Source organism: Haliotis rubra, unplaced genomic scaffold (assembly GCF_003918875.1).
Source record: "Haliotis rubra isolate DU_JTF1 unplaced genomic scaffold, ASM391887v1 Scf526, whole genome shotgun sequence".
Lineage (NCBI taxonomy): Eukaryota > Metazoa > Mollusca > Gastropoda > Lepetellida > Haliotidae > Haliotis > Haliotis rubra.
The window spans coordinates 60,331-171,623 of NW_025767220.1; the positions used below are offsets into that span (position 1 = coordinate 60,331).

Sequence of the window (111,293 nt, forward strand, 5' to 3'; positions counted from 1 at the left end):
GATTTCAACACTAAAACAACACCAATGCATCATAGCTCATATAAAATATCAGTCACCTTCTGTTTACAAAACATTTTCCTACTTGATGGAATGTGAATGGTCTAGAGAGGGATGGCTGAAAAGTTCACAGTATCACTCTGATGTAACATAGGTTACATTTGGGATTACACTCATCACTATGATGGATTGCAGTGACAGGTCCTGGTCTACCTGCCAATAAAGTGTGAGTGAGCAGATCCTACTGGTGTTCAAGACTCCCTCCATTGACGGAATCCCCTCCAGGTCTACCCTGCCAATGAAGTGTGAGTGAGCAGATCCTACTGGTGTTCAAGACTCCCTCCATTGACGGAATCCCCTCCAGGTCTACCCTGCCAATGAAGTGTGAGTGAGCAGATCCTACTGGTGTTCAAGACTCCCTCCATTGACTGAATCCCCTCCAGGTCTACCCTGCCAATGAAGTGTGAGTGAGCAGATCCTACTGGTGTTCAAGCCTCCCTCCATTGACGGAATCCCCTCCAGGTCTACCCTGCCAATGAAGTGTGAGTGAGCAGATCCTACTAGTGTTCAAGACTCCCTCCATTGACGGAATCCCCTCCAGGTCTACCCTGCCAATGAAGTGTGAGTGAGCAGATCCTACTGGTGTACAAGCCTCCCTCCATTGACTGAATCCCCTCCAGGTCTACCCTGCCAATGAAGTGTGAGTGAGCAGATCCTACTAGTGTTCAAGACTCCCTCCATTGACGGAATCCCCTCCAGGTCTACCCTGCCAATGAAGTGTGAGTGAGCAGATCCTACTAGTGTTCAAGACTCCCTCCATTGACTGAATCCCCTCCAGGTCTACCCTGCCAATGAAGTGTGAGTGAGCAGATCCTACTAGTGTTCAAGACTCCCTCCATTGACGGAATCCCCTCCAGGTCTACCCTGCCAATGAAGTGTGAGTGAGCAGATCCTACTGGTGTTCAAGCCTCACTCAATTGACGGAATCCCCTCCAGGTCTACCCTGCCAATGAAGTGTGAGTGAGCAGATCCTACTAGTGTTCAAGACTCCCTCCATTGACGGAATCCCCTCCAGGTCTACCCTGCCAATGAAGTGTGAGTGAGCAGATCCTACTGGTGTACAAGCCTCACTCCTGGCAGTGTGAACACACCAGACATTACACAATCACCATTTGCGGAATGTTTGCCAGACAGATCTTCAAATTGGGAAAAAGGTGGAACTCTGACACGGCCAAATCTGGTGAAGATGGATGATGCTTTATAGGCTCCCACCCACATACATACATTTCGGTCATTGTGACAGAAGGCTTGACGGCTGCTGTATGATCCTTTTGTGAGTTTTCCATGATGGACAGCCTTGATATTGTCACACATTTGCTGAGACAGATTAACATAATATTGGCCATTAGTGATCTGAACGCTTGGGAGGTAGTCCATCAGTAGAACTCCTTTAGAATACCAGAAAACTGAGGCCATCACCTTGAAAGCTGATGCTGTTTAGTTCATGGCTGATGGTGGTGAACCAAGCACTCAACCACTTGTGCAAATCACTCAACTAACAGTCAATGAACCAAGTGTCCTCAGAAAGTTCTCCACTCTCTCATGAGAAAGGCCTACTGCAATGGCTATGTCGCATGATGCAAGTAGTCCACCATTCACGATAACATGATGTAGTTTATCAACCTCTGAACACTCAGACTCCACATGTAACAGGGCATCATTCCCTCAAGATAACCAGAGCATCCTTCCCTAAAGTTAACCAGAGCATCCTTCCCTAAAGTCCCTAGAGTTAACCAGAGCATCCTTCCCTAAAGTTAACCAGAGCATCCTTCTTCAACGTTCACAGAGCATCCTTCCCTAAAGTTAACCAGAGCATCATTCTTCAACGTTCACAGAGCATCATTGCCTAAAGTTAACCAGAGCATCATTCTTCAACGTTCACAGAGCATCATTGCCTAAAGTTAACAGAGCATCATTCTTCAACGTTCACAGAGCATCATTTTCTAAAGTTAACCACAGAATCATTCCCTGAACTCAACCAGAGCATCCTTCCCTCAAGATGACCAGAGCATCATTGCCTAAAGTTAACCAGAGCATCATTCTTCAACGTTCACAGAGCATCCTTGCCTAAAGTTAACCAGAGCATCATTCTTCAACGTTCACAGAGCATCATTGCCTAAAGTTAACAGAGCATCATTCTTCAACGTTCACAGAGCATCATTTTCTAAAGTTAACCACAGAATCATTCCCTGAACTCAACCAGAGCATCCTTCCCTCAAGATGACCAGAGCATCATTGCCTAAAGTTAACCAGAGCATCATTCTTCAACGTTCAGAGCATCCTTCCCTAAAGTTAACCAGAGCATCATTCTTCAACGTTCACAGAGCATCATTGCCTAAAGTTAACAGAGCATCATTCTTCAACGTTCACAGAGCATCATTTTCTAAAGTTAACCACAGAATCATTCCCTGAACTCAACCAGAGCATCCTTCCCTAAAGATGACCAGAGCATCATTGCCTAAAGTTAACCAGAGCATCATTCTTCAACGTTCACAGAGCATCATTGCCTAAAGTTAACCAGAGCATCATTCTTCAACGTTCACAGAGCATCATTGCCTAAAGTTAACCAGAGCATCATTCTTCAACGTTCACAGAGCATCATTTTCTAAAGTTAACCACAGAATCATTCCCTGAACTCAACCAGAGCATCATTGCCTAAAGTTAACCAGAGCATCCTTCCCTCAAGATAACCAGAGCATCCTTCCCTCAAGATGACCAGAGCATCCTTCCCTAAAGTTAACCAGAGCATCATTGCCTAAATTTAACCAGACCATCATTCCCACAAGATAACCAGAGCATCCTTCCCTAAAGTTAACCAGAGCATCCTTCCCTAAAGTTAACCAGAGCATCATTTCCTCAAGATAACCTGGGTGCCGTTGTACAAAACAACCTTAGAGCTAAGGCTACCTTAAGTCTATGTTAAAGTAATGGAGTTACGGTCACCTTAGCGCTAAGATCGCTGTGTACAACGGCACCCAGAGCATCATTGCCTAAATTTAACCAGAGCATCATTCCCTCAAGATAACCAGAGCATCATTGCCTTAATTTAACCAGAGCATCATTCCCACAAGATAACCAGAGCATCCTTCCCTAAAGTTAACCAGAGCACAATTTCTTTAAAAATGGCGTCAGGCGTCGACATGGATGGCCACTTCATATGGCCTTTCAGGCTGGAGGTACTCCATGATCTCAGTCCATTTTTCATCAGCAGAGAATACCTAGTAACTTAAATGCTTGCTTAAATATTCTGCCTGGTTTTGTATTTGGTTCAAATGCAGCACAAAATGTAACATGCAAACTAAAAATTGTACTATGCATCCAAAACATTTCAGCCATCCCTCATATAATATACAGCCTCTACCGTAACTCTCTGTGGGGGAGGAGGATCAGACATAACTCCTAGTGGGGGAGGGTGATCAGACATAACTCATAGTGGGGCTGGGTGATCAGAGATAACTCCTTGTGAGGGAGGCGTCAGACATAACTCCAAGTGGGGAGGGGTAAGACAACTAGTGGGGGAGGGATCAGAGATAACTCCTTCTGGGGAGGGGGCAGACATAACTCCTAGTGGGGAGGAGGATCAGAGATAACTCCTTGTGGGGAAGGGGGTCAGACATAACTCCTTGTGGGGAGGAGGATCAGACATAACTCCTTCTGGGGAGGGGGCAGACATAACTCCTAGTGGGGAGGAGGATCAGACATAACTCCTTGTGAGGGGCGTCAGACATAACTCCAAGTGGGGGAGGGGTAAGACAACTAGTGGGGGAGGGATCAGAGATAACTCCTTCTGGGGGAGGGGCAGACATAACTCCTAGTGGGGGAGGAGGATCAGAGATAACTCCTTGTGGGGAAGGGGTCAGACATAACTCCTAGTGGGGAGGAGGATCAGACATAACTCCTTCTGGGGGAGGGGCAGACATAACTCCTAGTGGGGGAGGAGGATCAGATATAACTCCTTGTGAGGGAGGCGTCAGACATAACTCCAAGTGGGGGAGGGGGTAAGACAACTAGTGGGGGAGGGATCAGAGATAACTCCTTCTGGGGAGGGGCAGACATAACTCCTAGTGGGGGAGGAGGATCAGACATAACTCCTTGTGAGGGAGGAGGATCAGACATAACTCCTAGTGGGGAGGAGGATCAGACATAACTCCTAGTGGGGGAGGAGGATCAGACATAACTCCTTGTGGGGGAGGAGGATCAGAGATAACTCCTAGTGGGGGAGGAGGATCAGACATAACTCCTTGTGGGGGAGCAGGATCAGACATAACTCCTTGTGGGGGAGCAGGATCAGATATAACTCCTTGTGGGGGAGCAGGATCAGACATAACTCCTTGTGTGGGGAGGGGGTCAGACATAACTCCTTGTGGGGAGGAGGATCAGAGATAACTCCTTGTGGGAGAGGAGGATCAGACATAACTCCTTGTGGGGGAGGAGGATCAGACATAACTCCTTGTGGGGGAGGGGGTAAGACATAACTCCTTGTGGGGGAGGAGGATCAGACATAACTCCTTGTGGGGGAGGAGGATCAGACATAACTCCTAGTGGGGGAGGAGGATCAGACATAACTCCTTGTCGGGGAGGAGGATCAGACATAACTCCTTGTGGGGGAGCAGGATCAGACATAACTCCTTGTGGGGGAGGAGGATCAGACATAACTCCTTGTGGGAGAGGAGGATCAGAGATAACTCATTGTGAGGGAGGGGGATCAGATATAACTCCTAGTGGAGGAGGGGGTCAGACAACTAGTGGGGCAGGGGATCAGAGGTAACTCCTTGTGGGGAGGGGGTCAGACATAACTAATAGTTGGGGAGGGGGATCAGACATAACTAATTGTTGGGGACGGGGGATCAGCAATAACTCTTAGTGGGGAGGGGGTCAGACATAACTCCTAGTGGAGGAGGGGGTCAGTCAACTCCTAGTGGGGGAGGGATCAGAGATAACTCCTTGTGGGGGAGGGGATCGAAATAACTCCTAGTGGGGGAGGGGGCAGACATAACTCCTAGTAGGGGAGGGGGATCCGACATAACTCTAGGTGGGGGATCAGAGATAACTCCTGGAGGGGGATCAGACATAACTCTAGGTGGGGGATCAGACATAACTCCTTTACAGCAAATTATGCACTGGTAGACCAACTGTAGGCATTGCACTGCCTTCCTCAGCAAGAGAGACTTATCTGAACACATGCACATGAAATTTGAAAACAATATTGGCATATATTTCACAAGTCATGGTGGGATCTCCATGGTGCCCAGATACAACTGTGTGAGAAGCACAGGATACAGCAAGCTCCTTTCAGGGTTAAGTTACTGTGAGGAGTTAGCAGCAACTGAAGTCCCACAGTTTCACTGTCTTGTCATAGGACCCTGACACAATGATGAAATCATTAAACTGCAGACAGGTTACTCCATCCTTGTGGTTCTGTAGGGTCACCAGTCGCTGGCCAGTCTCCAGATTCCACACCTGACAACAACACAATACACATATTATTCAACAAAAACCAAAAGGTAGTTCAACATAAAAAACACATAGTTCAACATAATCAAAATATGGTCATGTCTACACCCACCATGATGGTCATGTCTACATACTGTGTTTGTCTACCCCCACCTTGATGGTCATGTCTACATGCTGTGTCTGTCCACCCCCACCTTGATTGTCATGTCTACATATTGTGTCTGTCTACCCCCACCTTGATGGTCATGTCTACATATTGTGTCTGTCCACCCCCACCTTGATGGTCATGTCTACATACTGTGTCTGTCTACCCCCACCTTGATGGTCATGTCTACATATTGTGTCTGTCCACCCCCACCTTGATGGTCATGTCTACATATTGTGTCTGTCTACCCCCACCTTGATGGTCATGTCTACATATTGTGTCTGTCCACCCCCACCTTGATTGTCATGTGTACATATTGTGTCTGTCCACCCCCACCTTGATGGTCATGTCTACATATTGTGTCTGTCCACCCCCACCTTGATGGTCATGTCTACATATTGTGTCTGTCCACCCCCACCTTGATGGTCATGTCTACATATTGTGTCTGTCCACCCCCACCATGATGGTCATGTCTACATACTGTGTCTGTCCACCCCCACCTTGATGGTCATGTCTACATACTGTGTCTGTCTACCCCCACCATGATGGTCATGTCTAAATACTGTGTCTGTCAACCCCCACCATGATGGTCATGTCTACATATTGTATCTGTCTACCCCCACCTTGATGGTCATGTCTACATACTGTGTCTGTCCACCCCCACCTTGATGGTCATGTCTACATGCTGTGTCTGTCCACCCCCACCTTGATTGTCATGTCTACATATTGTGTCTGTCTACCCCCACCTTGATGGTCATGTCTACATATTGTGTCTGTCCACCCCCACCTTGATTGTCATGTCTACATACTGTGTCTGTCTACCCCCACCTTGATGGTCATGTGTACATATTGTGTCTGTCCACCCCCACCTTGATGGTCATGTGTACATATTGTGTCTGTCTACCCCCACCTTGATGGTCATGTGTACATATTGTGTCTGTCTACCCCCACCTTGATGGTCATGTGTACATATTGTGTCTGTCTACCCCCACCTTGATGGTCATGTCTACATATTGTGTCTGTCTACCCCCACCTTGATGGTCATGTGTACATATTGTGTCTGTCTACCCCCACCTTGATTGTCATGTCTACATACTGTGTCTGTCTACCCCCACCTTGATGGTCATGTGTACATATTGTGTCTGTCTACCCCCACCTTGATTGTCATGTCTACATACTGTGTCTGTCTACCCCCACCTTGATGGTCATGTCTACATATTGTGTCTGTCAACCCCCACCATGATGGTCATGTATACATACTGTGTCTGTCTACCCCCACCTTGATGGTCATGTCTACATATTGTGTCTGTCTACCCCACCTTGATGGTCATGTCTACATATTGTGTCTATCTACCCCCACCATGACGGTCATGTCTACATATTGTGTCTGTCTACCCCCACCTTGATGGTCATGTCTACATAATGTGTCTATCTACCCCCACAATGAGGGTTATATCTACATACTGTGTCTGTCTACCCCCACCATGAGGGTCATGTCTAAATACTGTGTCTGTCTACCCCCACCATGATGGTCATGTCTACATACTGTGTCTGTCTACCCCCACCTTGATGGTCATGTCTAAATACTGTGTCTGTCAACCCCCACCATGATGGTCATGTCTACATACTGTGTCTGTCCACCCCCACCTTGATGGTCATGTCTACATATTGTGTCTGTCCACCCCCACCTTGATGGTCATGTCTACATATTGTGTCTGTCCACCCCCACCTTGATGGTCATGTCTACATACTGTGTCTGTCCACCCCCACCTTGATGGTCATGTCTACATATTGTGTCTGTCCACCCCCACCTTGATGGTCATGTCTACATATTGTGTCTGTCACCCCCACCTTGATGGTCATGTCTACATATTGTGTCTGTCCACCCCCCCACCATGATGGTCATGTCTACATACTGTGTCTGTCCACCCCACCTTGATGGTCATGTCTACATACTGTGTCTGTCTACCCCCACCTTGATGGTCATGTCTAAATACTGTGTCTGTCAACCCCCACCATGATGGTCATGTCTACATATTGTATCTGTCTACCCCCACCTTGATGGTCATGTCTACATACTGTGTCTGTCCACCCCCACCTTGATGGTCATGTCTACATATTGTGTCTGTCTACCCCCACCATGATGGTCATGTCTACATACTGTGTCTGTCCACCCCCACCTTGATGGTCAGGTCTAAATACTGTGTCTGTCAACCCCCACCATGATGGTCATGTCTACATATTGTGTCTGTCCACCCCCACCATGATGGTCATGTCTACATACTGTGTCTGTCTACCCCCACCATGATGGTCATGTCTACATACTGTGTCTGTCCACCCCCACCTTGATGGTCATGTGTACATATTGTGTCTGTCTACCCCCACCTTGATGGTCATGTCTACATACTGTGTCTGTCTACCCCCACCTTGATGGTCATGTCTACATATTGTGTCTGTCCACCCCCACCTTGATGGTCATGTGTACATATTGTGTCTATCTACCCCCACCATGATGGTCATGTCTACATATTGTGTCTGTCCACCCCCACCTTGATGGTCATGTCTACATATTGTGTCTATCTACCCCCACCATGATGGTCATGTCTACATACTGTGTCTGTCCACCCCCACCTTGATGGTCATGTCTACATATTGTGTCTGTCCACCCCCACCTTGATGGTCATGTCTACATATTGTGTCTGTCCACCCCCACCATGATGGTCATGTCTACATACTGTGTCTGTCCACCCCCACCTTGATGGTCATGTCTACATACTGTGTCTGTCTACCCCCACCTTGATGGTCATGTCTAAATACTGTGTCTGTCAACCCCCACCATGATGGTCATGTCTACATTTTGCATCTGTCTGACCTCACCTTGATGGTCTTATCATCTGCTGCACTGACTAGACGCCAACTGTCCGCTTGAAGACATCTGGAAGTCAACATGGAGTCCAAAATCAAATAAGGAACAAACACACCAGTATTCATTTTTCTCTGAGTAGGTTTCACAGAGTCAAGGTTGAGTAACACTTAACAGTAATATAGAGGAATTCTGAAGTAGTCCAACCTGACAACTCCTGTGTGGCCTTCTGCTGCCTTCCAGTCTATGGTATTGATGCACTCCCCACTGTGGATGTCCCAGAACTTCAGGTTACAGTCCAGGGAGCCACTGACGATACGGGTGGCATCAAACTGCAGACATGTGACAGCGTCTTGGTGGCCAGACAGCGTTATCATGCACACCCCTTGGTAGTTCCACACCTGCACACAAATATGGTCAGTATTACAATAACCGTCCACACCTGCACACAAAGAGGGTTGGTATCACAATAACCGTCCACACCTGCTCACAAAGAGGGTTAGTATTACAATAACCGTCCACATCTGCACACAAAGAGGGTTGGTATTACAATAACCGTCCACACCTGCACACAAAGAGGGTTGGTATTACAATAACCGTCCACACCTGCACACAAAGAGGGTTGGTATTACAATAACTGTCAACACCTGCACACAAAGAGGGTTGGTATTACAATAACCGTCCACAGCTCCTCACAAAGAGGGTTGGTATTACAATAACCGTCCACACCTGCACACAAAGAGGGTTGGTATTACAATAACCGTCAACACCTGCACACAAAGGGGGTACCTGCACACAAAGAGGGTTGGTATCACAATAACCGTCCACACCTGCACACAAAGAGGGTTGGTATTACAATTACCATCCACACCTGCACACAAAGGTGGTTGGTTTTACAATAACCATCCACACCTCCTCACAAAGAGGGTTGGTATTACAATAACTGTCCACACCTGCTCACAAAGAGGGTTGGTATTACAATAACTGTCCACACCTGCACACAAAAAGGGTTGGTATTACATTAACCGTCCACACCTGCACACAAAGAGGGTTGGTATTACAATAACCGTCCACACCTGCTCACAAACAGGGTCGGTATTACAATAACCGTCCACACCTGCACACAAAGAGGGTTGGTATTAAAATAACCGTCCACACCTGCACACAAATATGGTCAGTATTACAACAACCGTCCACACCTGAACACAAAGTATATAGTGATTGTCTAGGCATTCTACATTGTTGCAGCATACTTGGAAACCATGGTAACATACTGTATACAGGATATGGAAAAGATGTCTACCTTGATGGTGTTATCACAGGATCCTGACACAATCTTGCTCTCGTTGAAGTGAACACATAATACTGCTGCATTGTGACCTCTGGAACAGACACAATGATGGAGTAAGTGACATGTAGGATGGACATGACAACATGTAGGATGAACATGACAACATATAGGATGAACATGACAACATATAGGACAAACGTGACAACATAAAGGTTGGACATGGCAACATGTAGGACAAACATGAAGGTTGGACATGGCAACATGTAGGACAAACATGACAACATGAAGGTTGAACATGGCAACATGTAGGACAAACATGAAGGTTGGACATGGCAACATGTAGGACAAACATGACAACATGAAGGTTGGACATGGCAACATGTAGGACAAACATGACAACATGAAAGTTGAACTTTGCAACATGTAGGATAAACATGACAACATGAAGGTTGGACATGGCAACATGTAGGACCAACATGACAACATGAAGGTTGAACATGGCAACATGTAGGATAAACATGACAACATGAAGGTTGAACATGGCAACATGTAGGACAAACATGACAACAATGAAGGTTGAACATGGCAACATGTAGGACAAACATGAAGGTTGAACATGGCAACATGTAGGACAAACATGAAGGTTGAACATGGCAACACATAGCACAAACATGACAGCATGAAGGTTGGACATGACAACATGTAGGACAAACATGACAACATGAAGGTTGGACATGGCAACATGTAGGACAAACATGAAGGTTGAACATGGCAACAAATAGCACAAACATGACAACATGAAGGTTGGACATGACAACATGTAGAACAAACATGACAACATGAAGGTTGGACATGACAACATGTAGGATGAATGTGGCAATATGTAGTATGAACATGGCAACATGTAGCATGGACATGACAACATGTAGGATGGACATGACAACATGGCGGACAAACATGACAACATGAAGGTTGGACATGACAACATGTAGGATGAACATGGCAACATGTAGGATGACAACGTGTAGGACGAACATGACAACATGTAGGATGGACATGACAACATGTAGGATGGACATGCCAACATTAAGGATGGACATGACAACATGTAGGATGAACATGGCAATATGAAGGACAAACATGACAACATGTAGTATAAACATGACAACATGTAGGATGAACATGGCAACATGTAGGATGACAACATGTAGGATGAACATGACAACATGTAGGATGGACATGACAACATGAAGGTTGGACATGGCAACATGTAGGATGACAACATGTAGGATGGACATGACAACATGTAGGATGGACATGACAACATGAAGGATGAACATGGCAATATGTAGGATGACAACATGTAGGATGAACATGACAACATGTAGGATGGACATGACAACATGTAGGATGGACATGACAACATGAAGGATGAACATGGCAACATGTAGGATGACAACATGTAGGATGGACATGACAACATGTAGGATGGACATGGCAACATGTAGGATGACAACATGTAGGATGAACATGACAACATGTAGGATGGACATGACAATATAATAATAATAATAATGTGTCCATTTATATAGCGCCAAACTCCACACTAGGTATGCTCATAGCGCTAACAATCAAGGCACAGTACATTATTACCCCGGATACCCCAAGCTGCCTGTTAGGCGCTAGAAGGTTATAGTCATATGACTTTTTCCACATGTAGGATGAACATGACAACATGTAGGATAAACATTACAATGTGTAGGATAAACATGACAACATGAAGGATGGACATGACAACATGTAGGATGGACATGACAACATGTAGGATGGACATGACAACATGTAGGATGGACATGGCAACATGTAGGACAAACATGACAATGTGTAGGATGGACATGACAACATGTAGGATGGACATGACAACATGTAGGATGGACATGACAACATGTAGGATGGACATGACAACATGAAGGACAAACATGACAATGTGTAGGATGGACATGGCAACATGTAGGATGGACATGGCAACATGTAGGACAAACATTACAATGTGTAGGATGGACATGACAACATGTAGGATGGACATGGCAACATGTAGGACAAACATTACAATGTGTAGGATGGACATGACAGCATGTAGGATGGACATGGCAACATGTAGGATGGACATGGCAACATGTAGGATGGACATGACAACATGTAGGATGGACATGACAACATGTAGGATGGACATGGCAACATGTAGGACAAACATTACAATGTGTAGGATGGACATGACAACATGTAGGATGGACATGACAAGATGTAGGATGGACATGACAACATGTAGGATGGACATGGCAACATGTAGGACAAACATGACAATGTGTAGGATGGACATGACAACATGTAGGATGGACATGGCAACATGTAGGATGGACATGGCAACATGTAGGATGGACATGACAACATGTAGGATGGACATGGCAACATGTAGGATGGACATGACAACATGTAGGATGGACATAACAACATGTAGGATGGACATGGCAACATGTAGGACAAACATGACAATGTGTAGGATGGACATGACAACATGTAGGATGGACATGACAACATTAACACGAACATGACAACATGTAGGATGGACATGACAACACACTGAGGGGGGCAGATATTGCTGGGGATGTGGGTGGAGGATGAAGTGATGATGTTTCTGAGTGACTCCTTACCGTAATGTTCTCCTACAGCTGCCTGTCTTCAGGTCCCACACTTTCAGTGTCTTGTCATATGAGCCACTGATCACCTTGTCATCATCCACCTGTGGAAGAAGTTAAATCTCCATGCCTCATCTGTCAAGCTCATCAGTGTCCTAACACACAAGGTAGCAAGCTCAAGTGCAAATCGTGAGAGAGTGAATTAGGTTAGTATTACGCCACACTCAGCAATATTCCAGCTACATGGCGGCGGTCTGTAAATAATGAGTCTGGACCAGACAATCAGGTGATCAACAACATGAGCATCAATCTGTGCAATTGTGAACCGATGACATGAGTCAACCAAGTCAGCGAGCCTGACCACCCGTTCCCATAAGTCACCTCTTACAACAAGCATAGGTTACTGAAGACCTAACCTGGACCTTCACAGGTACATGAAAATCATGAAAAATATGAATGCCAAAAGTCAGTAAATAACAAAAAAAGTTCCATTTGGTATGGTATCTAGTAGCAAATGAGCTGGCCTTACTGGCAGCCACAATCAGCTGGCCTTACCGGCAGCCACAATCAGCTGGCCTTACTGGCAGCCACAATCAGCTGGCCTTACCGGCAGCCACAATCAGCTGGCCTTACTGGCAGCCACAATCAGCTGGCCTTACCGGCAGCCACAATCAGCTGGCCTTACCGGCAGCCACAATCAGCTGGCCTTACTGGCAGCCACAATCAGCTGGCCTTACCGGCAGCCACAATCAGCTGGCCTTACTGGCAGCCACAATCAGCTGGCCTTACCGGCAGCCACAATCAGCTGGCCTTACTGGCAGCCACAATCAGCTGGCCTTACTGGCAGCCACAATCAGCTGGCCTTACCGGCAGCCACAATCAGCTGGCCTTACTGGCAGCCACAATCAGCTGGCCTTTACTGGCAGCCACAATCAGCTGGCCTTACCGGCAGCCACAATCAGCTGGCCTTACCGGCAGCCACAATCAGCTGGCCTTACTGGCAGCCACAATCAGCTGGCCTTACCGGCAGCCACAATCAGCTGGCCTTACTGGCAGCCACAATCAGCTGGCCTTACCGGCAGCCACAATCAGCTGGCCTTACTGGCAGCCACAATCAGCTGGCCTTACTGGCAGCCACAATCAGCTGGCCTTACTGGCAGCCACAATCAGCTGGCCTTACTGGCAGCCACAATCAGCTGGCCTTACTGGCAGCCACAATCAGCTGGCCTTACCGGCAGCCACAATCAGCTGGCCTTACTGGCAGCCACAATCAGCTGGCCTTACCGGCAGCCACAATCAGCTGGCCTTACCGGCAGCCACAATCAGCTGGCCTTACCGGCAGCCACAATCAGCTGGCCTTACCGGCAGCCACAATCAGCTGGCCTTACCGGCAGCCACAATCAGCTGGCCTTACCGGCAGCCACAATCAGCTGGCCTTACCGGCAGCCACAATCAGCTGGCCTTACCGGCAGCCACAATCAGCTGGCCTTACCGGCAGCCACAATCAGCTGGCCTTACCGGCAGCCACAATCAGCTGGCCTTACTGGCAGCCACAATCAGCTGGCCTTACCGGCAGCCACAATCAGCTGGGCACTGGCCACAATCAGCTGGCCTTACTGGCAGCCACAATCAGCTGGCCTTACTGGCAGCCACAATCAGCTGGCCTTACTGGCAGCCACAATCAGCTGGCCTTACTGGCAGCCACAATCACTGGCTGGCCTTACTGGCAGCCACAATCAGCTGGCCTTACTGGCAGCCACAATCAGCTGGCCTTACTGGCAGCCACAATCAGCTGGCCTTACTGGCAGCCACAATCAGCTGGCCTTACTGGCAGCCACAATCAGCTGGCCTTACCGGCAGCCACAATCAGCTGGCCTTACCGGCAGCCACAATCAGCTGGCCTTTACCGGCAGCCACAATCAGCTGGCCTTTACCGGCAGCCACAATCAGCTGGCCTTACTGGCAGCCACAATCAGCTGGCCCTACTGGCAGCCACAATCAGCTGGCCTTACCGGCAGCCACAATCAGCTGGCCTTACCGGCAGCCACAATCAGCTGGCCTTACCGGCAGCCACAATCAGCTGGCCTTACCGGCAGCCACAATCAGCTGGCCTTACTGGCAGCCACAATCAGCTGGCCCTACTGGCAGCCACAATCAGCTGGCCTTTACCGGCAGCCACAATCAGCTGGCCTTACCGGCAGCCACAATCAGCTGGCCTTACCGGCAGCCACAATCAGCTGGCCTTACCGGCAGCAACAATCAGCTGGCCTTACCGGCAGCCACAATGAGCTGGCTTTACCGGCAGCCACAATGAGCTGGCTTTACTGGCAGCCACAATCAGCTGGCCTTACCGGCAGCCACAATCAGCTGGCCTTACTGGCAGCCACAATCAGCTGGCTTTACCGGCAGCCACAATGAGCTGGCCTTACCGGCAGCCACAATCAGCTGGCCTTACCGGCAGCCACAATCAGCTGGCTTTACCGGCAGCCACAATCAGCTGGCTTTACTGGCAGCCACAATCAGCTGGCCTTACCGGCAGCCACAATCAGCTGGCCTTACTGGCAGCCACAATCAGCTGGCTTTACCGGCAGCCACAATCAGCTGGCCTTACCGGCAGCCACAATCAGCTGGCCTTACCGGCAGCCACAATCAGCTGGCCTTACCGGCAGCAACAATCAGCTGGCCTTACCGGCAGCCACAATGAGCTGGCTTTACCGGCAGCCACAATGAGCTGGCCTTACTGGCAGCCACAATCAGCTGGCTTTACTGGCAGTAACTACATGCTGGGTCAGTAGGGCAGTACCAAACACAGTTTGACCTTCTTGCATGTCTCAACTTTTGCAGTACTCTGGATAGTTTGTGGTAGTACAGGAGGGGGGGGGAGGGGGGGATTCTCTCTGTACTTAGTGAACCCTGGCCTATGGATTTGTGTTTGGTGACTGGAAGCTAGTGGCGTGTAGCAAGTGTGGATGTCAGGGACATCCATCTGTTGATACACTGACTGAAATGGGACTGCTTCCAAGTTGACATTTTGTTGGTGTGGACACAGCACTGGTGACTACATTTGTAAAGCACTGGATGTGGCAAGTCCTTGTCTCCTATGGCAACAGTCCAGCAGTAGCACAGAAAAGTTAAGCTGATGACATGAGTTTGTCTTCTCAATGAAGCTGTCAATGGGGTGTCCTCTGTCGACAGCTGCACACAGAGCTACGACCAAATTTAATTGCTGTATTGTAAGTAATCCTGTCAGCATGATGAATCAATGAAGATTGACAGTTTATCCATGTAGTGTCAGGAAAGTCAAGTAATCCTATCAGCATGATGAACCAATGAAGATTGACAGTTTATCCATGTAGTGTCAGGTAAGTCAAGCGACCAAAACCAACACACTATTCTAAGTTTGTTTCAGTAACCATCTGAACTCTTCACTTCGATAAACATAACGTAAGGTTTTCCAGCACATTACCTGAAGGCATCTGACTGTGTCTGTGTGTCCAATCATGGTCACTTTACAGGCAATACTTGACCAGGAATCTCTTGTGGACAAGTCCCAAACCTGTGAAAAACAACAGACTTAATTGAAAGCACACACCTGTAGTTTTGGTGGGTCTGGTGATGATCATGTGTAGGGTTGGTGCTTGTGGGGGCGTGTTGGCATGGGTTGGTATGGGTGGAGGCATTGGCGTGTACATACACTGTGTTCAAGCCTGGAGTGTACAGTTTACTACTAGATACCACTGTGTTCAAGCCTGGAGAGTACAGTTTACTACTAGATACCACTATGTTCAAACCTGGAGTGTACAGTTTGCTACTAGATACCACTATGTTCAAGCCTGGAGGGTACAGTATGCTACTAGATACCACTGTGTTCAAGCCTGGAGTGTACAGTTTGCTACTAGATACCACTATGTTCAAGCCTGGAGTGTACAGTTTACTACTAGATACCACTGTGTTCAAGCCTGGAGGGTACAGTTTGCTACTAGATACCACTATGTTCAAGCCTGGAGGGTACAGTATGCTACTAGGTACCACTGTGTTCAAGCCTGGAGTGTACAGTTTGCTACTAGATACCACTATGTTCAAGCCTGGAGTGTACAGTTTACTACTAGATACCACTATGTTCAAGCCTGGAGGGTACAGTATGCTACTAGATACCACTGTGTTCAAGCCTGGAGGGTACAGTTTGCTACTAGATACCACTGTGTTCAAGCCTGGAGGGTACAGTTTACTACTAGATACCACTATGTTCAAGCCTGGAGGGTACAGTTTACTACTAGATACCACTATGTTCAAGCCTGGAGGGTACAGTTTACTACTAGATACCACTATGTTCAAGCCTGGAGTGTACAGTATGCTACTAGATACCACTGTGTTCAAGCCTGGAGGGTACAGTTTGCTACTAGATACCACTATGTTCAAGCCTGGAGAGTACAGTTTACTACTAGATACCACTATGTTCAAGCCTGGAGTGTCCAGTTTGCTACTAGATACCACTGTGTTCAAGCCTGGAGGGTACAGTTTACTACTAGATACCACTAACTTCAAGCCTGAAGGGTACAGTTTGCTACTAGATACCACTGTGCTCAAGCCTGGAGGGTACAGTTCGCTACTAGATACCACTATGTTCAAGCCTGGAGGGTACAGTTTACTACTAGATACCACTGTGTTCAAGCCTGGAGGGTACAGTTTGCTACTAGATACCACTATGTTCAAGCCTGGAGGGTACAGTTTACTACTAGACACCACTATGTTCAAGAGTACAGTTTACTACTAGATACCACTGTGTTCAAGCCTGGAGTGTACAGTTTGCTACTAGATACCACTATGTTCAAGCCTGGAGGGTACAGTTTCCTACTAGATACCACTATGTTCAAGCCTGGAGTGTATAGTTTACTACTAGATACCACTGTGTTCAAGCCTGGAGTGTACAGTTTGCTACTAGATACCACTATATTCAAGCCTGCAGGATACAGTTTACTACTAAATACCACTATGTTCAAGAGTACAGTTTACTACTAGATACCACTATGTTCAAGCCTGGAGAGTACAGTTTACTACTAGATACCACTATGTTCAAGCCTGGAGTGTACAGTATGCTACTAGATACCACTATGTTCAAGCCTGGAGGGTACAGTTTGCTACTAGATACCACTGTGTTCAAGCCTGGAGGGTACAGTTTACTACTAGATACCACTATGTTCAAGCCTGGAGGGTACAGTTTACTACTAGATACCACTATGTTCAAGCCTGGAGGGTACAGTTTACTACTAGATACCACTATGTTCAAGCCTGGAGTGTACAGTATGCTACTAGATACCACTGTGTTCAAGCCTGGAGGGTACAGTTTGCTACTAGATACCACTATGTTCAAGCCTGGAGAGTACAGTTTACTACTAGATACCACTATGTTCAAGCCTGGAGGGTACAGTTTGCTACTAGATACCACTGTGTTCAAGCCTGGAGGGTACAGTTTACTACTAGATACCACTATCTTCAAGCCTGAAGGGTACAGTTTGCTACTAGATACCACTGTGCTCAAGCCTGGAGGGTACAGTTAGCTACTAGATACCACTATGTTCAAGCCTGGAGGGTACAGTTTACTACTAGATACCACTGTGTTCAAGCCTGGAGGGTACAGTTTGCTACTAGATACCACTATGTTCAAGCCTGGAGGGTACAGTTTACTACTAGACACCACTATGTTCAAGAGTACAGTTTACTACTAGATACCACTGTGTTCAAGCCTGGAGTGTACAGTTTGCTACTAGATACCACTATGTTCAAGCCTGGAGGGTACAGTTTCCTACTAGATACCACTATGTTCAAGCCTGGAGTGTATAGTTTACTACTAGATACCACTGTGTTCAAGCCTGGAGTGTACAGTTTGCTACTAGATACCACTATATTCAAGCCTGCAGGATACAGTTTACTACTAAATACCACTATGTTCAAGAGTACAGTTTACTACTAGATACCACTATGTTCAAGCCTGGAGAGTACAGTTTACTACTAGATACCACTATGTTCAAGCCTGGAGTGTACAGTATGCTACTAGATACCACTATGTTCAAGCCTGGAGGGTACAGTTTACTACTAGATACCACTATGTTCAAGCCTGGAGTGTACAGTATGCTACTAGATACCACTATGTTCAAGCCTGGAGGGTACAGTTTACTCCTAGATACCACTATCTTCAAGTATGGAGGGTATAGTTTACTACTAGATACCACTGTGTTCAAGCCTGGAGGGTACAGTTTGCCACTAGATACCACTATGTTCAAGCCTGGAGGGTACAGTTTGCTACTAGATACCACTATGTTCAAGAGTACAGTTTACTACTAGATACCACTGTGTTCAAGCCTGGAGTGTACAGTTTGCTACTAGATACCACTATGTTCAAGCCTGGAGGGTACAGTTTACTACTAGATACCACTATGTTCAAGCCTGGAGTGTACAGTATGCTACTAGATACCACTATGTTCAAGCCTGGAGGGTACAGTTTACTCCTAGATACCACTATCTTCAAGTATGGAGGGTATAGTTTACTACTAGATACCACTGTGTTCAAGCCTGGAGGGTACAGTTTGCCACTAGATACCACTATGTTCAAGCCTGGAGGGTACAGTTTGCTACTAGATACCACTATGTTCAAGAGTACAGTTTACTACTAGATACCACTGTGTTCAAGCCTGGAGTGTACAGTTTGCTACTAGATACCACTATGTTCAAGCCTGGAGGGTACAGTTTACTACTAGATACCACTATGTTCAAGCCTGGAGTGTATAGTTTACTACTAGATACCACTGTGTTCAAGCCTGGAGTGTACAGTTTGCTACTAGATACCACTATGTTCAAGCCTGCAGGATACAGTTTACTACTAGATACCACTATGTTCAAGAGTACAGTTTACTACTAGATACCACTATGTTCAAGCCTGGAGAGTACAGTTTACTACTAGATACCACTATGTTCAAGCCTGGAGTGTACAGTTTACTACTAGATACCACTATGTTCAAGCCTGGAGTGTACAGTATGCTACTAGATACCACTATGTTCAAACCTGGAGTGTACAGTTTGCTACTAGATACCACTGTGTTCAAGCCTGGAGTGTACAGTTTGCTACTAGATACCACTATGTTCAAGCCTGGAGTGTACAGTTTACTACTAGATACCACTATGTTCAAGCCTGGAGTGTACAGTTTACTACTAGATACCACTGTGTTCAAGCCTGGAGGGTACAGTTTACTACTAGATACCACTGTGTTCAAGCCTGGAGTGTACAGTATGCTACTAGATACCACTATGTTCAAGCCTGGAGTGTACAGTATGCTACTAGATACCACTATGTTCAGGCCTGGAGGGTACAGTTTACTACTAGATACCACTATGTTCAAGCCTGGAGTGTACAGTATGCTACTAGATACCACTATGTTCAAGCCTGGAGGGTACAGTTTACTACTAGATACCACTATGTTCAAGCCTGGAGGGTACAGTTTACTACTAGATACCACTATGTTCAAGCCTGGAGGGTACAGTTTGCTACTAGATACCACTATGTTCAAGCTTGGAGCGTACAGTTTGCTACTAGATACCACTGTGTTCAAGCCTGGAGGGTACAGTTTACTACTAGATACCACTGTGTTCAAACCTGGAGTGTACAGTATCCTACTAGATACCACTATGTTCAAGCCTGGAGTGTACAGTTTACTACTAGATACCACTGTGTTCAAGACTGGAGTGTACAGTTTGCTACTAGATACCACTATCTTCAAGCCTGGAGGGTACAGTTTGCTACTAGATACCACTATGTTCAAGCCTGGAGTGTACAGTTTACTACTAGATACCACTGTGTTCAAGCCTGGAGGGTACAGTTTGCTACTAGATACCACTATGTTCAAGCCTGGAGGGTACAGTTTATTACTAGATACCACTATGTTCAAGCCTGGAGGGTACAGTTTACTACTAGATACCACTGTGTTCAAGCCTGGAGGGTACAGTTTGCTACTAGATACCACTATGTTCAAGCCTGGAGGGTACAGTATGCTACTAGATACCACTATGTTCAAGCCTGGAGTGTACAGTTTACTACTAGATACCACTATGTTCAAGCCTGGAGGGTACAGTTTACTACTAGATACCACTATGTTCAAGCCTGGAGGGTACAGTTTACTACTAGATACCACTGTGTTCAAGCCTGGAGGGTACAGTTTGCTACTAGATACCACTATGTTCAAGCCTGGAGGGTACAGTTTGCTACTAGATACCACTATGTTCAAGCCTGGAGGGTACAGTTTACTCCTAGATACCACTATCTTCAAGTATGGAGGGTATAGTTTACTACTAGATACCACTGTGTTCAAGCCTGGAGGGTACAGTTTGCCACTAGATACCACTATGTTCAAGCCTGGAGGGTACAGTTTGCTACTAGATACCACTATGTTCAAGCCTGGAGAGTACAGTTTACTACTAGATACCACTATGTTCAAGCCTGGAGGGTACAGTTTGCTACTAGATACCACTATGTTCAAGCCTGGAGTGTACAGTTTACTACTAGATACCACTGTGTTCAAGCCTGGAGAGTACAGTTTACTACTAGATACCACTGTGTTCAAGCCTGGAGTGTACAGTTTACTACTAGATACCACTGTGTTCAAGCCTGGAGGGTACAGTTTACTACTAGATACCACTATGTTCAAGCCTGGAGTGTACAGTTTGCTACTAGATACCACTATGTTCAAGCCTGGAGGGTACAGTATGCTACTAGATACCACTGTGTTCAAGCCTGGAGGTTATAGTTTACTACTAGATACCACTATATTCAAGCCTGGAGGGTACAGTTTACTACTAGATACCACTATGTTCAAGCTTGGAGCGTACAGTTTACTACTAGATACCACTATGTTCAAGCCTGGAGGGTACAGTTTACTACTGGATACCACTATGTTCAAGCCTGGAGGGTATAGTTTACTACTAGATACCACTATGTTCAAGCCTGGAGGGTATAGTTTGCTACTAGATAACACTGTGTTCAAGCCTGGAGTGTACAGTTTACTACTAGATACCACTGTGTTCAAGCCTGGAGGGTACAGTTTGCTACTAGATACCACTATGTTCAAGCCTGGAGGGTACAGTTTGCTACTAGATACCACTATGTTCAAGCCTGGAGTGTACAGTAGGCTACTAGATACCACTATGTTCAAGCCTGGAGGGTACAGTTTACTACTAGATACCACTATGTTCAAGCCTGGAGGGTACAGTTTCCTACTAGATACCACTATGTTCAAGCCTGGAGGGTACAGTTTGCTACTAGATACCACTATGTTCAAGCCTGGAGAGTACAGTTTACTACTAGATACCACTATGTTCAAGCTTGGAGCGTACAGTTTGCTACTAGATACCACTGTGTTCAAGCCTGGAGGGTAAAGTTTACTACTAGATACCACTGTGTTCAAACCTGGAGTCTACAGTATCCTACTAGATACCACTATGTTCAAGCCTGGAGTGTACAGTTTACTACTAGATACCACTGTGTTCAAGACTGGAGTGTACAGTTTGCTACTAGATACCACTATCTTCAAGCCTGGAGAGTACATTTTGCTACTAGATACCACTATGTTCAAGCCTGGAGTGTACAGTTTACTACTAGATACCACTGTGTTCAAGCCTGGAGAGTACAGTTTACTACTAGATACCACTATGTTCAAGCCTGGAGGGTACAGTTTGCTACTAGATACCACTGTGTTCAAGCCTGGAGGGTACAGTTTACTACTAGATACCACTATGTTCAAGCCTGGAGTGTACAGTTTACTACTAGATACCACTGTGTTCAAGCCTGGAGGGTACAGTTTACTACTAGATACCACTATGTTCAAGCCTGGAGTGTACAGTTTGCTACTAGATACCACTATGTTCAAGCCTGGAGGGTACAGTATGCTACTAGATACCACTGTGTTCAAGCCTGGAGGTTATAGTTTACTACTAGATACCACTATATTCAAGCCTGGAGGGTACAGTTTACTACTAGATACCACTATGTTCAAGCTTGGAGCGTACAGTTTACTACTAGATACCACTATGTTCAAGCCTGGAGGGTACAGTTTACTACTAGATACCACTATGTTCAAGCCTGGAGGGTATAGTTTACTACTAGATACCACTATGTTCAAGCCTGGAGGGTATAGTTTGCTACTAGATAACACTGTGTTCAAGCCTGGAGTGTACAGTTTACTACTAGATACCACTATGTTCAAGCCTGGAGGGTACAGTTTACTACTAGATACCGCTATGTTCAAGCCTGGAGTGTACAGTTTACTACTAGATACCACTATGTTCAAGCCTGGAGGGTACAGTTTGCTACTAGATACCACTGTGTTCAAGCCTGGAGGGTATAGTTTACTACTAGATACCACTATGTTCAAGCCTGGAGGGTATAGTTTACTACTAGATACCACTGTGTTCAAGCCTGGAGGGTATAGTTTGCTACTAGATACCACTGTGTTCAAGCCTGGAGGGTACAGTTTGCTACTAGATACCACTGTGTTCAAGCCTGGAGGGTATAGTTTACTACTAGATACCACTATGTTCAAGCCTGGAGGGTACAGTTTGCTACTAGATACCACTGTGTTCAAGCCTGGAGGGTATAGTTTACTACTAGATACCACTATGTTCAAGCCTGGAGGGTATAGTTTACTACTAGATACCACTGTGTTCAAGCCTGGAGGGTATAGTTTGCTACTAGATACCACTGTGTTCAAGCCTGGAGGGTACAGTTTGCTACTAGATACCACTGTGTTCAAGCCTGGAGGGTATAGTTTACTACTAGATACCACTATGTTCAAGCCTGGAGGGTATAGTTTACTACTAGATACCACTGTGTTCAAGCCTGGAGAGTATAATTTGCCACTATGTACATGCCACCAGATTGTTAAGACAGCCACATTCCTACCTTGATAGTTTTGTCACTGGACCCGCTGACGAGTCTGCTTCCCTCCAAGTGGAGACATCGTACTGTCCCACTGTGGCCTACCAGCGTCTGTACTGACCAGGGGGCATTGGTGCGAATATTCCATACCTGTACATGCACAGCAACAAAGGTTAGTCTACAACTGTAACATCACACAGTTTCTTCCTGTGGTTCACACATCTAACAGTAGTCTGATACCAGAGTCTAAAACAAATACCTTTTCATGACAAACTGTAAAAATGTGAATACGCAATGCCTTTAGAAAGGGGTCAACTGTAACGGTTCAAGGCCGGGAAGGCTAAAATCATGATGCTTCTCGGTTACAAAGAAGACAGGATTATGTGGACACATCTTTAATCTGGGCACATATAAGAATATAAATATGTAATTTTCTGAATAAAATTGATATTTTATACTTATCCTGACTCATGCTCTTTTGCTTGTCTTCTTCTTCTTGCGAACACAGTGGAACACTTGTATCTCCCAATTGAAGCTCCCTTCAATGTAAAATCACTAATTAGTACTCACCAAGAGTTATCTCTATCCCACTCCTTTGCGCGGAAACGAGGGCGCCACTTCCCGCCACATGCCTCACTCTCTCCTTATATAGCGAGCCCAACACTTGAATTTTCAGGGAAATCCAAAGTGTTATGTGGGGAGGATGGGAGGGCTTACCTCATGAGTCAGGATAAGTTTAAAATATCATAACATACTTTTCCTTATCCTGACTCATGCTCTTTTGCTTGTAGAATCCTACGGATACGGAGGTGGGAATACAGAATACTTTGGATTAAGATAATTAGTGATTTGATAACTGTAATAACTGTAATAACCCCTATGGGAACTTCATAAAGGCACTGAATTGATAATTCCTGCTGTTAAACTTATCAGCTGCCATATATGGGTTACTACAATATATAGATATTATGATAAACAAAAAATAAAGTATTTACAACATGAATACTATGCTTAAGACTAAGATAGACTTAAGCTTGATAATATAATAGCATAAACTTCATAGAGTTGTTAGCTAATGATATTATTATGATATAATAAACATAGTACTGAGCTTAAGATTGTGGTTGAACTTAAGCTAAAATATATAATAGCATAAACTTCATGGAGTTATTAGCTATATAGTACTGTTATGAAATAAGCAGTAAAATCTCGTAAGATTGACTTATCTTCTCCGAGGGACTGTCAACTGCTGTGCGAGGACCATGGGACCGAAATGGTCAATACCTGAGACGTCCTCGGTGGTGATATCTCTCAGATAGTTGTTGGCAAACACCATATCGGATCTCCAGAAGCAGCCCTCCATGATGGTATTCAAAGAGCAGTTGCCATGTAGAGCAAGTGTTGAAGCTAGAGCTCTAATTTCATGTGGATTAGATGCTCTTGGAGGGTCGAGTCCTGCAGCCTTGTAGGCACGTAGTATGACAGTCCTGATCCATATCGAAATAGTTGTACGTGAGACTTCAGTCTGTGTAGCTGTCGATACAGGGATGAATAATTGTTTGAGTTTTTGTCGCCTCGGTTTGGAACGCCTTAGATATATTTTCAGTGCTCTGACAGGGCATAATGATAGAGAATTGATGAGAGAGCTGGGACGTTGAATAATCTGTCTGGTTGACCTGGTAACTGATTCTTGGCGATGAAATCCCAGCGTAGTCCCATATGCACGATGTAATGATTGTCATCAAAGCGTGTTCTCTCGTTATCGAGTGCGTGCATCTCTGACATCCTGGCTGCTGTTGCTAGGGATAACAGGAACAAAGTTTTCTGTGTCAGCGATTCGAATGATGTTGATTCCAGTGGTTCATATGCCTCACTTGTGAGGTGTTGGAGCACTACATTTAGATCCCATGCTGGAGCGCGAAACCTCTGTTTCTGATCCTCCAATCGGAATGCACGTAGTAAGGCGAGTAACTCTGGGGTCTTCGTCAACTTGACACCCGTTCTCATAGTTATGACGGAGCTTAAAGCTGCGAGATATGTTGATAATGTTGAGCCTTTTAGACGTTTAGTCTGTCGTAGGTAACATAAGTAGTCAGCCACTTGTGGATGTGTAGCATTTCTAGCTGTAAATCCTATCTTTGCAGCATAATTTTCAAAACTGTGCCACTTGTCATCGCATTACAAGTTCGCGAGAGTGGAGTTGCGTAATGCAAAGCGTGACTGCTTTTCGCCGCTCTGGCTGAATAACCTCTCTTGTTTAGACGCCTTAATACAGTCCATACGTGAAGTTGGAATGCTTCTGGCTTTCCGTCGCGCTTGTTTGGTGTGAGGATGTATTAGTAGATTCGAAAGCTTTGGAAGTTGTAGTATTGGTTGTCCGATTTCTTGAATAAGAGTTGGAAACCACGTTCTCGCTGGCCAGTAGAGCGCGACCAAAATCATTTGGAGGCTCGAGTTTGCTTGATTTTCTGTAACACCTGTGGGATTAGCGCTGGCGGCGGGAGCAGCGTTAGCGTTGAGTCCTTCCCACGATATGCTTAGTGCGTCCGTTGCCCATGCTAGTGGGTCTGGGACTGGTGATACGAATGTTGTCAGCTGATTGTTGAAGCGAGTGGCAAATAGGTCTATTAGTGGAGCTCCTATTTTCTTGATAATTTGTGCGAATATCTCTGTATGGAGCATCCATTCTGTCGGCGATGGTAGGTGTGGCCGAGAGAGAGCGTCTGCTATTACATTCTTTGCTCCTGGAATGTGACATGCTCTGGCATGTATGTTGAGATTGTCGATTAGATCGAACAATTGAAAACATAGAGTCAATAGGTTCGGGGACCTGGTTGAGCCTTGTCTGTGTGAATCATCAATTTGGCATTCTTTAGTAAGTTGCTCCAATGATGTATGGCGTTTACTACTGCTTGCATTTCTAGCAAGTTTATGTGTAGTTTGCTCTCTTGTTGGCTCCATAACCCTGATGCCGTCCTGTTGGCGAGGTGTGCTCCCCAACCTTGGAGCGACGCGTCTACATAGAGATGTGTTTTCAATTCCGGCTCTATTAAACAGATTCCATCGCAAACATTCGATCTCTTGGTCCACCATAGTAGGTGAGGTTTGACGTGATTCGGTAGACTGAATGGTTGAGGGTCGTCGAGATGACAGTTTATGAGGACCTGTAACGGACGTAACTGTAGTCTGCCTCTGACTGTCATGTCTTTTTTTCAGCTGACGTGAGTAGACCCAACAGGCTCTGCCAGTGTCGTAGTGGTAGCGGAGAGAGTAAGGCTTGAGGGATTATCTGTTGGATCTTGATCCATCGGTCCTCCGGTACAACAATACGATTCTGCGCCGTGAGAAATCGAATGCCTAGAAATAGCAGATCTTGCGTAGGTTCTAGGTCCGACTTGAGTAGATTTACTAACCATCCTAGCTGTGTTAGTAGCTTGATGATGAAGTTTAACTGTAGTCTGAGACGCTGTGGATCTGGATCCACTTGTATCCCGTCGTCGAGGTAGAATGCACTCGTAGTCCTTGACGATGTAGGTAAGAGACGATAGGTTTTCGTCACTCTTGTGAATAACCAGGGGCCGATGAGATTCGAAGGCAGTACTTTCCATTGGTAATGCAGCCCGTCTAGTGTAAACCGAAGGTATTTCCTGGAGTCGGGATGTATAGGGATGTGTAGATATGCGTCTTGCAGATCTATGCTGGCCATGTAGTCTCTAGGACGAATTAAGTGCCTTAGTTGTGGTAAGTGTATCATGCGAAACGCTGGCGGTTTGCGTAGATAGTCTCTGTTGAATGTGCTCATATTGTAGATGAGACGAAACTTTTCCTTGGAATTTTTCTTGGGCACTAGGAAAACTGGGGAGTAGAAGCCTGGTTCGATGTTTACTTGGTCCAGTACTTCTATGGCCTGCTTGGTTAGGAGCGTTGGTACCGCTTCTCTTAACTTTGGTAGTTGTAGAGCTTGGGAGTCGAACCTCGGAGGGATGACTGTCAGCGGAGGCGTGGCCTGTAGTTGTATTCGATATCCTAGCTGTAGGATGTTGGAGACATATGGATCCTCTAGGAATCCCCAGTTTTCCAAGTGCAGTTGGAGGCGTCCACCCACTTGTGATGGTTGTACTGGAACGGCTGGGGGTGGAAGACTCCAGTCGTTCCGAACCTGTCCTTCATCGTTTATAATTGCGGGAGCCTCTGGATGACCTGCCTCTTCCCGATGCTCCTCTGTAATTGCCGTATGGGCGGCGAAAAGACTCTTTCGCTCCTCTTACACTAGCCATCTTCCTGTCCCGTGCTCTCTGTAGACCGGAGAACTTTGATTTGCCTGAGTACCTCTGCGAAGTTTGTCTGATGACGCTTGCTAGCGTATCCATAGACTTTATCATAAGTACCTCTCTTGAGTCTTTAGAGACTTCTTTAGAGACTTTGTCTATGTTACCATCGAAGATGGACGGTGAAGACCACGGGGGTTGTGTAGAGTGGTGCAGTGAAGTGATCACCCCAGTTACAGGTGGCAAGGAGACCTTGACGACGAGCCATAGTAGTAGCTGCGGATAGTGCTGTTAAGTGATCCGTAAGGAACTGCTGGTCCTTCTTCTGCATGAGGAGGGCCGAGTAAATCATTCTATCATCCTCAGATGTAGAGTCTCTGAACTTCGTGAGGAGAGTTTCGTTGACTGTTCTTGAACTGTTCAGACTAAAAAACATCCTCCTTGATATGGTTTCCATCTGGGCTAGCTTGCGGTCATCTATTCTGTAAGTCTTGGACTTGGCACCGCTGATCATCTTATAGTTATCATCGATATCTTGTGCCTTGTAAAAAGAGTCCATGTTGTGACCTGCAAACTTGTTAGCATTGAAATGCGGCACATGAGGTGTCTGTAATTTCGTGGCTTTACTAAAGGCTGTATCCAGATTAGCTGGCACCGCTGCTATCGGGTCAATCGGGGGTAAGGTGATTGTGTCAGCATCGTCTTCCTTCATAAGATATGTGTGGGCTGAGTTCTCGTTCTTAGACGGGGAGGAAAGTTCCAGACTATTCACCATCCAATATCTTATTTCTGCGTCGGAGAATACGATACCATCTTCATCTTCAGACATCGGGTCACGGATAATGTGTTGATGCTCCTCGGATAGTGACTGAGGTGGAGTCCTTGATGATCTGTACGTGGATCGCCAAGGTGATTGATGAGGCGATCGATAAGGAGATCGGCGAGTAGAATGATGTGTTGAACGGACTGACGAGTGGCGTCTATAAGGTGACCTTCGCGGAGACTTCCTTGGCGAACGCTGGTAGCTCCGCGAAGCTCTCGGTGACTCTCTTAATGATCTTCTAGATGAGGGTGACTTGGAGCCACTTAACCTTCATGAAGGCCTTCGTGAAGGTTGAGAGTCTGAGTCGGAATCATGGGATGAGAGGATCTTGCTTCGCGAACGTCCTCTCTCATCAAGGTCCGACGTAGGTGATACAGACATCCTCCGTGAAGCCTTCCGTGACTGCTTAGGATCGGGGTCCTTCGTGCAGGCGGTCTGGGTCGCCCTTCGTGGAGGCGCGTTAGCGGGCTGGGTCGCCCTACGCGGAGACGTGCAAACGGGCTGGGTCGCCCTACACAGAGGTATGGGGGTGGGCTGGGTTGCCCGTGGCTCTAAAGGCCTCCGAAGACCGTAGCGATCTTCCATCATCTTCATGATGTGGTTCATCAGGTCGTCTGGGACGGTCTGTGCTGAAGTAGTTGCTGCCTTCTCTACGATGGTAGCGACGGGACCCTCAGGACGATACTCTGACATCAGTGTAGGTGCCTCAGCCTGCGTGCTAATCTGCACTGAAGTTATAGTTGCCGACACTGGCCGCTTCTTCCGCCGTACATCTGGAATGATGATCGGATCTTCATCATCAAACAGGCCCAACTCTGCAAAGAGAACAATCTCGGCTGAGAAAGTACTGCTGGACTTCGATGATTTCCCCTGCGACGTGGATGTAGCCCCTGGGGTGGGGAATCTGCGTTGTGACGACGTGGAAGCCCTCCTAGGGCGAGATCGGCGAGTAGAATGATGTGTTGAACGGACTGACGAGTGGCGTCTATAAGGTGACCTTCGCGGAGACTTCCTTGGCGAACGCTGGTAGCTTCGCGAAGCTCTCGGTGACTCTCTTAATGATCTTCTAGATGAGGGTGACTTGGAGCCACTTAACCTTCGTGAAGGTTGAGAGTCTGAGTCAGAATCATGGGATGAGAGGATCTTGCTTCGCGAACGTCCTCTCTCATCAAGGTCCGACGTAGGTGATACAGACATCCTCCGTGAAGCCTTCCGTGACTGCTTAGGATCGGGGTCCTTCGTGCAGGCGGTCTGGGTCGCCCTTCGCTGAGGCTTAGAGACGGGCTGGGTCGCCCTTCGTGGAGGCGCTTTAGCGGGCTGGGTCGCCCTACACGGAGGTATGGGGGTGGGCTGGGTCGCCCGTGGCTCTAAAGGCCTCCGAAGACCGTAGCGATCTTCCATCAACTTCATGATGTGGTTCATCAGGTCGTCTGGGACGGTTTGTGCTGAAGTAGTTGCTGCCTTCTCTACGATGGTAGCGACAGGACCCTCAGGACGATTCTCTGACATCAGTGTAGGTGCCTCAGCCTGCGTGCTAATCTGCGCTGAAGTTATAGTTGCCGACACTGGCCGCTTCTTCCGCCGTACATCTGGAATGATGATCGGATCTTCATCATCAAACAGGCCCAACTCTGCAAAGGGAACAATCTCGGCTGAGAAAGTACTGCTGGACTTCGATGATTTCCCCTGCGACGTGGATGTAGCCCTGGGGGTGGGGAGTCTGCGTTGTGACGACGTGGAAGCCCTCCTAGTCTTTAGCTGCGACGACGGGATGTCCGGGGATGCAGGTTGCTTCTTGGAGGAAGCGAACTGCATCCCACGCCTCTCCTCCGAGGGTAACTCTAGCGGAACACCAGACGGGAGGGGGTCGTCCGACAACAGTTGACAGGGTAAGGGCTCTGGTGTATTAGCCATGGCTAAAATCTGCTGCGCGTCTCAAGACGCAGAATAAATATTTATCAAAGGCAGAATTGGATAAATTAATACAATAATTGCAACGTGAAACAGTAGAGCATGGCGTAGTACAACTAGGGCATATTAAATGCGGGTCAGCAGCAGAAAAACGTAATTTACAAATAGTGCAGATTTTCATCAACGCAATCTACTTGAACAAACACGGAGTCCCGTGAATAAAACTGTACAAACACGAATAAATATCAATGCATTATGTTGAAGGATACTAGCTACACCTCTATAGCAGTCTATGAGAGGTAAATAACTAAGAATAAACAAAGGATATAATGTGTAGGGAGACACAGGCGCTCTCACATCCTGCTCACTGCGCGAAGAAGGAGAGAGTGAGGCATGTGACGGGAAGTGGCGCCCTCGTTCCCGCGCAAAGGAGTGGGATAGAGATAACTCTTGGTGAGTACTAATTAGTGATTTTACATTGAAGGGAGCTTCAATTGGGAGATACAAGTGTTCCACTGTGTTCGCAAGAAGAAGAAGACAAGCAAAGGAGCAAGAGTCAGGATAAGGAAAAATAAACTTATTTACACATTGTCACGTCTATTCTTCACTATTCATTTTCTTTAACCTGACATTAAATTATCATTTTCCATAGTAAACACATTTCTAATCTACTTCAAATTTTTATTGAGCTCTAATGTTTTTCTAATTACGGTAAAAACATCTGAAATACAAACACCACAATAATAAAGTTCTTAAAAAGAGAAGAAGATAAACACTCTATTATAACAATGTTTTGAAAAGAAATCTATCTACTTCCGACATGGATTATGCTTCTTGGCACCGATACTTTAGCTTTGTCGGTACTCCCCTACTCCCTTGAAAATTAGTTCTCCCGGGAAGTCGGAATAAATTGTTTTACCCATCCTGGGACATCTGAAAAATACATTTTAGCCTTCCCGGCACGACACCAATGTAACATATTTTACATATGGAATTCAAAATCAGACGCAGCGACTAGCCAGTGGAAGTGGTAGTAGCTGAGTGGGTAAGATCGTTGATGTTGAGTGCTGGCGACACGCTGTCTCTGTCTGAGCCTTTGGGTTCAAATCCCGGAGGGGACACAAACACAAATGTTCATCATCTGTCCTTTACTGAGACACCTTTTCCTGGTCAATCTTCACCCTCCAACACCTTATCCTTGTCAACCTTCACCCTCCAACACCTTTTTCTTGTCAACCTTCACCCCTCAAACACCTTGTATTTGTCAACCTTCACCCCTCCAACACCCTGTCCTTGTCAACCTTCACCCTTCCAACACCCTGTCCTTGTCAACCTTCGTCCTTCCAACACCCTGTCCTTGTCAACCTTCACCCCTCCAACACCCTGTCCTTGTCAACCTTCACCCCTCCAACACCCTGTCCTTGTCAACCTTCACCCTTCCAACACCCTGTCCCTGTCAACCAACACACTTCCAACACCCTGTCCTTGTCAACCTTCACCCCTCCAACACCCTGTCCTTGTCAACCCTCACCCCTCCAACACCCTGTCCTTGTCAACCTTCACCCCTCCAACACCCTGTCCTTGTCAACCTTCACCCCTCCAACACCTTGTCCTTATCAACCTTCACCCCCAAACACCCTGTCCTTGTCAACCTTCACCCCTCCAACACCTTGTCCTTGTCAACCTTCACCCCTCCAACACCTTGTCCTTGTCAACCACCACCCTTCCAACACCCTGTCCTTGTCAACCTTCACCCCTCCAACACCTTGTCCTTGTCAACCACCATCCCTCCAACACCCTGTCCTTGTCAACCACCATCCCTCCAACTCCTTGTCTTTGTCAACCACCACCACTCCAACACCTTCTGCTTCTCAACCATCCCCCTTCAACACCTTGTCCTTGTCAACCTTCACCCCTCCAACACATTGTCCTTCTCAACCTTCACCCCTCCAACACATTGTCCTTCTCAACCTTCACCCCTCCAACACCTTGTCCTTCTCAACCTTCACCCCTCCAACACATTGTCCTTGTCAACCTTCACCCCTCCAACACATTGTCCTTCTCAACCTTCACCCCTCCAGCACATTGTCCTTCTCAACCTTCACCCCTCCAACACCTTGTCCTTCTCAACCTTCACCCCTCCAACACCTTGTCCTTCTCAACCTTCACCCCTCCAACACCTTGTCCTTCTCAACCTTCACCCCTCCAACACCTTGTCCTTCTCAACCTTCACCCCTCCAACACATTGTCCTTCTCAACCTTCACCCCTCCAACACCTTGTCCTTGTCAACCTTCACCCCTCCAACACATTGTCCTTGTCAACCTTCACCCCTCCAACACCTTGTCCTTCTCAACCTTCACCCCTCCAACACCTTGTCCTTGTCAACCTTCACCCCTCCAACACCTTGTCCTTGTCAACCTTCACCCCTCCAACACCTTGTCCTTGTCAACCTTCATCCCTCCAACACCTTGTCCTTGTCAACCTTCACCACTCCAACACCTTGTCCTTCTCAACCTTCACCCCTCCAACACATTATCCTTGACAACCTTCACCCTCCAACACCTTGTCCTTGTCAACCTTCACCCCTCCAACACCTTGTCCTTCTCAACCTTCACCCCTCCAACACCTTGTCCTTCTCAACCACCATCCCTCCAACACCTTGTCCTTGTCAACCTTCACCCCTCCAACACCTTGTCCTTCTCAACCACCATCCCTCCCAACACCTTGTCCTTGTCAACCACCACCTTCAAACACCTTCTCCTTGTCAACCACCATCCCTCCAACACCTTGTCCTTGTCAACCACCATCCCTCCAACACCTTGTCCTTGTCAACCACCACCACTCCAACACCAACCACCATCCCTCCAACACCTTGTCCTTGTCACCTTCCCCCTCCAACACATTGTCCTTCTCAACCACCACCTTCCAACACCTTGTCCTTGTCAACCACCATCGCTCCAACACCTTGTCCTTGTCAACCACCATCCCTCCAACACCTTGTCCTTGTCAACCACCACCACTCCAACACCTTCTGCTTCTCAACATCCCTCCAACACCTTGTCCTTGTCAACCACCATCCCTCCAACACCTTCTGCTTCTCAACATCCCTCCAACACCTTGTCCTTGTCAACCACCATCCCTCCAACACCTTGTCCTTGTCAACCACCATCCCTCCAACACCTTGTCCTTGTCAACCACCATCCCTCCAACACCTTGTCCTTGTCAACCACCACCCCTCCAACACCTTTTCCTTGTCAACCACCATCCCTCCAACACCTTATCCTTGTCAACCACCATCCCTCCAACACCTTGTCCTTCTCAACCACCACTCCTCTGCATCAACTAACATATGACAGTCCCTCCTGGATTCCGCGATGAATTTATAAGAATTCTGCGGCAAATTTAAGTAAATTCTGCAAAACATTCTGCAGTTAAAAACAAAATAATCCAATTTCAATCTTCAAAAAGACAGATTTTTTAATATAATTGCAATGTCAAATTCAAGTAATATTATTGTAAGGTGCTGAAGAAAATATTACCTTATGAATAAATCATCTGTACTCGTGAATATTTTGAAAATATTGTTATAACAAATGTTGTTACAATCATACTTTGGACATTTACCCCTAATTTTCGTTTTGGTTGAAAGTCAATCTTGATTCAGCTTTCAAAATAAGTAAATTCCGCCACAGAAAAATGGCAAATTGTGCAGGTATTCTGCATGAAAATACGTTTTCCGTGGACACAATGTTTTTCTGCATCAAAAGGTCATTTCCGTGACTTTTTGTTGCAACCGTGGAATCCAGGAGGGACTGACATGACGTCTCCCCTCAAGGGACGTTTCCCGTAAACAGACCATATCTCATCTCCCATAACTTGACACTCACCTTTACTGTCTTGTCTGATGATCCACTGACAATACGAGTGTCGTCAAACTGAACACATGAAATACCTGAGGAAAGACACAGTACGTAAGTTTGCTGTAGATTCTCATTTCACCCTTTGTATCAGGGTCATCAAATTATTGGACCAACAAACACTGCAATTCTCCAAACAAATTGTATGTGCACAGAGAAACAGATGCGCTGCCAACAGCTGCAACTTATCTTTGCATGAACCTTCAGTTACAACAACAGCAGACCCAAAACACAAAATTGCAAATGAAAGTTCCTGTATTCTTCCTACAATCATCTGATATTGCTGTAACTCACGTCCCACACAAAACTAGATCTCCAAATATGTTGACTTTATTCCAAGTACCGCTTCTGAGAATGATCTTTCTGATAATCTGTTGTATATTTTGTTCATCTCATTTCATAAACAAACAAGAAGACAAAGTCATAAATATCCCCCACAATGGCAAAATACTCTTCATAAATAAATCTACTAGTTATGATTATTTTAAATGTTTTGGTGTGTATGGCAAAGTGGAAGGAGAGTATTGAAAGGTTTTTTAAGTTCTGCTCCAAAATTCAGTCGAAGCTTGGAAACACAACAAAATTTCATTCAGAATTCCAAAACTACCAAAAGGCACCAGTGCAGCACCAGACCTATCCATGTGCCAAGTTTGGTGAAGAAATAGTAAACGGTTTTAAAGTTCTGCTCCGGAAAATAGCACTACCACCAAATTCAATCAAAGTCGAACTTGTTGGCAAGGAAACACTAAAAATATTTTAGTCAAGAATCCAAAACTATCAAAAGGCACCAGTACACCACTACACCAATCTATATACCAAGTTTGGTGAAGAAATATTGAACGGTATTACAGTTCTGCACGGAAACACAAAAAATATTTTATTCAGAATTCCAAAACTACCAAAAGGCACCTGTACACCACCAGATCTATCTATGTGTCAAGTTTGGTGGAGAAATAGTAAACGGTTTGGATGTTCTGCCCTGGAAAAGATGAATGTGCACAGATGGACGGGCGCATTTTAATACCCCCACAAAACGTGTTGAGGGGGATAAACAGGGATTTACTGACTGAATAAACAATTTAACAAGCATTGTCACTAAGGTGACATAATCCCCTGCTTCAAATTATCAAATCAAACTTAAAAAGTTATGAAAGTTTAAGATGAAGTTAAATGTCAACAAAAACATGACCAATCAACCTCTCTTAATATCTTGCTCTTTAGTTGTTCAAACACACAAATATTTTCAAGACTGACTTTGACCTTGACATGAATGTCATAGTGTATGAAATATGCAAAAATTGTAGTAAAGAAATTGCTTATTGAAAAACATTTAACGGAAGTCTTGAAAGTCTATGAAGAAAATCCAGTCAATTCAGATTAACATGCTGAAATCTTCAAAGTGTCGCAGTGACCTTGAAAATTATGTGAAGGTCACCAAAATTGACTGGGCCCTGTGCCTTCCCTAGATAAAGCTTGATGTCAAATATGTAGAAAATCCAGTCAATGGTTCTTGAGGTATCTCGCTGACAAGCATAACATGCAGGTTAATATGCTGAAATCATCAAAGTGTTGCCCTGACCTTGAAAATTAAGTGAAGGTCACCAAAATTGACTGGGCCCTGTGCCTTTCCTAGATAAAGCTTGATGCCAAATATGTAGAAAATCCAGGGAATGGTTCTTGAGGTATCTCGCTGACAAGCATAACATGCAGGTTAATATGCTGATATTTTCAAAGTGTCGCCATGACCTTGAAAATAATGTGAAGGTCACCAAAACTCGACTGGGCCCTGCGCCTTCCCTAGATAAAGCTTGGTGTTGAATATGAAGAAAATCTAGTGAACGGTTCTTAAGATATCTCGCTGACAAGAGTAAAAAGTTGAAATGAAGGTCAAGGTCACCAAACCTGACTGGGACCTTTCTTACACTGTGATGAACCTTGGTACCAAATATGAAAAAAAAATCTAGTCAATGGTTCTTAAGATATTCCATTCGTATGGACGGACGGAGCTGAATACTATATCATTTCCACAAAATCGGCTTGATAAAGTAAATGATCACTTCACATAGGTTTAACCTGACTTCAGAATCTAATATGCACTGGGATTAGTTGGTCTTACGATGGCTTACCTTGAATTTGTCTTCAATTTACAGTTCTTTGTACTTCATTCTGTCACACCCTGAGTGTGGCTGCCTTCAGTTGTTGTTTCCCTGTATTATGGCTTCCCTTGACAGAGGCTTACCTTCAGTGAGCTGTCCCTTGACACCATCGGGTTACCTTCAGTGAGGTGCCATATGGCATTGGGTTACCTTTAGTGAGGCGCCATATGGCATTGGGTTACCTTCAGTGAGGTGCCATATGGCATTGGGTCACCTTTAGTGAGGCGCCATATGGCATTGGGTTACCTTCAGTGAGGCGTCATATGGCATTGGGTTACCTTTAGTGAGGCATCATATGGCATTGGGTTACCTTCAGTGAGGCATCATATGGCATTGGGTTACCTTCAGTGAGGCGCCATATGGCATTGGGTTACCTTCAGTGGGGCATCATATGGCATTGGGTTACCTTCAGTGAGGCATCATATGGCATTGGGTTACCTTCAGTGAGGCATCATATGGCATTGGGTTACCTTCAGTGAGGCATCATATGGCATTGGGTTACCTTCAGTGAGGCATCATATGGCATTGGGTTACCTTCAGTGAGGTGCCATATGGCATTGGGTTACCTTCGGTGAGGCATCATATGGTATTGGGTTTACCTTCAGTGGGGCATCATATGGCATTGGGTTACCTTCAGTGAGGCATCATATGGTATTCAGGTTACCTTCAGTGAGGCATCATATGGCATTGGGTTACCTTCAGTGGGGCATCATATGGCATTGGGTTACCTTCAGTGAGGCCATATGGCTTTGGGTTACCTTCAGTGAGGCACCATATGGCATTGGGTTACCTTCAGTGAGGCACCATATGGCATTGGGTTACCTTCAGTGAGGCCATATGGCATTGGATTACCTTCAGTGAGGCACCATATGGCATTGGGTTACCTTCAGTGAGGCATCATATGGCATTGGGTTACCTTCAGTGAGGCGCCATATGGCATTGGGTTACCTTCTGTGAGGCACCATATGGCATTGGGTTACCTTCAGTGAGGCATCATATGGCATTGGGTTACCTTCAGTGAGGTGCCATATGGCATTGGGTTACCTTCAGTGAGGCATCATATGGCATTGGGTTACCTTCAGTGAGGCATCATATGGCATTCAGGTTACCTTCAGTGAGGCACCATATGGCATTGGGTTACCTTCAGTGAGGCACCATATGGCATTGGGTTACCTTCAGTGAGGCGTCATATGGCATTGGGTTACCTTCAGTGAGGTGCCATATGGCATTGGGTTACCTTCAGTGAGGCATCATATGGCATTGGGTTACCTTCAGTGGGGCATCATATGGCATTGGGTTACCTTCAGTGAGGCATCATATGGCATTGGGTTACCTTCAGTGAGGCATCATATGGCATTGGGTTACCTTCAGTGGGGCATCATATGGCATTGGGTTACCTTCAGTGAGGCGCCATATGGCATTGGGTTACCTTCAGTGAGGCATCATATGGCATTGGGTTACCTTCAGTGAGGCATCATATGGCATTGGGTTACCTTCAGTGAGGCATCATATGGCATTGGGTTACCTTCAGTGAGGCATCATATGGCATTGGGTTACCTTCAGTGAGGCATCATATGGCATTGGGTTACCTTCAGTGAGGCATCATATGGCATTGGGTTACCTTCAGTGAGTGAGCCATATGCATTGGGTTACCTTCAGTGAGGCATCATATGGCATTGGGTTACCTTCAGTGAGGCATCATATGGCATTGGGTTACCTTCAGTGAGGCATCATATGGCATTGGGTTACCTTCAGTGAGGCATCATATGGCATTGGGTTACCTTCAGTGAGGCATCATATGGCATTGGGTTACCTTCAGTGAGGCATCATATGGCATTGGGTTACCTTCAGTGAGGCATCATATGGCATTGGGTTACCTTCAGTGAGGTATCATATGGCATTGGGTTACCTTCAGTGGGGCATCATATATCATATGGCATTGGGTTACCTTCAGTGAGGGCATCATATGGCATTGGGTTACCTTCAGTGGGGCATCATATGGCATTGGGTTACCTTCAGTGGGGCATCATATGGCATTGGGTTACCTTCAGTGGGGCATCATATGGCATTGGGTTACCTTCAGTGAGGCATCATATGGCATTGGGTTACCTTCAGTGAGGCATCATATGGCATTGGGTTACCTTCAGTGGGGCATCATATGGCATTGGGTTACCTTCAGTGGGGCATCATATGGCATTGGGTTACCTTCAGTGAGGCGCCATATGGCATTGGGTTACCTTCAGTGAGGCATCATATGGCATTGGGTTACCTTCAGTGAGGCATCATATGGCATTGGGTTACCTTCAGTGAGGCGCCATATGGCATTGGGTTACCTTCAGTGAGGCGTCATATGGCATTGGGTTACCTTCAGTGAGGCGTCATATGGCATTGGGTTACCTTCAGTTATTGTGGCTTCTCTTCAGCAGCACTTTCCTTGAATATGGCTTTAATCAATTGTTGCTTCTTGACAGAGGCTTACCTTGATTGAGGCTTCTCTTCAGTGTGGCTAGAGAATGGGCCCCTTTGACTGTGGCTACCTTTGAGGGTTCCCTACAAAGTTGCTTCCACTGAGTGGGCTTTCAAGCAGTGTTACTTACCCTGATTGTGGCCTTCGAATGTGCGGACTGTACATCTACCTCTCAGCCAGTTGTTCCTCAACCGGAATCTCTCCGCAAACACATTCTTCCACTACAACAAAGAGAATCATGAAAGTTGGTTTGTTTGGTGTTTACTGTCACCACATCGTGAGGATCTATATACACACTTCATGTCAGTCCAATCTTACCACAATAATTGGCTGCTGAAGACCAATTCCAACCCACATTTTCACGGGTGAAACATGAACCGCAGACATTGTGGCGGTGCCAAGATGACACTGACAAGCACATATTTTATGTCCATTATCACCTGAGTAAACTTTGTACATGGAAAATGATAACAACAGAACTGCCAACATGACGTATGCTAATACAAGACCTAATAATGCCCACTCTTAACACTACATGCATAATGCCTTCCGAAACATGCTACAAGAATAATGCCCACTTTAACACTGCCTACTTCAATCATACCTACATTAAGACTGCCTACATCAATAATGCCTACATCAATAATGCTTACCTGAATACTGCCTACATGAATAATGCTTACCTGAATGCTGCCTACATGAATAATGCCCACTTTAACACTGTCTACATCAATAATGCCTACCTTAACACTGTCTACATCAATAATGCCTACCTTAACACTGGTTACATCAATAATGCCCACCTTAACACTGCCTACATCAATAATGCCTACCTCAGTATAATGCCTAGCTTAACACTGTCCATATTAATAATGACTACCTGAATGCTGCCTACATCAATAATGCGCACCTTAACACTGTCTACATCAATAATGCCTACCTTAACACTGTCTAGATCAATAATGCCTACCTTAACACTGTCTACATCAATAACGCCTACCTTAACACTGTCTACATCAATAATGCCTACCTTAACACTGTCTACATCAATAATGCCTACCTTAACACTGTCTAGATCAATAATGCTTACCTTAACACTGTCTACATCAATAATGCGCACCTTCACACTGTCTAGATCAATAATGCTTACCTTAACACTTTCTACATCAATAATGCTTACCTTAACACTGTCTTCATCAATAATGCCTACCTTAACACTGTCTACATAAATAATGCCTACCTTAACACTGTCTACATCAATAATGCCTACCTTAAAACAGTCTACATAAATAATGCCTACCTTAACACTGTCTACATCAATAATGCCTACCTTAACACTGTCCATATTAATAATGACTACCTGAATGCTGCCTACATCAATAATGACTACCTTAACACTGTCTACATCAATAATGTAATTTTCTGAATAAAATTGATATTTTATACTTATCCTGACTCATGCTCTTTTGCTTGTCTTCTTCTTCTTGCGAACATAGTGGAACACTTGTATCTCCCTAATTGAAGCTCCCTTCAATGTAAAATCACTAATTAGTACTCACCACGAGTTGCCTCCCTCTTCCATTTGCGCGGGAAAGGAAGCGCCACCCTCTGGCCTCATGCTTCACTCTCTCCTGATATAGCGAGCCCAACACTTGAATTTACAGGGAAATCCAAAGTGTTATGTGGGGAGGATGGGAGGGCTTACCTCATGAGTCAGGATAAGTATAAAATATCAATTTTAGTCAGAAAATTACATATTTTTCCTTATCCTGACCCATGATCTTTTGCTTGTAGAATCCTCCGCAAACGGAGGTGGGAAAAAACAGAATACTTTGGATTTAAATAATTAGTGATTTATATATATATATGTAATAACCCCCTACGGGAACTTCATAATGGCACTGAATTAGGATAATTCCTGCTACTATAAACCATAAGTTTACCAGCTGCCATAGATGGGATACTACAATAATTATATACTATGATAATAGTAATAATGGTATAAAAGCGACTCCAAAATGGAGAAGCTACCCAACTGTACATAAACATAGTACTGGGCTTAAGACTAAGTAGACTTAAGCTATGTATATAAATAGCCCTAAAACTCCGTAGAGTTATAAGCTAGATGATACTGGTATGATATATACATAATAATCTCGTGAGACTATGTCTCATCGTCTACGAGGGACTGTCAACTGCTGTGCAAGAGGTAACTAACTAAGAATAATCAAAGGATATAGTGTGTAGGGAGACACAGGCGCTCTCACATCCTGCTCACTGGGCGAAGAAGGAGAGAGTGAAGCATGAGGCCAGAGGGTGGCGCCTCCTTTCCCGCGCAAATGGAAGAGGGAGGCAACTCGTGGTGAGTACTAATTAGTGATTTTACATTGAAGGGAGCTTCAATTAGGGAGATACAAGTGTTCCACTATGTTCGCAAGCAGGGAAGAAGACAAGCAAAAGAGCATGAGTCAGGATAAGGAAAAATATGCCTACCTTAACACTTTCTACATCAATAATGCCTACCTTAACACTTTCTACATCAATAATGCTTACCTTAACACTTTCTACATCAATAATGCTTACCTTAACACTGTCTACATCAATAATGCCTACCTTAACACTGTCTTCATCAATAATGCCTACCTTAACACTGTCTACATCAATAATGCCTACCTGAATACTGCCTTCCACAGACATGTGGCTTATCACTTGTTTGTGTTCAGCTGCCTTCGACAGTCGCCATTTTGGTTGACAGCAGAATCTTCTCCAAAATGACGGATCATCAGCAAGTTGCTGCCACACTTTACAGACTTGTGATGATCGACACAAACTTACTGAAACAAAAGAATGACTACTGCACTAACCAAATACACCTGAGTGAAACAAACTACCCTACAGCAAGCCAAAGCCACCCCTGCTAGCTATATTCACCTCAATGATACAGGATACTCTTGTATTAGCCATATCTACCTCAATGAAGCAGTGAAACAAGGCACTCTGGTGCTAGCCATGTGTACCTAAATGAAGCAATGAAACAAGGTACTCTTGTGCTAGCCAGATCTACCTCAGTGAAACAAGGCACTCCGGTGCTAGCCAGATCTACCTCAGTGAAACAAGGCACTCTGGTGCTAGCCAGATCTACCTCAGTGAAACAAGGCACTCTTGTGCTAGCCAGATCTGCCTCAGTGAAACAAGGCACTCTGGTGCTAGCCAGATCTACCTCAGTGAAACAAGGCACTCTTGTGCTAGCCAGATCTGCCTCAGTGAAACAAGGCACTCTGGTACTAGCCAGATCTACCTCAGGGAAACAAGCACTTCTGAGCTGGCCAGATCTAACGCAATGAAAAGGGGCGCTCAGGTGGTAGCCAGATCTACCTCAGTGAAACAAGCAGTGCTAGCTGCAGAGTCACAGCGAGGTATCAAAGCATTTATAGAAACTTAAGAAACAAACACACCTGGATCTAGGTAGGCCATGATCTTGGCGGCCAGGTAGCTAGGTAACCAGGTGATGATGTCCTGGCAGTTCGGGGGGCAGCCTCGGTGGAGATTCGCCTCCATCTTCACAGACAACAGATGAATCTGGGGCAAGTCACAACCACTCTGCAAAAGAAGGTATTGACAGGATGAGTTACTTACGTGTGTGTTTTCAGGAAGTCACATTACATGTGTGTTTTCAGGGAGTCACATTACGTGTGTGTTTTCAGGGAGTCACATTACATGTGTGTTTTCAGGGAGTCACATTACGTGTGTGTTTTCAGGGAGTCACATTACATGTGTGTTTTCAGGGAGTCACATTTACGTGTGTGTTTTCAGGGAGTCACATTACATGTGTGTTTTCAGGGAGTCACATTACATGTGTGTTTTCAGGGAGTCACATTACATGTGAGTTTTCAGGGAGAGTCACATTACATGTGTTTTCAGGGAGAGTCACATTACATGTGTGTTTTCAGGGAGTCACATTACAAGTGTGTTTTCAGGGAGTCACATTACATGTGTGTTTTAGGGGGGTCACATTACATGTGTGTTTTCAGGGAGAGTCACATTACATGTGTGTTTTCAGGAAGAGTCACATTACAAGTGTGTTTTCAGGGAGTCACATTACATGTGTGTTTTAGGGGGGTCACATTACATGTGTGTTTTCAGGGAGAGCCACATTACATGTGTGTTTTCAGGGAGTCACATTACATGTGTGTTTTCTGGGAGTCACATTACATGTGTGTTTTCAGGGAGAGCCACATTACATGTGTGTTTTCAGGGAGAGCCACATTACATGTGTGTTTTCAAGGAGAGTCACATTACATGTGTGTTTTCAGGAAGAGTCACATTACATGTGTGTTTTCAGGGAGTCACATTACATGTGTGTTTTCAGGAAGAGTCACATTACATGTGTGTTTTCAGGGAGAGTCATTTTACATGTGTGTTTTCAGGGAGTCACATTACATGTGTGTTTTCTGGGAGTCACATTACATGTGTGTTTTCTGGGAGTCACATTACATGTGTGTTTTCAGGGAGAGTCACATTACATGTGTGTTTTCAGGGAGAGCCACATTACATGTGTGTTTTCAGGAAGAGTCACATTACATGTGTGTTTTCAGGAAGAGTCACATTACATGTGTGTTTTCAGGGAGAGTCACATTACATGTGTGTTTTCAGGAAGAGTCACATTACATGTGTGTTTTCAGGGAGAGTCACATTACATGTGTGTTTTCAGGGAGTCACATTACATGTGTGTTTTCTGGGAGTCACATTACATGTGTGTTTTCTGGGAGTCACATTACATGTGTGTTTTCAGGGAGAGCCACATTACATGTGTGTTTTCAGGAAGAGTCACATTACATGTGTGTTTTCAGGAAGAGTCACATTACATGTGTGTTTTCAGGGAGAGTCACATTACATGTGTGTTTTCAGGAAGAGTCACATTACATGTGTGTTTTCAGGGAGAGTCACATTACATGTGTGTTTTCAGGGAGAGAAAAGACGTCCTAGGACTGGGAAACCCAACCCACATTTTTCTTTGATTTGGCATGGGATAGGAATATACTTTCCAAATACAGAGCCACAAATGAGACAACTTTCAGAAAAAAAGATAGAGGAGATACAAGGTTTGCATGGGAAGATGTCTGCCATGCAAGCGAAAAAACAATATGGCTTAGGTGCCACTAAGTTGCATAATATGGAACAAAAACAATACAGATATGGATAACAAAACTATAGAAAATGTAGTGTCACCTACTATCCAAGATTTCTACAATCGTTGGATGGTCTAGAGCTGCGTGTAGAGAAGTCTGCAGATATGTTAGCAGAAGTTCTACACATGCTGCGAACCAAAGAAACAGAAGAGGAAGGATGTAGTATTCCTGGTTCGTTTGGAGGGGAGGAAGAAGAACTAGAAGGTGGTTTTACTTGTAAAAACAGATGTTTCCCCCTATTCAACGTTGAGTGAGTGAGTGAGTTCAGTTTTATGCCGCTTTTAACCATATTCCAGCTATATCCCGGCGGGGAACACCAGAAATGGGCTTCACACATTGTACCCATGTGGGGAATCAAACCCGGGTCTTTGGTGTGACGAGCGAACGCTTTAAAGGGCCACTGATCCAGAGCGATTATTGTTTCCAGCCAACAGTCTAATTATGAAACCTAGCAGCAAACTGGTCAGCCTCTGCTCCCTCGACCGTGACGGACACGGGGACTGGGCTACTGTCCACCTAATTTCTTCAACCTAATCAGTGGGACATTAGGAAGGGTGGATGCCCATCAAATGCCGTTATTTGAAAATATCCCTGGTAGTTCTTGTCTGGTTGTAATAAAGTATCCCAGCAGTGTAGGCTTTTTCAGATTTTCAAATGTTTGGATGGTATAGTGACTGATCCAATTTGATCCTATTTCTGTGTTTTTTACCTCAATATTTAATCATTTAAAAAATATGATGTCTATTACGTATGCTATGATATCAAAAACACACATTTGATATATTTGAATCCATAAACTAAACAACCCCACTTTGCCACTGCTAAATACATCTGAAATTATACTTAGGTACATAGGTATATACAGTTTTTAACTAAGTACACAGTAAATGCTTATATATATTTCTTATGTAACAATGAAGTTCCGTTCGTATCCTCAAAACAGTGTCGGACCATAAGTTTTTTTTCCAGGCAATCATACTTGCATGCAATACAGCGATTACTATTCTCTTGCTGTAACCCTTGTTTGATGGTAAACCTACACATGTTATTTGTCATCATTCACTTGATGGTCAGTTAATGAATTTATAAAAGGTATAATTAGTGATAACACCACTCAGATTACCCGACAAAGGTTCCCATTTGTCATTTCTTGTGTCTGGAGTAAATACTCATCATTATAAATCGAGGTCTGATGTGGTAAATGTATTACATCTTATGTAATATGTGCATAGAAGTGCAGTAACAGGAATTATCAGCTGAGTTACAAAACAAACATCAATCAAAGAATTAACCGATAATACGCTGATTGATTAATTCCTTTTATCCTGCACAGTGGATTTGTCAAAAGGTAGTGTTTATGTATGTAGATTTACTCATCTATACTGAATACACCCTGGCGTAAAGTTTCTTTGTAAAAACAACCGCCAATACATTGATTGATTGCTCATTATTGGCTAACTAGATTACTTTTTTAAAGAATGGCGGACATCATGCAATTAGTTGCCAGGTGTGCTATCTTGGGTGACCAATGGGACTATACACCAATATGAAAAACCTGAATCGATAGATCACTTTTTTGCATATTAGACTGTTAAAAGACACATGACATGGAACAGGATGTCAGCTGCAGATGAATGGCATCTCATTCCTTTATGCCCCACATGGGTACAATGTGTGAAGCCCATTTCTGGTGTCCCCCGCTGTGATATTGCTGGATTATTGCTAAAAGCGGCGTAAAACCAAACTCAGTCAGTCAGTCAGTCATTCTTTATGTGGATATTGAAGGATACATTCCCCGAACAAGGTAATAGCCTGATATTGTTACTATAAGTTTAGTCTGTTTTAATTTTAATATTTGCATTTTGTTTTTATTTATTTGTTGTGGCATTCAACAGAATCATTTTTTTTTGTCGTGAAGTGTAATGAGACAGACAACATACACTAGGTCGCACTCAGGGCGTGTGTGTGAAATATGATACACGTTGGCAATCTATAAAATGTCTAGATATTACAATCATGTTATAAATTCACTAAGTATAAGCAGATTGTGTGCATTTTATTAAGTTTCAAAATGCATACAAATATGATAATAAACTATTTAGGATTATAAGACAAAATATAAAGACGTACATCGAGTTCGTTATTTCAGTCCTAACATTTTTTACCACTGGCAGATGGTTAAATTTAAAATGTTTTCATTTGTTATCAAAATAATGCCATTTAATACAGCATTCAGATTGACTAGTAGTGAACCCAAGCTCACTACTTTCCCCATGTCCTTAGTTAGCCGTACGTTCAAAACAATGCTATTGTCTCAGGCTTCTCACCAAATTCAAGGTCAAACTATTTCTTAAATCAAATTCTACATCCACATTTACGTTAACATTTTTAATAAGTCAACATTACTATGAAATCAACATTTTACATCAAAATCAGCATTTTAATCAAAGTGAATATTTTTTTAAAAGAAACCAAATTATTCATCAAAGTCTACATTATTTTACAACAAAATCAACATAAGGTTATCAAGTAAAAAAGATTTCATCTTTGTTGATTGGTCTATACTTATACTATCAATTGCGCATGAGGGTGGCGCAGCAGAGGTAACCAACCAGTCATGAATTTTGGGATATCATCCGGGTACTCACTGGAGAAAAACAATAACAAAAGCAACAACCAGTCCACGGAAATTGCTCTGTATCAGTGGCCCTTTAACCACTAGGCTATTCAATGATGAGACTTCAAACAATTCATTTGATTCCTTCAAAATCTCTAAGTATGAAAAGCAAATAAATAAAATTGAAAGAAAAGTTCAACCCCCCAAAAGGCACATCTACAAAACAAGTTTTCCCCTTCAAAAAGACAAAGTCCAAATTGATGCCATGAAAACAGAAAAAAATAAAATTGAAAAAAAACACAACCCCTCAAACCCCCAAAAGGCAAATCTACATGATATGGAGAGGCAGTATACCAAATTTAGTGAAGATTGTTGAAGTAGTTTTAGAGTTATGCTCCGGAAACAATGGGAATGCCGATGCTGACGCCGACTCCAACTCAATCAAAAACAATATAGTAACGAGCAGAAAAAATGTGACAAAAAACTTTATGCTGCAGATTCGATCCTACTATCAAAAAAGTCGAAATACTAGCCGCCAGTAGCTTGCCTCGTTGGTATGGAATTATCTCCCTTGGGTTCAGGGACGGCTTGATCACATGACCTCGTTGCTAGCAGACGATACCGAAGCTTTGCCATGACGTTACAAAACAACAGAAATCGACTCTTGGCATATTATGAAGCAGGTATTACATCCGTAACTAGACTTGTGAAACTGGCGGGACTGCATCGGGCCTCTGTGTACCGAAATTTGAATAGATTTGACGCAGGGACAGGATTGATCGGGATGTCGTGCTACTCTTGGGGCAAATGACAGACGACGTATCGCGCGTCTCGCGGCGGCGTACCCAAACTGGTCTGCAGGGAAAGTGGTGCAGGGAAATGCAGGGTACAGACTTTTCAAATGTGATTTTTACGGACGAATCAAAGTTTCAGTTTTCTAGGATCACAAGAAAGAGGTGGTCAAGAGGTGGACGTAGCTGCAAAATGGTTCCGAAGTTCTCACCAAATGTCATGGTTTGGGGTGGTATAGGCAAACTCGGGGTAACTCCGCTGCTAACTATTACAGGAAGGATGGATTCACGCAAGTACTGTCAACTTATACAAGAAGGCATAATGGAATTCCATATAGGACAGAGTGGAATACCTTTCAAACTTTTACAGGACAATGCACCTGTACACAAGTCAAGACACACCTGTAACTGGTTTGAAACGAGTCACGTGACCTTACAGAAATTTCCAGCGGCATCACCAGACCTGAACCCAATTGAAAATGTGTGGCAGATTATGAAGGACAAATTAGAAAATTTGGAACCGAAGAGTGTCGTTGGGTGGTCTAATCTCATCAGTCAAATATGGGTGGGCCTACCCCAGGACTACATAGACAATTTGATTGACAGCATGGGATGCTGTATACAGCAGTGCATCGAGAGAAACGATGGACTAACAGACTATTGATTTGCATAAATGTAAACTTCCGTATCCAGAGTGGATGTATGAAAAATGTAACTGAATTTATCTGTAAATAAATTTTGAAACTACGTCTGTGAAAAGTCGCATTGTTTCTGCTCGTTACTATATGTCTCCCGACCCCTCAGGGGGATGAAATACACAATGCCATTTAGAAAGCCACTGCGGCTTCCACAGGGGGAGACATAACTATTGGAAGATATTGTAGAGAAACAAAACGAAACAAGAAGACAAAGTCATCAATATCCCCCGCAATGGCAAAATACTCTTCATGATTATGTCTACGAGTTATGATTATGTCAAATATTTAGGTGTGTATATAGAAAAGAGGAAGGAGAGTATTGAAAGGTTTTTAAAGTTCTGCTCCGGAAAAATCACGAATTTCGGTCTATGTCAAACTTGTTGCCATGGAAATGCCAAAAATATTTTATTCAGAAATCCAATACTACCAAAAGGCACCAGTACACCACCAGATCTATCTATGTGCCAAGTTTGGTAAAGAAATAGTGAACGGTTTTAGAGTTCAGCTCCGGAAAAGTGTACTACCACCAATTTCAGGCTAAGTCAAAACTTGTTGCCACGGAAACGCCAAAAATATTTTATTCAGAATTCCAAAACTACCAAAAGGCACCAGTACACCACCAGATCTATCTATGTGCCAAGTTTGGTGAAGAAATAGTGAACGGTTTTAGAGTTCAGCTCCGGAAAAGAGCACTACCACCAATTTCAGGCTAAGTCAAACTTGTTGCCATGGAAATGCCAAAAATATTTTATTCAGAATTCCAAAACTACCAAAAGGCACCAGTACACCACCAGATCTATCTATGTGCCAAGTTTGGTAAAGAAATAGTGAACGGTTTTAGAGTTCAGCTCCGGAAAAGTGTACTACCACCAATTTCAGGCTAAGTCAAAACTTGTTGCCACGGAAATGCCAAAAATATTTTATTCAGAATTCCAAAACTACCAAAAGGCACCAGTACACCACCAGATCTATCTATGTGCCAAGTTTGGTGAAGAAATAGTGAACGGTTTTAGAGTTCTGCTCCGGAAAAGAGCACTACCACCAATTTCAGGCTAAGTCGAACTTGTTGCCATGGAAACGCCAAAAATATTTTATTCAGAATTCCAAAACTACCAAAAGGCACCAGTACACCACCAGACCTATCTATGTGCCAAGTTTGGTGAAGAAATAGTGAACGGTTTTAGAGTTCTGCTCCGGAAAAGAGCACTACCACCAATTTCAGGCTAAGTCGAACTTGTTGCCATGGAAATGCCTAAAATATTTAATTCATAATTCCAAAAATACCAAAAGGCACCAGTACACCACCAGACCAATCTATGTGCCAAGTTTGGTGAAGAAATATTGAACGGTTTTAGAGTTCAGCTCCGGAAAAGAGCACAACAACCAATTTCAGGCTTAGTCAAACTTGTTGCCATGGAAATGCTAAAAATATTTTATTAAGAATTCCAAAACTACCAAAAGGCACCAGTACACCACCAGATCTATCTATGTGCCATGTTTGGTGAAGAAATAGTGAACGGTTTTAGAGTTCTGCTCCGGAAAAGAGCACTACCACCAATTTCAGGCTAAGTCGAACTTGTTGCCATGGAAATGCCAAATATATTTTATTCAGAATTCCAAAACTACCAAAAGGCACCAGTACACCACCAGACCAATCTATGTGCCAAGTTTGGTAAAGAAATAGTGAACGGTTTTAGAGTTCAGCTCGGAAAAGTGCACTACCACCAATTTCAGGCTAAGTCAAAACTTGTTGCCATGGAAATGCCAAAATATTTTATTCAAATTCCAAAACTACCAAAGGCACCAGTACACCACCAGATCTATCTATGTGCCAAGTTTGGTGAAGAAATAGTGAGCGGTTTTAGAGTTCTGCTCGGAAAAGAGCACTACCACCAATTTCAGGCTAAGTCGAACTTGTTGCCATGGAAATGCCAAAATATTTTATTCAAATTCCAAAACTACCAAAGGCACCAGTACACCACCAGACCAATCTATGTGCCAAGTTTGGTGAAAGAAATAGTGAACGGTTTTAGAGTTCAGCTCGGAAAAGAGCACTACCACCAATTTCAGGCTAAGTCAAACTTGTTGCCATGGAAATGCCAAAAATATTTTATTCAGAATTCCAAAACTACCAAAGGCACCAGTACACCACCAGATCTATCTATGTGCCAAGTTTGGTGAAGAAATAGTGAACGGTTTTAGAGTTCTGCTCCGGAAAAGAGCACTACCACCAATTTCAGGCTAAGTCGAACTTGTTGCCATGGAAACGCCAAAAATATTTTATTCAGAATTCCAAAACTACCAAAAGGCACCAGTACACCACCAGACCAATCTATGTGCCAAGTTTGGTGAAGAAATAGTGAACGGTTTTAGAGTTCAGCTCGGAAAAGTACTACCACCAATTTCAGGCTAAGTCGAACTTGTTGCCATGGAAATGCCAAAAATATTTTATTCAGAATTCCCAAAACTACCAAAAGGCACCAGTACACCACCAGACCAATCTATGTGCCAAGTTTGGTAAAGAAATAGTGAACGGTTTTAGAGTTCAGCTCGGAAAAGTGTACTACCACCAATTTCAGGCTAAGTCAAAACTTGTTGCCATGCGAATGCCAAAAATATTTTATTCAGAATTCCAAAACTACCAAAGGCACCAGTACACCACCAGATCTATCTATGTGCCAAGTTTGGTGAAGAAATAGTGAACGGTTTTAGAGTTCTGCTCGGAAAAGAGCACTACCACCAATTTCAGGCTAAGTCGAACTTGTTGCCATGGAAACGCCAAAATATTTTATTCAGAATTCCAAAACTACCAAAAGGCACCAGTAGTTCTATATGCGGAAAAGACAAAGTTTGGACAAGTCCATTTAATATAAGAGTTGTGCTGCTATGGCAGGACTACTTTTTGCATTCTGTGTGCTGGACTTCTTTGTGACTTCTTTGTGTCTTATATATACTAAGCAGCAAAAGAAACGTCAGTTTGGGGATGGCCTAAAAGTCGGGCCAAGAAAAGTCGGGCCGGGATGGGCCACCGGGTAATACCAACAAGAGTCATCAGAAGATGACATATCCCCGTGGCCCCCACATCTTTGAAAGAACAAATCATCTGACAGTTACTTAAAGTCCAGCTTGATTTTAGACTAAGTGCAAATCGTTTCCATGGAAATCATGAAAAAAATATATGACAAAAATCTGCAAATAGCAAAAGGCACCACTTTGGGATCTGCCTCACATATCTGCCAAGTTTTGCTGAAAGATATTAAGAAGTTTTCGCGTTGTGCTCCGGAAACAAAACCTACCCCTCCCTTTTGAGACTAAGTCCAAATTGTTTCCATGGAAACTGAGAAAATAATAAATCACAAATATCTGCAAATAGCATCTGCCTCACATATCTGCTAAGTTTTGCTGAAAGATATTAAGAAGTTTTCGAGTTGTGCTCCGGAAACGAAGCCCACCCCTCACTTTTTGGACTAAGTCTGAATCGTTTCCATGGAAACCGGGAAAAATAAAAATGACAAAAATCTGCAAATAGCAAAAGGCACAACTTTAGGATCTGTTTGATATATCTACCATGTTTTGTAGAAAAATATTGAACGGTTCTTGAGTTATGCTGCGGAAACGAAAGCAATCCTTACTTTTTGAGACTAAGTCCAAAATGTTTCCATGGAAAACGGGAAAAATAAAAATGCCAAAAATCGGCAAATACCAAAAGGCACCACTCAAGGTTCTGTTTCATATATCTACCAAGTTTTGTTGAACAATATTGAACAGTTCTTGAGTTATGCTCCGAAAGCGAAGCCCACCCCTCACTTTTGGGACTAAGTCCGAATCGTTTCCATGGAAACCGGGAAAAATAAAAATGCCAAAAATCTGTAAGTAGCAAAAGGCACCACTTTGGGATCTGCCTCACATATCTGCCAAGTTTTTCTGAAAGATATTGAGAAGTTTTCGAGTTGTGCTCCGGAAACGAAGCCCACCCCTCCCTTTTGAGACTAAGTCTGAATCGTTTCCATGGAAACCGGGAAAAATAAAATGCCAAAATCTGCAAATAGCAAAGGCACCACTTTAGGATCTGTTTGATATATCTACCAAGTTTTGTTGAGAAATACTGAACGGTTCTTGAGTTATGCTCTGGAAGCGAAAGCAATCCTTACTTTTGAGACTAAGTCCAAAATGTTTCCATGGAAACCGGGGAAAAATAAAAATGTCAAAAATCTGTAAATAGCAAAAGGCACCACTTTAGGATCTGTTTGATATATCTACCAAGTTTTGTTGAGAAATACTGAACGGTTCTTGAGTTATGCTCTGGAAACGAAGCCCACCCTTCTTTAAGACTAAGTCCAAAATGTTTCCATGGAAACCGAGAAAAATAAAAATGACAATAATCTGTAAATAGCAAAAGGCACCACCTTAGGTTATGTTTGACATATCTACCAATTTTGGTTAAAAAATATCAAACGGTCTTTGAGTTATGCTCCGGAAACAAAATGATTACGGACGGACGGACGGACGAGGCGACGACTATATCCCACCGCATTACATGCCGGTGGGATAAAAATGGACTGCAGAGTATTAAAACAAAATCTGCACATACACTTCCTGCCTTCACAAATGCATAGTTTGATTGAAAATGTTTAGTTAACGATGAAAAAACACACAACAACAATGACTTCATACCGAGATTCCCGTAGAAAAGATACCGTCTTGTTGTTATGTGTTTTCCTTGATATGTCTATGTGGGATAGTTGCTTACTTCTCTTAACGTGTGACATCCTGGGGTCCTGGGCAGGAAGTGACAGTGTTTTGACTGCTTTTCTTTCCATAATTAAGATATTGGGGTTCCCTAATTAACCTTTATTGTCTCATGCTGAATCAGCACAGGATGTTTATGTTAAAGAGAAGTCGATATTGGCGAGTGTCAATGGGCAAATATGACATGATTATGTATATTAAATGAAATCTTTTAAATCACAACCATTTGTAATATGTTTTAAAGGATCAAACAAGGTATGCATTCACAAACACAAATATTCTTATGTGTTTTCATTGCAAACAATACCAGCCCAAATCAGATAGCCAGCGCGTATGCATATGCTTTTATTTACTAATACACATGAAACACAAAGTGGCATTATATCTACCTAAATACCACTTCATAAAGTAAAGTAAAATTGAAGCCCTTTTCTCTCTCCATTCTCAACGATTTTAGGAAAAAAAGTCATCGAAAACAAAATCCTCAATCAAAAGTGTTTAGTCTCTGTTCGGCCCGACTTGGCCCATGCGGTCAAAAACAACCTAAACCTCACACATGTATCATGAAATGTGTTTATATCCATAGATTAGTAGTATATCTACCTACATATCACTTCACAGAGTCTCAAAGCGTAGTATTTGAAGCAAAAACGTTGCTGAAAGTGAAGCCCTATTTTCTATATATTCTCAACAAAGACACAGTATCACAAGCTTTCGGTCCGGCTTGGCCCGGGCACTCAAAAACAACTTAAACCCCACACATGTATCCTGATTTGTGTTTAAATCCATAGATGAGTATTGTATCTACCTAAATATCAATGTGTGGTGTTACAAAATGCCACATGTAAAGATAACTGGTTCGTTAAAGTGAAGCCCTTTTCTCTCTCCATTCACAACATAGCCTCAATCAAAAGTGTTTAGTCTTTGTTCAGCCCGACTTGGCCCATGCTGTCAAGAACAACCTAAACCTCACACATGTATCTTGAAATGTGTTTATACCCATAGATTAGTATTATATCTACCTACATATCACTTCACAGAGTCTCAAAGCATAGTATTTGAAGCAAAAACGTTGCTGAAAGTGAAGCTATCTTTTCTATATATTCTCAACAAAGACACTGTATAACAAGACTCGATAAAGAGGTATTTTGGTAGATATAATACTAATCCATGGATTAAAATACAAATCAGGATAAATGTTTGAGGTTTAAGTTGTTTATGACAGCCCAGGCCAAGTTGGGCCGAACAGAGACTTAACACTTTTGATTGAGGCTATGTTGAAAAATAAGAGTCAAGGAATTCACTTTAACGGGGGCAGTTTTCTTTACATGTTGCATTTGATAATATTACAAAGCGATATTTAGAATTTTCCTTCGCAGAAACGTATCATTGTAAACTGAAATAATGTTTTTAATGGTATATTTTTGACAACATCTCCAACTTTACCTGAGCAAAGACATTCCTTCCCAAACCCAGAATTGAACCCAGGAAATGGTCTCAAAAACGCAACCTGACCTCGAAGATGGTACAGTGTTCTCCATGTTTTTCATGCAACTCATGCTGCTCGTGCTGTTCATAAGGACCAGCCCTATAAAATGCACCCCCAAACCTAATTGAAACATTCACATAACAACGTCAGCAGGATGCCGCGACTCACGACAGCTCAGAGGAACCAGGCGCTAGGAAGACTTGAAGCTGACCACACTGCACAAGACGTTGCCAATCACTTCCAGGTCAACGTTCGGACTATGTAAAGGCGGCAGCAATGTGTCCGGGCCACCAACACCACAAATGATCGCCCCCATACTGGCAGACCAAGGGTTACCACAAGACGATAAGACCGCCATGTTGTGCAACAGCATGTACAGAATCCCTTCATGCAGGCATCCGAAACAGCACGCCAGACAGTGGGAACACATGGAGGACCAATCAGTACTGATACAGTACGCCAATGTCTTAACAGCTGGAACCTCCATTGCCGTAGACCTTATCGTAGACCTATCCTCATCCCTCGTCATTGGCATGAACCTCTACAGTTTGCCCTACAACACCAAAACTGGCGATACAGGCAATGGAGAAGTGTTCTGTTCACAGATTAGAGTCGGAACTGCGTATCAACTGCAGATAGCAGAACAAGAATATGGCAACGACATGGCCAGCGTTACTCAGACCAATGTGTTATGGAAAGAGACTCATGGGGAGGTGCAATCATCATGGTATGGGGTGAATAGGCCTGAACCAGAGAGTGGGTCCTGTGGGGTTCCAGAACCTTGGTCCAGGGAGAGGAGGCGGCATCACAGTGGTGCGCTACATCGACCAAGCTCTCAGACCCCACGTCATACCACATTTCGCACGTCACCAGAACAACATTTTCCAGCATGATACCGCCCGGGCCCATACTGTTAGAGCTACACGCGACTTCCTGCAACAGAACAGTGTCAACATTATGCAGTGGCCAGCCCTTAGTCCTGATTTAAACCCATTTTAACATATTTGAGATGAAATTCAGAGGAGACTGAATAATGTCATACCAAGGCTGAACCGGCCGATCTATTGCACCAGGCTTTTCTCAGAGTGTGGTCCCAGGTGCCAATGGCCTTCATCAATCGATTGGTGCACTCCATGCATAGTTATTGCTGCTCATGGTTGTCACACTAGATACTGAAGTCAATGGACTGAATGGACTGCAAACGTTCACGTAATGTCTTGAAATTGTCGTCTTGAGTTATTCATTGATGTGTCAAAATATTGTACATGAAAATAATTTTGATCCGCTTATTATGTCAATTTCTGTAATGGTTTGATGACAGTGCCTATCTAATTTTTAATTCGTACTGACTTTTATTTTGCTGCTGAGTATATGTTGGACTACTTTTTGTCTTCCGTGTGTTGGACTACTTTTGGGGTTCTGCATGCTGGACTACTTTTTGTCTTCATGTATGTTGGCACTCTCCTACCAAGAGTTCCATGCGGCAAGCCAGCATAGTACCTCTGCCACAGGCCAGAAAAATGTGACGATTTGTCACATCTTGCAATGTCCATTCAATATAATGTACAGATTTCTTTTACTCTTTTATTTTTGACGAGTCTACACATCTAACTAAACATCTTTAATAGAATGGTTTAGTTTCACTGAGAAAATATCCAAAAACATGTAAAACTATTTCGATTTGCGTAGCGATCCTTTGTTTACATAGGTTGTACGGCTCCACGTGCAGTCATCGAAGCTGATGGAGAGCAAACGATGCAGCCAGTTTGATATCTAAATATGTACTGTCATAGACCTTACTGTCGCAGTTGTGGAAGAATATATATGTAACAATGTAAAACATTATGAAGACAGCGCGCTGAAAAGCTTTCGTGAGTCCAGTCTCTTCTTATTATGAATATGCGCGTTTGATTACAAACAAGAGAAAAGTCCGGTCACGTGATATGCAAATTAGCCTGTGGCAGTGATGTTATGTTAAGTCATCGCTGTGCCGGAGTGTGGTATGTTGGACTACTTTTTGTTTTCTGTGTGTTGGACTACTTTTTTTCTTCCATATGTTGGGGGACTACTTTTTGTCTTTCGTATGTTGGATTACTTTTCTGTGTCTTGGACTACTTTTTATCATCCGTATGTTGGACTACTTTTTGTGTTCTGTATGTTGGACTACTTTTCTGTGTGTTGGACTACTTTTTGCTTCCATATGTTGGACTACTTTTTGACTTCTGTATGTTGGACTACCTTTCTGTATGTTGGACTACTTTTTGTTTTCTGTATAATGGACTACTTTTTGTGTTCTGTGTGTTGGACTACTTTTCTGTGTGTTGGACTGCTTTTTGTCTTCCGAAAATGGACTACTTTTTTACTTCGGTACATTGGACTACTTTGTATTAGCAGAACATCATTTGGTGTTCCACTAAATATATCCTGTCATGTGGGGGCTGTGCAGGCAGAATGGGGATGAAAGGGCTTGATAATGGGGGTTGGTCCAGTTCTCTCATTGTGTATACTACTCAAGGTCAGGTATGACACAGGTGTTTTCATCTGATGAGGTGTAGTAAATACATGTGTCTATCAAGGTCAGGTGTGACACAGGTGTTTTCATCAGATGAGGTGCAGTAAATACATGTGTCTATCAAGGTCAGGTATGACACAGGTGATTTCATCTGATGAGGTGCAGTAAATACATGCGTCTATCAAGGTCAGGTATGACACAGGTGTCTTCATAAGAGTGAGTGAGTGAGTTATTATTTAACGTCACATCGGCAATATTTCAGCCATATCGTGACGAGAACACTTGACATTGAAATAGAATATATATACAGTAGAACACGGATATAACGAACTCCAAGGGACCAAGAAATTAAGTTCGCTATATCCGTTGTTCGTTATTCACATTTGACCGCCATCTTGGATTGTAGAGATGTAGACATTCACAGACATTACCTATATCATGTTGATAAATATGAAGTTTATTTTAATAATAAAATTGAAATAATACAACTACAACTTAAACAGATTTATTTTTTAATGAAAATGCAAGCTTACATTTATAATGTCCAGATAAACCACGAAAGAAGCAAAAACTGTAGCAATTTTATTTCCATTTGTGACATGTCATAACATGCCCGTGCCTTTTTCTTTTATATTTTCATTTTTATGTAATCAGGCTTTCCATTCGTTAACATGACACAACAACGGGAAATACCTCCGTTTTCGAAGCTTCGTATGAATAACATGTGAGGCGAATCGTGTGGTGTCTGGTATCGTTCGACAGCTCTGGAACATCAACAATATCACTGTACCCTCGCCGAGAGTATTTTCACAGTTGTAAAAAGCGATTTTATTGGATAAAGATTGGTTTCTAATGACGCTTTTTCGCCACAGTCTGCTATAAGGATCATGATTGGTCAAAATCAGACACGTGACCTAAGGCTGCCAATCATACTACGGCAATGGATACCGTCCTCGTCAACATAAACGGTTGTTGAATGGGTTAAACACGATATGTTTGTTTTGTTAATTAATTAATGACCATCAATCAATGTTGATTCACCGCCAACAAGATTGATGTATACTGTACCGCTAAGTGGCTGAGCTGACACTGAGTGAGTTCGCTAATCACGTTGTTAATTGGGTCTTGGGGGTAGTAAATCAGTTCGCTATAGCCGTTAATTCGCTACTCGCGAGTTCGTTATTCACGTATAATTTTAATGATATTTTAAGGACTGTTGATGGGACTTTTAAATTTGTTCGCTATATCCGTTTGTACGCTATATCCGTGTTCGCTATAACCATGTTCTACTGTAGATAGTATAAAAACCTGCCGACAAAGGACAGTAAAGCAACTAGAGTATCACAGATATATATGTAAAACTAGTAATTGAATCTAAAACATTTTAACTATAGGGGACAACACAATATAAAAATAGGCTATAGATCACCAACAACTGAAGGTAGATCACCATACTAGGGTCCATGGGGACTTACAGTACTTTTGCTACCTGCATGGGCCCTAGCTGGATTTATATCATCCCTTCAGCCGCTGGCGATTGAAGTCAAATTTAGCCAAACTTATAATGACAGAAATGCTACATTTAAAACAGCTGGTGAATTTAAATTCCCGTTGAAAGTTTTGGGACTTACGTAGTCTTCATAAGATGAGGTGCAGTAAATACATGTGTCTATCAAGGTCAGGTATGACACAGGTGTCTTCATCTGATGAGGTGCAGTAAATACATGTGTCTATCAAGGTCAGGTGTGACACACAGGTGTCTATTCATCAGGTGATGATGAGGTGCAGTAAATACATGTGTCTATCAAGGTGTCTATCTGATGAGGGTGTAGTACATGTGTCTATCAAGGTCAGGTGACACAGGTGTCTTCATCAGATGAGGTGCAGTAAATACATGTGTCTATCAAGGTCAGGTGTGACACAGGTGTCTTCATCTGATGAGGTGCAGTAAATACATGTGTCTATCAAGGTCAGGTGTGACACAGGTGTCTTCATAAGATGAGGTGCAGTAAATACATGTGTCTATCAAGGTCAGGTATCACACAGGTGTCTTCATCTGATGAGGTGCAGTAAATACATGTGTCTATCAAGGTCAGGTGTGACACAGGTGTCTTCATCTGATGAGGTGCAGTAAATACATGTGTCTATCAAGGTCAGGTGTGACACAGGTGTCTTCATAAGATGAGGTGCAGTAAATACATGTGTCTATCAAGGTCAGGTGTGACACAGGTGTCTTCATCTGATGAGGTGCAGTAAATACATGTGTCTATCAAGGTCAGGTGTGACACAGGTGTCTTCATAAGATGAGGTGCAGTAAATACATGTGTCTATCAAGGTCAGGTATGACACAGGTGTCTTCATCTGATGAGGTGCAGTAAATACATGTGTCTATCAAGGTCAGGTGTGACACAGGTGTCTTCATCTGATGAGGTGCAGTAAATACATGTGTCTATCAAGGTCAGGTGTGACACAGGTGTCTTCATAAGATGAGGTGCAGTAAATACATGTGTCTATCAAGGTCAGGTGTGACACAGGTGTCTTCATAAGATGAGGTGCAGTAAATACATGTGTCTATCAAGGTCAGGCATCACACAGGTGTCTTCATCTGATGAGGTGCAGTAAATACATGTGTCTATCAAGGTCAGGCATCACACAGGTGTCTTCATCTGATGAGGTGCAGTAAATACATGTGTCTATCAAGGTCAGGTATGACACAGGTGTCTTCATCTGATGAGGTGTAGTAAATACATGTGTCTATCAAGGTCAGGTGTCACACAGGTGTCTTCATCAAATGAGGTGCAGTAAATACATGTGTCTATCAAGGTCAGGCATCACACAGGTGTCTTCATCTGATGAGGTGCAGTAAATACATGTGTCTATCAAGGTCAGGCATCACACAGGTGTCTTCATCTGATGAGGTGCAGTAAATACATGTGTCTATCAAGGTCAGGCATCACACAGGTGTCTTCATCTGATGAGGTGCAGTAAATACATGTGTCTATCAAGGTCAGGCATCACACAGGTGTCTTCATCTGATGAGGTGCAGTAAATACATGTGTCTATCAAGGTCAGGCATGACACAGGTGTCTTCATCTGATGAGGTGCAGTAAATACATGTGTCTATCAAGGTCAGGCATCACACAGGTGTCTTCATCTGATGAGGTGCAGTAAATACATGTGTCTATCAAGGTCAGGTGTGACACAGGTGTTTTCATCTGATGAGGTGCAGTAAATACATACATGTGTCTATCAAGGTCAGGTGTGACACAGGTGTTTTCATCAGATGAGGTGCAGTAAATACATGTGTCTATCAAGGTCAGGCATCACACAGGTGTCTTCATCTGATGAGGTGCAGTAAATACATGTGTCTATCAAGGTCAGGTGTGACACAGGTGTCTTCATCTGATGAGGTGCAGTAAATACATGTGTCTATCAAGGTCAGGTGTGACACAGGTGTCTTCATCTGATGAGGGTGTAGTAAATACATGATGAGGTGTGACACAGGTGTCTTCATCTGATGAGGTGTAGTAAATACATGTGTCTATCAAGGTCAGGTGTGACACAGGTGTCTTCATCTGATGAGGTGCTGTAAATACATGTGTCTATCAAGGTCAGGTATGACACAGGTGTCTTCATCTGATGAGGTGCAGTAAATACATGTGTCTATCAAGGTCAGGTATGACACAGGTGTCTTCATCTGATGAGGTGTAGTAAATACATGTGTCTATCAAGGTCAGGTGTGACACAGGTGTCTTCATCTGATGAGGTGCCACTCAAGACATAACTATTTCCTGCCCTCCTTATGCTCATCATGTTCACAAGTGTTCAGCCATGTCAGGTGACCTGATCAACATTCTACTTACCAACAAACTTTTTAAAACTATATTCTTCTGCTCATCGCTGAAATCTGCAAACCATCTCTTCATGGCCTGAAACAATACAGCAATACAACCATGGTAGTCTCAATACTCGACATCCCTCATACTTTACAATCTGTTGCACAAGTGAAATGGTAAAAAACTAACTGTTCGAAAGTTTGCAGTAAAACAAATGTGTGCTTGAACGGAAGATTTAATATAGTCACCTTAGTTTATTCTGAATAAGTTACATGATTCCTTCATTTCTTGGACAATGATAAATACATAGAGGATGCAGCCTCAACCGAAGGTGTTCCTGCAAGGATTCAAACACATGCCTTGCTCTACAGTAGGTGTTCTGGCAAGGATTCTATCACATGCCCTGCCCTACAGTAGGCGTTCTAGCAAAGATTCTAGCAGTAAACAACATGCTGATGGAGTAAACAACACTACTGATAGAGTAAACAACACTGTGCCTGGAGTAAACAACACTACTGATGGAGTAAACAACACGACTGATGGAGTAAAAAACACTACTGATGGAGTAAACAACACTGTGCCTGGAGTAAACAACACTGTGCCTGGAGTAAACAACACTACTGATGGAGTAAACAACACTACTGATGGAGTAAAAAACACTACTGATGGAGTAAACAACACTACTGATGGAGTAAACAACACTGTGCCTGGAGTAAACAACACTACTGATGGAGTAAACAACACTACTGATGGAGTAAACAACACTACTGATAGAGTAAACAACACTGTGCCTGGAGTAAACAACACTGTGCCTGGAGTAAACAACACTACTGATGGAGTAAACAACACTACTGATGGAGTAAACAACACTACTGATGGAGTAAACAACACGACTGATGGAGTAAACAACACGACTGATGGAGTTAACAACACTACTGATGGAGTTAACAACATGACTGATGGAGTAAACAACACTGCTGCTGAAAAATACAGACGTATTAAACAGACTCCCAATTTCAAACTGTTTCAATTCTGTGATGACAATGAATAATTTTGTTGCATGCAAGTTGTTGCACTTACAGCTAACTTTTCTTTGAACACACAAGGTTTGACTCCTTCCCTGAAGTCCAGGCCATCAGTGCAGTCTATATCATCAGGAACATCCGACTTGGACGCAGTGCCCAGAGACAAACTCCGTTGCAGGTTGCCTATGGCCAGGTGGGACTTCTGGGATCTTGCACTCACCCGGCACGGTGGCTCCGAAGAACGTACTGGAACATCCTCCTCACTTTCACTGGAATAGTCACTACGGCGATATTTGTAGTGGCGTCGCGGTCGTGAGAAATGTCCCCAGCACTGGACACTGGTGGGCTGGTGGGCTTCATTATGCTCTGTGTCCAGGGGGCACAGCAGGAACTGGTGGGCAATGTTTTTGTACTGGTTTTGAGTGTAACTGTCATTCCCATTCACGATGTTAGGATAATACTGAGAGGCCTGGGACATGCTCTCACACAAGTCCAGGTCAGATCTTAGGGGGAAGGAACTACACTTTGGGGGGTAGGAAATTTCAGGAGGCGGATCATTCTCCCCATAGCAGAAGGAGTTGGCAGTCTGGAACAGCATCATCCTCTGTGGTGGAGGCGATCGAGGATCATCGCTGTCAGGGTTTGACTGGTGCATGAACAAATGCTTGTCCTGACTGCATGTCGCTTCATCGCTACTTGGAGAGGTGGACAAGCTCATGTCCTGGAGGCCTTCGCTCAGACTACTGCTAGTGCGACCAATCATGGCTGAAGACCATTCTCTGAGTGGAGAAGGATCAGAAAGATACCTCATGCATGAGACCTTGGGGGTGTTGTCCCCGCCCTCACCACCACCCTGCTCCGTAACATCACAGTCACTGCCGGAGTAGCAGGGGGAGGAGGGGAGGCCTGAATCCTCCAGGTGCAACACGCGGATGCTAGATGAAGGCTCAGCCACAGGTGACTTAAGTTTGTCCCCGTCAACCGATTCATCCGAACGAAGGCTTTTTATGAATGACCTTGTGTAAGAAGCATCTGGACAGGAAAGCTTGACACTGTTGCTCCTAGATAGCTGCTTTCTAGCAACAGGCTGTTTGGTTACATTTCCATTTGAACTGTCAAAGTTCACAATATGAATTCCTATACTTGATTGTTGCCCAGAAATAGGTTCCTCTATTGTAATCCTGTGCTCAAGTCGTTTAGCATTGCCTTCATTCATCAAATCACCACAAAAGATGGATGTCTTGTCCACAATTTCGACTAGTTCCTCAACACAAACATGGTTGTTGTTTCTCTCCGTGACCTCACTTCCTGTCTGGTCCTGGATAGCAGGGCCTTCTACAGGTCTCAAATCACCACCATCCAAGCACAGATTCTTGTTGTGACCCGCATTGTCCAACTCTAGCCGACGTAATCTGTTGATTGGCACATGATTGTTAATTGGTAAGTGATTGTTAATCGGCACGTGATTGTTGATTGGCACGTGATTGTTGACGTTCTGTAGGGCGACCTTGAGGAAGTCAGAGTCTCTTAGCTGTAGTAAGTGGACAGCAGTATCAAGGTCAGGGTCACAGGACACCAGGTGTCGGCACGGAGCATGGGGTGTCTCCCTCTCAGCCCTGCTGCCTTCCATCAATCCAACACTGAAATAGGTTAAAACAAGTGTGAAGCTGGTTTCAGAAATCATCAATCATAGAACTCACATTAGTTGCATCAAGTAAGCACATCCTGGGTAATAGTTAAATGAAATTAAATCGAGAAATCAAAATGTCCTGGTTTGGGACAAAATGAAAACAGTGCCATGCCTGATGTAGCAAAACCTTAATTGTGAACTGGGTTTTACACATGTAAATACTAAGCATTTAATGTGGCTTGCCACCATCAGGCACAAATAGCAACACACTTACAGCATTACAATCCTGAATATTTGAAACCCACACATGACAACACACACCAGACACATGACAACACACACCAGACACATGACAACACACACCAGACACAGAACAGCACACACCAGACACAGGACAACACACGAGACACAGAACAGCACACACCAGACACAGGACAACACACACCAGACACAGAACAGCACACTCCAAACACAGGACAGCACACACCAGAGGCAGGACACCAGACACAGGACAACACACACCAGACACAAGACAGCACACACCAGACACAGGACAACACACACCAGACACACACCAGACACAGGACAACACACACCAGACACAGGACAACACACACCAGATACAGGACAACACACACACAGGACAGCACACACCAGACACATGACCACACACCACACAAAGGACAGCACACACCAGGCACAGGACAGCACACACCAGACACAGGACAGCACATTCCAAACACAGGACAGCACACACCAGACACAGGACAACACACACCAGACACAGGACAGCACACACCAGACACAGGGCAGCACACAGCAGACACAGGACAACACACAGCAGACACAGGACAACACACACCAGACACAGGACAGCACACACCAGACACAGGACAGCACACACCAGACACAGGACAACACACACCAGACACAGGACAACACACACCGGACACAGGACAACACACACCAGACACAGAACAGCACACACCAGACACAGGACAGTACACACCAGACACAGGACAGCACACACCAGACACAGGACAGCACACACCAGACACAGGACAACACACACCAGACACTGGACAGCACACAGCAGACACAGGACAGCACACAGCAGACACAGAACAGCACACACCAGACACAGGACAACACACACCAGACACAGGACAACACACACCGGACACAGGACAGCACACAGCAGACACAGAACAGCACACACCAGACACAGGACAACACACACCAGACACAGGACAACACACACCAGACACAGGACAACACACACCAGACACAGGACAACACACACCGGACACAGGACAGCACACACCAGACACAGGACAACACACACCAGACACAGAACAGCACACACCAGACACAGGACAGCACACACCAGACACAGGACAACACACACCAGACACAGGACAGCACACACCAGACACAGGACAGCACACACCAGACACAGGACAGCACACACCAGACACAGGACAGCACACTCCAGACACATTAGCTGTAGTAGACAGGGCAAACTCAAGTAGACAGCAGAGCAATTTTTTTTAACTCTCTATAAAACAAAGATACAGACAATGTATTTCAATCAGTTACATTCCAAATGTAAAACGGTAATTTGGATTAGGCACGACTTCTTATCTCAGTTCAAGCTGTATCTTGTTGGTGGAGCAGTCATCAAATATACATAGCAAAGCCAAGTTTAACTGATGTTATTTCATTTTCTTTGATTGGGTGAACCACATGTGGGATGCATAATGATAGAACCAGATGTGAGATGCAGTATGATAGAACCAGATGTGAGATGCAGCATGATAGAATCAGATGTGAGATGCATGATAGAACCAGATGTGAGGTGCAGCATGATAGAACCAGATGTGAGATGCAGCATGATAGAACCAGATGTGAGATGCAGCATGGTAGAACCAGATGTGGAGGAGCATGATAGAACAGATGTGAGATGCAGCATGATAGAACCAGATGTGAGAATCAGCATGATAGAACCAGATGTGGGATACAGCATGATAGAACCAGATGTGGGATGCAGCATGATAGAACCACATGTGAGATGCAGCATGATAGAACCAGATGTGGGATGCAGCATGATAGAACCACATGTGGGATGCAGCATGATAGAACCAGGTGTGGGATGCAGCATGATAGAACCAGATGTGGGATGCAGTATGATAGACTGACTGACTGACTGATGCAGCATGATAGAGCCAGATGTGGGATGCAGTGTGATATAACCAGATGTGGGATGCAGTATGATAGACTGACTGACTGACTGATGCAGTATGATAGAGCCAGATGTGAGGTGCAGCATGATAGAACCAGATGTGAGATGCAGTATGATAGAACCAGATGTGAGATGCAGCATGGTAGAACCAGATGTGGAGGAGCATGATAGAACAGATGTGAGATGCAGCATGATAGAACCAGATGTGGGATGCAGCATGATAGAACCACATGTGAGATGAAGCATGATAGAACCAGATGTGGGATGCAGCATGATAGAACCACATGTGGGATGCAGCATGATAGAACCAGATGTGAGATGCAGCATGATAGAACCAGGTGTGGGATGCAGCATGATAGAACCAGATGTGGGATGCAGTATGATTGACGGACTGACTGACTGATGCAGCATGATAGAGCCAGATGTGGGATGCAGTGTGATATAACCAGATGTGGGATGCAGTATGATAGACTGACTGACTGACTGATGCAGTATGATAGAGCCAGATGTGGGATGCAGTGTGATATAACCAGATGTGGGATGCAGTATGATAGACTGACTGACTGACTAATGCAGCATGATAGAAACAGATGTGGGATGCAGCATGATAGAACCAGATGTGGGATGCAGGATGACAGAACCAGATGTGGTATTTTGGATGATAGAACCAGATGTGAGATGCAGCATGATAGAACCAGATGTGGGATGCAGCATGGTAGAACCAGATGTGGGATGCAGCATGACAGAACCAGATGTGGTATTTTGTATGATAGAACCAGATGTGAGATGCAGCATGATAGAACCAGATGTGGGATGCAGCATGATAGAACCAGATGTCGGATGCAGCATGACAGAACCAGATGTGGTATTTTGTATGATAGAACCAGATGTGGGATGCAGCATGATAGAACCAGATGTGGGATGCAGCATGATAGAACCAGATGTGGGATGCAGCATGATAGAACCAGATGTGGGATGCAACATGATAGAAACAGATGTGGGATGCAACATGATAGAACCAGATGTGGGATACAGTATGATAGAACCAGATGTGATGCAGTATGATAGAACCAGATGTGGGATGCAGTATGATAGAACCAGATGTGAGATGAAGTATGATAGAGTCAGATGTGGGATGCAACATGATAGAACCAGATGTGAGATGCAGTATGATAGAGCCAGATGTGGGATGCAGTATGATAGAGCCAGATGTGGGATGCAACATGATAGAACCAGATGTGGGATACAGTATGATAGAACCAGATGTGAGATGCAGTATGATAGAACCAGATGTGGGATGCAGTATGATAGAACCAGATGTGAGATGCAGTATGATAGAACCAGATGTGAGATGCAGTATGATAGAGCCAGATGTGGGATGCAGTGTGATAGAACCAGATGTGGGATGCAGTATGATAGAACCAGATGTAAGATGCAGTATGATAGAACCAGATGTGGGATGCAACATGATAGAACCAGATGTGGGATGCAACATGATAGAACCAGATGTGGGATACAGTATGATAGAACCAGATGTGAGATGCAGTATGATAGAACCAGATGTGGGATGCAACATGATAGAACCAGATGTGGGATGCAGTATGATAGAACCACATGGATAGAACCAGATGTGAGATGCAGTATGATAGAGCCAGATGTGGGATGCAGTATGATAGAGCCAGATGTGGGATGCAACATGATAGAACCAGATGTGGGATACAGTATGATAGAACCAGATGTGAGATGCAGTATGATAGAACCAGATGTGAGATGCAGTATGATAGAGCTAGATGTGAGGTGCAGTATGATAGAACCAGATGTGAGATGCAGTATGAAAGAACCAGATGTGGGATGCAGCATGATAGAACCACATGTGGGATGCAGCATGATAGAACCAGATGTGAGATGCAGCATGATAGAACCAGGTGTGGGATGCAGCATGATAGAACCAGATGTGGGATGCAGTATGATTGATGGACTGACTGACTGATGCAGCATGATAGAGCCAGATGTGGGATGCAGTGTGATATAACCAGATGTGGGATGCAGTATGATAGACTGACTGACTGACTGATGCAGTATGATAGAGCCAGATGTGGGATGCAGTGTGATATAACCAGATGTGGGATGCAGTATGATAGACTGACTGACTGACTAATGCAGCATGATAGAAACAGATGTGGGATGCAGCATGATAGAACCAGATGTGGGATGCAGCATGACAGAACCAGATGTGGGATACAGTATGATAGAACCAGATGTGAGATGCAGCATGATAGAACCAGATGTGGGATGCAGCATGGTAGAACCAGATGTGGGATGCAGCATGACAGAACCAGATGTGGTATTTTGTATGATAGAACCAGATGTGAGATGCAGCATGATAGAACCAGATGTGGGATGCAGCATGATAGAACCAGATGTGGGATGCAGCATGACAGAACCAGATGTGGTATTTTGTATGATAGAACCAGATGTGGGATGCAGCATGATAGAACCAGATGTGGGATGCAGCATGATAGAAGCAGATGTGGGATGCAGTATGATAGAGCCGGATGTGGGATGCAGTATGATAGAGCCAGATGTGGGATGCAGCATGATAGAACCAGATGTGAGATGCAGTATGATAGAGCCAGATGTGGGATGCAGTATGATAGAGCCAGATGTGGGATGCAACATGATAGAACCAGATGTGGGATACAGTATGATAGAACCAGATGTGAGATGCAGTATGATAGAACCAGATGTGGGATGCAGCATGATAGAACCAGATTTGAGATGCAGTATGATAGAGCCAGATGTGGGATGCAGTATGATAGAGCCAGATGTGGGATGCAGTGTGATAGAACCAGATGTGGGATGCAGTATGATAGAACCAGATGTAAGATGCAGTATGATAGAACCAGATGTGGGATGCAGCATGATAGAACCAGATGTGGGATGCAACATGATAGAACCAGATGTGGGATACAGTATGATAGAACCAGATGTGAGATGCAGTATGATAGAACCAGATGTGGGATGCAACATGATAGAACCAGATGTGGGATGCAACATGATAGAACCAGATGTGGGATACAGTATGATAGAACCAGATGTGAGATGCAGTATGATAGAACCAGATGTGAGATGCAGCATGATAGAACCATATGTGGGATACAGTATGATAGAGCCGGATGTGAGATGCAGTATGATAGAGCCAGATGTGGGATGCAGCATGATAGAACCAGATGTGAGATGCAGTATGATAGAGCCAGATGTGGGATGCAGTATGATCGAGCCAGATGTGGGATGCAACATGATAGAACCAGATGTGGGATACAGTATGATAGAACCAGATGTGAGATGCAGTATGATAGAACCAGATGTGAGATGCAGTATGATAGAGCCAGATGTGAGATGCAGTATGATAGAACCAGATGTGAGATGTAGTATGATAGAACCAGATGTGGGATGCAACATGATAGAGCCAGATGTGGGATGCAGTATGATAGAACCAGATGTGAGATGCAGTATGATAGAACCAGATGTGAGATGCAGTATGATAGAACCAGATGTGGGATGCAACATGATAGAACCAGATGTGGGATGCAACATGATAGAACCAGATGTGGGATGCAGCATGATAGAACCAGATGTGGAGATGCCATGATAGAACCAGATGTAGGAGATGATAGAACCAGATGTGGGATGCAGCATGATAGAACCAGATGTGGGATGCAGTATGATAGAGACCAGATGTGGGATGCAGTATTATATAGAAACAGATGTGGGATGCAACATGATAGAACCAGATGTGGGATACAGTATGATAGAACCAGATGTGAGATGCAGTATGATAGAACCAGATGTGGGATGCAGTATGATAGAACCAGATGTGAGATGAATATGATAGAGTCAGATGTAGGATGCCATGATGTGTGAGATGCAGCATGATAGAGCCAGATGTGGGATGCAACATGATAGAGCCAGATGTGGGATGCAGTATGATAGAACCAGATGTGGGAGTATGAACCAGATGTGAGATGCAGTATGATAGAACCAGATGTAGGATGCAGTATGATAGAACCAGATTTGAGATGCAGTATGATAGAGCCAGATGTGGGATGCAGTATGATAGAAGCCAGATGTGGGATGCAGTGTGATAGAACCAGATGTGGGATGCAGTATGATAGAACCAGATGTAAAGATGCAGTATGATAGAACCAGATGTGGGATGCAACATGATAGAACCAGATGTGGGATGCAACATGATAGAACCAGATGTGGGATACAGTATGATAGAACCAGATGTGAGATGCAGTATGATAGAACCAGATGTAAGGATGCAGCATGATAGAACCAGATGTGGGGATGCAACATGATAGAACCAGATGTGGGATACAGTATGATAGAACCAGATGTGAGATGCAGTATGATAGAACCAGATGTGAGATGCAGCATGATAGAACCAGATGTGGGATGCAGTATGATAGAACCAGATGTGAGATGCAGTATGATAGAACCAGATGTGGGATGCAGCATGATAGAACCAGATGTGAGATGCAGTATGATAGAGCCAGATGTGGGATGCAGTATGATAGAGCCAGATGTGGGATGCAACATGATAGAACCAGATGTGGGATACAGTATGATAGAACCAGATGTGAGATGCAGTATGATAGAACCAGATGTGAGATGCAACATGATAGAGAGCTAGATGTGAGATGCAGTATGATAGAACCAGATGTGAGATGCAGTATGATAGGAACCAGATGTGGGATGCAGCATGAGTAGAACCACATGTGTGGGATGCAGCATGATAGAACCAGATGTGAGATGCAGCATGATAGAACCAGGTGTGGGATGCAGCATGATAAGTAGAACCAGATGTGGGATGCAGTATGATTGTGGACTACGACTGACTGATGCAGCATGATAGAGGCAGATGTGGGATGCAGTGTGATATAACCCAGATGTGGGATGCAGTATGATAGACTGACTGACTGACTGATACAGTATGAAGTAGAGAGCCAGATGTGGGATGCAGTGTGATATAACCAGCAGATGTGGGATCGCGGTATGATAGACTGACTGACAGCTAATGCAGCATGGTAAGAGAAACAGATGTAAGGATGCAGCATGATAGAACCAGATGTGGGATGCAGCATGACAGAACCAGATGTGGGATACAGTATGATAGAACCAGATGTGAGATGCAGCATGATAGAACCAGATGTGGGATGCAGCATGGGGTAGAACCAGATGTGGGATGCAGCATGACAGAGAACCAGATGTGGTATTTTTGTATGATAGAGACCAGATGTAGGATGCAGCATGATAGAACCAGATGTGGGATGCAGCATGGTAATTAGAACCAGATGTGGTATTTTGTGATGATAGAACCAGATGTGGGATGCAGCATGATAGAACCAGATGTGGGATGCAGCATGAAATAGAACCAGATGTGGGATGCAGTATATTAGAGCCAGATGTGGGATGCAGTATGATAGAGAGCCAGATGTGGGATGCAGCATGATAGAACCAGATGTGAGATGCAGTATGATAGAGCCAGATGTGGGATGCAGTATGATAGAGCCAGATGTGGGATGCAACATGATAGAACCAGATGTGTGGGATACAGTATGATAGAACCAGATGTGAGATGCAGTATGATAGAACCAGATGTGGGATGCAGCATGATAGAACCAGATTTGAGATGCAGTATGATAGAGCCAGATGTGAGGATGCAGTATGATAGAAACCAGATGTGGGATGCAGTGTGATAGAACCAGATGTGGGATGAAGTATGATAGAACCAGATGTAAGATACACAGTATGATAGAACCAGATGTAGGATGCAACATGATAGAACCAGATGTGGGATGCAACATATGATAGAACCAGATGTGGGATGCACAGTATGATAGAACCAGATGTGAGATGCAGTATGATAGAACCAGATGTGGGATGCAACATGATAGAGCCAGATGCGAACCGGGATGCAACATGATAGAACCAGATGTGGGATACAGTATGATAGAACCAGATGTGAGATGCAGTATGATAGAACCAGATGTAGAGATGTAGCATGATAGAACCATATGTAGGATACAGTATGATAGAGCGGATGTGAGATGCAGTATGATAGAGCCAGATGTGGGATGCAGCATGATAGAACCAGATGTGAGATGCAGTATGATAGTAAAGCCAGATGTGGGATGCAGTATGATAGAAGCCAGATGTGGGATGCAACATGATACAGAACCAGATGTGGGATACAGTATGATAGAACCAGATGTGAGATGCAGTATGATAGAACCAAAGATGTGAGATGAAGTATGATAGAGCCAGATGTGAGATGCAGTATGATAGAGACCAGATGTGAGATGTAGTATGATAGAACCAGATGTGAGATGCAGTATGAGTAGAGAGCCAGATGTGGGATGCAACATGATAGAACCAGATGCTTTGGGATACAGTATGATAGAACCAGATGTGAGATGTTTAAGTATGATAGAACCAGATGTGGGATGCAACATGATAGAACCAGATGTGGGATGCAACATGATAGAACCAGATGTGGGATACAGTATGATAGAACCAGATGTGAGATGCAGCATGATAGAACCAGATGTGAGATGCAACATGATAGAACCAGATGTGAGGATACGGTATGTAGTAAGAACCAGATGTGGGATGCAGTATTATATAGAGCCAGATGTAGGATGCAACATGATAGAACCAGATGTGATACAGTATGATAGAACCAGATGCTTGAGATGCAGTATGATAGAACCAGATGTGGATGCAGCATGATAGAACCAGATGTAGAGATGCAGGATGATAGAGCCAGATGTGGGATACAGCATGATAGAGAGCCAGATGTGGGATGCAGCATGAAATGAGCCAGATGTGGGGGATGCAGCATGATAGAACCAGATGTGAGAATGCAGTATGATAGAGCCAGATGTGTGCAGGATGAACCAGATGTGAGATAGTATGATAGAATAGCCAGATGTGGGATGCAACATGATAGAACCAGATGTAGGATACAGTATGATAGAACCAGATGTGAGATGCAATATGATAGAACCAGATGTGCAGGATGCAGTATGATAGAACCAGATGTGGGATGCAGCATGATAGAGCCAGATGTGGGATGCAGCATGATAGAAGAACCAGATGTGGGATACAGTATGATAGAACCAGATGTGAGATGCAGTATGATAGAGCCCAGATGTAGGATGCAACATGATAGAACCAGATGTAGGATGCACAGTATGATAGAACCAGATGTGAGATGCAGTATGATAGAACCAGATGTAGGATGCAACATGATAGAACCAGATGTGGGATGCAGCATGATATAGGAACCAGATGTGGGATACAGTATGATAGAACCAGATGTGGAGATGCAGTATGATAGTACCAGATGTGAGGATGCAACATGATAGAACCAGATGTTGGATACAGTATGATAGAACCAGATGTGAGATGCAATATGATAGAAGACAGATGTGAGATGCAACATGATAGGAGCCAGATGTGGGATGCAACATGATAGAAACCAGATGTGAGATGCAACATGAATAGGGAGCCAGATGTGGGATGCAGCTATGATAGAACCAGATGTGGGATGCAGTATGATAGAACCAGAGATGTGACTGAATGATGCAGCATGATGATAGAACCAGATGTGGGATGCAGTGTGATAGAACCAAGATGTGTGTGATAGGATGCAGCATGATAGAAGCCAGATGTGGGATGCAGTATGATAGAGCCAGATGTGGGATGCAACATGATAGAGCCAGATGTGGGATGCAGTGTGATAGAACCAGATGTGGGATGCAGTGTGATAGAACCAGATGTGGGATGCAGCATGATAGAACCAGATGTGGGATGCAGTATGATAGAGCCAGATGTGGGATGCAACATGATAGAGCCAGATGTGGGATGAAGTGTGATAGAACCAGATGTGGGATACAGTATGATAGAACCAGATGTGAGATGCAACATGATAGAACCAGATGTGAGATGCAACATGATAAAGCCAGATGTGAGATGCAACATGATAGAACCAGATGTGAGATGCAACATGATAGAGCCAGATGTGGGATGCAGTGTGATATAACCAGATGTGGGATACAGTATGATAGAGTGACTGAATGATGCAGCATGATAGAACCAGATGTGGGATGCAGTGTGATAGAACCAGATGTGGGATGCAGTGTGATAGAAACAGATGTGGGATGCAACATGATAGAGCCAGATGTGGGATGCAGTATGATAGAGCCAGATGTGGGATGCAATATGATAGAGCCAGATGTGGGATGCAGTGTGATAGAACCAGATGTGGGATGCAGTGTGATAGAACCAGATGTGGGATGCAGCATGATAGAACCAGATGTGGGATGCAGTATGATAGAGCCAGATGTGGGATGCAACATGATAGAGCCAGATGTGGGATGAAGTGTGATAGAACCAGATGTGGGATGCAGTGTGATAGAACCAGATGTGGGATGCAGTGTGATAGACTGACTGACTGACTGAGTTTAGTTTTACGCCGCTTTTAGCAATATTCCAGCAATATCACGGCGGGGGACACCAGAAATGGGCTTCACACATTGTGCCCATTTGGTGCAGTATGATAGAACCAAATGTGATATGAAGTATGAAAGAGCCAGATGTGGGATTCAGCATGATAGAACCAGATGTGGTATGACTGACTGAGTTCGGTTTTACGCCGCTTTTAGCAATATTCCAGCAACATCACGGCGGGGGACACCAGAAATGGGCTTCACACATTGTGCCCAAGTGGGGCTTCGAACCTGGGTCTTTGGCGTGACGAGCCAACGCTTTAACCATTAGGCTACCCCACCGCCGCTAGATGTGGTATGAAGTACGATAGAGCTAGATAGGGGATACAACATGATAGAACCAGATGTGAGATGCAGCATGACATGACTATGTGGACTGCCATGAGGCCATGACTATAGAGTGTCACAGCATCAGTTACACATAATCATAACCAAATGCTAGCACACTCATGTAACTTGAAACACTTTCTTCAACACTGAAAAGCTTGGACTCATTCATATGTGTGTATTAAGAACAAGTGAGTGAGTTAAGATTTACAGTCATATCGTGACTAAAACAAGTTTAGAATTCACCATAAATTCATGTAAATAATAGAAACCTGTCATCGAGGGACAGTTAAACCAACTAGAATACCACAGTATCAAGAAATAAAACTAGCATCTCTCTCTAAAATTGGATTTCAAATTAGGACAATACAGTATAAAAATGGGCTATAGATCGCCAGCAACTGAAGGTAGATCACCATACTAGGGACCATGGGGACTTACAGTGCCTTTCATTAAGAACAAAGTCATATTACTTGATATTTTGGTATGTAAACATTATGATGTGAATAAATAGATCCTGAGAACAATACATAGTGAAGTCATAATGCAGAAGACTACACTGCGAGCCATCCAGCCATCTGCTGGGGTGGCAGCCAATGGTCTGTGTCATGTTGACATCCAGGGTGGAATCTGACCTGTGTGCATCCTGCTTCACATATGCACTGACTGTGAGAGGTTTGAGGTTGTCATAGAAGAGGGCAGGAAGTTATCCCATTCTTCCAGACTCGGCTGCTCACTAACATGGTAAACACAGCAGCTGACCCTACTCTCTTGAACACGCAGTGGAACATACAGCCGTCCATGGCAATGATACTCATGCCACAGTGAACCACAATATGTACTGTCCAATACAATGTGTCTTTACCTTATTCTTTTGGAACAGTCTCAGATAGAAATATCATTCTATTGATAGAATGTTTTCTGTGGATGCAAGTTATGAGAATAAGTATGTTTACACACGGAAACACAGCCCACACACTGTTGTGTAGAATATTAATTACGTCAATCTGTACGACTGCCTTGGCTGTGTAATGCTAAATACCACAACCAGCAGTCAAGAAAATGATTCTATAGGAAATGCCAGCGTGACCTCATTGTTTTGATCACGTGGCCTACCCTAACTTCCGGTAGGCAGAAAAGTGTCAACACAACAGCAGACAACGCATTAGCGAGAAGACGTTCTAGCATTATACGAATAAGATCCATTTCTCCTGCATAATTTATCGCTTACATTGGAATCTAAGTAACATGGTTGTGTCGTGCGTGGTAGTTGGTTGCACGAATAGATTTCAAAAAGGTTCAGGCTTGAAATTTCATCGAATTCCGACTGCCGATGAAAGAAGACGCAAGTGGCTTCAAGCTTATCAACCGCAAGAATTGGACGCCTGATCATGATGGTGATCGAAGTTTGTGGAGTTCACTTTGCATCAGGTTTGAATATTTACATTTCTTTGGCCAACAACCCATAATTTTCATTGTTTCATTGTCATCGCGGATAATCTTGTGATTCTGTAGATAGTAACGCTTGTGGCAATGGGTTATGGCTTCATATATCAGTATGTACTGTGAACCATCAACAAGATAATGGGGAACCCAACAATGATATACGATAGTCACCTTTTAATATTTATTTTAAAACATGTTTTTATTTTTTCTAACATATCAAATGTAATAATGTTGGTTTGATAGAACTGTCCGGTTTTCGATCAGAATATCTTTTTTATTTTGATAAGCGTGCATGCCAAATGAGCCATATTTTTGGAAATCTAGGTAAGATCCTCACATTATTTCTCTTTATATAAATGTGTGATTTGCAGTTAAGATTTTGAATTTATTTCCAGGATCTGCTAGAAGTGACCCAAGTGATCCAGACTATGTTCCACATGTCAACATGGGATATAAGACTGCATCCATGATGACACCTGAAGCGCAGGAAAGATCGCTTTTACAGGGCACAGATTAGAGAAGATACCAAGAACAAACAAGCCAAGGATAGCCAAGAAAGAAGTAATGCTGCCTCAATTCTACTTGAGTTGTCACTCAATCTCTTCCTCAATGAGCAGAGGAACAAGGTGTTGAAGAAGAAGAAAATCAGCCTGCACGAGGTATCTGAAAGTTCTATTTCATGAATGGAAATATTTATATAGGAAGCCATATTTTAGTTCTTAATGTAGTATTTTCCATAAGGAAACCTGGAATGATGATCAAAAATATTATGTTGTTTATTATCAACTTGAATGTTCACTAATTATTTCATAGGTATTTTTCCAATATGTTATCAAACATGAAAAGAAGTGAACAAAAGGGACCCTTATCATACATCCTCCTTTCACATAGTTTGTATTTTCTCACTTTGGGCTGTAAATAGTCATTTAATAATTCAATTTGTTTTCCAGACTTACATGACCCCTGCATTGAAGTGATCATGAAACTGAAAGCCTAAAAGAGACAGCTGCTCACAGAGGTAGAAAACCTACAAGCTGAATTACAGGATACAAGACATCAGCTCAGAGCTTGTAGGTTCAGTGACCGATTTTTGGAAGGAGACAAGAAGGATGGAAAGACATTGTTTTTCACAGGTATCTCTAGTCATGCCAGCTTCTTGTGGTTAGTTCAGTTCTGTGCACATATACTTCCTGTCTCGATGACTCTAACTCCTGCCAGTGTGCTCATGTTGGTGCTGATGAAGCTAACGCTTGAATCTAGTAGACCAGGACTTGGCCTACAGATTTGGAGTGTCAAGACAAACTGTGAATGATTTAATCAGTAAGACCATTCCACCACTTGCCCACAAATTATCATTCCTGATACATTGGCCTGAAAGTGACGACATATATTAAGAAATATGCCCAAAGTGATCAAACAATCTTACAGAAAGTGCAGGGTCATTATAGACTGTTGCTAAATATTTATTGAGAGGCCTGGCAATTTCACTGCACGAAGCTATGACATGGTCCAACTATAAAAGCCATAACACTATAAAGTTTCTGTTAGGAATTGCACCCCATGGAGCTGTCACCTTTTGTGTCGAGAGCCTTTGGTGGAAGGGTTTCGGACAAAGTCATCACACAGCCAGGATTCCTTCAGCTTCTGGAACATGGGGATCTGATCCTTGCTGATCGCTGATTCCTTATTTCGATGACCTTGCTGCATGGTGCAGCTTGCCATACCAGCATTTACACGGGAAATCTCAGCTCAGCCCTAAAGAAATCGAAATGGAAGGAGGCTGTCACGGGCCAGAATACATGTTGAGAGGGCTATAGAAAGAGTAAAAACTTCAAGATTCTGAGCACCACCCTGAAGATCAACCTTGTGCCTCATTTTGACAATATTATGACTGTATGCAGTGCTCTGTCAAATCTTCATCAAAATTTGCTGTAGTGTAATCTTGTTCATAAATACTTATTGTGTTGGTTTACATGACTATGAGCAATGGGAATGTAATTTGTAAGCCAGTCAGTAAACAAATAAGGCCCAATGTTCCTGATATCTATTCTGATTTAGTTTAAGATTTTAAATGAGATATTTGGTAACATATTGATTTCAGTAATTGTTTTTCAAATGTTTAAATTAACAACAAACACAGGATTAAATGGCAAATATAGTGTGTATTCTTCCCCATTTGAAACAGTCTTCATTTTATGTACAGAGATCAAGCATGTTTGACACATAAAAAAATTGCATTTGTCGAATGCATCTTGTGAAATGAACACGTTATTTAATAGTACTGTCATACATCTTCCTACTGAAGATTGACATGTAGAAGTCTACTGAAAACAATACATTTTGTGTTGAAATGTTCGAAATATACAAAAAGACTATGATTGTCAATACAATTTGCTTGACAACATCTGAATGTTTTGTGATTGATACTGTGATGTTTCTTCCTACAGAAGATTGACATGTAGAAGTCTACTGAAAACAATACATTTTGTGTTGACATGTTTGAAATATACAAAAAGAATATGATTGTCAATACAATTTTCTTTGACATCATCTGAGTGTTTTGTGATTGATAACACAATTGAATTAAACATTACAAATATAATAACAAAATGATATGAAGATACATAAATCAGTTTTTCCCTCTGGCCTGGTTTTTACATGACAGAATTTGTGTGTCGAGATGGCATGTCTCCACAATCAATTAATGACTCGCATGGTCAGTAGGAGGGGACATTTATAGTGTACATGCATATACACTTGACATATTTGTAACATAGTACCATTGTAAAGACATGTCTGCTAATCCAACACATGTCAGCCATTTGACAGTTAACCTTTAAATGAAATTTTAGTTTGGCCATGTTAATGGTGAAAATTTTGCTAAGAGGTTACATAGCTGCACTTACACATACTTCGAACAAATTTCTTATGTTCTGACGAAGGGATTCCTTCTGAACATGTATGAAACTTTATCCCATGATACAACTTGGACAGTACCAAGAACCCTTTGGTTTCCTTCTAATGTTGACACATTTATAATGGAACCAAGTGTACGAACAATTGGCTCCCTCACACATGATCATGCTTAACCATACTCCTCCTGCTGGCATAGGCACCATATATCTGAATTACCAGTGTCTGTAACAACATCGCTTCAAACAAGGCTTTGCATTTTCAAGTTTCCTTGAAACAATTTCCGCAAAATGTGTTTAAAGAAAAATGTGTCACCTTTGCTATGAGAATTGAACAAAACTCATCATCCCTGGGCACACGGACTATTGTCATGTCCTTATTTGTAAAATGACAAAGTCACAGTAGGTTACATCATGCACATACATTTGAAGCTGCACTTGTGAGTAATATTTATGTCCTTTCTTGAGGTGTAAGTCCTTGTCCAGGCAAAAGGTCTTATCATTTACTGCTGTGGATATGTCATGGTCCCTGTGCTTGTATGGACACTTTATCTCTAAGCATCCATTACCACAACACTTGCACATAACAGTGCCATCACTTGATGCTGCCATGTAAGGTTTTGCAAACTTATCAGTAACCCCACTGTTCTACACGCTAAACTGAGCATGCTGTGTTGTCTGATGTTTCTCAGATACCGTTTACGTGGCTCTGGCCTCATTGTCACTGCCCCAGGCAACTGCAGCTTTCTTGGAGATGTCCTTTGTGTTATAGCCCATTACCTTCATGATGGTGTTCTTTGGATCTGTGGTCTTCTTCATCACCAAGATATCATGGGCTTTGGTTCCGTTATTCTTCCTTTTCGGTGTTCAAACCAAAGAGGGCTAATAGCTTGGTTCTTGGTAACTTCCTCCAAGTTGCTAATCTGTGCCGGTTCTCGCACTGATAAGAGTTCCACTGCTCCTCACAAACAGACTCGAGATTTTCATCAGTGATTCTGTCCTCACACACAAGACTTGTAATTGTTGGGGAACAAATGTGTCTCGCCATCTTCTTCAGCACTGTCGGTTTCTCTTCATCTAGTGGAGGAATACACTTCAAAAAGACAGCATTAGGGCATACACTTTTCAACGACTTAAGTGTTTCAATATCAGGAAGTGGAGCTTTTCCTGTTCCTGACACAGATGGAGTGTTTGCCTTCCGACGACGTCCAAACAGATGCTGAACCTCACACAGTGGGGTGGGCTGGAGCTGAAATAATAAGGTAAGAGTGAGCAACTGTGTGTGGTTTTAGGCAGACACTTCAACCATTATGCCACCCTCATTGCCAATATAAATATAACACTAATTGATAATGAATGTAAGTCCCTCATTTTCTATGGTTTTCATATGTAAAGTACATGATACTGAACAGTAAGCTAAATAAGTATATTATTTTATATGAAAAAGTGAGAGCATTACTTCTTTTCTGTAAGCAGCATTCCACTTGCACGCTTCACTGGTGCAAGCTTTTGAGGTTAATCCTGCCCTCACAGCTGCATCAACCTTGAACAGTAGGGCTGCCACATGACTGCATACCTCTCCAAGTCTGAAATATCCAAACAATATCTTTTTATTATATTAAAAATTATATAATCTGAGAAGTAGCTGTACACTTAAAAACGGAAAACACCTTTTGAACCATACAGATGAAATTGTATAATTTTATATAATATTAAAAAGTATTGAAGCAATGATATTGATATGAGAATTCAAAAGGAACAATGAAAAATAGAATCTGTTACAAAAATCCAACCATTACATATGGATCCTTTAATTTAGATCTGAGATATTTCAATCCTAAAAATACACTGTTATTTGGGTAAAACTGTTGAAAATTATAGGCAACTATATACAATAAAACCAACTTACCCAGCCATACACGCAGTGGGCACAAAACACTGTCCCTCAGATTTCTTGACACAAACCCATGGCTGATGTGGTTTGTCACTTAAGGCGCTGGGATGGAATCACCTTCGCCTTCAAAATGCAGTAAGGTGACTGGTCGCCAATTGCATTATAAAAAGATAGGGTAAACATGTCCACTTTCCACGAGTAAATGACGCTTTTAAGGATTTGTACTCAAACTGTCGTGGAGTGAATTGTCCTGGTGTATCCACAAGATAGAAATATATGTCCGTGAAATGTTATGGCCGGCCACAAAGACGGGTCGTCAACCCAGCCGCTCGCCAAACAATAGGGGTCTGGCAAACTACGAGTACCCTCACCAGATGTCAGCTTTGAAATATACCTCTCGCGGTCTTCAACAGATAACTTCAGCACATAATCTGACCATTGTTTAACTTCCATGCTACAGCGATTCGCATTGTTGTCGGTGGCCATTGTTGCCTTCTGCCTACCGGTTGCGCGCGCAACCTAGCCTCTTGATATCACTTCCGTAAACAACTGGCATTTCCTATAATGTATCAGTCCATATCAGAATGCAAAGCTATGCAGAGCAGTTTATTCTGGATATAGCGCTATATACGTTTTTCAATAGATAGATAGATATATAATAGATAGATAGATGCAGATAGATAGATAGATAGATAGACAGATAGATAGATAGACATATTGACAGATAGATAGATAGACTAACATGAAGATGGAAACCAGTCAGAAGCTCCTAACAGTACCACATTTCTGGTCAGCATAGGCTAGCAACTTTGATTCAAAATAACTCAATTAATTTCTGTAGGAGAAAAATTTCAATTTGAATCTGAAATTTAATGATTTTAGTTAAATTACAGTCTGTCTTCACAAATCGGGTAAAGGGATTACATATTAAACATTTACTGTGGTGGATGATACATTACAGTTACGATTCGTGTTACAGATCCATTACAATTATATACCCCGCATTTTTGCTTAAACACCTAAAAAATATAACTGTCACTGTATGTAAGTGCGTGTCAGTGAAGATCTGATTTGATGAGGAAAGTCCGACATTGTGGCTAATTACAGTAATCACGGGCGTTCCATGCAACTCACCTTCACAAACATGGAGACAACAGGGGTTGTTGCCGGTCAGTTATTAACGGACGGTCATTCTTTCTGTCCTTCCATAGACAATACACACATTTTTACGGTGATCATTACAAATAACAACGTTTCACATATTTCTTTCCACATACGACCTTGACCTTTTCTGTGAGCCCCCAGAGTCGCGCGGGGTCATAAGAATAGGCCACTTTAGTAGAGGGGTTGACATGAAATATTTCAATTCATTATATCCCGCAGACTCTGGCTCTCAACATATATATTACTGAAATATTGCTCAGATTACGTCAACTATTTATCGTTCTCTATTTGGCTAGGATGATGTCTTTTGTAATGATGAATGTTACCCATCAAAAAGGACGCTTCTACCCTTGAGACTGTCAAGTCCTAACTTTAGCTACGCTGACGTCATTTCCGCAGAGGAAGTAAAAATACGGAAGTGTATTCTGATATCACGACGTACAGATCCAGTGGGCAACATGGAAAAAAAGCCTGGAAAAACACATGGACGAAACGTGAGAATCAATTAGGCAGATTACACTGACGTGCAAGTTTCCTCATCACGATTAATTGCTTTATGAGTATGTGATAAGTTACTTTTTTTAAGGCGATAGAACGTCGGTAATACACTGTCCACACAGTACGGCATCAGGTGACCGACTGCTCGCCGCCTTCAGCAGAACTTTGAAAATACGTATCCGTTGTGTCATCATCTGATATCTCTGTCAAGCGACGTTTAATATATTTGACAAGATAGTATTTATCGTCTTCCTTACTGATATGCTAATAAGTGATGTTAGACTCTAAACATTTTCACGACAACTGTTGCAGACACATGTTTCTAGGCATGTGGTTGAACTCGAACCATAGGCTTCTGATAAACCATAGGAATTTGAAACAGTGTAATGGCCATAAAAATTAAGTGCTGAGTAGGATGAATTGGAACCACGGATCTCCTTTTCTAAGATCAGACCCCTCTCTACAGGAACTATTGATCGAGATGTTACCCCTTTCCTAACACACTCTGTACATTTCTCGGAGTACCTTTAGAATACAGCACGACAACTTCTCGTGAGGACGATCTCTGCCGTAGGTCACGTGTCATTAAGACAAGCAACCAGTTTGTGAGAACCCATCGGACGCGAACCAGCGACCGTCGGATTGTTAGCTTGACAGCTAACCGACTGAGCTACGTCCACACTGTTGCACAATGTGCAAATTTATCGAGTCATTCCTGTGACGTCACGGAAATGAACGGAAAGAGTCGAATAGGTCACGGACAATTACGAAGGTTACGGGTAGACTTGGTGTCTCGTGATTTTAATCTACGGACACCTGCCGAATGGACCCGATGCCATTTGGCACACTCGTCCCATTCCGTAATCTACAACATAACGTGCGGCTTCGAATGAGGCGATATGCCTAAAACTGAAAAGGGTTGTTGACGTCAGGCGTCACACATAGATTTCACGGTGCATGCATGAATGACGCGCTTTTATATAAATCGGTGATTTTGTGACAGAAAAGTGATGTAGGGAACACTGTAAGGATAATGTGGATCGCACTTAGGAACAAGGGAGACATGAGCATGTGTAGTGACGGCACGAGGGTGAGTTAGCCTTTGAATCATTACTGAACAAATGTTGCATGTGAAAGAGGCTTGAGTGCAAATTCCAGGCCAATTTCCATTAGCCCAAAATTTCTACATTAAACCATTTCATAGTGTACTTTTGACGTTTTTGATTTCCCGTTTTTGTGTGAAAAAAAGTATTAAAATGCAAAAGGAAAAACAACAAATGGTATTTACTTATTACACCGGACATGTACCTATTATATTGGATTAGGCCTCTAACCCTAACCCTAACCCTAAACCCTAAACCCTCAGCCCTAACCCTAACCCTAATCCCTTGAAATTATCCTAATAAATAGAATGCATTGACCGAACACGCAGTGTTAAAATGCAAAAGGAAAAACAACAAAGGGTACTCACGTATTACACCGGACATGTACCTCACCCTAAACCCTAAACCCTAACCCTAACCCTAACCCCTTGAATTAATTCAAATAAATAGAATGCATTGACCGAACCGGCACAAACATGACTGACGTGCCCAGTGTAATGCATTATTACCGCTTCGAAAAATAAAATACTAATAAAAAACTTTCTATGTAATGGTGCAAATTACTGAATGACAAAAATATATATGTAAATTTAAAAAATGCAAAATACAATAATACACAAAACATAACACCTCAGCACCCTGTAATACAAGTAAATATGAGTGTATTAGTGAAAAAAGAAAAATATTTCAAACTGGTGCTTGCAAAACATTGAGCATCCGCTGGTATGGTCTACTCCCATTAGTGAGAACTCACAGTTGTGAGATTCCCAGTTGTGAGACAGTGGAGTAGGTAAGTAGCAAAGAAAACACACCTTACTCCCCTATCTGATAGAATGGATTAACCCCAGCTAATTAGGGATTAAAGTAATTAACCTACTCAGGTAAATGGCTTTGAAAAATAAACACTTTGTGTAGGTAACTTCGTGATCAATATGAAAAGTGTCAAAATCTCCAAATATGGACCCATGTAAAAAAGTGTTTTATAATGACACACAAACATCATAATAACGCAAATCATCAAAATGTGTGAATCAAAAATCATAATGAAATATTTAATGAACTATTTCTTCTGTGTAAATATAATGATAATCTTTTTCAGTATTTCAGTATTTAACTTGTTCTTTATTGAAAACAATAAATGCTCTTTAATGCTCATTAATGAACTATGCCTCCTGCGGGTACTCTTCAGCAACAGGGCTGTTCCCACTTTCATCGTAGGGATGGGGTAGCACCACCTGTGTGCACTGAACCATTAATTAATGTGTCTCACAACTGGGAGTTCTCACAAATGGGAGGACACCGCTGGTATACAACTACTGGAAACTCTCAACATCGTTGGGCTTATGCAATGACATAGCTCGTAGAGATGAAACACCAGTGAGCGGAGCTTATACGCACTCGCTGAGCCAGACAACCGTGTTGCCATGCAGGCGTCATAGGGCATTGTTTCGAGAACATGCTTTCGAACAAAATCACATTACATTACGTAAAAGGGTATTATGACGTCTTTTTAAAGTTTGTGGTGCTGTATTCTAAAGGTAGGCCCTTTTCTCTTTAAATATTAGTTCAGTTAGATCTGCTACAGTAGGACCAATAGGGAACTCCTTTAGAATTCCGCACCACAACTTTCCACGCAGACAGTCTCTGTCGTAATCATGTGTGACTGTGTGATGTGTGATGGTTCATGTGTGATGGTTCATCGCGTTATTTTTCAACTTTATAAGTTGAATTTGCATTTTTTTATAATTTGTTACTGTAGGTCCATAACGAAAGGTATCAGAATCTGCAGAGTTATGTTTTGCATTGCATGTAAGCTCTAAGTTAATTAAATGTCGAAATGAGTAGTTTTAATGACAGGGTTTCATTTATAACGATGCCAATAAATGATTTACGTACAGTAAAATACCTTTGTAACGAACTCCAAGGGACCACTGAAATTAGTTTTTTATATCCTTAGTTCACTATTCACGAAATTCCATTGAAAGGACAATAAAGACATACTGTACAGTACGATACATTCCTACTCAGTTTATTCATTCATTCATACGACAGTTACATTCGTTTCCCTACAAAGTCTGTGATCTTACTTTGTCTACGCTTGGCCGACAGTTACATTTGTTTCCCTACAAAGTCTGTGATCTTACTTTGTCCACGCTTGGACGACTGCATACGTGCAACAGACTCATTCAAATCGGCAAGTGAATCAAATGAAGACATATCAGTTGTCTTCTGTGAAACTAGAAAGTTCTTCAATGTTTGAAGCGCCATATTGGCATCGGCAAACGAAGGAGGGGCCTGGTCTGTTTCATCACTGTTCATGTCATCATCATCACATTGGGAATCAGCTCCGGACATTCCGTCGTTATTCACGACGTTAAGTAATGTTCACTGAGACGTCCTGGGATTGCAAATCAGTTCGCTATACACTGATTTCAAAGTGAGCAACGCTAATTGGCAGTGACACTGATTGAGTTCACTCAGTTTGTTATTCACACCGTTAATTAGTGTTAACTGGGATTGCAAATCAGTTCGCTATAGCCATTAAGTTCGTTATAGAGAATTCGTTATTCACAACTTTTTTATATGATAATATACAGAGGTTTATTCGGGACTTTTAAAACAGTTCGCTATAGCCGTCAGTTCGTTATATCCGTGTTGGTTATAAAAGTATTCTACTGTATTTGTACCCCGCTAGAGTATATGTGATCTTTAAATACAAGTTCCAGGACAATTTCTATGTGCTCAAATTTTTCACATTAAACCATTTCATCTTTCAACATTTTGGGTGTAAAGAGTAATAAAAATGCGAAAGCAAAAATATGAACACAATACCTGACAAAAGCTTTTGCTCCTGTCCTTTAAAAATACATGAGGAGGTAAAAAAACCTTCAACCCCCTTGTCTTTCTTGTCAGCTCCATTCCTGTGTAGTGATGCAAATTACTGAATGAAAAAAATATATATGTATATTAGTTCCCATTTATGTTCCATTTAGTCCCATAGATTAAGTTAAAAGCGAAATATGAATTATGTTTAAAATAAAAGTGCTTTCATAAACTGGCACTTATTATAAATTGATCTCTTGGGCTTATTCAGTCACACTGCAGAACACTGAGAGGACCTTAGGCAACCTGGATCACCCAGCATCAGTCAAACATCACAGAGCATTGTTTTTGGTAACAAAGTTTCACAAATTACATCATAAGGTATCTAGGTGTAATTTGTAAAGTTTGCGGTGCTGAATTCTAATGGTAGGCCCAGATATTTCTTCAAGACTTGTTATAGTATGCCCAATCTTCATATGGTTAAGATGGCTGACTGTTCTCCCGCACACACACTTTCAGTCGTACGTGAGGTTCATGCACTTGGTGCTCTTCACCCATAAACTTGAGCTACCTCCCCTAAGTGTCTTTTTTGTAGATATACCACAGTTTGTAATATCCAACATAGCCCTGGTTCGAATGCCCACATAAAAAAAATTAAAACAGCCACATTCTTGATTTAAGTTATGTTTTGTATGTTTTACGTCTTTACTCAATTCGTGTCTCAGCTTGCCCTCATGGTTTCACTTAGAGACTGACCTGTGAGGTGTCCTTGACCTTGGCTGGCAGTATATGGTACAGTCCACATTGTCCTTCCCTATGGACTAGTCTGTTATTTATTATTATTTTTATGATTATAGGATATTTATATAGCGCACATATCCACGCACTAGTGCATGCTTAAGGCGCTGGTATTTTTTCCCTCGATCATTGGATGTCAACCTCAACGGCACATCGCATTATCAATCTCAACTCCCTGGGGAGTAAACAACTCTTGCAGCCACTAGGCGCACCGAGTTATTGTAACTTTCTCATCCTAACGAGGTACCCATTCACAGCTGGGTGGACTGGGACACATAGTCACAGTACTTTGTCCATGTTTACTGCACGTTGCTATACCCGCAACTAGGTGTTTGCACGTATTCATTAGGCCACCATCTGGTCATATACCAACGGATTCGTGGGTTCTTTTAAGTGCACAGGGTTGTGTACTGTACACTAGGGGTTGTGACAACACTGAAAGAGTCTGCACACAAAGTTGACTCCAAGGTTTTTACACCCGGTCACAGGTGGACTCGATCCCGACACCTCAACCTCGCTGGATCACTAGCCTGGCGCCTTACCCAGCTCGCCCACCGCGCCCCACAGCTCACACATATGATAATAAGAAAAAGGACATGTTAGTAATTATAGTTTAATTTATTAATATTCATATGTAAATTAAGATTTGTTAACTGTTGCATACCTTCGATGTGATTTGGGGGTGGGGAAGCCTAGTGGTTAAAGCGTTGGCTTGTCACGCCGAAGACCCGGGTTCGAATCCCCACGTGGGTACAATGTGTGAAGCCCATTTCTGGTGTCCCCCGCCATGTTGTTGCTGGAATATTGCTAAAAGCGGTGTAAAACCAAATTGAGTCTGTCAGTCGATGTGATTGTTGGTGCACATGACCTGGTTCAGGATGGACCGAGTGCTGCAGCCTCAGGCCCTAACAATAGAGCTCTGCACAGAGACTAGATATCAGGGGATGGGGCTTCAGTCCTAACAGTAGAGCTCTGCACAGAGACTAGATGTCAGGGGATTGGGCTTCAGCCCATAACAGTAGATCTCTGCACAGAGGCTAGATGTCAGGGGATCGGGCTTCAGTCCTAACAGTAGAGCTCTGCACAGAGGCTAGATGTCAGGGGATCGGGCTTCAGTCCTAACAGTAGAGCTCTGCACAGAGGCTAGATGTCAGGGGATGGGGCTTGAGCCCCTAACAGTAGAGCTCTGCACAGAGACTAGATGTCAAGGGATGGGGCTTGAGCCCATAACAGTAGATCTCTGCATAGAGACTAGATGTCAGGGGATGGGGCTTGAGCCCCTAACAGTAGAGCTTTGCACAGAGACTAGATGTCAGGGGATGGGGCTTGAGCCCCTAACAGTAGAGCTCTGCACAGAGACTAGATGTCAGGGGATGGGGCTTCAGCCCCTAACAGTAGAGCTCTGCACAGAGACTAGATGTCAGGGGATGGGGCTTGAGCCCCTAACAGTAGAGCTCTGCACAGAGACTAGATGTCAGGGGATGGGGCTTCAGCCCCTAACAGTAGAGCTCTGCACAGAGACTAGATGTCAGGGGATGGGGCTTCAGCCCCTAACAGTAGAGCTCTGCACAGAGACTAGATGTCAGGGGATGGGGCTTCAGCCCCTAACAGTAGAGCTCTGCACAGAGACTAGATGTCAGGGGATGGGGCTTCAGTCCCTAACAGTAGAGCTCTGCACAGAGACTAGATGTCAGGGGATGGGGCTTCAGCCCCTAACAGTAGAGCTCTGCACAGAGACTAGATGTCTGGAGATGGGGTTCAGACCCTAACAGTAGAGCTCTGCACAGAGACTAGATGTCTGGAGATGGGGTTTCAGCCCCTAACAGTAGAGCTCTGCACAGAGACTAGATGTCAGGGAATGGGGTTTTGGACTGCTGGTATAGAGGTCTCACTTGGCATGGTGGCAAGGAAGCAAGGATGGTATGTTTCTTCACAGAATACTCCATGATTTCACATGTCCGATGAGTCCATTACATACAGCTATCGCACAGAAGAATATTCTCCTTTAAGTTTTGATCCACTTGACATGTTACATGTGGCATGTAATGCGAGTGATGTGCTTCATGGCCCAATCCTGTCATCACGTTGATGCTGCCTTCACCTGAAAACTTGGATGTCTAAGAGAAGCTGTCATGCACCTCAACATTTCACTGGTCTTACGTTGATGCGTAATTGGAGTGTAATATGAAGTTATCATTATGTTGGATATCTGATTGCCTTATTTCCCATCAGTTTATCAATAATTTCTAGTTGAAACAGGTGGAGACACTGCCAGCAGCAAGAGGCTTTGAATTTTCTTGTTGCCCTCAATTCCTGGCTTCAAACGTTAAGGTGTGGCATTTGTACTCTTGTAATGAGAGTAATCTCAATTACATCAGTAGTGTTTGTGCAACAGTACGACAGTGATCCTGCTTATGCTCATTTGTTCCAACTTTGTTGTTTTGCTGATAGGTTTACACTGATTTTAAGGGTCAAGTTTGGGGGTCGGCTTATCTATGGGGTCGGCTTATAGACGGTAATATACGGTAATCAAAATATGGAAAGTCTTGGGTCACCATCATTTTAGGTTTTCCTCCCACGTGAGCCTGCCATGACCGAAGTACTGGTGAAAGCAGCATCGGATTCAAGCTGCTCACTCCCCCATCTCGGTACATGTCATGAGTAGCAGTGGTGACAGTCTTATCTTGAGTAGGTTGCATCGACTGATCTGTTGTAACAAAGATTGTGGGAACACCATAACCCATGTTTGAAGGAATCATGGACACAATTAATCTCTTCCACGAGGTGAGGTGAGGTGAGGTGAGGTGAAATGGGGTTTGACGTCGTACTTGAGATTATTTCGCTCATGTGACAGTTTTATAGTGCTAGGCTGCTAGCTCACTGAGATACCATGCCCCAGTTAAGCATGAATACCCCATTCAGACCCATTATACTGACTCTGAGCCGACCAGTCCTTGTTGTACCCATTAATGCCGAGCATAAGGCAGGGAACAACAAGTACCATATTTAATGTCTTTTGGTATGAAGCGGCTGGGGATCAAGCCTTTGACCTTCCACTCTCTGGGCAGACGCTCTATTTACCACTACACCACGGAGACGATCGCTTCCACTCTCCGGGCAGACGCTCTATTTACCACTACACCACGGAGACGATCGCTTCCACTCTCTGGGCAGATGCTCTATTTACCACTACACCACAGAGACGATCCAATCGCTTCCACTAGTGTATTTTATACTGTTGTCTCTGATTGTGTAGTACAAGGCATATATCTTGCAGAAGAACATGTACCTTGGAATATTACAATTCGTTTGTGTCGAATGAAGTTTTTGAAAGGCATTTAGAAGTTGGACGAAGATGTATTGAACATGAATACATGACGCTTTTAAAGCTAATTCTTGCTCCTGCTACTGAGAGTATTCACCTATTACCCACAAATTACTAACAACTGGGTAAGGCTGATTTATTGCATATATGTAGATACACAGCTCAAGTGGAGCTCAGTTAATTGGTTTAAAATATGTCATTTTTTCCAGGTTTAAGCTGCCTGGTGTTGCTGCAGTGCTGTGCACCGATGGACATGGGCTCTGTCTGGGTGGTGAGTCAACATCTTTACACGACACGACCTACACAACTCGGTGTGCATCACAGGAACTGATTGTGTCAGGTGAACTACACAACTCGGTGTGCATCACAGGAACTGATTGTGTCAGGTGAACTACACAACTCGGTGTCCATCACAGGAACTGATTGTGTCAGGTGAACTACACTGTGTCTCATCACAGGAACTGATTGTCACACAACTCGGGTGTCCATCACAGGAACTGATTGTGTCGAGGTGAACCACACAACCTCGGGTGTCCATCACAGGAACTGATTGAACTAAACAACTCCTCGCGCATCACAGGAACTGATTGTACGTGAACTACACAACTCGGTGTGTCCATCACAGGAACTGATTGTGTCAGGTGAACTACACGACTCGCGTCCACAGGAACTGAGATTGTGTCCAGGTGAACTACACAGCTCGGTGTCCATCACAGGAACTGATTGTGTCAGGGTGAACTACAGGAACTGAACTGTCAGGGTGTCATCATTAGCCACAGGAACTGATTGTGTCAGGTGAACTACACAAGAACTGATTGTGTCGCATAATAACCCGTGTGTCACAGGAACTGATTGTGTCAGGTGAATCCACATCCACAGGAACTGATTGTGGCCAGTGAAATTACACAACTCGCGTCCATCACAGGAACTGATTGTGTCAGGTGAACTAATCAACCTCGGTGGTGCATCACAGGAACTGATTGTGTCAGGTGAACTACACAACTCGGTGTGCATCACAGGAACTGATTGTGTCAGGTGAACTACACAACTCGGTGTCCATCACAGGAACTGATTGTGTCAGGTGAACTACACTGTGTCAGTCACAGAAACTGATTGCATTGAACTACACAACTATTGTGTTTAGGATTTGGTTTCCTTGTAACCCGAGAGTAAATGTTTTGTGTTTCAGCTAAGGGTAGTGCTCCCAAGCAGGCCTCTGGCCCCATCGCTACATTGGCCGCCATGGCAGGTGACTTGTGTCCCACCAACACCACCAGTCCAGTTGTGTGCATCGAGTCTGAAGCAGGGTAAGCTTGTGTCAAGGATGAGAATCTTACCAAACATCATCTTAGTCTCACATTGCCGTAATTGCATCATAGCGAACTCTCTTGGTATGGACATGATGTCATACTGGTAACTTGAGGAACTGCAGATAATTCTTTGGCTGTGACAAGCCTGTATGCATAATATACAATCCTATATACTCTCTACACATCCTATATACTCTCTACACATCCTATATACTCTCTACACATCTCTACACATCCTATATACTCTCTACACATCCTATATACTCTCTACACATCCAATATACTCTCTACACATCCTATATACTCTCTACCCATCCTATATACTCTCTATCGATCCCATATACTCTCTACACATCCTATATACTCTCTACACATCCTATATACTCTCTACACATCCTATATACTCTCTACACATCCCATATACTCTCTACACATCCCATATACTCTCTACACATCCTATATACTCTCTACACATCCTATATACTCTCTACACATCCTGTATACTCTCTACACATCGCTACACATCCCATATACTCTGCACATCCCATATACTCTCTACACATCCTGTATACTCTCTACACATCCCATATACTCTCTACACATCCTATATACTCTTTACACATCCTATATACTCTCTATACATCCTATATACTCTCTACACATCCCATATATATCCTATATACTCTACACATCCTATATACTCTCTTACACATCCTATATACTCTACACATCCTATATACTCTCTACTCTCTTACACATCCTATATACTCTCTACACATCCCTATACACATCCTATATGCTCTTACACATCCTATATACTCTCTACACATCCCATATATACACATCCCATATACTCTCTACACATCCCATATACTTTCTACACATCCCATATATACTCTCTACACATCCTATATATACTCTTACACATCCCATATACTCTCTACACATCCCATATACTTCTACACATCCTATATACTTTCTACACATCCTATATACTCTTACACATCCCATATACTCTCTACACATCCCTATATATCTCTACACATCCCATATACTCTTTTTACACATCCCATATACTCTCTACACATCCCATATACTCTCTACACATCCCATATACTTCTACACATCCTATATATACTCTCCTACACATCCTATATACTTTCTACACATCCTATATACTTCTACACATCCCTATATACTACTCTCTACACATCCCATATACTCTCTACACATCCCATATACATCCTTTCTACACATCCCATATACTTCTTACACATCCCATATACTCTTCTACACATCCTATATACTCTCTACACATCCTATATACTCTTACACATCCTATATCCACACATCCTATATACCTCTACACATCCTATATACTCTCTACACATCCTATATATACTCTCTACACATCCTATATACTCTCTACACATCCTATATACTTCTACACATCCCTATACACATCTACACATCCCATATACTCTCTACACATCCCATATACTCTCTACACATCCCATATACTCTCTACACATCCCATATACTTCTACACATCCTATATACTCTCTACACATCCCATATACTCTTTTACACATCCTATATACTCTACACATCCTATATACTCTCTACACATCCCATATACTTCTACACATCCTATATACTCTTACACATCCCATATAATTTCTACACATCCTATATACTCTACACATCCCATATACTCTCTACACATCCTATATATATACTCTCTACACATCCCATATACTCTCTACACATCCTATATACTCTCTACACATCCTATATACTCTCTACACATCCTATATACTCTCTACACATCCCATATACTCTCTACACATCCTATATACTCTACACATCCTATATACTCTCTACACATCCCATATACTCTCTACACATCCTATATACTCTCTACACATCCTATATACTCTCTACACATCCCATATACTCTCTACACATCCTATATACTCTCTACACATCCTATATACTCTCTACACATCCTATATACTCTCTACACATCCTATATACTCTCTACACATCCTATATACTCTACACATCCTATATATCCTACACATCCCATATACTCTCTACACATCCCATATATACTCTCTACACATCCCATATACTCTCTACACATCCCATATACTCTCTACACATCCCATATACTCTCTACACATCCTATATACTCTCTACACATCCTATATACTCTCTACACATCCTATATACTCTCTACACATCCTATATACTCTCTACACATCCTATATACTCTCTACACATCCCATATACTCTCTACACATCCTATATATATACATCATATACTCTACACATCCTATATACTCTCTACACATCCTATATACTCTCTACACATCCTATATACTCTCTCTCTACACATCCTATATACTCTCTACACATCCTATATACTCTCTACACATCCTATATACTCTCTACACATCCCATATACTCTCTACACATCCTATATATACTCTCTACACATCCTATATACTCTCTACACATCCCATATACTCTACACATCCTATATACTCTCTACACATCCTATATACTCTCTACACATCCTATATACTCTCTACACATCCATATATCTCTCTACACATCCTATATACTCTCTACACATCCTATATACTCTCTACACATCCTATATACTCTCTACACATCCTATACTCCACATCCTATATACTCTCTACACATCTATATATACACATCCCATATTCTACACATCCTATATACTCTCTACACATCCTATATACTCTCTACACATCCCATATACTCTCTACACATCCTATATACTCTACACATCCTATATACTCTCTACACATCCTATATATATCTCTTACACATCCCATATACTTCTACACATCCTATATATACTCTCTACACATCCTATATACTCTTACACATCCTAAATATGCTTCTTACACATCCCATATACCTCTACACATCCTATATACTCTCTACACATCCTATATACTCTCTACACATCCTATATACTCTCTACACATCCTATATACTCTCTACACATCCCATATACTCTCTACACATCCTATATACTCTCTACACATCCCTATATACTCTTCTACACATCCTATATACTCTCTACACATCCTATATACTCTACACATCCTATATACTCTCTACACATCCTATATACTCTCTACACATCCCATATACTCTACACATCCCATATATCCTCTCTACACATCCTATATACTCTCTACACATCCCATATACTCTCTACACATCCTATATACTCTCTACACATCCTATATACTCTCTACACATCCCATATACTCTCTACACATCCTATATACTCTCTACACATCCCATATACTCTCTACACATCCTATATACTCTCTACACATCCCATATACTCTTTACACATCCTAAATACTCTCTACACATCCTATATACTCTCTACACATCCTATATACTCTCTACACATCCCATATACTCTCTACACATCCTATATACTCTCTACACATCCTATATACTCTCTACACATCCTATATACTCTCTACACATCCTATATACTCTCTACACATCCTATATACTCTCTACACATCCTATATACTCTCTTACACATCCTATATACTCTCTACACATCCTATATACTCTTACACATCCTATATACTCTCTACACATCCTATATACATCCTATATACTCTCTACACATCCTATATATACACATCTCTACACATCCTACACATCCTATATACTCTCTACACATCCTATATACTCTCTACACATCCCATATACTCTACACATCCCATATACTCTCTACACATCCTATATACTCTCTACACATCCTATATACTCTCTACACATCCTATATACTCTCTACACATCCTATATACTCTTACACATCCTATATACTCTCTACACATCCTATATACTCTCTACACATCCCATATACTCTCTACACATCCTATATACTCTCTACACATATACTCTCTACACATCCTATATACTCTCTACACATCCTATATACTCTCTACACATCCTATATCCTTCTACACATCCCATATACTCTCTACACATCCTATATACTCTACACATCCTATATACTCTCTACACATCCTATATACTCTCTACACATCCTATATACTCTCTACACATCCTATATACTCTCTACACATCCCATATACTCTCTACACATCCTATATACTCTCTACACATCCTATATACTCTCTACACATCCTATATACTCTCTACACATCCCATATACTCTCTACACATCCTATATACTCTCTACACATCCTATATACTCTCTACACATCCTATATACTCTCTACACATCCTATATACTCTCTACACATCCCATATACTCTCTACACATCCTATATACTCTCTTACACATCCTATATACTCTCTTACACATCCTATATACTCTCTACACATCCTATATACTCTCTACACATCCTATATACTCTCTACACATCCCATATACTCTCTCTACACATCCTATATACTCTCTACACATCCTATATACTCTACACATCCTATATACTCTCTTCTACACATCCTATATACTTCTCTACACATCCTATATACTCTACACATCCTATATATACACTTCCTATATACTCTCTACACATCCCATATATCCTCTCACACATCCCATATACTCTCTTACACATCCCATATATACTCTCTACACATCCTATATACTCTCTACACATCCCTATATACTCTCTACACATCCTATATACTCTCTACACATCCTATATACCTCTCTACACATCCTATATACTCTCTACACATCCTATATACTCTTACACATCCTATATACTCTTCTACACATCTTATATACTCTCTACACATCCCATATACTCTCTACACATCCTATATATACTCTCTTACACATCCTATATACTCTCTACACATCCCATATACACATCCCATATACTCTCTACACATCCCATATACTCTTCTACACATCCTATATATTTCTACACATCCCATATACTCTCTACACATCCTATATACTTTCTACACATCCTATATACTCTACACATCCTATATACTCTCTACACATCCCTATATACTCTACTACACCTCCTATATATACTCTCTACACATCCCATATACTCTCTACACATCCTATATACTCTCTACACATCCTATATACTCTCTACACATCCTATATACTCTCTACACATCCTATATACTCTCTACACATCCCATATACTCTCTACACATCCCATATACTCTCTACACATCCTATATATATACATCCTATATACTCTACACATCCTATATACTCTCTACACATCCCATATATACTTCTACACATCCTATATACTCTCTACACATCCCATATATACTTCTTACACATCCACATATATACTTTCTACACATCCCATATACTCTCTTACACATCCTATATACTCTCTACACATCCCATATACTCTCTACACATCCCATATACTCTACACATCCTATATACTCTCTACACATCCTATATACTCTCTTACACATCCTATATACTTCTCTACACATCCTATATACTCTCTACACATCCTATATACTCTCTACACATCCTATATACTCTTCTACACATCCCATATACTCTCTACACATCCCTATATACTCTCTACACATCCTATATACTCTCTACACATCCTATATACTCTACACATCCCATATCTCTACACATCCCATATACTCTCTACACATCCCATATACTCTCTACACATCATATATACTCTCTACACATCCTATATATACTCTCTACACACATCCTATATACTCTACACATCCTATATACTCTCTACACATCCCATATACTCTCTACACATCCTATATACTCTCTACACATCCTATATACTCTCTACACATCCTATACTCTCTACACATCCTATATACTCTTTTACACATCCCATATACTTCTTACACATCCTATATACCTCTACACATCCTCTACACATCCTATATACTCTCTACACATCCTATATACTCTCTACACATCCTATATACTCTCTACACATCCCATATACTCTCTACACATCCCATATACTCTCTACACATCCCATATACTCTCTACACATCCTATATACTCTCTACACATCCCATATACTTTCTACACATCCCATATACTCTCTACACATCCTATATACTCTCTACACATCCTATGTACTCTCTTACACATCCTATATACATTTCTCTCTACACATCCTAAATACTCTCTACACATCCCATATACTCTACACATCCATATACTCTCTACACATCCCATATACTCTCTACACATCCCATATACTCTCTACACATCCCATATACTCTCTACACATCATGTATACTCTCTACACATCCCATATACTCTCTACACATCCTATATACTCTCTACACATCCCATATACTCTCTACACATCCTATATACTCTCTACACATCCTATATACTCTCTACACATCCTATATACTCTCTCTACACACTATATACTCTCTACACACTATATACTCTCTTACACATCCTATATAGTCTCTACACATCCTATATACTCTTTACACATCCTATATATACCTCTACACATCCTATATGCTCTCTACACATCCTATATGCTCTCTACACGCCCTATATATACTCTACACATCCTATATACTCTCTACACATCCCATATCCTGTCTACACATCCCATGTACTCTCTACACATCCCATATACTCTCTACACATCCTATATACTCTCTACACATCCTATATACTCTCTACACATCCTATATATACTCTCTACACATCCTATATACCTCTCTACACATCCCATATAATTTCTACACATCCCATATTCTCTCTACACATCCTATATAGTCTCTACACATCCTATATATACTCTCTACACATCCTATATATACTCCTCTACACATCCCATATACTCTCTACACATCCTATATACTCTCTACACATCCTATATACTCTCTACACATCCTATGTACTCTCTACACATCCATATATACTCTTTTACACATCCTATATACTCTCTACACATCCTATGTACTCTCTACACATCCCATACACTCTCTACACATCCTATATACTCTTCTACACATCCAATATAATTCTACACATCCCATATACTCTCTACACATCCCATATACTCTCTACACATCCCATATACTCTCTGCACATCCTATATGCTCTCTACACATCCTATATACTGTCTGCACATCCCATATACTCTCTACACATCCTAAATACTCTACACATTCTCTATATACTTCTACACATCCTATATACTCTCTACACATCCTATATACTCTCTACACATCCTGTATACTCTCTACACATCCTATATACTCTCTACACATCCTATATACTCTCTACACATCCCATATACTCTCTACACATCCCATATACTCTCTCTACACATCCCATATACTCTCTCTACACATCATGTATACTCTCTACACATCCCATATACTCTCTACACATCCTATATACTCTCTACACATCCTAAATACTCTCTACACATCCCATATATACTCTTCACATCCTATATACTTCTACACATCCCATTTACTTTCTACACATCCTATATGCCTCTCTACACATCCCATATACTCTTTTACACATCCTAAATACTCTCTACACATCCTATATACTCTACACATCCTATATACTCTCTACACATCCTATATACTCTCTACACATCCTATATACTCTCTACACATCCCATATACTCTCTACACATCCCATACACTCTCTACACATCCCTAACTTCTCCCTACACATCCCAAATACTCTCTACACATCCCATATACTCTCTACACATCCTAAATATTCTTCTCTACACATCCTATATATACTCTACACATCCCATATATACTCTACACACATCCTATATACTCTCTTACCATCCTATATACTCTACACATCCTAAATACTCTCTACACATCCCATATACCTACACATCCTATATACTCTCTACACATCCCATATACTCTCTACACATCCCATATACTTCTCTTCACATCCCATATACTCTCTACACATCCCATATACTCCTCAACACATCCTTTTATGCTCTCAACACATCCTATATGCTCTCTTACACATCCTATATACTCTCTACACATCCCATATACTCTCTTTCTCACATCCTATATGCTCTCAACACATCCTATATACTCTCTACACATCCTATATGCTCTCTACACATCCTATATGCTCTCGACACATCCTATATGCTTTTCTACACGTCCTATATACTGCTCTACACATCCTATATACTCTCTACGCATCCCATATCCTGTCTACACATCCCATGTACTCTCTACACATCCCATATACTCTCTACACATCCTATATACTCTCTACACATCCCATATACTCTCTACACATCCTATATACTCTCTACACATCCTATATACTCTCTATACATCCCATATACTCTCTACACATCCTATATACTCTCTACACATCCTATATACTCTCTACACACTATATACTCTCTACACATCCTATATACTCTCTACACATCCTATATACTCTCTACACATCCTATATACTCTCTACACATCCCATATACTCTCTACACATCCACATATATACTCTCTACACATCCCATATACTCTCTCTACACATCCTAAATACTCTCTACACATCCTATATACTCTCTACACATCCTATATACTTTCTACACATCCTATATACTCTCTACACATCCTATATGCTCTCAACACATCCTACATGCTCTCTACACATCCTATATACTCTCTCTGCACATCCTATATACTCTCTACATAGTATCCCATATATGCTCTCTACACATCCTATATGTTCTCTACACATCCTATATGCTCTCTACACATCCTATATACTCTCTACACTTCCTATATACTCTACACATCCCATATCCTGTCTACACATCCCATGTACTTTTTACACATCCCATATACTTCCCTACACATCCTATATACTCTCTACACATCCCATATATACTCTCTATACATCCCATATACTCTCTACACATCCTATATACTCTACACATCCTATATACTCTCTACACACTATATACTTCTCTACACATCCTATATAGTCTCTACACATCTTATATACTCTCTACACATCCCATATACTCTCTACACATACTAAATACTCTTCACATCCTATATACTCTTTACACATCCCATATACTCTCTACACATCCCATATACTCTCTGCCAATCCTATATACTCTCTACACATCCTGTATACTCTCTACACATCTCTTCATATACTCTCTACACATCCTATATACTCTCTACGCATCCTATATACTCTATACATCCCATATACTCTCTAGTACAGATCCTATATACTCTCTACTCATCCTATATACTCTCTACACACTATATACTCTCTACACATCCTATATAGTCTCTACACATCCTATATACTCTCTACACATCCTATATACTTTCTACACATCCCATATACTCTATACACATCCTATATACTCTCTACACATCCCATATAATTTCTACACATCCTAAATACTCTCCTCTACACATCCCTATATACTCTCTACACATCCTATATACTTTCTACACATCCTATATACTTCTACACATCCTATATGCTCTCAACACATCCTACATGCTCTCTTACACATCCCATATATACTTCTGCACATCCTATATACTCTACACGTCCTATATACTCTCTACACACTATATACTCTCTACACACTATATACTCTCTACACATCCTATATATACTCTATATTTTACACATCCTATATACTCTACACATCCTATATACTCTCTACACATCCAATATACTCTACACATCCTAAATACTCTCTCTTCACATCCTATATACTCTTTACACATCCCATATACTCTCTACACATCCTGTATACTCTCTACACATCCCATATACTCTCTACACATCCCATATACTCTCTACACATCCTATATACTCTCTACACATCCCATATACTCTCTACACATCCCATATACTTTCTACACATCCCATATACTCTCTACACATCCTATATACTCTACACATCCTATATACTCTCTACACATCCTATATACTCTCTACACATCCTATATACTCTCTACACATCCCATATACTCTCTACACATCCCATATACTCTCTACACATCCTATATACTCTACACATCCTATGTACTCTCTACACATCCCATATATTCTCTACACATCCTATATATACTTCTACACATCCAATATATACCTCTCTACACATCCCATATACTTCTCTACATCCCATATACTCTCTACACATCCCATATACTCTCTACACATCCTATATACTCTATACATCCTATATACTCTCTACACATCCCATATACTCTCTACACATCCTATATACTCTCTACACATCCCATATACTCTCTACACATCCCATATACTCTCTACACATCATGTATACTCTCTACACATCCCATATACTCTCTACACATCCTATATACTCTCTACACATCCCATATACTCTCTACACATCCCATATACTCTCTACACATCCTATATACTCTCTACACATCCTATTTACTCTCTACACATCCTATATGCTCTCTACACATCCTATATACTCTCTACACATCCTAAATACTCTCTACACATCCTATATACTCTCTACACATCCTATATACTCTCTACACATCCTATATATACTTCTCTACACATCCTATATACTCTCTACACATCCCATATACTCTCTACACATCCCATACACTCTCTACACATCCAAACTTCTCTCTACACATCCTAAATACTCTCTGCACATCCCATATACTTCTTACACATCCTAAATATTTCTATACACATCCTATATACTTCTACACATCCTATATACTCCTCTACACATCCTATATACTCTTCATCCTATATATCCTTTCTCTCTACACATCCTATATACTACACATCCTTCTCTACACATCCCATATACTCTACACATCCTATATACTCTACACATCCCATATACTCTCTACACATCCCATATACTCACATCCCATATACTCTCTACACATCCCATATACTTCTCTTCACATCCTATTTATGCTCTCAACACATTCTATATGCTCTCTACACATCCTATATACTCTCTACACATCCCATATATACTCTTCTCACATCCTATATGCTCTCAACACATCCTATATACTCTCTACACATCCTATATGTTCTCTTTACACATCCCTATATGCTCTACACATCCTATATGCTCTCTACACGTCCTATATACTCTCTACACATCCTATATACTCTCTACACATCCCATATCCTGTCTACACATCCCATGTACCCCTACACATCCCATATACTCTCTTCACACATCCTGATATACTCTCTACACATCCTATATGCTCTCTACACATCCTATATGCTCTCTACACATCCTATATGCTCTCTACACGTCCTATATACTCTCTACACATCCTATATACTCTACACATCCCATATCCTGTCTACACATCCCATGTACTCTCTACACATCCTATATACCTCTCTACACATCCCATACACTCTCTCTACACATCCAAACTTCTCTCTACACATCCTAAATACTTCTGCACATCCTATATATATACTCTCTACACATCCTAAATACTTCTACACACATCCTATATACTCTCTACACATCCTATATACTCCTACACATCCTATATACTCTACACATACCATCCTATATACTTTCTCTCTACACATCCTAAATACTCTCTACACATCCCATATATATACTCTTACACATCCTATATACTCTCTTACACATCCCATATACTCTCTACACATCCTATATACTCTTTCTACACATCCCATATATACTTTCTACACATCCCATATACTCTCTTCACATCCTATATACTCCTCTCAACACATCCTATATACTTCTCTACACATCCTATATATACTCTACACATCCCATATACTCCTTACACATCCTATATGCTTACTTCAACACATCCTATATACTCTACACATCCTATATACTCTCTACACATCCTATATACTCTCACACATCCTATATACTCTCTACACATCCTATATATACTCTACACATCCTATATACTATCTACACATCCTATATCCTGTCTACACATCCCATATACTACTTACACATCCCATATACTCTTACACATCCTATATCTCTACACATCCCATATACTCTACACATCCTATATACTCTCTACACATCCTATATACTCTCATTATACATCCCATATACTTTACACATCCTATATACTCTCTACTCATCCTATATACTCTCTACACATCCCATATACTCTACACATCCTATATAGTCTCTACACATCCTATATACTCTCTACACATCCTATATACTCTCTTATATACATCCCATATACTCTCTACACATCCTATATACTTACACATCCTCACATCCTATATACATCTTTTATATACATCACACATATATATTTCTACACATCCCATATACTCTCTACACATCCCATATATACTCTCCTATATACACATCCTATATACTCTCTACACATCCTATATACTCTCTACACATCCCATATACTCTCTACACATCCTATATATACATCCCATATCTCTACACATCCCATATACTCTCTTACACATCCTATATACTCTCTTACACATCCCATATCCCTCTACACATCCTATATACTCTCTACACATCCCATATACTCTCTACACATCCTATATACTCTCTACACATCCTATATACTCTCTACACATCCTATATACTCTCTACACATCCCAAATACTCTCACACACACATCCTCTATATACTCTCTACACATCCCATATACTCTACACATCCTATATACACATCCCATATACTCTCACACATCCTATATATATCCCTCTCTCTACACATCCTATATACTCTCTACACATCCCTATATACTCTCTCTACACATCCTATATACTCTCTACACATCCTGATATGGAAGGTCTACACATCCCATATACTTCCATACCAAAGACGCTAAAATATGGTACACTTGTTGGTCCCTGCCTGGCGCTCGGGCATTAATGGGTACAACAAGGACTGGTCTACACGAGTCAGTATAATGTGTCTGAGTGGGATATTCATGCTTCATCATGCACGGTATCTCAGTGGGCTAGCACTATAAAACCAGCTTAAGTCTGGGCTAGTACAACATCCTACAGACATATACATCTGGCCACATCCTATATATTCTCAAGCACACATCCTATAAACCCACTCTCACCTCACCTCACCTCTACACATCCCATATACTCTCTTCCACATCCTATATACTCTTTTACACATCCTATATGCTCTCTACACATCCTATATACACTTTTACCCATCCTATATGCTACTCTACACATCCTATATACTTCACACATCCCATATCATTCATCCTGTATACATCCTATATACTCTCTACACATCCTATATACTATCTGTCCATGGGTAGCCTATAGTGGTTCTCCTCGCACAATAAGACCCGGTTCGATTCCCCACATGGGCACAATGTGTTAAGCCCATTTCTGGTGTCCCTCACTCACGTGATATTGCCCATGCTAAAAACTAAACTCAGTCAGTCAGTCAGTATATACTATCTACACATCATATATACTCTCTACACATCCCATATCCTCTCTACCCATCCTATATACTCTCTACCCATCCTATATACTCTCTACACATCCCATATACTCTCTACACATCCTAAATACTCACTGCACATCCTATATGCTCTCTACACATCCTAAATACTCTCTACACATCCCATATACTCTCTACACATCCTATATACTCTGTCCACATCCCATGTACTCTGTCTACATGCTATATACTCTGTCCATATGCTATATACTCTGTCCACATGCTAAATACTCTGTTCACATGCTATATACTCTGTTCACATGCTATATACTCTGTCCACATCCTATATACTCTGTCCACATGCTATATACTCTGTCCACATGCTATATACTCTGTCCACATGCTATATACTCTGTCCACATCCTATATACTCTGTCCACATGCTATATACTCTGTCCACATCCTATATACTCTGTCCACATGCTATATACTCTGTCCATACTCTCTGTCCATCCTATATACTCTGTTCACATGTCCACATATACTCTGTCCACATGCTATATACTCTCTGTCCACATGCTATATACTCTGTCCATGCTCTATACTTGTCCACACATGCTATATACTCTGTCCACATGCTATATACTCTGTCCACGTCCTATATACTGTGTCAACATGCTATATACTCTGTCCACATCCTCGTCAATATATGGCTGAAATATTGCCGATGTAACGTTAAATATTAACTCACTCACTCACTGTCCACATCCTATGTACTCTGTCCACATGCTATATACTCTGTCCACATCCTATGTACTCTGTCCACATGCTATATACCCTGTCCACATGCTATATACTCTGTCCATATGCTATATACTCTGTCCACATGCTATATACTCTGTCCACATGCTATATACGCTGTCCACATCCTATGTACTCTGTCCACATGCTATATACTGTCCACATCCTATATACGCTGTTCAGATCCTATATACTCTGTCCACATCCTATATACTCTGTTCACATGCTATATACTCTGTCCACATCCTATATACTCTGTCCACATGCTATATACTCTGTCCACATGCTACATACGCTATTTAGATCCCATGTACTCTGTCCACATCCTATATACTCCTATACTCATGTCTACATTCTATATATCTGTCCACATATACTCTGTCCACATGCTATATACTCTGTCCACATGCTAAATACTCTGTCCACATGCTATATACGTTATATATCCACATCCTATATACTCTGTCCACGTCCTATATACTCTGTCCACATGCTATATACTGTCCACATCCTATATACTCTGTCCACGTCCTATATACTCTGTCCACATGCTACATACTCTGTCCACTTGCTAAATACTGTCATGTATAAATACTGTCCACATGCTATATACGCTATCCACATCCCATGTACTCTGTCCACATGCTATATACGTTATCCTCATCCCATATACTCTGTCCAATGCTATATACACTATCCACATCCCATATACTCTGTCCACATCCTATATACTCTGTCCACATTCTGTCCACATCCTACATACTCTGTCCACATGCTATATACTCTGTCCACATGCTAAATACTCTGTCCACATGCTATATACGCTATCCACATCCCATGTCCTCTGTCCACATGCTATATACGTTATCCACATCCTATATACTGTCCACATCCTATATACTCTGTCCACATCATATATACTGTCCACATTCTGTCCACATCCTACATACTCTGTCCACATGCTATATACTGTCCACATGCTATATACTGTCCACATGCTATATACTCTGTCCACATGCTATATACTCTGTCCACATGCTACATACTGTCCACATGCTAAATACTCTGTCCACATGCTATATACGCTATCCACATCCCATGTACTCTGTCCACATGCTATATACGTTATCCTCATCCCATATACTCTGTCCAATGCTATATACACTATCCACATCCCATATACTCTGTCCACATCCTATATACTCTGTCCACATTCTGTCCACATCCTACATACTCTGTCCACATGCTATATACTCTGTCCACATGCTATATACTGTCCACATGCTAAATACTCTGTCCACATGCTATATACGCTATCCACATCCCATGTCCTCTGTCCACATGCTATATACGTTATCCACATCCTATATACTGTCCACATCCTATATACTCTGTCCACATGCTATATACTCTGTCCACATGCTACGTACTCTGTCCACATGCTAAATACTGTCCACATGCTATATATGCTGTCCACATCCCATGTATTGTCCACATGCTGTATACGTTATCCACATGCTACATACTCTGTCCACATGCTAAATACTCTGTCCACATGCTACATACTCTGTCCACATGCTATATACTGTCCACATGCTCTATACGCTATCCACATGCTAAATACTCTGTCGACATGCTACATACTCTGTCCACATGCTATATACTCTGTCCACATGCTATATACTCTGTCCACATGCTAAATACTCTGTCCACATGCTATATACGCTATCCACATCCCATGTCCTCTGTCCACATGCTATATACATTATCCACATCCTATATACTGTCCACATCCTATATACTCTGTCCACATGCTATATACTCTGTCCACATGCTACGTACTCTGTCCACATGCTAAATACTCTGTCCACATGCTATATATGCTGTCCACATCCCATGTATTGTCCACATGCTGTATACGTTATCCACATCCTATATACTGTCCACATCCTATATACTCTGTCCACATGCTATATACTCTGTCCACATGCTACGTACTCTGTCCACATGCTACGTACTCTGTCCACATGCTAAATACTGTCCACATGCTATATATGCTGTCCACATCCCATGTATTGTCCACATGCTGTATACGTTATCCACATGCTACATACTCTGTCCACATGCTAAATACTCTGTCCACATGCTACATACTCTGTCCACATGCTATATACTGTCCACATGCTATATACGCTATCCACATGCTAAATACTCTGTCGACATGCTACATACTCTGTCCACATGCTATATACTCTGTCCACATGCTATATACTCTGTCCACATGCTAAATACTCTGTCCACATGCTATATACGCTATCCACATCCCATGTCCTCTGTCCACATGCTATATACGTTATCCACATCCTATATACTGTCCACATCCTATATACTCTGTCCACATGCTATATACTCTGTCCACATGCTACGTACTCTGTCCACATGCTATATATGCTGTCCACATCCCATGTGTTGTCCACATGCTGTATACGTTATCCACATCCTATATACTCTGTCCACATGCTATATACGCTATCCACATGCTAAATACTCCGTCCACATGCTACATACTCTGTCCACATGCTAAATACTCTGTCCACGTGCTATATACGCCTATCCACATCCCATGTACTGTCCACATCCTATATAGTGTCCACATCCTATATATTCTGTCCACATTCTGTCCACATCCCATGTATTGTCCACATGCTGTATACGTTATCCACATCCTATATACTCTGTCCACATGCTACATACTCTGTCCACATGCTAAATACTCTGTCCACATGCTATATACGCACGCTATCCACATCCCATGTACTCTGTCCACATGCTATATACGTTATCCACATCCTATATACTCTGTCCACATGCTACATACTCTGTCCACATGCTAAATACTCTGTCCACATGCTATATACGCTATCCACATCCCATGTATTGTCCACATGCTATATACTCTGTCGACTTGCTACATACTCTGTCCACATGCTAAATATGCTATCCACATCCCATGTACTCTGTCCACATCCTATATAGTGTCCACATCATATATACTGTCCACATTCTGTCCACATCCTACATACTCTGTCCACATGCTATATACTCTGTCCACATGCTATATACTGTCCACATGCTATATACTCTGTCCACATGCTATATACTCTGTCCACATGCTACATACTGTCCACATGCTAAATACTCTGTCCACATGCTATATACGCTATCCACATCCCATGTACTCTGTCCACATGCTATATACCTTATCCACATCCTATATACTCTGTCCACATGCTAAATACTGTCCACATGCTATCTACATCCCATGTATTGTCCACATCCTATATACTCTGTCCACATGCTATATACTCTGTCCACTTGCTACATACTCTGTCCACATGCTAAATATGCTATCCACATCCCATGTACTCTGTCCACATGCTATATACACTATCCACATCCCATGTACTCTGTCCACATGCTATATACACTATCCACATCCCATGTACTCTGTCCACATGCTATATACGTTATCCACATTCTATATACTCTGTCCCCATCCTATATACTCTGTCCACATGCTACATACTCTTTTCAGTTGTTCTGTATACACTGGGCACTTGAGGTGAAGTTTCGAAATCTACCTTTTGTTGTAGGAGCGTCCTCATCAAGAGCTGTGACAGTCTGTCAGTTGCAGTTTTCAAGGCCACGTGATGCTGACACACTCAACCTGCACAGTATTTATTCAACAAATCTTGTAATATGAGCAATGTCATCTGTAAAATATAACATCCCTTTATTCCTGCTATGTTCTGCAGACGCAAGTGATTGCCTGAAGTAAGGAAATCTCCCTTCATAGTCAAACCCTGGTTGTATTGCTGTCAGTAGCAAGCCAGTGATTATTGAACACCACAATCAGCTACTGATCTGGACATTCAGGCATTACCAAATGTAATTGAAAATAATTCACTGATCAGGATGTAATCAGGCTTTTCATGAAATAATTTATTCATCAACTCTCCAAACAACTGTCTGATCTTAAATACTCTTGAATATATAGTAGTAATATGTTCAGCTGTGTGGAACATTGGAGAGTGCATATACACACGTTGACTGTGTGTGGTTAAGGTTAAGTACACCTTATTGTCATGAAATACACGTGTTGACTGCCTGTTCATGCTTGTGTTGTCTGTCAACAGCCATGGAGGTTAAGTACATCTGATTGTCATGAAATACACGTGTTGACTGCCTGTTCATGCTTGTGTTGTTGACTGCCTGTACATCTGATTGTCATGAAATACACGTGTTGACTGCCTGTTCATGCTTGTGTTGTCTGTCAACACCAATGGAGTTTAAGTACACCTTATTGTCATGAAATACACATGTTGACTGCCTGTTCATGCTTGTGTTGTCTGTCAACACCAATGGAAGTTAAGTACACCTGTGTGTTATAAAATATACATGTTGACTGCCTGTTCATGCTTGTGTTGTGTTGTTTGCTAAGTGTTTGGCTGTTTCTTTCAGAGCAGCTTCGTGCCACACAGAGATGATTATGCTTTGTATGGATAGAAAATAATGCAACTTGCATTCCGCAGGTCAGTGGTAGCTGTCATGAGTGATAACATATACTATACACACTTTGTGTGATTAGTGCCCAAATACAGGAATGTGGCAATGATGTATAAGAGGTAGTAAATTTGCAGGAATTCTGTATGTTCAAGTATGGAAATGGTGGACAGACTCCTGAGCAACTGGTCAACTCGTATGCCCAATCAGCTAAGACATTAAGATTAGCCCTCACTTATGTTAGGTTGCTAGGACCAATTGTAAGCCCAAACATCCCATGGGAGGCCTGTGCTAAACAGTGACTGCTCCTCAACTGGTGTCCAAAACGTTATCCAGTTCAATAATAACTGCTGACACAATGTACATGCACTATACCATGTGTCTTGCCACAAGTGTTAATAGACATACTTCTCATCCGATAGTGTGAAGACCAGAAGGCTGTTGCATGAATGAGATTTAACTCAAATATA

General features: G+C 42.5%; 3 protein-coding genes and 1 long non-coding RNA gene across 5 annotated transcripts; 3 read left to right on the top strand and 1 right to left on the bottom strand.

Annotated features, from left to right (window-relative positions):
* Positions 1-3,362: 3,362 nt before the first annotated feature.
* LOC124252824 lies at positions 3,363-4,350 on the top strand. The gene is made up of 3 exons (XR_006892041.1): positions 3,363-3,469; positions 3,826-3,912; positions 4,193-4,350. It is a non-coding gene; the product is annotated as an uncharacterized LOC124252824 (long non-coding RNA).
* Positions 4,351-4,952: 602 nt separating this feature from the next.
* On the bottom strand, positions 4,953-82,333 carry LOC124252821 (F-box/WD repeat-containing protein 7-like). The gene is made up of 14 exons (XM_046686498.1): positions 82,041-82,333; positions 61,932-63,516; positions 60,879-60,944; positions 42,426-42,570; positions 41,644-41,804; positions 39,101-39,191; positions 34,318-34,382; positions 23,452-23,577; positions 15,973-16,062; positions 12,522-12,610; positions 9,823-9,901; positions 8,727-8,920; positions 8,534-8,591; positions 4,953-5,517 (listed from the first exon to the last, which is right to left on the bottom strand). Exons 2-14 carry the CDS (start codon positions 63,504-63,506, stop codon positions 5,374-5,376), a joined length of 2,883 nt encoding a protein of 960 aa, XP_046542454.1. The 5' UTR covers positions 63,507-63,516; positions 82,041-82,333; the 3' UTR covers positions 4,953-5,373.
* Positions 64,168-65,010, top strand: LOC124252826 (uncharacterized protein PF3D7_0210200-like). Its single transcript, XM_046686500.1, has one exon. It carries the CDS (start codon positions 64,168-64,170, stop codon positions 65,008-65,010), a length of 843 nt encoding a protein of 280 aa, XP_046542456.1.
* A 111-nt stretch (positions 82,334-82,444) lies between the features above and the next one.
* On the top strand, positions 82,445-110,730 carry LOC124252822 (ragulator complex protein LAMTOR5-like). 2 transcript variants are annotated; one of them, XR_006892036.1, is made up of 5 exons: positions 82,445-82,564; positions 90,827-90,888; positions 91,807-91,924; positions 109,914-110,464; positions 110,609-110,730. XR_006892036.1 is itself a non-coding variant. In XM_046686499.1 (4 exons), exons 1-4 carry the CDS (start codon positions 82,554-82,556, stop codon positions 109,969-109,971), a joined length of 249 nt encoding a protein of 82 aa, XP_046542455.1. In that variant the 5' UTR covers positions 82,445-82,553; the 3' UTR covers positions 109,972-110,507. The 2 variants fall into 2 exon arrangements, 1 of the variants encoding a protein (XP_046542455.1); XM_046686499.1 differs by lacking the exon at positions 110,609-110,730 and having other exon boundaries at positions 109,914-110,507.
* Positions 110,731-111,293: the final 563 nt, after the last annotated feature.

Excerpts from the sequence above, each read along its gene's own strand:
- LOC124252821 (XM_046686498.1), bottom strand. The coding sequence starts at position 63,506 with ATGGAAGGCAGCAGGGCTGAGAGGGAGACACCCCATGCTCCGTGCCGA. Across the intron at positions 23,578-34,317 it reads CATCAGACAAGACAGTAAAG|GTATGGAATATTCGCACCAA; the intron begins GTGAGTGTCAAG and ends GTGCATGTACAG. Across the intron at positions 8,592-8,726 it reads GGCCACACAGGAGTTGTCAG|ATGTCTTCAAGCGGACAGTT; the intron begins GTTGGACTACTT and ends GTTGACTTCCAG.
- LOC124252826 (XM_046686500.1), top strand. The coding sequence starts at position 64,168 with ATGACCACACACCACACAAAGGACAGCACACACCAGGCACAGGACAGC.
- LOC124252822 (XM_046686499.1), top strand. Across the intron at positions 90,889-91,806 it reads ACATGGGCTCTGTCTGGGTG|CTAAGGGTAGTGCTCCCAAG; the intron begins GTGAGTCAACAT and ends TTTGTGTTTCAG. Across the intron at positions 91,925-109,913 it reads TGCATCGAGTCTGAAGCAGG|GAGCGTCCTCATCAAGAGCT; the intron begins GTAAGCTTGTGT and ends CTTTTGTTGTAG.